Source organism: Macaca fascicularis, chromosome 20 (assembly GCF_037993035.2).
Source record: "Macaca fascicularis isolate 582-1 chromosome 20, T2T-MFA8v1.1".
Classification (NCBI taxonomy): domain Eukaryota; kingdom Metazoa; phylum Chordata; class Mammalia; order Primates; family Cercopithecidae; genus Macaca; species Macaca fascicularis.
This window is the reverse complement of record NC_088394.1, coordinates 28,861,516-28,994,089: the sequence shown is the minus strand read 5'-3', so window position 1 is coordinate 28,994,089 and position 132,574 is coordinate 28,861,516. Positions and strand designations below refer to the sequence as shown.

Here is a 132,574-nt window from a genome sequence, read left to right as displayed (position 1 = left end):
GATCTGCCCGCCTCGGCCTCCCAAAGTGCTAGGATTACAGGTGTGCAACACCATGCCTGACACATATTATATTTTTCATTTCAGTGTTCACCTGTCCATTGTTAGTGTATTGAAATGTAATTGATTTTTCCAAAAAACTCCTGGAAGGTTCAGCAAGGTGTCACTATACTCAAAAACAAACAAACAAAACAAAACAAAAAAACCAAAGGCAATTCAGTGGTGCTTTTCAACAGGTGGTGTTAGAGTAATTAGACATCCATAGACAAAAACACAAAACCCCAAAAACCCGTATACAAAAATTAACTCCAAATGAGTTACAAACTTAAATGTAAAATGTAAAAACTATAAAACTTTCGGGAAAAAACAGAAGGATATCTTAAGGATCTAATGTTATACAAAGAGTTCTTTATACCTAAAGCATAATTCATAAAAGGAAAAAGTGACACATTGAACTTAATCCAAATTAAAAACTTTCTGAAACATAGGCTGAGGCACCAGAATCGCTTGAGCCTGGGAGGCGGAGGTTGCAGTGAGCTGAGGTCACTCCACTGCACTCTAGTCTGGGCAACACAGTGAGACCCTGTCTCAAAATTAAAAAAAAAAACCCACAACTTTCTGAAACAGCTTTATTGAGATATAATTCACATACCATACAATTCACCCATCTAAAGTGTACAATTCTATGTTTTTTTGTTTACTCGGCCTACCATATTATTAATTTTTTAAAACTGTGATAAAACCAGCCAAGCATGGTGTCTCATGCCTGTAATCCCAGCACTTTGGGAGGCTGAGGCAGGCAGATTGCTTGAGCTCAGGAGTTTGAGACCAGCCTGGGCAATGTGGCAAAACCCCATCTCTAAAAAACAAGCAAACAAACAAAAATTAGCCAGGTGTGGGCCAGGCGCGGTGGCTCATGCCTGTAATCCCAGCACTCTGAGAGGCCAAGGTGGGCGGATCACGTGAGGTGAGGAGTTGAGACCAGCCTGGCCAACATGGCAAAACCCCATCTCTATTAAAAACACAAAAATTAGGCCAGGCATGGTGGCTCACCCTTGTAATCCCAGCACTTTGGGAGGCCAAGACGGGCGGAACACCTGAGGTCCGGGGTTCCAGACCTGCCTGGCCAACATGGCAAAACCCCGTCTCTACTAAAAATACAAAAATCTGTCGGGTGTGGTGGCGCCCTCCTGTGATCCCTCCTACTCAGGAGGCTGAGGCAGGACAATCACTTGAACCCCAGAGCGGAGGTTGCAGTGAGCCAAGATCAAGAGACTGCACTCCAGCCAGGGTAACAGAGCAAGACTCTATCTCATAAATAAATAAATAAATAAATACAAAAATTAGCTGGGTGTGGGCCGGGTGTGGTGGCTCACGCCTATAATTCCAGCACTTTGGGAGGCCGAGGTGGGCGGATCGCCTGAGGTCGGGAGTTCAAGACCAGTCTAACCAACATGCAGAAACCCCGTCTCTACTACAAATACAAAAATAGCTGGGTGTGGTGGTGCATGCCTATAATCCCAACTATTTGGGAGGCTGAGGCAGGAGAATCGCTTGAACCTGGTAGGTGGCGGTTGTGGTGAGCCGAGATCGCACCATTGCACTCCAACCTGGACAACAAGAGTGAAACTCCATCTAAAAAAAAAAAAAAAAAAATTAGCTGGGCATGGTGACAGGTGCCTGTAATCCCAGTTTTCTCGGGAGGCTGAGGCAGGAGAATTGCTTGATCCCAGAGGCAGAGGTTGCAGTGAGCCGAGATCGCACCATTGCAGTCCGGCATAGGCAACAAGAGAGAAACTCGGTCTCAAAAAAAAAAAAAAAAAAAAAAAATTAGCCAGGTGGGGTGGTAGGTAGGCTACTCAGTAGGCTGAGTTGGGAGAATCACTTGAGCCCCAGAGGTTGAGGCTACAATGAGCCATGATCACGCCACTGCACTCCAGCCTGAGTGACAGAGGAGACTCCATCTCAAAAAAAAAAAAAAAAAAAAGGACTTGATGAAAGGTGTTTCTCCCTTTTGTCCTTCCTTCCTCTGCCTCCTGAGCACAAAGTGTTCCTCCCCTCTGGAGGATGCATCCGAGGCTCCAGCGTGGAAGCAGAAAGCAACCCTCAGCACATGCTAGTGCCTGAATCTTGGACTTCCCAGGCTCCAGAACCGTTAGAGAAATAAATCCGTGGGTTTTTTTTGTTTTGTTTTGTTTTTGTTTTTGTTTTTTTTTTGAGACGGAGTCTCGCGCTGTCGCCCACGCTGGAGTGCAGTAGCCGGATCTCAGCTCACTGCAAGCTCCGCCTCCCAGATTTGCGCCATTCTCCTGCCTCAGCCTCCCGAGTAGCTGGGACTACAGGCGCCCGCCACCTCGCCCGGCTAGTTTTTTGTATTTTTTTAGTAGAGATGGGGTTTCACTGTGTTAGCCAGGATGGTCTCGATCTCCTGACCTCGTGATCCGCCCGTCTCGGCCTCCCAAAGTGCTGGGATTACAGGCTTGAGCCACCGCGCCCGGCCTCTGTGTTCTTTATAAATTACCCAGTCTCACGTATTCTGTTACAGTAGCACAAAGACAATTTGTAACCATTAAGTAAAAACTCCCATTTTCCCCTCTCCCTAGGAATAAGTTACCCACTGATACCTCTAATCAACTCTCTGTCTCTATGAATTTACTTATTCTAGGTACCTCATATAAGTGGAAACATACAGATAGCTTTCTCCGACTTATTTCATTTAGCATCATATTTTCAAGGTTCACCCATGTTATAGCATTGTGTAGAAAAAGCAAACTGGTTTTCCTCTATTTGCACATCAGTGTATGGGACTTTCTCCCTACACACCAAGAAAGAAATCAGTTCTGCAGAGAACACCAGCTGAGTGTCTTCCAGTTCTATTCTAATACCATCTACCTGGAGACAGTGTCAGATCCCCAGGTTGAGGGCTCAGTCCCACAAGACTGCCCCTGACTTCTGATGCCAACTGTAGGCCTCAGGTTGTTTTACCTGTGCTTCTGAGTGACTGGCTATAAATCAGGGTTCCCATTCCCTGCTCCTTGGATTTAATTTGCTAGAGTGGCTGATAGAACTCAGGGAGACGCTTACGCTTACAAATTTATTATAAAAGATATTACACTGTAAACCCAGCACTTTGGGAGGCCAAGGTAGATGGATCACCTGAGGTCAGGGATTCAAGACCAGCCTGGCAAACATGGTGAAACCCTGTCTACTAAAAATATAAAAATTAGCCAGGCGTGGTGGCACACGTCTGTAGTTTCAGCTACTCGGAAGTTTGAGGCAGGAGAATAGCTTGAACGTGGAGATGAAATCTTGTCCAGTGAGGCAAGATTTCACCACTGAACTCCAGCCTGGGTGACAGAGTGAGACTCCATCTATTTTTTTGAGACTCTTTTCTAAAAAAAAAAAAAAAAAAAAATTATCTGTTTAGATCTCTCTTTCTCACTGGTGTCTAACCTGACCACCCATTTAATGATATAATCCACTCTACTTTTTCCCCAGAGCCTTGTAGCAGTCTTCTAATACATGGCATAATGTAGTGTCTGCCCTTATTAGAATATAAGCTCTATGAGGTGGGAAGCTGAGGTGGAAGGATCCCTTGAGACCAGAAGGTCAAGGCTGCAGTGAGCCATATTGACGCCACTGCACTTATGCCTGTAATCCCAGCACTTTGGGAGGCCAAGGCGGGCAGATGACCTGAGGTCAGGAGATCGAGACCAATCCAGCTAACATGGTGAAACCGTTTCTACCAAAAGTACAAAACATCAGCCGGGTGTGATGGCAAGCACCTGTAATCTCAGCTACTCAGGAGGCTGAGGCAGGAGAATCGCTTGAATCGGGAGGTAGAGGTTGTGGCGAGCTGAGATCGCGCCATTGCATTCCAGCGAAACTCCGTCTCAAAAAAAAAAAAAAAAAAAAAAAAGGCCAGGCACGGTGGCCCACGCCTGTAATCCCAGCACTTTGGGAGGCTGAGGTAGGGGAATCACTTGAGGTCAGGAGTTCGAAACCAGCCTGACCAACATGGAGAAACTCTGTCTCTACTAACAATACAAAAATTAGCCGAGCCTAGTGGCTGGTGCCTGTAATCCCAGCTACTTGGTAGCTGAGGCAGGAGGATTGCTTGAACCCGGGAGATGGAGGTTGCAGTGAGCCAAGAATGTGCCACTGCACTCTAGCCTGGGCAACAGAGCAAGATTCCACCAAAAAGAAAAGAAAAGAAAAAAGAAAAGAAGGCCCAAAGGTCCAAGAAGGCAGGAATCTTTGTTTTGTTCATGGCCAGCACTCAATGGATGTTAAGCACCTGTGTTCCTCGCAATACTACTACTAAGAAGCATAAACCAAAAAGTGTCAGAGACAGATCTCAATCAATCTAGAAGTTGATTTTGCCAAGGTTAAGGACTATGACCAGAAGAAAGCAATACAGAATCACAGAAGGAGCGTAGTTTGTTATTTTCTCCAAAGATAATTTTGAGGGCTTCAGTAATTAAAGAGGAAAAGCAGACTGGAAGTGAAAGAGGGAGGAGACTGTCACCATCACACACTGGATCCACAGGCTTCAAGAGAAAAGCAGCAGCTAGAGGAATAATTTATGTATTCATCTCACGCTCAGTAAATCAGATATGCTGAACATAGAGTAGCTATCTGTGGAGATATTTAACATTTTTTTTATTTTTATTTTTTGAGATGGAGTCTTGCTCTGTTGTCAGGCTGGAGTGCAGAGGCATGATCTCGACTCACAGCAACCTCCGCCTCCTGGGTTCAAGCGATTCCCCTGCCTCAGCCTCCTGAGTAGCTGGGACTGCAGGCACCTGCCACCACGCCCGGCTAATTTTTTGTATTTTAGTAGAGATGGGGTTTCACCATGTTGGCCAGGCTGATCTCGATCTCCTGACCTCATGATCCACCCACCTCAGCCTCCCAAAGAGTTGGGATTACAGGCATGAGCCACCATGCCCAGGCGATATTTACCCTTTTATCTGTAACCATCTGCTTGGGAACAAAAGGAAAGGTAGCTGCTTTTTTATTTTTTTGAGCCAGGGTCTCACTCTGTTGCGCAGACTAGAGTGCAGTGGTATGATCTTGGCTCATTGCAGCCTCAGCCTCCCAGGCTCAAAGGATCTTCTCACCTCAGCTCTGAGTAGTTTGGACCACAGGCACACGCCACCATGCCTGGCTAATTTTTCTTCTTCTTTTTTTTTTTTTTGTAGAGATGTGGACTCACTATATTGCCCAGGCTGGTCTCAAACTCCTGAACTGAAGCAATCCTTTGGCCTTGACTTCCCAAAGTTCTGGGATTATAGGTGTGAGCCACTGTGCCCTGCTGAAAGGCAGTTTCTTGCATAACTCTTTGGTTTAATTGTTTTCCTTTTGGAATAGTGAATTGGAGACCCAAGATTTTGTTTTACTTTCACAGAAGTATAACTAATTAAATCATAGATTCTGCTGTTATATATTCTTTCTTTGTTGTTCAAGAGTTTGTCAATGTAGAAAATTTTCCAAAAGAAGTGTAACTATCACGCCTGTAATCCCAGCACTTTTGGAGGCCGAGGCGGGCAGATCACGAGGTCAGGAGATCGAGACCACCCTGGCTAACACAGTGAAACACCGTCTCTAATAAAAATACAAAAAAATTAGCCAAACATGGTGGCGGGTGCCTGTAGTCCTAGCTACTTGGGAGGCTGAGGCAGGAGAATGGCGTGAACCCAGTTAACCCGGGAGGCAGAGCTCCAGCCCGGGCCACAGAGCAAGACTCAAAAAAAAAAAAAATGAAGTGAAACTAAGGCTTGGCGCAGTGGCTCACGCCTGTAATCCCAACACTTTGGGAGTCCAAAGTGGGCAGATCATCTGAGGTCAGGAGTTCAAGACCAGCCTGGCCAACATGGCGAAACCCCATCTCTACTAAAAATACAAAAATTAGCTGGCGTGGTGGCACATGCCTGTAATCCCAGCAACTTTGGAGGCTAAGGGGGGAGAATCGCTGGAACCTGGGAGGCGGAGGTTGCAGTGAGCTGAGACGGTGCACTGCACTCCAGTCTGGGCAAGGAATCGAGACTCCGTCTCAAAAACAAAACAAACAAAAAACAACGGCGGGGCACAGTGACTCATGCCTGTAATCCCAGCACTTTGAGAGGCTGAGGCGGCCAGATCACCTGAGGTTGAGAGTTCGAGACCAGCCTGACCAACATAGAGAAACCCCTTCTCGGCCGGGCGCGGTGGCTCAAGCCTGTAATCCTAGCACTTTGGGAGGCCGAGACGGGCGGATCACGAGGTCAGGAGATCGAGACCATCCTGGCTAACACGGTGAAACCCTGTCTCTACTAAAAAATACAAAAAAACTAGCCGGGTGAGGTGGCGGGCGCCTGTAGTCCCAGCTACTCAGGAGGCTGAGGCAGGAGAATGGCGTGAACCCGGGAGGCGGAGCTTGCAGTGAGCTGAGATCCGGCCACAGCACTCCAGCCTGGGCGACAGAGCGAGACTCCGTCTCAAAAAAAAAGAGAAACCCCTTCTCTACTAAAAATACAAAAAGTAGCCAGTCATGGTGGCACATGCCTGTAATCCCAGCGACTCGGGAGGCTGAGGCAGAAGAATCGCTTGAACCCGGGAGGCGGAGGTTGTGGTGAGTCGAGATCGCGCCATTGCACTACAGCCTGGGCAACAAGAGCAAAACTCCATCTTAAAACAAAAAAAGAAGTGTAACTAACAACATCAGGTGCTGGGACCCGGACGGTTTTGGACCCTCATACCTTCACCCACACCTCAGAGAGCAGATGTTTTGAACTGGAAACTCCGAATTTTCGGTCCACCTAAGCCCTTTGTCAGCTCAGCTTCTGGAACGTGGGTGTTTCATGCTCACCACATCCAAACTGTAAGGCTCCATCCAACCAATCAACCAAAATCCCTTTCCTGGCAGGGCACGGTGGCTCCCGCCGGTAATCCCAGCACTTTGGGAGGCCGAGGCGGACGGATCACTTTAGACCATCCTGGCCAACATGATGAAACCCCGTATCTACTAAAAATGGAACATTTAGCTGGGTGTGGCTGTGCACACCTGTAATCTCACCTACTTGGGACGCTGAGTTGGAAGAATCGCTTGAACCCGGGAGGCAGAGGCTTCAGTGAGCCACACTCCAGCGTGGGCGATTGAGTCAGACTCTGTGTCAAAAGAAAGAAAGAAAAGAAAGAGAGAAAGGGAAGAAGGGAAGAAGGATGGAAGGGAGGAAGGGAGGGAACGAAAGAGAAAAGAAAGGAAGGAAAGAAAAGAAAGGAAAAAAAAAAAAAAACCTCCCTGTCCTTTTGGCCCTGAAGGAACCTTCGCTTTCCAAAGGGCTGTGGCAAGAAGGGCGGGTCGCAGCCAAGTCACCGGCGGGAGGGTGGGCAAGGACTGTTGCTAGGTCGCGGAGAGAACCAAGGGACGGGGAAGGGAAGTGAACGCCTGCCCCCATTCACGGTGCGGCCTGGGATTGGCTCGCCGTTGTAAGGCCATGCCCCCAACCCTGGCAGCGCCGCCGCCACCCGCCCGGTTCCGAGATGGACCAGCAGGGGGCGGCCTGCACGTCCTGGCCGTGGTTCCCGCCTGTGGAGGCGACCCCAGCGGCCCAGACACCTAAGACCCGTCTCGAGTAATCTCTCCGGCCCCACGCAGGGAGAGGTGCCTCTGCCCCCGGGGACCCTGGCGAATGCACGTTCCCCTGTTGATCATTCAGGCTGCACTGAAGACCGGGAAGTCTGGATCCAGATCCAGCGAATTCTGAGAATCCTCAGCGGCCCCTCGTCTAAGCCGCGGCCAAAAAAGGGATTGGACCCACTGGACTACCTCCAAGGAGCCTGTCCAGTCTGACAGGCCCTATTTCTCGTGGAAGACCCTGGGCTTCTCTGGCCTGAAGCCGAGAGCTGGCCCTGGCTCTGGCATTCCCTCTCTGAGTGGCCTTGGGCAAGTTATAGCCTATTTCTGGGCTTGTTTCCTCATCCTGGTGTTAAGTCCTATGAGGATTAGATGTCCTCAAAGGTCCCTTCCAGTTCTTCTTAGCCATGAAACAGACTTGATAATGTGTGGAAAGTTTCTTTGTAAATCTCTGCCATGTTGTTGCTATTCAGCCACCTTTGCCTTTTCTTTTCTTTTTTTTCTTTCTTTCTTTTTTTTTTTTTTTGAGACTGAGTCTTGCTCTGTGGCCCAGGGTGGAATGCAGTGGTGCGATGTCAGCTCACTGCAACCTCCACCTCCTGGGTTCAAGCAATTCTCCGGTCTCAGCCTCCTAAGTAGCTGAAATTACAGGCATGCACAATCACACCTAGCTAATTTTTGTATTTTTAGTAGAGACGGGGTTTCACCGCATTGGCCAGGCTGGTCTTGAACTCCTGACTTCAGGTATCCACCTACCTTGGCCTACCAAAGTGCTGAGATTACAGGCATGAGCCACTGTGCCTGGCCCTCTTTTCTTTCTTTTTTTTTTTTTTTTTTTAAATACAGGGTCTCACTCTGTCACCCAGGCTGGAGTGCAGTGGCACAATCCTAGCTTGCTGCAGCCTCCAACTCCTGGGCTCAAGCAATCCTCCCCCCTCAGCCTCCCAAGTAGCTGGAACCACAGGCACACATCACAATGTCTGGCGTTTCTTTTTTTTTTTCTTTTTCTTTTTTTTTTGGAGAGATGGGATCTTACTATGGTGCCCAGCCCCACCTTCACTTTCTGTACACAAAAGTTCTAGAAAAGGAGGGGAAAGGCTGGGTTGGTACCTAAAAATAAAGTAGGGACTGTCAACAGATCCCTGAAAGAGTGCCCGCCTGCACTCAGGGGATGATGCTGGAGAGGATAATGGAGTGTCCACTGGACTCTAACCCCCTCATTTTGCAGATGAGGAAACTTTGACAGCAGCTAAGTCACATTAGGAGGAAGAACCCAGGTTTTCTGATTTCATAATCAGTTCCTTTACCCAGTGTTAGGAAATAGAAGGCATAAATATGTTAAAACAGGGAAAGAAAATTATCCACAGGAATAAAAGCAAACAATTTAATTTGTAGCACTTCCCACTTTGGTGTACTTAGGATTTCTATCCTACCTACATTCGTGGTGACTTGCAAAGCAAAAATAGAGCCATAAAAAATAAAACAGAAGGCCGGGCGCGGTGGCTCAAGCCTGTAATCCCAGCACTTTGGGAGGCCGAGACGGGCGGATCACGAGGTCAGGAGATCGAGACCATCCTGGCTAACACGGTGAAACCCCGTCTCTACTAAAAAATACAAAAAACTAGCCGGGCGAGGTGGCGGGCGCCTGTAGTCCCAGCTACTTGAGAGGCTGAGGCAGGAGAATGGCGTAAACCCGGGAGGTGGAGCTTGCAGTGAGCTGAGATCCAGCCACTGCACTCCAGCCCGGGCGACAGAGCGAGACTCCGTCTCAAAAAAATAAAAAAAAATAAAACAGAAGTGAGTTCTCTCTCTGTTCTGCTTTTCCACCTATCACCATTGTGCCATTGTCCCCTCCAGAACAGCTTCTAACCCCTACCCTAATGTTCCAAATCGACCTTTGCGATCTTTGTGATGTTTTTGTTTTTGTTTTTGTTTGAGACAGTCCCAGCTACTCAGGATGCTGAGGGGGCCGGGGAAATTGCTTGAGCCCAGGAGTTTGAGACCAGCTTGGGCAACACAGCAAAACTCCATCCAGCACTTTGGAAGGCCAAGGCGGGTGGATCACTTGAGGCCAGGAGTTGGAGACCAGCCTGGCCAACATGGTGAAACCCCATTTTTACTAAAAATACAAAAAAGCTGTCAGGCGCAGTGGCTCACTCCTATAATCCCAGCATTTTGGGGAGGCTGAGGTGGGCAGATCACCTGAGATCGGGAGTTTTGTACTAAAATACAAAAATTAGCTGAGTGTGGTGGCAGGTACCTGTAATCCCAGCTACTAGGGAGACTGAGGCAGAAGAATTGCTTGAACCCAGGAGGCGGAAGTTTCAGTGAGCCGAGATTGCACCACTACACTCCAGCCTGGGCAACAGACTAAGACTGTGTCTCAAAAAAAAAAAAAAATTAGCTAGGTGTGGTGGCATGCACCTGTAATCCCAGCTACTTGTGAGGCTGAGGCAGGAGAATCGCTTGAATCTGGTAGGCGGAGTTTGCAGTGAGCCGAGATTGCACCATTGCACTCAAGCCCAGGCGACAGAGCGAGCCTCTGTCTCAAAAAAAAAAAAAAAAAAAAAAAAAAAAACTAGATGAAATGTATGGCATGTGAATTCATCTCAATAAAGCTGTTACATCAAAAGAGGCACACCAAAAAGCAAAACAAAACCAACCAACATGTGCCTGTGTTTCTTCCCTAGGTTCTGTGTGGCTACATCCTCTCACTCCAGGGAGATCTGGGGTGCTGTTCTCAGCCATCTGCTCCTGCAGATGTCTCCCAAATCTCCAAGTGTGTCCCCCCCAGCGTCTCCATCTCCCACTCAGTCACCACTTTACACTCTACCCAGCTCCACTTGGCAGAAGGAAGCATGCCAGCTCCCCTGATGTCCTGCACGCCTGCCTCGGCTGCCACCTCATTTCTTGGCTACCCAGGATGGAGTTGGGATAGAGAAGGGGAGAACAGAAAAGGCAGAAGACAGGCGAATCTTGCTGGAGACTGGAAAAGAGAGAAACTTCCTGGAGCAAACTAGGAAAGAACAAAAGACAACTTTGAAAAGGAAAAGGAAAAAAAAAAAAAAAAGATTAGCCGGGCTGGGTGGTGGGCGCCTGTAGTCCCAGCTACTCGGGAGGCTGAGTCAGGAGAATGGCGTGAACCCGGGAGGCGGAGCTTGCAGTGAGCTGAGATCGCGCCCCACTGCACTCCAGCCTGGGCGACAGAGTGAGACTCCGTCTCAAAAAAAAAAAAGAAAAGGAAAAGGTTCCTTAATATTTTGTGATATTTTTCCCTTCTGGACGTCAAGTGTTTGAGTAGCTTTATTCATGGCTGTCTTCCTTCTGGAAGTGATTTTGGAGGGAGCATAATTTTATTTATTTATTTATTTATTTATTTGAGACGGAGTCTCACTCTGTTGCTCAGGCTGGAGTGCAGTGGCACGATCTCGACTCACTGCAACCTCTGCCTCCCGGGTTCAAGCTATTCTCCTGCCTTGGCCTCCCAAGTAGCTGGGACTACAGGTGAGTGCCACCACACCCGGCTAATTTTTTGTATTTTTAGTAGAGAAAGGGTTTCACCCTCTTAGCCAGGATGGTCTCCATCTCCTGAACTCATGATCTGCCTGCTTTGGCCTCCCAAAGGGCTGGGATTTTTTTTTTTTTTTTTTTTTTTTTTTTTTGAGACGGAGTCTCGCTCTGTCACCCAGGCTGGAGTGCTGTGGCCGGATCTCAGCTCACTGCAAGCTCCGCCTCCCAGGTTCACGCCATTCTCCTGCCTCAGCCTCCCGAGTAGCTGGGACTACAGGCGCCCGCCACCTCACCCGGCTAGTTTTTTGTATTTTTTAGTAGAGACAGGGTTTCACCGTGTTAGCCAGGATGGTCTCGATCTCCTGACCTCGTGATCCGCCCGTCTCGGCCTCCCAAAGTGCTGGGATTACAGGCTTGAGCCACCGCGCCCGGCCTAAAGGGCTGGGATTACAGGTGTAAGCCACTGCACCCGGCCAGGAGCATCATTTTAATAGTTTATTCACAAAGCTGTGAATTAAACATCTACTTCCTTTTTCTTGCTTTGTTTTTGAGACAGGGTCTCACTGTGTCACCCAGGTTGGAGTGCCATGGCACAATCTCAGCTCACTGCAACCTCTGCCTCCTGGGGTTAAGCAATCCTCACACCTTAGCCTCCCAAGTAGCTGGGACCACAAGAGCACACCCCCATGCCTGGCTATTTTTTTGTATTTTTAGTAGAGGCAGGGGTCTCACTATGTTGCCCAGGCTGATCTCAAACTCCTGAGCTCGAGCAATCCACCTGCCTTGGCCTCCCAAAGTCCTGGGATTACAGGCATGAGCCACCATGCCTGGCCTAAACAACTACTTTCTTTATGACTTTATTAAAAGTCCACCTTAGGCCGGGCGCGGTGGCTCAAGCCTGTAATCCCAGCACTTTGGGAGGCCGAGACGGGTGGATCACGAGGTCAGGAGATCGAGACCAACCTGGTGAACATGGTGAAACCCCGTCTCTACTAAAAAATACAAAAAAAAAACTAGCCGGGCGAGGTGGCGGCGCCTGTAATCCCAGCTACTCGGGAGGCTGAGGCAGGAGAATGGCGTGAACCCGGGAGGCGGAGCTTGCAGTGAGCTGAGATCCGGCCACTGCAACTCCAGCCTGGGAGACAGAGCGAGACTCCGTCTCAAAAAAAAAAAAAAAAAAAAAGTCCACCTTCAACCAGGCTCAGTGGCTCACACCTGTAATCCCAGCACTTTGGGAGGCCGAGGCAGGTGGATCACCCGAGGTCAGAAGTTCGAAACTGGTCTGACCAACATGTTGAAACCCCATCTCTACTAAAAATCAAAAAAAAAAAAAAATACATGTGTGGTAGCACATGACTGCAATCCCAGCTACTTGGAAGGCTGAGGCAGAATCACTTGAACCCGGGACACAGAGGTTGTAGTGAGCTGAGATCATGCCACTGCATCCCAGCCTGGGCAACAGAGTGAGACTGTCTTAAAAAAATAAAATAAGGCTGGGCTTGGTGGCTTACATCTATAATCCCAGAACTTTTTTTTTTTTTTTTTTGAGACAGAGTCTTGCCCTGTCGCCCAGGCTGAAGCATGCAATGGCGCGATGATCTCAGCTCACTGCAACCTCCACCTCCCGGGTTCAAGCTATTCTCCTGCCTCAGCCTCCTGAGTAGCTGGGATTACAGATATATGCCTCTATACCCAGCTAATTTTTCTATTTTTAGTAGAGACCATGTCAGCTAGGCTGGTCTCGAACTCCTGACCTTGTGATCCACCCTCCTCGGCCTCCCAAAGTGATGGGATTACAGGCGTGAGCCACTGCACCCGGCCCTTCTAATCCCTGAACTTTAGGAAGCCAAGGTGGGTGGATCACCTGAGGTCAGGAGTGCAAGGCCAGCCTGGTCAACATTATGAAACCCCATCTCTACTAAAAATACAAAAATTAGCCGGGCATGGTGGTGCATGCCTTCAATCCCAGCTACTCAGGATGCTGAGAGGCAGGAGGATCGTTTGAACCCGGGAGGCAGAGGTTGCAGTGAGCCGAGATCATGCCACTACACTCCAGCCTGAGTGACAGAACGAGACTCCATCTCAAAAAATAAAATAAAATAAAATATTAAAAAGTCCACTTTCTCTTTGGGAGGCCGAGACGGGCGGATCACAAGGTCGGGAGATCGAGACCATCCTGGCTAACCTGGTGAAACCCCGTCTCTACTAAAAAAATACAAAAAACTAGCCAGGCGTGGTGGCGGGCGCCTATAGTCCCAGCTACTCGGGAGGCTGAGGCAGGAGAATGGCGTGAACCCGAAAGGCGGAGCTTGCAGTGAGCTGAGATCCGGCCACTGCACCAGCCACTGCACTCCAGCCTGGGCGACAGAGTAAGACTCCGTCTCAAAAAAAAAAAAAAAAAAAAAAAAAAGGCCACTTTCTCAGAGAAGTCTCTGCTGGACAACCTATCCAAAATTTCAACATCTTCCCTGATCCTACTTAATTTTTCTCATTATTTTCTTTGTTATCTGTCTTCCTTAACCAGAATTTAATCTCTAGGAAGGGCAGGAATTTTTGTTTTTTCATTTTTATCTGTTTTGTTCACAACTACATTGGTTACAAGAGCCCAGAGTAAATGCTCCATAAGTATTTACTTATTGAATGAATGAATGCATGAATGAATGAATGAATGAACCTACTGTGTATACTGGGCACTTTTATGATAAAGAAGGAAAGTCTTGTTTTGTTTAAACAGGATCTTGCTCTGTCGCTCAGGCTGGAGTACAGTGGCACAATCACAGCTCACTGCAGCCTTGAACTCTTGGGCTCAAGTGATCCTCCCACCTCAGCTTCCAGAGTAGCTGGGACTACAGGCATGTGTCACCATGCCCAGCTAATTTTTTTTTTTTTTTTTTGGTAGAGAGAGAGTCTCACTATGTTGCCCAGGCTGGTCTTGAACTTCTGGGCTCAAGCGATCCGCCTGCCTTGGCCTCCCAAAGTGTTGGGATTACAGGCGTGAGCCACCACGGCCCAGCCTGGAAAGTCTTAAAATAATTTTGTAAACCTGACAGATTTCCAGCTGGGAGGCAGGGGAGATAACGAGGCCAATTTTCCCCTCATGTGGACATATCTAAAATAACTCTGGGGTACAAGGAGAGAACATCTAGAATGACGCTTGGACAGCAAGAGACTAGGGCCATGGGCCCACAACTCATACATTAACAGTTTCTTTGACTGGCTTATTTCATATGGAGACACAGAAGACAGGGTGAATGCGAGACAACTCTCTGACTACCAGGACTGCCTTCTGATCCAAGCTCAGTGTCAGTTTAAACTTTGCAAAATTGGCCGGGCACGGTGTCTCACACCTGTAATCCCAGCACTTTGGGAGGCCGAGGTGGGTAGATCACCTGAGGTCAGGAGTTCGAGACCAGCCTGCCCAACATGGTGAAACCCTGCCTCTACTAAAAATACAAAAAATTAGCTGGGTGAGGTGGCGGGTACCTGTAATCCCAGCTACTCAGGCGACTGAGGCAGGAGAATTGCTTGAACCTGGGAGGCAGAGGTTGCACTGAGCTGAGATCTCACCACTGTACTCCAGCCTGGGCGACAAGAGAAACTCCATCTCAAAAAAAAAAAAAGTGCAAAATTACATAGCATTTTAAGCTTCACTTCCCTCTTCTGTAAAATACGATGACACCACCTTCTTATGTGTAAGGATTCAGTGAGATAAAATGTGAAAGTGGCTGGGAACCACAGCTCACGCCTGTAATCCCAGCACTTTGGGATGCTGAGGTGGAAAGATCACTTGAGGCCAGGAGTTTGAGACCAGCCTGGGTAATAGCAAGACCCTGTCTCTACAAAAAATTATTATTTTTTTTTTTGAGACGGAGTCTCACTCTCTAGTCCAGGCTGGAGTGCAGTGGTGCGATCTTAGCTCACTGCAACCTCTGCCTCCTGGATTCAAATGGTTCTCCTGCCTTAGCCTCCTGAATAGCTGGGACTACAGGCATGTGCCACCACACCCGGCTAATTTTTTTGTATTTTTAGTAGAGACGGGGTTTCGCCATGTTGGCCAGGCGAGGTTAGATCAAACTCCTAACCTCAAGTGATCCATCCGCCTCACCCTCTCAAAGTGCTGGGATTACAGGAGTGAGCAACCGAGCCCAGCCAAAAACTTAATAATAATTAAAAAAAAAAAAAAAAAAAAAACAGGTCGGGTGTGGTGGTTCACACCTGTAATCCCAGCACTTTGGGAGGCTGAGGTGGGCGGATCATGAAGTCAGGAGATTGAGACCATCCTGGCTAACACGGTGAAACTGTCTCTACTTAAAAAAAAATACAAAAAAATTAGCTGGGCGTGGTGGCAGGCACCTGTAGTCCCAGCTACTCGGGAGGCTGAGGCAGGAGAATGGCGTGAACCTGGGAGGCAGAGTGTGTAGTGAGTGGAGACTACGCCACTGCACTCCAGCCTGGGTGACAGAGCGAGACTCCGTCTCAAAAAAAAAAAAGAAAAAAGAAAAAAAACAAACCCAGATGTGGTGGCGTGTGTCCACGGTCCTAGCTACTTGGGAGGCTGAGGCAGAAGATTGCTTGAGCCCAGGAGTTTGAGGCTACAGTGAGTTATGATCACACCACTGCATTCCAGCGTGGGGGAAAGAATGAGGTCCTATCTCAAAAAAAAAAAAGAAAGAAAAAGAAAAAAATGTGAAAGCATCTGTCATTCCCTGGCACACACTAGGTGTTTGATGCTTATCAATTTCAATTTCCCTCTCTGTCCTTTCCTTGGGAAGCTACTTCTCCCTCTTGTAAGAGGCTCTTGTTACTCAAGTTTGAAGTTATACTGTCTGTTGGTTTCATCTTTTAAAAAATGGGAAGTTGTGGCTGTGTGTGGTGGCTCATGCTTGTAATCCCAGCACTTTGGGAAGCTGAGGCAGGCTGATCGCCTGAGGTCAGAAGTTCAAGACCAGCCTGGCCAACATGGTGAAACCCCGTCTCTACTAAAAATACAAAAATTAGCCGGGTGTGGTGGCAGGTGCCTGTAATCCCAGCTACTCGGGAGGCTGAGGCAGGAGAATCGCTTGAACCCAGGAGGCAGAGGTTGTAGTGAGCGGAGATCGTGCCATTGCACCCCAGCCTGGGTGACAAGAGCAAGACATCATCTCAAAAAGAAAAAAAAAAAAAAAGGCGGGGGACAGTTTAAGCTTGGCACGGTGGCTCACGCTTGTAATCCCAGCATATTGGGAGGCCAAGGCGGACGGGTCACCTGAGGTCTTGAGTTCAAGAACAACCTGGCCAACATGGTGAAACTCTGTCTCTACTAAAAATAAAAAATTAGCCGGCTGTGGTGGCACACGCCTGTAGTCCTAGCTACTGGGAAGGCTGAGGCAGGAGAATCACTTGAACCTGGGAGGCGGAGGTTGCCGTGAGCCAAGATCGCGCCACTGTACTCTCACCTGTGCGACAGAGAGTCCGTCTCGAAAGAAAAAATAAGGGCGGGGGGAGTTTCTCTTTGAACTTAAGGTTTCATTTGTTCTGATATGTATTTTAATCCCTTAAGCAAAGAGATAAAGGAGGATGTTAGAGAAAACTGGTGAGAAGGAGTTGGGGGCAGGCGCTGCTTTAGGTTTACTCTTGGGTAGAGAACCCAGAACCTGAAGGAGCTGCCAGCGGAGGCTCTGGGTCCCGACCATGCACTTCTTCAGCCCCAGATGTTTCAAAAAGCACAGTGCCAAGCACAGGGACCCTGGAATCAGCCCCTGTCAGCTTGAAATCCTGGGTCTGCCTGTTACTCTGTGGCCTTTGGCACATTACTCAGGCATGGACCTCGGCTTTCTTTTGTTTTGTATTTTAGACGGAGTCTTACTCTGTCACCCAGGCTGAAGTGCAGTGGCATGATCTTGGCTCACTGCAACCTCTGCCTCCCGGGTTCAAGCAATCCGCCTAAGCCTCCCAAGTAGCTGGAATTACAGACGTGCACCACCATGTACGGCTAATTTTTGTATTTTTAGTAGAGATGAGATTTCGTCACGTTGGCCAGGCTGGTCTCAAGCTCCTGACCTCAAGTGATCTGCCCGCCTCAGCCTCCCAAAGTGCTGGGATAACAGGCGTTAGTCACTGCGCCTGGCCATTGGCTCCAATTAAAAAAAAAAGAAGAAGAAGAAGAAGAAACACTCTGCCAGTTGAAACACATTTCCCGGTTGCATCTGTCAGTCTGTGACCTCTTCTTAGGAAACCAAGAGAGATACGGTTAGAGAGGTGGGCTTGAGCCAGGTTTCAAATCGCCTTGAATGCCAAGCTAAGGAGTTTTGACTTGAACTCACAGGCAGTGAGCAAATCACTAAAAGGTGTTTTTGGAATGAGGGGTGGCCTGAGGCAAAGATTTGGGGACTCCTTGTAGTAGAGTTTCATGTGAAATAAAGGGAGAGGCAGGCAGGGTTGCAGGTTGTTGCAACGACACAGGTTTGCGACACACGTTTGCGGCAGTACGGCCAAGAGAGGACTAGAAAGACAGGTTGGATGAAAAAGATGAAGCATAAAAGTATGGTCAGGAGAGGACGAGGGAAGCAGCTGGAAAGCAGGAGAGAAAAACTGAGGTTCCAATTTGAGAATGAACCCTCTCTCGGGAGAAGGAGGGGTCAGGCAGTCTGATGCTGGTAGTGCTGAATTTGAGAAGCTGGCCCAAAAATCTGGTCTTGATCGCAACACGGAGAGGGGCCTGAGCTCCTCGGTGCAGCCCCAGCTCCGCTACTCGCTGCTGGGCGACCTTGGACGAGCCCGTGTCTAAATCAGCCTTGATAAAGGAGTCGCCTCTAAGGAGAAACTGGGATCCCCTCCTTCCCAGGCTGGCGCTAGGGAGGGTGGAGGATGGAAGGAGCGGATCCTTCCCCCTCCCCTCACCCCCGGCAGCTCGGGATCTACAGCGGGGCTGGGAGGTGGCCCTTCCAGAAGAGGCAGGAGACGGCCGCTCCCTCGGCCAGCCTCCGGCCGCCTGGGCTCCACTGGGACGAGCAGCCGAGGTCCTGGAAGACTCGCGCCCCATGGCCCCCGGGGACAGCCGCGGCCCTCTCTTTGCTTCCTCAGCGCCTTGTCCTCCCTTGCGGGAATTCGGGAGTCAGGGATGCCTTTGGGGAATCCCTTCCCCTCCTTCGGTTCTCGGCACGGCCTCTGAGCACAGAAGCCCGGGCCGCCTGGGTCCAGCCGCCAGCCCCGGAATCCGCAGGTCAGGAGCGGTAGCCGGAGCCGCAGCTGGACCCAGGCCGGAAGTGCGGCGCCCTCCGCGGGCCTCTCTAGGAGTGGAGGCGCCCGCATCTCAGTGGGAATAACCCCTTCAGCTCCGGGAGGCCGTCGCCGCGGGAGGTGTTCACTCGCTTTCTTTCTGAGAAGGGCCGAATGATAGCCGCTAGTCCCTCTGGAGACATTTGGAGGATTGAGTGCCTGTAACAGCGCAGGGCCCAAGGCCTGGGTTTCCATCCCTGATCTGCCTCATGGCTGAGCTCCTCGGACAAGTTATTCAACCTCTCTGAATCACAGCTTTCTTCCTCGCAAGGGGTTGCTGTAAGGATTCCATGAATTAATGCATGTGCAGCACTCAGAAGAGAGGCTGGACCCGGCGTGGTGGCGTGCGCCTGTGCAGCGCTGGGAGGCCAAGGCGGGAAGATAGCGTGAGCCCAGGGGCTTGAGGCTGCAGTGAGTTATGATCCCACCACTGCATTGCAGCCTGGGTGACAGTGACACACTGTCTGGAGGGAAAAAATAAATAAATAAAAAGCTAGATATCATTTTTTCATTGTTTATACTCTGCTACAAAAGAACTTTTGGTGGAGGGTCACGTTTGAGACATGAGAATAAGAAACATGATAAAAATCATACTAATAACTGCTATTTACTGAGAGCCTTCTGTGTGCTAGGTTCCTTATACACCTTATCTCTATAACCTCAGAGCAATTCTGTGAAGGGAATGTTAATATTATTCCCATTTTATGGATTAAGAAACGGATTAGGCCGGGCGTGGAGGCTCACGCCTGTAATCCCAGCACTTTGTGAGGCCGAGGCGGGTGGATCACGAGGTCAGGAGTTCAAGACCAGCCTGGCCAAGATGGTGAAACCCCGTCTCTACTAAAAGTATAAAAATTAGCCATGTGCGGTGGTGGGCGCCTGTAATCCCAGCTACTCAGGAGGCTGAGGCAGGAGAATCACTTGAACCCGGGGGGTAGAGGTTGCAGTGCGCGGAGATCGCACCACTCCACTCCAGCCTGGGCGACAGAGTGAGACTCCGTCTCAAAAAAAAAAAAAAAAAAAAAAAAAAAAAACACACAGGTTAATGGCCAGGCGCGGTGGCTCATGCCTATAATCCCAGCACTTTGGGAAGCCGAGGCGGGCGGATCACTTGGTCAGGAGTTCGAGACCAGCCTGGCCAACATAGTAAAACCCCATCTCTACTAAAACTACAAAAATTAGCCAGGCATGGTGGCACACATCTGTAGTCCCAGCTACTCGAGAAGCTGAGGCAGGAGAATCACTTGAACCCGGAAGGCAAGGTTATGGTGAGATGAGATCTTGCCACTGCACTCCAGCCTGGGCAACAGAGCAAGACTCTGTATCAAAAAATAAATAAATAAATAAAGCCAGGCACAATGGCTCATGCCTATAATCCCAGCACTATGGGAGGCCGATGGAGGCGGATCACTTGAGTTCAGGAATTCAAGACCAGCCTGGTCAACACAGTGAAACCCTGTCTCTACTAAAAATAAAAAAAAAAAATAGCAAATTAACCAGGCGTGATGGTGGGCGCCTGTAATCCCAGCTAGTCGGCAGGCTGAGGCACGAGAATCACTTGAAACAAAAAGGCGAGGTTTCAGTGAGCCGACATTGCACCACTGCACTCCAGCCTGGGTGACAAGAGCGAAACTGTCTCAAAAAAAGAAAAAAAAAAAAAAAAAAGGTTGGGTGCAGTGGCTCACACCTGTAATTCCAGCACTTTGGGAGGCCAAGGCGGGTGGATCACGAGGTCACAAGTTCAAGACCAGCCTGGCCGAGATGGTGAAACCTCGTCTTTACTAAAAAAAAAATAGAAAAATTAGCCAGGCGTGGTGGCAGGCGCCTGCAATCCCAGCTGCTCAGGAGGATGAGGCAGGAGAATTGCTTGAACCCAGTGGGCAGAGGCTGCAGTGAGCCGATCACGCCACTGCACTCCAGCCTGGGTGAAAGAGTGAGACTCCATCTCAAAAAAAAAAAAAAAAAAAAAAAAAAACAAAGAGAAATAAATAACAGGTTAATAACTGAGTATATGTCAGAGTCTGATTTGAACTCAAAACCACCTGATTCCAGAGTCCACAATTTTCCCTCTCCTCTGCACTGAATCTCCATTTGGGAAACTTTTTCTGGGAATTCCGAACTAAAACATCAAACTTGAACGTTTAGTTAGTTCAAAGCTGTGCTAAATCACCTAATTCCTACAACAGGATGAAAATTAATCATGAATGGTGCTGCCCCAGAATAGACACCAACTTCATTTAAAGAAGAGCTCACACCTGTAATCCCAGCACTTTGGGAGGCCAAGGAGGGGGGATTGCTTTGGCCCAGGAGTTCCAGACCAGCCTAGGCAATGTAAGGAGACCCAGTCACTACAAAGGAAAAAAAGCTAGCTGTCATGGCCTGCACCTGTGGTCCCAACTACTCAGGAAGCTGAGTGGGAGGATCACCTGAGCCCAGGAGGTCGAGGCTGCAGTGAGATATAGTCATGCCACCACACTCCACCCTTGGTGACAGAGTGAAACCCTGTCTTAAAAAAAAAAAAAGAAGAAGAAGAAGAAGAGGATCTTTTTTTTTTTTTTTTTTTTTTTTTTTGAGACGGAGTCTCACGCTGTTGCCCATGCTGGAGTGCAGTGGCGCGATCTCGGCTCACTGCAAGCTCCGCCTCCCGGGTTCCCGCCATTCTCCTGCCTCAGCCTCCTGAGTAGCTGGGACTACAGGCGCCCGCCACTGCGCCCGGCTAATTTTTTGTATTTTTAGTAGAGACGGGGTTTCACTGTGGTCTCGATCTCCTGACCTTGTGATCTGCCCGCCTCGGCCTCCCAAAGTGCTGGGATTACAGGCTTGAGCCACCGCGCCCGGCCGAAGAAGAGGATCTTGTGACCTTGAAATGAAGCAAGTTTTTAGACAAAAACAGAAAGCAGAAAGGCACTGAGTGTGTTTTGAGGATAAAATAAAACCATGCTCTTACCTGCAAGAACAGTTACCATTCGGCCTCCCCTTTCATACAGCCTGTGGAGACTTGGAAGAGCAGATCTTCCAGCGCGGCCTTTCTTCCTGCTTCCACTGCTCAAGGGCTCTCTGGGCAGATTCCACTCCAGTGTTTAGAACTAAAGCGTTTAGTACTAAAGTCTCCAGCATTTAGTACTAGAGCTCCAGCGTTTAGTACTAAAGGCTCACAGAGTTTGTGGAGGCCTGGAGGAAATGGCTTGTCTTGTCTTCTTTTCATTCCCTGTGGAGCCTGAACCCTAGAGACTTAGCAACTCGACAGTCATGGAGGAGGGAAGGCCAGAGAGTAGGGGGTACCCTGGGGTGAGAACTTTCTCATAGCCATGCCCTTGGCCATGCTTCTGGCTCTGCCTGGTGTAAGCTTTGAGGGGCAGGGCACTGTCCATCTCGTCACCTCCTCATCCTAACCCTGAGAACAGTGTGGGGCTTTTTCAGGAGGACTCTACAGGTTGTGGTTTAGTCAGGACTGGAACCCAGATTTCTTACCTGCTGGCTGAGGGCTTCACGTTGCATCAGATTCTCTCTGGTGGCTGGGTGTGGTGACTCACGCCTGTAATCCCAGCACTTTGGGAGGCTGAGGTGGGCAGATTATCTGAGGTCAGGAGTTCATGACCAGCCTGGCCAACATGGTGAAACCCCATCTCTACTAAAAATACAAAATTAGCAGAGCATGGTAGCAGGCACCTGTAATCCCAGATACTCCAGCCTGGGCAAAAAGAGTGAAACTCCGTCTCAAAAAAAAAAAAAAATTCTCTCTGGTGTACATCGGCCAGGGCAGCGAATGTCTCACGGAAGGTACACGAGGGTACCAAGAGGAGTACGACATGTCCCTGGATTCAAAGACCATGCACACTTTTTTTCTTTTTTTAGAAAAAGACAGGGTCTCACTCTGTCCCCCAGGCTGGAGTGCAGTGGTGCGATCATGGCTCCCTGCAGTCTTGACTTTCCAGGTTGAAGCAATCCTCCAACCTCAGCCTCCCAAGTAACTGGGACCACAGGTACCTGCCACCATGTCTGGCTAAGTTTTGTATTTTTTAGTAGAGACAGGGTCTCACTATCTTGCCCGGGCTGGTCGTGAACTCCTGGGCCCAAAGTAATCCTCTGCAGGATTATCTGAGGTCAGGAGTTCGTGACCAGGCTGGTGACGAAGTGCAGTGGAGATCGCCCCACTGCACTCCAGCCTGGGCAGTAGAGTGAGACTCCATCAGAAAAAAGAAAAAGAGAGAGAGAGAAAGAAAAAGAATTCACATGGTTAAAAGAAATTCAAACTGTATAAAAAGGTAGATGCATAAAAAAAGCAAGATTCCCTCCTGCTTCTGCCCAGCCCCTTCCCTTTCCCTCTCCTGAATTGAGCCGTTACCAATTTGTCGTGTCTTTCTGAGCTAGTCCAGGCATATGCAAGGATCTCCTTTTAGAAAGCAGAAAATGGATGGCACACGGTAATACTTGCTTTTCCCCTTGCATTTTTCACATCAGCACCTATTTTGGAGAATGTTTCATGTCAGTTTCTACATAGCTGCTTTTATTTTCAAAGCCAAGTGTTCCATTATATGGATATGCTATGATTTATTTAATCAACTCTCCTATGGTGGACATAGGTTATTTTCAATCTTTTGCTATAAAAACATTTCAGTGGAAATTGCAGTATGTAAATACATCTCCATGTGCATGTGTGACCATGCCTGTGGGATCTAGAAGTGGAATTGCTGCATCAAAGGGTATGGTTTTTGAATTTTGAATTTTGATCGGTGTAGCCAAATCTTTCTTCAAAGAGGAAGTGCACATGTATACTCTTACTAATGTTTGAGAGTGCCTTTCTCCACATAGTAGATAAACTATTTGTATTTGATAACTTCTTAGGTTAAAAATAGTACTTCAGGCTGGGCGCGGTGGCTCACACCTGTAATCCCAGCACTTTGGAAGGCCAAGGCGGGTGGATCGCCAGAGGTCAGGAGTTCGAGACCAGCCTGGGTAACATGGTGAAACCCTGTCTCTACTAACAATAAAAAATTAGCCGGGTGCATGTGCCTGTAGTCCCAGCTACTCAGGAGGCTGAGGCAGAAAGATCGCTTGAGCCCAGAAGGCAGAGGTTGCACAGAGCCGAGATCCCGCCACTACATTCCAACCTGGGCAACAGAGCAAGACTCTGTCTCAAAAAAAAAATAAAATAAAATAAAAGTGAGTGGTGAGTCTGTGAGTGCAAAAATTAGCCGGTTGTGGTGGTGTGCGCCTGTAGTCCCAGCTACTCGGGAGGATGAGGTGGGAGGACTGCTTGACCCTTGGGAGGTCCAGGCTGCAGTGAGCTAGGATTGCACCACTGCACTCCATCCTGGGCAACAGAGCGAAGACCTGTCTCAAAAAATGAATAAATAAATAAAGCCACTATTACAAATCATATTTCCCAGCCTTAAACAATCCCAGTAGAGGATCTAGAGAATGTCAAATTTTAAGCACTGGTTAGGCCAGGTGCGGTGACTCATGCCTATAATCCCAGCACTTTGGGAGACCGAGGCAGGTGGATCACCAGAGGTCGAGAAGTTCAAGACCAGCCTGGCCAACGTGGTGAAACCCTGTCTCTACTAAAAATACAAAAATTAGGCCAGACACGGTTGCTCATGCCTATAATTCCAGCACTTTGAGAGGCTGAGGTGGGCGGATCACGAGGTCAGGTTCGAGACCAGCCTGGCTAACATGGTGAAACCCTGTCTCTACTAAAAATGCAAAAATTAACTGGGCATGGTGGCATGCACCTGTATTCCCAGCTACTTGGGAGGCTGAGGCAGGAGAATCACTTGAACCCGGGAGGCAGAGGTTGCAGCGAGCCGAGAGATCACGCCACTGCACACCAGCCTGGGCAACACAGCGAGACTCTCACACACACACTTACACATACACACACACATACACATAATAAAATAAAAAAAAAGCACTGGTGAAGTCTAAGAAAAACCAGGACAACATGTGACTTTTGACCCTATGGGGTTACTCCATAGATACACAGTATCTCCTCCCTGCTCAGCTCCAGGGGCCATTCAGAGAGAATGAAACACTGTGGCCCTAGAAACATCCAATCAGTAAGAAGATGGTTTCTGTTTCATACTCTTAAGAGAGTAGTATTTGGAGGTTTTGTTGTTTGTTTGCTGTTTTACTTCTTTTCTCTTTTGTAGAGATAGGGTCTCACCGTGTCACCCAGGCTAGCGTGCAGTGGCACAGTCATAGCTCACTGCAGCCTCCAATTCCTGGGCTCGATCCTCCCACCTCAGCCTCCCCAGGTGCTGAGATTGTAGGCATGAGCCACTGCACCCAGCCTGCTTTTGTACTCTTAGTGCTATCCACTAGGTCTGGAGCAAGCCTGCCTATAGGGGCAGTCAAGCTACACTGGTGTTAAGCTGGTCTAGCTTCAGGTCATCTGTCAGGCCCTCTCCTTTTTTTCTCAGAAGTTTAGGTTCTCGTTATGTTGCCCAGGCTGGTCTTGAACTCCTGGCCTCAAGTTCCTCTTGCCTTGGCCCCCACAAAGTGCTGGCGTTACAAGTGTGAGCCACCTCGCCTGGCCAGTAATGGCGGCTTTAAAAGCGCAACTGTCAAATCACGGCAGCCATACTTATTATCATACATCATTAGGGCTTTGTTTGTCCATCCATGTCGGTGTTAGACTGGGTCCAGAACAAAGGGATGGGGTTGAAGACGCAGCCCTGTGCATCTCAAAATATCGGTTTGCTGAAGACCCACAGGAGAACTTTCCTGGATGTGCCACATGAAGTGTGGACCCAGTATTTTATTTATTTATTATTATTATTTTTTGAGACAGAGTCTCACTCTGTCACCCAGGCTGGAGTCAGTGGCACGATCTTGGCTCACTGCAACCTCCACCTCCCAGGTTCAAACAATTCTCCTGCCTCAGCCTCCTGAGTAGCTGGGACTACAGGCACGCGCCACCACACCCAGCTACATGTTTTTGTATTTTTAGTAGAGACGGGGTTTCACCATATTGGCCAGGCTGGTCTTGAACTCCTGACCTCATGATCCACCCACCTTGGCCTCCCAAAGTGTTGGGATTACAGGCTTGAGCCACCATGCCCGGCCTGGACCCAGTATTTATTTGCACAGGTCTCTAGAAAGATCAGCCAATCTGCGAGCCACTTTTAGCTATTGTATGGAACTTTATACCATATGTTTTGTGTACCAACACTAGCTTCCTGTTATAATTCCCCCTTTAATTTCCCTTTGTATTTCAGTTTTTTGTCTTGTTAATGATACTACTTACTCCATTACTATTGCTACTGTCAGTAGCAATGGCCAAGATTTAGGGACTGTGAGTCAGTAAGGATCAGATGCCAGGCACCTGTTGTGTAATATGTGGCTCTCTAAATGCTTCATAGCCTTTTTGAAACCAAGCAAGGTATAAACAAAGAAACAAACAAACACAACTGTAAAATTCCCTCCGGTCCTTTATAGGACCCACTTCAAGATGTTCTTTTTTTTTTTTTTTTTGAGACGGAGTCTCACTCTGTCGCCCAGGCTGGAGTGCAGTGGCTGGATCTCAGCTCACTGCAAGCTCCGCCTCCCGGGTTCACGCCATTCTCCTGTCTCAGCCTCCTGAGTAGCTGGGACTACAGGCGCCCGCCACCTCGCCCAGCTAGTTTTTTGTATTTTTTAGTAGAGACGGGGTTTCACCGTGTTAGCCAGGATGGTCTCGATCTCCTGACCTAGTGATCCGCCCGTCTCGGCCTCCCAAAGTGCTGGGATTACAGGCTTGAGCCACCGCGCCCGGCCAAGATGTTCTTTAAATATCTGAAGCCTTATATAACTAGAGAAAGGCTGCACAACTTCAACTTCATAGGTCACCTTATAAATATGTGTTTGAAAATAAGCCAGCTGGGCATGGTGGCTCACGCCTGTAATCCTGGCACTTTGGGAGGCCAAGGCAGGGGAATCACTTGAGGTCAAGCGTTCAAGACCAGCCTGGCCAACATGGTGAAATCCTGTCCCTACTAAAAATACAAAAATTAGCCAGGCATGGTGGCGCACACCTGTAATCCCAGCTACTCAGGAGGCTGAGGCAGGAGAATCAGTTGAACCCAGGAGGCGGAGGTTGCAGCGAGCCAAATCACGCCGTTGCACTCCAGCCTGGGGGACAAGAGCGAAACACAGTGTCAAAAGAAGAAAAAAAAGAAAAAAAGAAATAAACCTACAAAGAAAACAAACAAACAAACTCTTTGCAGTCAGAAGCCATTAGTCTAGTGAGAATACCTTTACAAAACTCAACCCCCGGACAGGTGCAGTGGCTCATCCCTGTAATCCCATCCGTCTGGGAGGCTGAGGTTGGGAGGGAGGATCACCTGAGGTTGGGAGTTTGAGACCAGCCTGGCCAACATGGTGAAACCTTGTCTCTACTAACAACACCAAAATACTGCAACCTGTGTCTCCCAGGTTCAAGAGATTCTCCAGCCTCAGCCTCCTGAGTAGCTGGGATTACAGGCCTGAGCCACCACACCTGGCTAATGTTTGAATTTTAGTAGAGACCGGGTTTCACCATGCTGGCCAGGCTGGTCTCGACCTCCTGACCTCCAGTGATCTGCCTGCCTTGGCCTCCCAAACTGCTGGGATTATAGGTATAAGCCACTGTGCCTGGCCTATACATTTATTTTGTTTACCCATTTATATATGGTTTTCTATAGCTTAAAAAACTGTTTTTAAGCCCTCCACTGATAGTAAGGACCTGGCTGGGCGTGGTGGCTCACACCTGTAATCCCAGCACTTTGGGAGGTCAAGGCAGGTGTATCACGAGGTCAGGAGTTTGAGACCAGCTTGGCCAATATGGTGAAACCCCGTCTCTACTAAAAAATGCAAAAATTAACCGGGCTTGGCTGAGGCAGGAGAATTGCTGGAACCTGGGAGGTGGAAGTTTCAGTGAGCCAAGATCGCACCACTGCACTCCAGCCTGGGTGACAGAGTAAGACTCGTCTCAAAATAAAAAAAGAAAGAAAAAAAGATAACAAGGACCATGGAGGGTCCTGAAGGGGGAACATACTGGTACTTTTAGGGAGCTCCATGGGACACCAGATGGGCAGGGAGAAGTGAAGAAGGCTGGAGTGGGGAAAACCCATTTGAAAGTCACTGCAGTGATTCAGGAATGAGGACCTGAGGGCTCCAGTGGCCTGGGGTGGGGGTGAGGGCAGCAGGAGCACCACAGGGATCAGGATCTACTGATTAAGGGGTTGGATCCCTTAGGCTTTGGGGAGCAGAATGATCAGGTGTAGTATAGGGCAATGGAGCTGGTGAATCTGCAGTGATGGCCTAGTGGAAAGATCTGATAGGCAAATGGAGAGAAAGAACAAAGTGAGGAGGCAGTGACTCATGCCTCTAATCCTAGCACTTTGGGAGGCTGAGGTGGGAGGATCACTTGAGGTCAGCAGTTATAGACCAAGAGTTCAAGACTAGGTGTTTGAGATTAGCCTGTGCAACAGAGCAAGACCCTGTCTCTACAAAAAATAAAAAAAGTAAGGGGGTGTAGTAGCCCATGCCTGTAGTCCCAGCTAGTCAGGAGACTGAGACAGGAGGGCTGTTTGAGCCCAAGAGGTCAAGGCTGAAGTGAATTGTGATCACGGCACTGCACTCCAGCCTGGGTGACAGAGTCAGAACCTGTGTCTTAAAAACAGGGGGGTGAGGCCGGGCACAGTGGCTCACACGTGTAATCTCAGCAGTTTGGGAGACTAAGGCGGGCGATCACGAGGTCAAGAGATCGAGACCATCCTGGCGAACATGGTGAAATCCCATCTCTACTAAAAATACAAAAATTAGCTGGGCGTGGTGTTGCGCGCCTGTAGTCCCAGCTACTCAGGAGGCTGAGGCAGGAGAATCACTTCAACCTGGGAGGTGGAGGTTGCAGTAAGCCTAGATTGCGCCACTGCACTCCAGCCTGGCGACAGAGCGAGACTCTGTCTCAAAAAACAAACAACTACAAAAAACACGGGGATGGCGGTGAGGAGAGGGCCAGGGGCTGGGCGGTGGACATCTAGGGATTTTGGAATTGGCCACACTGAGATTTTTCAGGAAGAGAACATAAGGGAAGGGCTCAGGTCTGAGCCTTGGGAAATGCAGCTGTTAGCAAGCACCAGGAGGACAGGAAGTCTGATGTGTGAAGCATTAGGGAGACATGGTAGGTTTTTGGGCAGTGAGTGACTGATCATGAAATCCCGAGGTGGGAGGGGCCTGCTAGCTCCTCAGCCTCAGCTCTTGCTCCATATTTAAGGACTGCAGTCCTGAAAAGCAGCCACCAGCACACCTGTGGCTCACACGACTCCAGGAAGGAGGCCCACCCTGGCCTGACAGCGGCCTTCGTAGCCTCCCCTGCCTGCGGTGAGACCTTCTCCAGGTGAGGGGGTGCCTCAGGTGTGGAACAGCATGGGTCCCTCCAGCATCACCATCCTGCCCTCTAGAGTATCCCTGGCCAGACAGCAGAGCTTGGAGCTTATGATGGTGAGTCCTCACAGGTTAAACACTCCCTGTGTCATCTCAGGACGTGGCTTTGAGAATCCTCCATCTCCTACCTACCCGGCCAAGTGTTGTGAGCTCAGACAAGGAAGTGTGAGGCCAACCCGGCTCCGCTGGTCACCTCCTTTGGGAGAGGGAACACATTCTTCCCAAGTGCTCAGACACACATTATCTCATTTACCCCTCTGCCCCTTGGGTACCAAGGCTCATCTTCTTCCCAAGAAAGAGGAAGCTGAATCTCCAAGAGTTGCCCAACACCACACCAGCCAGTGAGGATGGTGCAGGGTTTGTGTTGGGATTCAATCAGGCTGGTGGGAAAAATATTAAAGAGAGATAGACACAAATCTTGGAAGGCCAATAAGTTTGCATTAGCTTCAGTAATAGATATGGTTGAAGGCAAGCTGATCTTTACCTTTAAACAAATTAAAGTAGTAATAAAGGAAGGCAGAGTAGTTTACCTAGCTAGCTTGTTTACTCATACTATCTTAAAACTAACCTATGATGTACCAGGTGCTTAAGTGCTTTTTACTCGGGAAGTCCACAATGTCAATTACCTTCTAATGATGTTGACTCAAGCTTTTGTTAATTAATCTTACTGAATAAATGTGAGTTTGACTAGCTGATCAGGGCCGCAGTCGCACCAGTCGCAACTGTGCAACTGTTTACAGGACTCAGCAGGCAGCCTGTAAGCAGCTTGGACCCTCAGCTGGACTGGCAGAGCAGAGTATCTGTGTGCCATTATACTTTATTCATCCATTGCCAGGTTAGGACAGACTGCCCACAGCCAGTGCCCCCTCGAGAGGAGTGCTGCTGCAGGTTTGGACCCGGGTCTACCTCTAGGACCTCACTTTTTTGTTTTTTGTTTTGAGATGCAGTTTTGCTCTGTTGCTCAGGCTGGAATGCAGTGGTGCGATCTTGGCTCACTGCAACATCTGCCTCCCGGGTTCAAGTGATTCTCCTGCCTCAGCCTCCCAAGTAGCTGGGAATACAGGCACCCGCCATCATGCCCAGCTAATTTTTGAATTTTTATAGAGACGGGGTTTCACCATGTTGGCCAGGCTGGTCTCAAACTCCTGACCTCAACTGATCTGCCTGCCTTGGCCTCCCAAAGTGCTGGGGTTACAGGTGTGAGCCACCAAACCTGGCCAGGAACTAACTGTTACTGCAGCCCCTCGGGGCACAAGGCCCATAACTAAGAAGAACATTGGGATGGGTGTGGTGGCTCGCGCCTGTAATCCCAGCACTTTGGGAGGCCGAGGCAGGCAGATCATGAGGTCAGGAGTTCGAGACCAGTCTGGCCAATATGGTGAAACCCCGTCTCTATTAAAAATACAAAAATTAGCTGGGTGTGGTGGTGTGTGTTTGAAGTCCCAGCTAGTCGGGAGGCTGAGGCAGAAGAATCCCTTAAACTCAGGAGGCGGAGGTTGCAGTGAACCGAGACTGCGCCACTGCACTCCAGCCTGGGTGACAGAGCAAGACTCTTCTCAAACAAACACACAAAGAGAAGACCATTGGGTGAGTTGTTCCTGACAGGTGTGGGGTGGGATCCTCTACATCCCTGCAAGAGCAGGTTGACGCCATGGCTGTGATGCCAGCTGACTGAGGGCAAGAGGACATGGCAGCCTTTATGTCCCTAGGAGCAGGATACCCAGACTCTTCCTGGAGAATGTATTGGCCCAATGGGGGTGCCCTGCCCTTCCCAGCTCCTCTCTCCAACTCTGAGGGAGAGGACAGAGGGACTGAGAGGCTCATCCTTGGGTCCCAGACACGCTTGGGCCCATCTGAGCAGGAGAGGTGTGTTTAGGATCCACAGTGGCTCTGAAGTCACCATGGGTGGTTTTAATCCACTCCTGCCACTGATGACCTGTGTGCAAGTGACTTACTCTTTCTGTCCAGGGATGATAATAATGTTGGTGCCATGAGTTGTGGAAGTTTAAGGGGTTGTTACATGCAAACACTTGCAACAGTGCCTAGTGCATAAGGGCTCAATAAATGTAACTATGTCAGCAGGCACCACCCTCATGTGTTACTCTGGAGCTGGGCGTGGTGGCTCATGCCCACAATCTCAGCACTTTGTGGGGCAAAGGCGGGAGGACTGCTTGAATCCAGGAGTTTGAGACCAGGCTGGGCAATATAGTGAGATCCTATTTCTACAAAATAAAAAATCATTCAGGAAGAATTAGGAACAAAATATTTTTAAATTAAGTTAGCCAGGCATGGTGGCATGCAACTGTAGCTTCAGCTACTTCAGAGGCTAAGGTGGGAGGATTGCTTGAGCCTAGAAATTCAAGGCTGCAGTGAGCTATGATCGTGCCACTGCACTCCAGGCTTGGTGACAGCAAGACATTGTCTCTAAAAATAAAAGATTACTCTGAACCTTGGAGACACAGACTAAGGGGTCCAGAATCTATACCTACAGTTAAACAGGGGTTGGAACATCAGCAGTGAAGGACCATTCATACCATGAAGCCACCTTGGCCTCAGGGTTGGGGACACAGAGGAGTGACAGGGATGGTGACCGGCTGGCAGGTCAGTGCCCTGTAAAGACACAAGCTGCCCAGCAACAGCCAGTTACTGACATGTGAAAATGTGGATCATGTTGCCACATCTTTGGATTTTCCAAAGAAGCAGGAAATTCAGGCTGGGCGCGGTGGCTCAGGCCTGTAATCCCAGCACTTTGGGAGGCTGAGGTGAACGGATTACCAGGTCAGGAGATCAAGACCATCCTGGCTAATACGGTGAAACCCTGTCTCTACTAAAAATACAAAAAAATTAGCCAGGTGTGGTGACAGGCACCTATAGTCCAAGGTACTCAGGAGACTGAGGCAGGAGAATGGTGTGAACCCGGGAGGCGGAGCTTGCAGTGAGCCGAGATCGCACCACTGCCCTCCAGCCTGGGCGACAGTGGGAGACTCTGTCTCAAAAAATACATAAATAATAAATAAGCAAGAAATTCAATTTTTAGGTTTTTTGTTTTCTTTTTGAGATAGAGTCTTACTATGTCACCCAGGGTGGAGTGCAGTGGCGTGATCTCAGCTGATTGCAACCTCCGCCACCTGGGTTCAAGCAATTCTCGTGCCTCAGCCTCTTGAGCAGCTGAGACTACAAGTGCATGCTACTACGCCCAGCTATTTTTTTTTTTTTTGAGACAGAGTCTCACTCTGTCATCCAGGCTGGAGTGCAGTTCACTGCAACCTCTGCCTCCCAGGTTCAAGCAATTCTCCTGCCTTAGCCTCCTGAGTAGCTGGGATTACAGGTGTGCACCACTACACCCAACTAATTTTTGTATTTTTAGTAGAGACGGGGTTTCACCATGCTGGTCAGACTGGTCTCGAACTCCTGACCTCGTGATCCGCCCACCTAAGTGCTGGGATTACAGGCATAAGCCACCACGCCTGGCAATTTTTAATTTTTTTTTTTTTTTTCGAGACGGAGTCTCACTCTGTTGCCCAGGTTGGAGTGCAGTGTCGAGATGTTGGCTCACTGCAAGCTCCGCCTCCCAGGTTCACGCCATTCTCCTGCCTCAGTCTCCTGAGTAGCTGGGACTGGGACTACAGGCGCCCGCCACCAAGCCTGGCTAATTTTTTGTATTTTTAGTAGAGACGGAATTTCACCGTGTTAGCCAGGATGGTCTCGATCTCTTGACCTCGTGATCCACCTGCCTCGGCCTCCCAAAGTGCTGGGATTACAGGCGTGAGTCACCACGCCTGGCCTAATGTTTTTTGTTTAATTATTATTACTATTAATTTTCTTTTTTTTGAGTCAGTGTTTTGCTCTGTTGCCCAGGCTGAAGTGCAGTGGCACAATCTCGGCTCACAGCAAGTTCCGCCTCCTGGCTTCACGCCATTCTCCTGCCTCAGCCTCCCGAGTAGCTGGGAGTACAGGCACCCACCACCACGCGCGGCTAATTTTGTTTTTGTATTTTAAGTGGAGACAGGGTTTCACCATGTTAGCCAGGATGGTCTCGATTTCCTGACCTCATGATCCACCTGCATCGGCCTCCCAAAGTGATGGGATTACAGGCATGAGCCACCACGCCTGGCCAGTTATCATTATTATTATTTTTTGAGATGGAGCCTCACTCTGTTGCCCAGGCTGGACTGTAGTGGTGCGATCTCGACTCACTGCAAACTCTGCCTCCTGGATTTTAAGCAATTCTCCTGCCTCAGTCTCCTGAGTAACTAGGATTGCAGGTGCACGTCACCATGCCTGGCTAATTTTTTGTATTTTTAGTAGAGACAGAGTTTCACCATGTTGGCCAGGCTGGTCTCGAACTCCTGCCCTCAAGTGATCTGCCCACTCAGCCTCCCAAAGTGCTGGGATTACAGGCATAAGCCACCTCGCCCAGCCATCTTTTTTTTTTTTTTTTTTTTTTTTGAGACGAGAGTCTTCCTCTGTCACCCAGGCTGGAGTGCAGTGGCATGATCTTGGCTCACTGCAGCCTCCACCTCCCAGATTCAAGAGATTCACCTGCCTTAGCCTCCCAAGTGGCTGGGACTACAGGTATGTGCCACCACCCCTGGCTAATTTTTTGTATTTTTCGTAGAGATGGGGTTTCACCGTGTTAGCCAGGATGGTCTTGATCTCCTGACCTCATGATCCGCCTGCCTTGGCCTCCCAAAGTGCTGGGATTACAGGCATAAGCCACTGCGCCTGGATTTTTTTTTTTTTTTTTTTTTTTTTTGAGACAGGGTCTCACTCTGTCACCCAGGCTGGAGTACAGTGGTGCAATCATGGCTTACTACAGCCTCCACCTCCCAAAATTAAGTGATTCTTCTGCCTCAGCCCAAGCAGCTGTGACCACAGCCATGTACCACCACACGAGAATAATTGTTTGTTTTTTGTTGTTGTTGTTGTTTTTCTTTTCTTTTCTTTTCTTTTTTGAGACAGAGTTTTGCTCTTGATGCCCAGGCTGGAGTGCAAAGGCGCGATCTCAGCTCACCACAATCTCAGCCTCCCAGGTTCAAGCGATTCTCCTGCCTCAGCATCCCAAGTAGCTGGCATTACAGGTATGCACCACCACGCTGGGCTAATTTTTGTATTTTAGTAGAGATGGGGCTTCTCCATGTTGGTCAGGCTGGTTTGGAACTCCCGACCTCAGGTGATCCACCCACCTTGGCCTCCCAAAATGCTGGGATTACAGGCATGAGCCACCGTGCCCTGCCTGGCTAATTGTTTTTAAGTTTTTCATAGAGGCGGGGTTTCACTATGTTGACCAACCTTCAAACTCCTGGGCTCAAGTTACCATTCTGCCTCAGCTTCCCAAAGTGCTGGGATTACAGGCATGAGCCAATAAGCCTGGCCTTTAGCAATTTCTTTTTTCTTTTCTCCTTCTCTCCTTCTCTCCTTCCTTCCTTCCTTCCTTCTCTCCTTCCTTCCTTCCTTCCTTCCTTCCTTCCTTCCTTCCTCTCCCTCCCTTCCTCCCTCTTTTTTTTTTTTTTTTTTTTGAGACAGGGTCTTGCTCTGGGCTCAATGCAACCTCTGCCTTCCGGGCTCAAATGATCTGCCTGCCTTGGTCTCACAAAGTGCTGGGATTACAGGCGTGAGCCACTGCACCCAGCTAATTTTTGTATTTTTAGTAAAGATATGGTTTCACCATGTTGTCCAGGCTGGTCTCGAACTCCTGACCTCAAGTGATCCGCCTGCCCTGGCCTCCCAAATGGTTGGGATGATGGGCGTGAGCCACCGCGCCCAGCTGCCTGTAGTAATTTCTGACCTTTGGTTTACTCTTCCCCCAGGCCCCTCAGTCTCTGGACAGAGCCCTCCGCACACTCCCAGGATTCCTCTGTGTCTGTAACACATACACAATACCAAACTTCCCAAGGGTAGAAAGCCCAATTTCCATGCATCTCTGAAGTACGCCCGCCTCGGTGTTAACCACAGTGTCCAGGAATAATAATGCAATGTGTCGAACTGAAAGAATTAGGTGGCCTTAAGTACACCACTCACTTCTCATACCTTGGTTTCCTCACCTGTGAAAAAGGGATGATAGGCAACCTTATCCCATGGGACTGTGATAAGGAAGACGAGAAAGAAAGGCTGTAAAAATTGAGAGCATAGATAACTTGGACCTTGGGAGGCCACCAGTGTTCCTGGGTTTTTAAAGGTTTCTTCTGCTGTGAGCTGGATGCCTTCTGAGCTATGAGGAAAGAGGTTCTCCCTCCTTGGCAAGGGAACCCCCACTGATTTCTTTCCTGCCACCGTGAGCCTCAGTTTCCTCCTCTGAGGGGAGGTGTCTGGGGAAAAGGGGCTGGGACACAGGCTATTGCAAATCCTTCCCGGCTGTGTTTGTCCCTGCAGCCCCAACTCCTGTAGCCATGACTTCCACCAAGCATTAAGGCCATGTTTAGTGCGTAGGGTATTCCCCCTCAGGTCTGCCCTGCCAGCCCCTGCTCCCACCCTAGCCCCATCCCAGGGTGAGTCCAAACAAAGGCTGGCCTCAGGGGATCAGCAGCCGCCAAATCTGAGATAGGGCTTTCCTGGCCCTGCCGGTGGAACCCCTGCGAGATGAAGAGCGGCCAGAAGCCCAGGGACCCTCGCGGGCATCGGGGCTCCCAGATGCCCACGCTGCCTGCTCCCACTGGAGACGGGGACAGGGGCGTCATCCCAGCCTCCTTCCTGCTCCCACTGCTGTCCCCTTTTTTCCCCAGGCTGCGGGAGGCAAAGGGTTAAATCCCATAGAGCTGATGCTCTGACTCCAGGCTAGAGGGGCCCGGGAAGCTGGGGTCACTTCCTGCTCCGTCCCAGTCACCCTGAACTGGTCCCCGGGTCCTCAGCCTGGAATCACCCCTTGAGAAGGACCCTAGAGTTCTCGGCGCCTAGTCCGTCCCCCAAGGCAGGGCACTGAAGGGGTTAAGTCCCCTGGGGCTGGATTCCGCCTTCCGGCTTTTCCCAGACCCCAGAGCCGTGAGTTGGGGACGCCTGGGTTCCCAGGGGGTGGCCTGGAGGGCCCGGGACGGCCGCCGGGGAACAATGGGGCCCGGGGGGGGGTGCCGGGAGCCCGGGCCTGAGCCCCCCACCCGCGCCCGAGGCTGTGGCCGGGGTGGGGGCGGGTGGGGGGCGCGGAGGGCCGAGGATTCTGGGAAGCGCGGGGGTCGGCGGCGGGGGAGGGGAGCCTAGGGATTCTGGGAAGAGGGATCGGCCGGGGCCGGGGGCCGGCGCTGCCAGCGCAGCCCTGGAGGAACCTGGCAGTGCTTGAAGGAGCCGGGACCCCGGGGGCCAGGGCGGGGGCGGATGCCCACGCTCTGGATCAGCAGCGGGACGGGGGTCGCGGCTCCGGGGGAGCAGAAGCCCGGGGCCGACGGTGCAGGCGGTGGGGGGGCCGGGCCGGGCGGCCGCATTCCCGCCGCCTCCATGTCAGGGTCACCCTGGGCCGTTCCCCACATCTCTCGGGAGGCGGCTCCTCCTTCCCTCCCTCTGCAGCAGGGCCATCGCGAGGTCTCAGGCTGGCGTGCCTGGCGCCTGGGCTCCCAGCGACTCGGCCTCCCTCGGTCTTCCCACGTCCATGCTCTGTGTCGGCCCTGTCATTAACCCTTTCTCTCCTACTCTGCACCACTGGGGGAGAATTTTTTGGAGACCATCGAGGTCCACAAGCTCTTACCTGTCCCCAGCAAACACAGCAGGGCATCCTTCCCGGACCGGACATCAGGCAGCCCCCAGTGTGGCAGAGGTCTCCGCTTCCACCACCCCAAAGACACTTACAGGCGGGGAGGGGGGATTCTCGGAGCTTACGTAGCTGCAGAGATGAAGAAATTAATTTACTTCCTAAACGCTAACTTCTCTCTCTCCTACCGCTCTTTGGCAGGGTGCAGCCAGTCTTGCTTCACCTTGGTCACCTCTCGGCTGCCTCTTGCCATGTCTCTCTTGCCCCACTGCCCCTGTGCACACAGCACCCACCTCACACAGCCATCCAAAGTTTCCAGGCCACACCCAGGGATTCTCTGCAGGGTGTAAATGGTGTGGGACCTCCTTCTAGTGCTTTGTTCATGTGGCCCCGTTCCCTCATCCTGGACTCATCTCACCATTTTTGGAGTGACAGCTGGCTGTTTTTTTGTTTGTTTGTTTTTACCAGGGGGCCACTTGGAACTCCTGCTCTTTTGCTGCCATCCCCTTGCAAACTGATCTTTAAAGGCATTAGACCAAACAGGTGTTCCAGGGGCCAGGGACATCTCATTCATTCATTGATTCATTCATTGATTCATTCATTCATTCAACAAAGTTCCTGGAGCACCTATTCGGTGCCAGGCGCAGTCCTAGGCTTGGGAAACAGCCTCAACAAAGCAGAACAGAAGGAGTAGAAGGAGGGTCCAGGCGGGGGTGGGAATAGGAGGGCTTTGGTGGGGAGTATAGTTCCAGCTCATTGGTGAAGACCAGCAGGCCTAGTCCCTGGGTGCAACTCCTCCTTTTCTAGCCTGGGAACCCTCTGGGTCCCAGGAATTTCTCCAGCCTATTCTCACTGCCAGCAGGCTCCCCATGAGCTGTCCTCATCACCTGTTTCCTGCCAGCCTCCCACGAGCATGAGTCTCACATGACTCCCAAGGTCACCTCGTGCTCTAAGAGACAGGGGTGAGCCAGACACAGAGCCCTGCTTTTGTCATCTTAGCTCTGCCACTTCCCAGCCTTGACCTTGGAGAGGTCTCCCCAGGCGTCGATGTACTAATCTGTAAAATGGACAGCCAGATTTCTGGGTCTCCTCACCATGCTGTGGGAGGACTGGGTGAGAGAAATGACACCATGGCAGGTGCTGGGTCCGTTGCAGGTGTTCACACAAGCATCCATTCTCCCCTTCTCCTTACTTTTTCTCTTCCTCTGGGCGGTTACTGCAGATGCTCCTGGCCGCTTTAAACTGCCCCTCCCCCCACCTCCAGCCTGACCTTCTTTCTGTGCTTGGATAACGGGAAAGTGCCCCCATCCTTTTAGAGGGCCCCTGTCTCCTCTGGGAAACTGGGGTATTTTTTCTTAACCCTTTAAGTGTCTCCGGCAGCCTGCGTTCACTCTGGGGCACAGAAAAGTTTATTGGTCTCAATTAGCAGCCCCATTAGAAGGAAAATTAGAGTCTTAATGAGCTTCCTCTGATTAGCAAATAACAGGTTTCCCAGCCTCTGGGCATCATAGGTGTGGGGTGAAAACCTCCTTCCCCTGTGGATGTCAGAGACCGTTCCAGCCCCCAGTCTGGGTTCAAAGGCTTATGAGTGATGAGTTTTTAATTACGCTCTTAAATTCACCTGCTTGCTTAGTTGTGCTCTTAAGATCTGGAGCGAGAATCAGGCCTGCAGGGGAAAGGGGCCACAGCAAGAACCCGTGCCCAGAAAAATGAGGTTGGAGGACACTGAAGCTCACACAAAGAGGACTGGGGTGGGGCAGGGCGGGAGTGAGGTTCAGGGGGAATAAAGCAAAGTGCGAAATCAGCTCCCAGTGTGCGCTCATCGCTCTCTTCCCCCGCAGGGTCCCTGGAACGCTGCAGTCCTGAGCTCTGGGATGGAGCCCGAGACTGCGCTGTGGGGCCCGGATCTGCAGGGTCCGGAACAGAGCCCCAACGATGCTCACAGAGGTGAGGGGCACAAGAAGGGGCTGCGGTCCCGGCAAGACGGTGGCCCCAGCTCAGGGAGGGGCCTGGACTCTGGGGGACACCCAGGGGAGGGAAGAGAGACCAGACCCCGTGTTCTGAAAGGGGCTGGGGGCTGGAGACTCCCTTTCTCTCTGTAGGTGCCGAGAGTGAAAACGAAGAGGAGAGCCCTCGGCAGGAAAGTTCTGGGGAGGAGATCATCATGGGAGACCCGGCTCAGAGTCCAGAATCCAAGGACTCCATAGAGATGTCCCTGGAGAGACCCTCCCAGGACCCCTCTGTCACCCAGAACCCCCCAACCCCACTGGCTCACTCCAACCCCTTGGACCACCAGACCCCCCTGGACCCCCCAGCCCCGGAGGTTGTCCCTACCCCATCTGACTGGACCAAGGCCTGCGAGGCCAGCTGGCAGTGGGGCGCTCTCACCACATGGAACAGCCCCCCGGTCGTCCCCACCAACGAGCCTAGCCTGCGGGAGCTGGTGCAGGGCCGCCCGGCGGGGGCGGAAAAGCCCTACATCTGCAACGAGTGCGGCAAGAGCTTCAGTCAGTGGTCCAAGCTGCTGCGGCACCAGCGCATCCACACGGGAGAGCGGCCCAACACCTGCTCGGAGTGCGGGAAGAGCTTCACGCAGAGCTCGCACCTGGTGCAGCACCAGCGCACGCACACCGGCGAGAAGCCCTACAAGTGCCCCGACTGCGGCAAGTGCTTCAGCTGGAGCTCCAACCTGGTGCAGCACCAGCGCACGCACACGGGAGAGAAGCCCTACAAGTGCACGGAGTGCGAGAAGGCCTTCACCCAGAGCACCAACCTCATCAAGCACCAGCGATCCCACACCGGCGAGAAGCCCTACAAATGCGGCGAGTGCCGCCGGGCTTTCTACCGCAGCTCCGACCTCATCCAGCACCAGGCCACGCACACGGGCGAGAAACCCTACAAGTGCCCCGAGTGCGGGAAGCGCTTCGGTCAGAACCACAACCTCCTCAAGCACCAGAAGATCCACGCGGGCGAGAAGCCATACCGCTGCACCGAGTGCGGGAAGAGCTTCATCCAGAGCTCGGAGCTGACGCAGCACCAGCGCACGCACACAGGCGAGAAGCCCTATGAGTGCCTGGAGTGCGGCAAGAGCTTCGGCCACAGCTCCACCCTCATCAAGCACCAGCGGACTCACCTGCGCGAGGACCCTTTCAAGTGCCCGGTGTGCGGCAAGACTTTCACCCTGAGCGCCACCCTGCTGCGGCACCAGCGCACTCACACGGGCGAGCGGCCCTACAAGTGCCCCGAGTGCGGCAAGAGCTTCAGCGTCAGCTCTAACCTCATCAACCACCAGCGCATCCACCGCGGCGAACGTCCCTACATCTGCGCCGACTGCGGCAAGAGCTTCATCATGAGCTCCACCCTCATCCGCCACCAGCGCATCCACACCGGCGAGAAGCCCTACAAGTGCTCCGACTGCGGCAAGAGCTTCATCCGCAGCTCCCACCTTATCCAGCATCGCCGCACGCACACCGGCGAGAAGCCCTACAAGTGCCCCGAGTGTGGCAAGAGCTTCAGCCAGAGCTCCAACCTCATCACCCACGTCCGCACGCACATGGACGAGAACCTGTTCGTGTGCTCCGACTGCGGGAAGGCCTTCCTGGAAGCCCACGAGCTGGAGCAGCACCGGGTGATCCATGAGAGGGGGAAGACCCCAGCGCGGAGGGCCCAGGGCGACGCCCTGCTGGGGCTCGGGGACCCCTCCCTGCTGACCCCGCCGCCGGGAGCCAAGCCGCACAAGTGTCTCGTGTGCGGAAAGGGCTTCAACGACGAGGGCATCTTCATGCAACATCAAAGGATCCATATCGGAGAAAACCCCTACAAAAATGCGGACGGCCTCATCGCACACCCAGCCCCCAAACCTCCTCAGTTACGATCCCCGAGGCTCCCTTTCCGAGGGAATTCCTACCCCGGGGCTGCGGAGGGCAGAGCCGACGCCCCGGGACAGCCCCTTAAGCCGCCAGAGGGTCAGGAGGGCTTCGGCCAGAGGCGGGGACTGCTGTCCTCCAAGACCTACATCTGCTCCCACTGCGGAGAGAGCTTCCTGGATCGCTCTGTGCTCCTCCAGCATCAGCTCACCCACGGCAACGAAAAGCCCTTTCTCTTTCCTGATTATAGGATTGGCCTAGGGGAAGGCGCAGGGCCCAGCCCCTTCCTAAGTGGGAAGCCCTTTAAATGCCCTGAATGCAAACAAAGCTTTGGCCTCAGCTCTGAGCTGCTGCTGCACCAGAAAGTCCATGCAGGCGGGAAGAGCTCCCAGAAGAGTACAGAGCTGGGGAAGAGCTCTTCCGTCCTCCTGGAGCATCTCAGGAGCCCCCTGGGGGCCAGACCCTACAGCTGCTCAGATTGCGGGGCCTCTTTCCTCGACCGCGTGGCCCTCACCCGGCACCAAGAAACCCACACCCAGGAAAAGTCCCCCAGTCCCGAGGACCCCCCTCCAGAGGCAGCCACCCTGTCCACAGGCCAGGAAGGTGAGGGGGAAGCCCCTACCCCCACAGGGAGCAGCAGCCATGGGGAAGGGGAAGAAGGGGAAAGCCCCAAAACCCGAGTGGAAGAAAAGCCGTATCTGTGCCCCGAGTGTGGAGACGGCTTCACAGAAGTCGCGGCCCTCCTGCTCCATAGGAGCTGCCACCCAGGTGTCTCCCTGTGAAATGGGTCTGGAGACCAGGGGCCTCGCTCTCTCCAGAGAGGAACACTGGATTTTTTTTTCCCCCAAAATAATTACATGGGGAAGGGAGGATAACCCTATCAGATGGTAGTGGAGTGGAGGAGAAAGAACCCTGGGGAAAAAATAGTGCTTTTACATCAGTGATGAGAAACCCTATAAAATTGTTGGTGGGAAGCACTTATAAGGCAGTAGAGAAAAACTGTTGGGTTAGAAGCCCTATAAATATGTAGGAAAAAAAAAAAGCCCTTTAAGTCTGTAGCAGAAAAACCCTATAAACCATAGTGGATAAGAGCCCTATTAATTGTAGGAAGAGGTCCCAATGTGTCTCTGAACAACCCTATAAAACTGTATCAAAATCCTTAGGAAAATCCTGTAGGGTCGGGGAAGTGCTGCGATGGCACTGACCCGGGAGGAGCGACCCTCCGAAGGTGCAGTAAACACCTGCCCCTCGCTGTTCCACAGGGTTCTCTCCCAGCGGCCCTGGACAGTTCCAGAGATGAAGATGCTCAGCTGGGGGAGTGGTGTGGGAACTGTGTGGAACTGCAAAGGAAGAAAACAGGAGAAAAATAAGTGACCAGGAGCTCTGGAGCCCCCAGAGGAGATAAGACAGAGACTAGGAAGAGAAGGTCCCGTTCACTGCACTGGGGTTCCTTGGGGTTTGAGGCCAATGTTAGATGAATTGTGTGTGTTAGGGAAAGAGGCCTGTGGAATCCCTTATCAAAAAGAACCCCAAAATGGGGAAGAAAAAACAAATTGGCAAGCCTTTTTAAAGGCTGAAGTTTGGGGTGCAGAAACATGGTCAGTATAAGAATACTGAGAAACCACCACAAAAATTAGGGGGAAGCAGGGGTCAGTTCCTGTTAGATTACTTTGAGGGGAGCAAACCAAGGTGGGGAAACTGCTCACATGGAACTCAGCTAACTCCAGGCCCCTTCTTGCTTCCGGGAGCTTGTGAAACTGCAATTTGCAGGCAGGTCCCAGCTCTCAGGCTGCAAGGGTTCTCCCCACACCAGGCAGGACCACCCTTTCTACCTGCCCAGCCAGGGACTTCTACTCTGCAAGGCCTCCAGGGACGGCGGTTGCCTCCCACCACATTCTCAGGTCTCACCGTCAGGAGGTTTTTCCTGAAACCTAACTGCCGCCAGTGGCAGCTCATTTCCTCGAATTCTGTCCTCAGTGAAGAGGGAGAACCGCTGCTAGTCAGACCTCCAAAGAATAAAGCCCTTCAGAGACTTAGGGCCTGCATGTGGGCCTCCCTAGCCTTCTCCAAGTCAGCAGGGCCACAGAATTTCTTAGAAAGCTTTGATTAGCCAGCAACTTGATTTTAAACTTCAGCCATTCATCTTTGTTGGTAGCAAGGCTGCCTCACAGGATAAGGCAGCCGCCCTGGTGGGGATCCAGGCATCCCACAGACTGAGCCACAGGTCCCTGAAGAGTCCGCATAGGCCGTACTACCCTCCTCACCCTGGTACCTGGAGCCCTCCAGGGTTGTGACGATCCAGCCCAATCTCAGCCTTGGGATGGATGGGAGGGATTCCACCCATTTGGCTTCTCTCCTTAGCCAGAAACCTTCAGAGGGAAAAAAGGATGAGAAAGGCTCCCTTGCCAGGCCCATCTCACCTCCCACACCACACAGTTACATGTTCATAAACTCAGCCAAGCCTGCTCACAGGCCTGGGCGTATGTGGCTGGGGAGAGACTGCTGCCCTGTGAGATGGTGGAAGAGAGAAAATTCTTGAATGAAACATCTGTAACAAGAATCCCATTCCCTAATCCTGGAGACCCCTTCAAAAGGAGAGAACTCTGCTCAGCACTGGGTCGGAAAGGAAGTGCAAGCCAACCCCAGTAGTGCGCTGTCCTGGAGTAAGAGGACTCAGATGCCAGCTGCGGGGCCTGTCAGGAGTCGTGTCTCAGACAGGGGTGACCGGGATTTTTGCAAAGCTGTGGAAGAGACCTCTAATTCCATGACCTAAAGGTTCACACAACCTTTATGCAAATCCTTCCTCCTTCATCTATCCTGGCCCCAGTGGAATGACCCTAACATTTAAAAGGATCGAAATCTCAAACATTGCGGGAGGAAAACGCCAGGCCTGCTGGGGAGAGGGAGAAGGCAGGCCTCAGGATTGTGCAGAGAACCTCCTTGCCATCTGCGTAATGCCCCAGCCTACCCAAGTGCCAGGAAGGGAAGCACTACTGAGGGAGGGGCTGCCTGTGGGTCTCCCTAACAGAATGCCGATGAAGGGGTGTCCCTGTAAGACTGAGAAGTCCGCCAAGTCTAAGCAGATTTCCCTGCCCCCCAAGATGGTAGCAGAAACTGAAGTTGTAGAGACAAACCCCTCGCAAAGCCAGAAGCAGATGCCCTCAGAAATGGGCCTAAGGAATCTCCCCAGAAGAGAACTGAGGAGCAGCTTTTGGGGCTCAGAGGCCAGTCCGAGGGGAGGCAGGCGGTGTGGCCGAAGGCCGGCGCAGGCCTGTTTCGGACTAGGGTGTAGCATATGTAGTAGGATGCTCGCATGTTGTAGAGATGGGTGAGGGCTAAGGGGCTTGGCTCTGGTACGAGATGGATGATGTGAGCACAGTTTGTGGGGTCAGGCATTTTGCAGTAGGAAAGGGGCAGGGTCGGAGACCTCTGGGGTGTGGCCTGTTCTTTCTTGCCTAACTCCCCAAGCTCCTTTAACCAGGGGCTTCCCTCCCAGAGTGAGCTACGTCTCCGGAGGATCGAAGCAGGGAGGTGGCAGTGGCTAGAGTTGCTCAGATTGGCTCAGATGAAGGCCCAGAGGTCAAAGCATTTGCCCACCAGAACTGAGTCTGGAGGCCGGGCGCTGTGGCTCACGCCTGTAATCCCAGCACTTTGGGAGGCCGAGGCGGGCGGATCACAAGGTCAGGAGATCGAGACCACGGTGAAACCCCGTCTCTACTAAAAATACAAAAAATTAGCCGGGCGCGGTTGTGGGCGCCTGTAGTCCCAGCTACTCGGGAGGCTGAGGCAGGAGAATGGCGTGAACCCGGGAGGCGGAGCTTGCAGTGAGCCGAGATCGCGCCACTGCACTCCAGCCTGGGCGACAGAGCGAGACTCTGTCTCAAAAAAAAAAAAAAAAAAAAAGAACTGAGTCTGGAAGGCACTGTGCAACCAAACCCTCTTGTCCAATCACATGCAGACCCCAGGCCTCTCAGAAACACCCTGGTGGAGGGAGGAGCCCAACAGATAGGGTCAGGGAGTCAGTGAGGAAAGCAGAGGGGAGAGCTTAGAGTGAAACTCGAAACTGCTGTGGACATGGAGGTCAGATGGGAACTTGGAACTGGGCATGAATCCTGAATGGTGGGAAAACTTGAAGCCATCACAGCCAAGAGGTGGGGTTCCGTGACCCGCCCTGAGGTCAGCAGCTCCCAGACTCCTTTGCCCCCACTAGGGAAGCCCCAGTCACCTGACTTGTCCCCTTGGAGTGAAGAGAGGCCCCACGTTTGAGTGCTGTGTGTCCAAAACAGTGTTGTGTCACCGGTGGTCATGTTGCTTAGTTGAAGAGAATAAAGGGAATAAGATGTCCTGGGTGTTTCTTGTTTTTTTATTTCAGCCTAGAGTGAGCTGAAAGAGCATGGCCTCACCTTAAGCCGGAGCCCAGGAGTGACTGCAAAAGCTCAGGCCAGCCCCAGGCCCACACTTCACCCAGGGGCCCTAAAATCCCCATCCAGTACTGGCTTGTGGGAAGCTGAGGAGTTGATGAAGTTTTAAGCTGCACACCCTTGGTATGGAGAGGGATGAATCTGATGAGATGGCAGCAGGGCCAAGCTGTCCTCATCAGTGCCTGGCCTCCCCACCAGCAAGACTGTAGAGTGGCCACCTGGTGGCTCTGGCGCTGGCCAGCTCAGGCCCAGCCGTGCAGCCCCAGGGAGGCCTCTCTGGCCACCATACCCGCACCCTGCCACGGGGAAGTTCTGAGGATCTAGTTTCAGAAGCTGGCATCCACCACTCCTGGTTCACTTGGGGACCCTGGGAGAGGTGGGTGGAGACCTGGCTTGTCATCTCACTCCCAGGATGTCAGCCTTTGTGCCCTCACTGTGTGGAGAGGCTGAGGCTCAGAGAAGGGCAGCCACTTGCCCAAGATCCACAGTAAGTCCATGAAGGAAACCAGAATGGCCAGGAACTCAAGCATGTTTTGCACCCACTCCATCCCAATGTCAGGCCTGCCTCAGTGCTCAGTCTCTTGGGTTCTGGGCCTGGCCATAGGGGGTTGGGGGGAGGGTCCTGCCCCAGCCAGGAAGTGTCTCCCCACCTTTCCTGTACCCCTCTGACCACAACCCAGGGCAGGTTTAGTGTCTCCTTCCCTTCCCCACCTGGAAAGGGGGTTGGGAGGAGAGGAGAAGCAAGTAATGAAGGCTACTCCACGTTCTCTGTGTGCCAAGCCCTGGGGACACTGAGGTCCATCAGGAGTCCCAGTGCTGGAGAAATCTGCAGAAAAGTGACTACAGCGGAAGAGCAGGCACAGGCAGTGACTGCTTCAGACATTTCACAGGTCTGTGGACCCAGAGATGGTGCCTGCCACAGTGGAGGGCCAGGAAGCTTTCCGGGGAAAGTGACCTGAAGGATAAGGGTTGCAAGAAGACCCTAGAGTAGGTATATGGGTTGGGGGTGGGACGGGGGACAGGGGTGCATAACAGCTGGGTATGGGCTTAGAGCAGAGAGGGGACTATGGGAAGACAGAGGCAGAGAGCAGAGCCCACAGTGTGGAGCCCCTGGAGGAGCTCGGGGAAGGTACCACTTGGGGATATTTGAGAGTGACATGATCTCTCCTCTTGCCACAAGAATAGGTGATTCTCCAGGTCTGGAACTGAGGAAAGAGAAGTGGCTGGAGCAGTTAGGTCTTATCAGCTTAGCTATAGCCATAACCATGAATAAACACACCCAGAGTGGCAAAGTAGAAGGTCTAGCTTAGGGGTGGAGTAAGAGAACCAGCAGAAGATGGTATAAGAAAAACCAGGACAGGACAGCGTAGCACCGCTGGATGCAAGGCAAGTTTTGAGAAGAGCGGTCAACGTCAGGCAACTCACTGGCCAATCACAGGCAGTGCCCAAGGTCTGGCTGAAATGGGCATGTCCACCACTAATGCCAACATCTGTTCACTCCCAAGAAGACAGCCAAGGTCAGGGTGGGCCCAGGAGGACTTTTGGTCTGCCAGTCCCTGGGCAGTGGCCCAGGGTACCGCTGCCACTGGGACCACTAGGGGTGGTAAGCAGTCAAAAAATTAAGGCAAATCCTCTGGGCACCAGAGCCTCATGGGAAATGTTTATTAAGAGTTTGGTTCCTGGCCAGACGTGGTGGCTCATGCCTGTAATCCCAGCACTTTGGGAGGCCAAGGCGGGCGGATCACAAGGTCAGGAGATCGAGACCATCCTGGCTAACACGGTGAAACCCCGCCTCTACTAAAAATACAAAAAATTAGCTGGGCACGGTGGCGGGCACCTGTAGTCCCAGCTACTTGGGAGGCTGAGGCAGGAGAATGGCGTGGGACCAGGAGGAGGAGTTTGCAGTGAGTCGAGATCGCACCACTGCACTCCAGCCTGGGCGACAGAGTGAGACTCTGTCTCAAAAAAAAAAAAAAAAAAAAGTTTGGTTCCTGGCCAGACGCAGTGGCTCACGCCTGTAATCCCAGCACTTTGGGAGGCCGAGGCAGGCGGATTACAATGTCAGGAGTTCAAGACCAGCCTGGCCAACATGGTGAAACCCGTCTCTAAAAATACAAAAATTAGCTGGGCGCAGTGGTGCACGCCTGTAGTCCCAGCTACTCGGGAGGCTGAGGCAGGAGAATCGCTTGAAACCGGGAAGCGGAGGTTGCAGTGAGCCGAGATCGTGCCACTGCACTCGAGTCTGGGAGACAGACTCCATCTCAAAAAGAAAAAAAAGGTTTGGTTCCTGCCACATCAGTGGTTGCTGCCCCACTGACATTCTGGGATCTTCACCCCATTCCCTCAGACTTGACCTTGAGAAAGTGGTTTGATGCCGACTTTTATTAGGTATGAAGACCCACGAGGAGAGTTTTGCCCCTCTGACAGGGAAACCGAATGGCCCTTAGAGCATATATCTAGGGAGACGATGCGGAGTTATTTGGCATTTATAAAGAGCCCAGGCGAAGGCGACTCCTGGAAGGGAACTGCGCTTAAGGAGGCCTGGCTGACCTCCACCCGTGACCCGTGCGGCGCTCCTGAGACTGGCGCTGTACAGGGAAGCAGGTGGTCGCGTCTCTATGATGCAATATCCTGCGTTTTTCCCACCCTCGCACCGCTGCCCCAGGCCATCCACACTTCCTCGGCGGCCCGATGTACTTCCCCGCCGCGAGCCGCGCTTCCACCAGCGTGCCCGCCGCCGCCGGCGGCCCTGCCCCGAGGTCACCGTGGCCCGCGTCTCCGTCTCCAGTCCGTCCTGGTCCAGCAGCGGCGGCCCCGCCCAAGCCCCGGGCGCCAGTGGAGCCCGAAGGCGGACAGAACCGCTAGTCCTCGCGAAGGCGCCACTGCTGAGACACGCAGCCCCTGCCGTGGCCATGGCCCTGTCGCCAGCGCCGGAACCAACACCGCTTCGCACGAGCTCTGGCGCCCAGCCCCAGTCCCGCCTCGGTGAAGGATCTGTCCGGTGGGTCCGCAACGCGCTGAGCCCAGGGGCGCCGCTCTGTACGCGGCGCACCACTCCCAAAGCCAATTATAAAGAAGGAAGTCACCCCGCTGAGGTGTCCCGATCTGTGCGAGTGGTGTCGGGGTGAAGCCGCTGAGAAGTGGCCCGCAGGATCCAGTTTAGACCGGCCTTTGGCCAGCGCAACCGGGAAACCAGCTCTCCCTCCAAGAACCTCCTCCTCACGTGCGAACCAGGAACTACACTTCCCAGGATGCAGCCCGAGGCGTCCCGGCATCCCCAGGCCGATGACAGCCGGGGGCGTGGTCAGCCCGGGGTCCGTGGGAGCAAGACAGGCGGCTCCGCGGCCACCACCACGCTCTCCCCTTCGGGCCCAGTCGGGGACCCCTGCTGGTCCTTAAGTCTGAGCACAGCCTCGCTGTTGAGATGGGCAGAAGCGGGGTCTCATATTGGCACAGGCCCCCTCCCAGGCTCACACCAAACCAGCAAAGTGCTGCTCAGCTGTTGCAGCTAAAATCGGGGGACTACATTTGGGGTGCAAGGCCTGGCTACTCTGGCTGCAGGCCGAGGGTTGAACGTTTATTCATCACAATTAACAGCCTATACAAGCATCTCTAGAGTAGAGGCTGTGGGTCCAAACGGACCCCTGCAGCTCCAACCCTCTGGCTTCTCCAGGCGCTGCCCTCACAGCCCATGGAGCATGCCTGGGCAGGCAGACAAGACACAGGCTCAGTCACAGGGTGTCAGGGGAAACTCTTCTAGCTGGAATGATTGGAAGTTGGCCCAGCAGCTGGGGCTGGTCTGTCCCTTCCCCTCCTGGGAAGTTCCACCTCCACTGTAGTTAAGGCCACCAGGATGAAAGCAGGGTTAGGTCCAGGGACCCAGTAGAGCCTTGGGATGCAAGAGGTGGGAGTAAATGGACTTGGGAGAGAAGTGGAGATTGGGAAGGGGCCCCGATTAGAATAGAAACTGATGATGTTGGTTCAGCACCTGCAAGATGAGGAAGGTGACTGCAGCAACCTTAGAGCTTCCCAAAGGAAGCGAGTGATGTCCCTGTCTGCCAGGAGGGTACCTCCTTCAGCCCTTGGCACAAGAGCCAGACCAAGGTGTCCAGGGAACTCCACAGGACAGAAGCCCTGCTGAGGTGAGGGGGATGGTGGGTGAAGGAAATTCTTTTTTTTTTTTTTTTTTTGAGACAGAGTCTCGCTCTGTTGCCCAGGCTGGAGTGCAGTGGCCGGATCTCAGCTCGCTGCAAGCTCCGCCTCCCGGGTTTACGCCATTCTCCTGCCTCAGCCTCCCGAGTAGCTGGGACTACAGGCGCCTGCCACCTCGCCCGGCTAGTTTTTTTTTGTATTTTTAGTAGAGACGGGGTTTCACTGTGTTAGCCAGGATGGTCTCGATCTCCTGACCTCGTGATCCGCCCGTCTCCGCCTCCCAAAGTGCTGGGATTACAGGCTTGAGCCACCGCGCCCGGCCAGGAAATTCTTCTTGGGGCTTGTAGCCCCGTCTCAAACAAGGAATAAGGACATGGCCCACAGGTCCTCATTTGTGAGCCAGTAGGCAGGGAGCGAGCCTTCTCTAGGGTAGCAGATCACAGCCTGGGGAATTTTCCTTAGGGCTAGGATGCATCCATGGAGACAGACAGGTTAGGGCCAGTTTCCAGGAAGCTCAGTGGAGTGCTCTGGGATCCTCAGGCCTCTCAGGCAGACCTTTTCTGTAGGGCAGTGCCCCCTAGGCTGCAGCTCTGACCTTTAGGAAAGATGGAACGAAGCTTGGCTGATCCCATGCCCACTAGCACGCACCAGGGTCCCCAAACCAACTAGGTGGGCAGGGGCTGGGCCCATAGGGTCCGGAATGGAGGGTGGGGCCACTAGACCTGGGGTAGGGAGGGGCTGGGGGCACAGCCCCCAGGGTCCATGGTGTTCCAGAGTCCCGAGTTTCAGGTTCAGCTGATGTAGATACGATGGAAGTCGTGGGCACCAAAGGCCGCGTTGCACTTGGGGCACTTCCTCTGGCGGGCCTCATAGCGGCCCCGCACGCACTCGAAGCAGAAAACGTGGAAGCACTTGGTAAGGACTGCATCCTTCTTGCGGGTATTACAGCAGGGGCAGGTCAACCGCGCCTGGGCCAGGCAAAGGCATCAGCTTGGGAACAACTCTGACAGTGCCCAAACCCCAAGCTGACAGCAGGAGTCCAAGCCAAGCCCACCACACAGGAGACTGCACCTCATCCTCCCATAACCCTGGAGGTAGGGACGAGCACTCTATGAATGAGCAAACTGAGGCGCAGAGGCCAAGGTCTCAACACTAGAAATCAGCAGAGTCCGGATTAATCACTGGGCAGTGATGCCCATCATGTGTCCCCTCAAAAGGACAAAGACCCACAAGCCCAGCCTGGACTCTGCCTTGGGGCTTCATCTCCTGCCCCACTGGCCTTCTCTGGTAAAATCCCAATCTTGTCTACCTCTTCACCTGCACTTACAAAGTCACAGCTGGAATGGCAATGCAACTAGAAACCTGTTCTCTCTACCCTCAACTTGGCCCAGACTCAGCACTGGCCACAGACCCTGCTGTGAGTCCCTTCTTAGCCTGAGACCTCTCTTCTGCTACCAGGAGGGTCTCACCTCCAACTCCAGACATGGATTGACTCAACTCAGCATATCCCAAGAGTCCTCCTCCAGCCTGTTAAAATCCCAGCCCAGCCTGCTGCCTCAGCAGCCTCCCAGCCATCACTCCTGTCTCCCAGGACCCTACGCTCCAGCACTGAACAGGCTCCCAAGCCTGCCTTTACCCCGTGGCTGCCTCCAGCTGCCTCTGCCCTTCAAGGTTCAACTGCTTCTAAGGGGTGACCAAGTCATATGTGGCTTCCACCTCTGCCTCTACTGACATTCCCCAAGCCCATTCTCCAGCCCAGCCCTTCTGCCTTGAGTACCTTCCCAGCCTCCCAAGGGGTCCCACAGGCTCCTTCTCAGCATCCTTTGATAGCATCCCATAGACCCTGCTCCCCTGCAGGTCTCCTAACCCCCTAAATGGTACTGGCCATCCACCTAGTTTCTCAAACCAGGAACCCAGGAGTCCTCCAAGTGTTCCCTTCCCCTCACTCCATGCATTCAATACATCCCCGAGTCCAAGCAATTCTGCCTCCAAAATGTCTCCTGAACCTATCTACTGTGGTTTCTGCCTCAGTGACTGCAATACCATTAACAATTTCCCTGCCTCCAGTCTACCTCTTCCAGCTCAAATCCAACAACGAATCCAACTACATCACTCTCCTGTTTAAAACCCTTTGAGGTCTCAACCTGGTGTACCACACCCTTCAGGAGGTGACACCACCCAACCTCTCCACATTGGCTCCTTCGATTACAACCTCCGGTGCCACGCCCCCAGCAACCCCTCTGCTCAGGCCTCCACATCTGCTGTTCCCTTTGCCTACAGCCCCTCACCCTCATTCCTCACAGCCACTTCTGGCCTATTCTTCAGGTCTGCTGTGGTGACACTCACTCCAGAAAGCCTGCTGACCCCAGGGCCAGGGGAAGGGCCTCCCCTGAGTCCCCTCAGCCCCTCTGGCCTCTGCCATCACATTACACATCTGGGATGAGAGAATTACTTGGCTGCCTCCTCCCCTGTCAGTTTCAAGAGGTCAGAGACCAGGATCAGTTCCTAGTTTCCCAACCCATACCCAGCCAAGCACTGTGCCTGGCTCACGGTGCATGTACAGCAAACACTCGGTCAGCATTTGACTCTGCAACCACTGTGCTGCCCCCTTTGTGCTGCCCTACATTACTTCCAGGGTCCCCAGACTCTCTACTACAGTCTCAGCAATCCTGTATCTACAATTCCCAGGTGGACAGGGCACAACTTGGCTCACAGCCCCACCTTATACTCCTTGATCTCCTCCTGGAGGATTTCGTCAGCATCCGCATAGACCTCCACCTTCCTCTGCTTTTCCAGCTTGCGCCGCAGCCGTGAGATGTCCTCCTGGGGTAGGAGAGGCCTGGCTAAGGGCAAGGGTCCTCACCCTTGAGCCATCTGCCCCCATGATAGGTCCGTGACCGTGGACCACCCTAGCCTGGCCCCTCACCCTGCACGCACCTGAGCCCTCTTGAGGTTGAAACTCTCTTTCTCACGAGCAGCCCGGCTCTCTGCCAGGCAGGGCTGGATCTCCCGCAGCCGAGTCTGCACGTGCTCCAGCTGCACCTTCAGGTCCTCGGCCAGCTGGGCGGCTTCTACAGCCTGAGTGGAGTGGAACAGGAAGGAGGCACTGGTATGAGCCTGGTGACTCAGGCATGTGGAGCCACGACCCACCGATGCTTGGGTCCAGTGCCCCAGTGACACCTGCCCTGGAGCTACTCCTGCCTCCTGATCCCTGAGCCCTTCCCTCCTGTTCTCCCTCTCAAGTTCCTCCCCTGTGTGATGCTGTCTGCTTTTGAGGCTTCACAAGGCTCTCCTCTTTGCTCCCCTCAACTTCCCCAACACACGCACAGCTCCCCGGGCCTCAGCTCAAGAGTCACCTCCTGAGAGGCTCCCCTTTTTTCTTTGACAGCACCTCAGATTCCTGCATAAGGCATACTGTGACCTGCACTATTTTATTTGGGGGATTACTGGCCTGCTCTGCCTGCCAAGACCTGAAGTTACAGCTTTGACTGGAAGGCAGGGACCTTCTAGTTCCCATCGTCTCCACAGCAATCAGCACAAGGCCTAGTACATAGCAGGGGTGTAAAATATACTGCTTAAATGGGCTGGGCGCAGAGGCTCACGCTTGTAATCCCAACACTTTGGGAGGCCGAGGCGGGCAAATCATGGGGTCAGGAGTTTGAGACCAGCCTGGCCAACACAGTGAAACCCTGTCTCTACTAAAAATACAAAAATTAGCTGGGTGTGGTAGTAGGTGCCTGTAGTCCCAGCTACTTGGGACACTAAGGCAGAAGAATTGCTTGAACCTGGGAGGCCGAGGCTGCAGTGAGCTGAGACCAAGCCACTGTACTCCAGCCTGGGCAATAGAGCTAGACTCCGTCTAAAAAAATAAACCAAAAAAAAAAAAAACCACAAACACACTGCTTAAATGAATGAACTAACTGGAGAAGAAAACAGCTTCAGAGGAAATGGAAATCAATGTTAATGTTAAGCTTTTAGCCAAAGCTAGACATTTATTATATTTAACACAACTATGTGAGAGGGCACATCATCCTCAGTTTACAGTTCACCAGTGAGTGGTTAGAAGGTAGAGCCTGGAGTCAAGGAGGCTTGGACCCACATACCAGGGCCACTCCCTCTTGAGCATATCAGTCCACCTCCCTGAGCCTCAGTTTCCTTATTTATAAAATGAGGTTAAAAACAAAATTCGGCCAGGCGTGGGGGCTCACGCTGTAACCCCAGCACTTTGGGAGGCCAAGGTGGGCGGATCACAAGGTCAGGAGTTTGAGACCAGCCTGGCCAACATGGTGAAACCCCGTCTCTACTAAAAAAAATACAAAAATTAGCCGGGCATGGTGGTGCGCACCTGTAATCCCAGCTACTTGGAAGGCTGAGGTGGGAGAATTGCTTGAACCTGGGAGGTGGAGGTTGCAGAGCCAAGATCGCAACACTGCACTCCAGCCTGGGCGACAGAACAAGACTCCATCTCAAAAAAAAAAAAAAAAAAAAAATTTCCACCTTTTATTTTTTTCCTATGGACAGAGTCTCATCCTTGTCACCCAGACTGTAGTGCAGTGGTGTGATCATAGCTCACTGCAGCCTCAACCTCCAAGTGATCCTCTCACCTGTCAGCCTGTCACTTGAGAAGCTGGGACTACAGGCACATACCACCACAATCAGCTAATTTTAAAATTTTTTTGTAGAGATGGGAGTCTCACTATGTTGCCCAGGCTGGTCTCCAACTCCTGGCCTCAAGCAAACCTCCCGCCTCTGTTTCCCAAAGTGTTGGGATTACAGGCGTGAGCCCCCAAACCCGTAAACACCATCTTGATAGGATTAATGAGACTGAAATGTGACCAAGCATGTCAAGCACTCAGCATGTGGCCTGGTGCATGTAAATGTTCAGGATGTGTGAGCTGTTCTGTGACAGCCTGGCTTCATCTTAGGCTATCGCGTTGGGTGCTCTGAGCAGAACCAGAAGGTGAGGAGGCGAGCCAGCAGCCCAAGTTGTGTGTCCCCCTGGCCCAGCCTCACCTTCCGCTTGTTGAGCTCCAGGGCTTGGCTGCGCAGCGTCAGCTCCTTCTCCACACCCCCAAGGCTGCCCTGCAAGGCCCGCTCCTTCTCCTCCAGCTTCTGCACAGTCAGCAGCTGGGCATCCACCTAAGGACCAGAGGAGGACTCAGGGGCATGACCCCCGCCTCTCCAGCTCCACCCTATAAGCTGGGGGCGGCCATACCTGGGACTTGAGGCCAAGGACCTGCTCGCCCAACTCATCCTTCTCCTCCCGCAGCAGCTTGTGAATCTGATTGGCCTTGATCCGCTCTGACATCAGCTTAAAGTTGGCATCGTCCTTTTCCCGCAACTGCTGTAGCAGCCGCCCATTCTGTTCCTGCATGTCCTCAAAAGCCTGACCTGTCACATCCATCTCTGAGAGCAGAGCCTCCTCCTCCTGCAGCAAGTGAGAGGAGACAAGATGCAACATGGGAAGTGGACAGGATGGCTATGGGGGAACCATGGGAAAACGCAGCACAGCAAAGAACCACAGAGGGGACCCAGATCATCAAGGTGCTGCAGGCACTACAGACACCCAACAGGGTTTGAAGGGATCTCTCTGCATTCGGAGGCGAGGGCAACACAGGGGCCGCACCTGCTTGGTGGCACCCAGCTTGCGTTGCAGGTGTTCTATCTGCTCCTCTGCCTGCCGAATGCGCCGCAGGGCATCCTCATCCGCGATCTTCTTGCTCTCCCTTCGATCCCTCTCCTCCAATTCCCGGATGCGGCTCCGCAGCTCATCAACCTACAGCACAGGGAAAAAGGAACTCTCTTGACACTGCTTCCTGCTGACCTAGGACTCTGTTCTGCCTTTCTGCATGTCCCACAAGCCCCAGCTGCCCTCACCTCGGCCTTGGCCTTGCGTTCTGCTGCCATGAGCTGCACCTTATCCCGCTGTTCCTTGGGTGCTGACTTGTACATATCCAGCAGCAGTTTCATCTCCTTCTGGCTCTCCTGGGCCTTCCTGGCAAGGAGGTACAGGAGGAAGTCTTGGTGAGTGGGACTGGAGGCCACCTGGCAGGGTCAGGAAGGAGACAGGAATACAGCCTCACTTGAGCTCTGCTCGGAGACCCTTGAGGAGTTCTGATTCCTTCCTCTTGGCTTCTTCCACCTTGGCCTTCTCCCGATCGGCCCTTGAGAGAGCGGAGGCTACAGGTGGAGGACCCAAGCCAGGACCTTCTCGTTCCCGAAGCTCCCGCTTGGGCCTGGCCTCGGGTTCTCGGCCCCGGGAGGAAGGGCCCTGGGCCCCAAGGGTTAAGCCCTGGACATCCTCTTCAGAGGGGACCAGCTCCTCCTTCTTCACTGAAGTGGTAGTAGTGGTGGTGCCAGGCACTGGAGCCATTTCCTTTCTGTTGTCGGGGGTACTGACAGGGCCTGGCCCACCCTCCTCTTTCCCTGGGGCTGGGGCACTGAGGCCAGAGTCCTCTGGGTGGCCCAAGTTGGGGGTGGAGTGAGTAGAGCCACTGGTCTGGGCCCGGAGCTGCAAAGGCAGAGAGGAAGAGGGATGAAGTCAGATGTTGTTCATTGGAGTCTAGCCAAAGCTTTTCCCAGGCAGGCCCCTTCTTACCTTGCCAATCTCAGCTTGTACTTCTCGAAGCTTCCGCTTGTATCGCTGGGCGTCCCCTTTTAGCTGGTGGTTGTGGTTTTGAAGACTACTAATCAGGTGGCGCATCTCACGGTTGATGGGCCCTGGAGAAGCACCAGGAATTAAGGGTGTCAGAACCAGCTCCTGGGTTAGGGCTCCAAACCCTCAGTGTGGGAAGAGGCTATGCCATCACTCCCACTGTGCAGGAGGGGAACACTGCGGCCTCAACTGAGCATGAACTCACCAAAGTAAATAATGCTGACTTCAAGAAAACTCACCCAAAAGTAACTTGACACTGCCTATTCATATGACTTTTGCTAATGTAGAACATGTCTTTTGTTTTTTTAAAATAGAAACAGTGTCTCACTTTGTTGCCCAGGGTGGTCTCAAATTCCTGGCCTCAAGTGATCCTCCCACCTTGGCCTTCCAAAGTGCTGGGATTACAGACATGAATCACCATGCCTGGCCTATGTTTTTTCTTTTTTCTTTTTTTTTTTTAATACATCCAATTCCCTTTAATAGAGAAGGTAACTGTAACATTCACAAAAGTTAGTCAACTTTTTCTAGATTCTTTTTGTTTTTGTTTTTTGTTTTTTTTGGGAGGGGGACAGAGTCTCGCTCTGTCACCCAGACTGGAGTGCAGAGGCGCAATCTCCGTTCACTGCAAGCTCCGCCTTCTGGGTTCACGCCATTCTCCTGCCACAGCCTCCCGAGTAGCTGGGACTACTAGCGCCCGCCAGCACACCCGGCTAATTTTTTATATTTTTAGTAGAGACGGGGTTTCACTGTGTTAGCCAGGGTGGTCTCGATCTTCTGACCTCGTGATCCTCCCGCCTCAGCCTCCCCAAGTGCTGGGATTACAGGCGCTCTGAGCCACTGCGCCCGGCCAACTTTTTTTAGATTCTTAAACATCACCTTCCCAGTTGCATTTCCCTAGCCACCTATCCAAAATTGCAACACCGTTTCTCCTGATACTTCCTATCATCCTTTTCTGCTTTACTTTCCTTACTGTATTTGTCAGGAACTAACACATTTTCTACTTTTCTTCTACTAGTTCGTCTTTCTCTAGTCTGTCTTCTATCAGAATGTTGCTCTACATGGCAGGAATTCTGTTTTGTTCACTGGCATAACCCCAAACCCTAGAACAGAGCCTGGCTCATAGGTGGCATCTGATAAATCTTTGGAACACAGGTATCTGAGAGAGAGAGACATCATCAGACCAGAAGACTGTGGACAGGGCTGACAGCTCAAACTCTGCATGTGCCTGCTCCATCAGCCATCCCAGCTGGCGTGACCCTCACTGTGCCTGGGAGCCAAGCAGTGCAGGCCCTGTTTTGCATAGGAAGCCCAGGCTCTGTGAAAAAAAAAGGCCTTAGCCTCTTGCATCTGGATAAGCAGCGGCCCCACACCAGGGCCCAGCACTCCCAGATAAGGCCCCACCTCCGCCCTATCCTCACCACATACCCGCCTGCTCGTTGGCCGCCAGATTCTGCTCAAACTCGATGCGCAGCATCTCGTACTCCTTGCGTACCTGGGCCAGCGTGTCCTCCAGCTGAATGACCTCTGTGCGCAGCTTCTTCTGCAGCCCCAGCTCGTCGCTCTGTGGATTGACATGTTAAGGACCCACACAGTCCCTCGGTCCCACCTCAGGATCCAGTATCTTAGGAAAAATCTATTCCCCAGGGACCCCTGGCTGGCACACAGGGCCTCTGAAGCCACCAACACCTCAACACTAAGGGTCTGGCCCTTAGCCCAGTCCCCATACCTGTTCCAGAGCCATACCTCCATGTGCTCTATATGTCGCAGATGGGAGTTTTTGGTGGCCAGCAGCAGGCCCCGAGCCTCGTCCAGCTGGGTCTTCACTTGCAAAGACTCGTTGTAGAGCAGTGAGAACTGGGCCTGCAGCATGCGGTACTCCCCTGTCTCCCGCACTACCTCCTCGGGAAGGCTCCGCAAGGCCACCTGGGGCAGGGATGCCCAAATGGGATCAGCAAGAGGATTCAGGGCTCAGTCCCTCCCTTACAGGCATAGGCCTTCTCAGCTCCTACGGCAGCCCACCTTGAGGCGCTCATTGGTCCGCACAGCCCCCTGAAGTTCAGCCTGCAGTTTCTCCAGCTCTGCCATGCGGCTGTTGGCCAATTCCTGGTTTTCCTCCAACTCTGCATTCAGCATCTCAAACTAAGGAGTGGGAGGCGGGGCCGTGGGAGGCAGGGCCAGGTGTGGCAGCAGGCTTCCCTTACATCCCCAGCAAACACTCCAGCCCAAGCACTCCGTGCAGGGCAATGACCGATTCTGATGCCCCAAACCAAGTACTTTCCTAAGGGCTCCCAGACAAATGGGAGAAAATTCAATACTGCATGGTTGGTATTGAGAACTAAGGCTCTTAACTGATGGGGAATCACGGAAGCATTCCAGGAAGGCCTAAAGTGCCAGTAAAGGGAAAAAGGGCACAGTGACCACCAGATGCCAACTGACTCCAACTCACTCCTCTCTCTCTCTTCTGTGCTTTATCTTTGTGGTACTCATAACACAATGATAGGCTATTTTACCAATTTCTTGTTTGTTACAACAAGTAGAACCTAAAGATATATTCTTTTATTTATTTCTTATCTGGTCCATGAAAGTTTTAACCTCTATTTTGTTCTCCCCAATATGCCTAGTGCCTAGCACTAAGTGTTCAAAAATTTACTCAAAAAGTATATGAATGCATGAAAGAAAGAGCAGCAGGAGTGACCAAGAAGGGCCTTGGAAATGGACGTTTGTCCTTCATCTCGAGGGGAATTTCAAGAGTGCAACACAGAAGAGGTCGTGAGAAGGGGTGGGAGGAAGACGCCGCTCACCTTCTGCATGCTGAGTGTGATCTGGCCCCCCTGGAAGCCTGAGGAGCTCCCAGACACATAGTAGCCAGAGTTCAGCTGTGGAGAGAAAACAAGACAGGCAATGGAAGTGGAGGGGAGGAGCTAGGGCCCAAGGGCCCAGCCTTGCCTCACCTGCCCCAGTACCCCTGCCCCACCTGCTCTAAGGCCTCTGCCAGGTGCTTATTGAGCTTTTGCTCTCGCTTCCGCAGCTTCTCAATGTCCCACTGCAAGTCCTCCACTGTTGTCTCCATCTCCAACACCTTGGTCTCTGCCGACGTCACTTTATCCTGGAGCTCGGAGTACTGGGAACAACGAGGGAGCAGATGCTTGGATGGGGGACTTGGTCCCTGAGGGCCCATCTAACCCAAATCCTGCCTGATTCTAATCCCACTCCCAAAGCCCCTGGCTCCTCACCTCCAATGAGATGCGGTGGTGTTTCTCCTGCAGCTGGGTGGCCAAGTCCTGCAGTCGCCGGTTCTCACGGCCCAGCTCTCGGGTGCGTGCCCGAGCCACCTCACTGAGGGGCTCACTGTCCCCTGGGAAAGCAGGGCCCAGGTTAAGAGTCCAGCTCAGGGCAATGGGGCAAAGAACTAACTCATTCTGGAGTCTGCTATGTGCCCAGTGTGATCCCCCGGCTGTCTTGCCAATTTCTCATGACAAAGCTAGGAGTCTTTATCTCCACTGCACAGAGGAGGAAACCAGCTCAGAGAGGGGAGCCACTTTCCCAGCACGTCCAGGTGAGGGTGGCAGAACTGAAGTGGGAGAAGCCTGTCAACCTACAAGGCCTGAGCCCTTGAAGCTATGCCTTGTGGATCTGCAACCCACACAAAGTGCTCCAGAGGGGCCTCTGGACAGGAGGCTCTACTAGCATCAACAGCTCCTCCAACCCATCTCTCTAGCATTCAGTCCAGGAATCAAAGTTGGAACCCCCATCTACAGCCTAACCTACCCCTCCCAAGAACGTGGCTGATATATTCCTTGGGGAATTCTGGCCACCCTTGGACTTGGGCATTAGGGGAATTGGAAAGGGGTGCCATCAAGATGCAGGTAGGGATGGACACCTCTTGGGTATGGGCACAAAGAACCCACCTCGGCTATACACTCGCTGACAGAGTTCCTCCACCCGGCGCTGTAGGCGGTCTGAGGCCTCTACCACATGAGACACAGCTGCCTTAGAGAACTCCATTCGGCCTTGCAGCTCCAGCTCCACCTCCTCACTGCTGCTGGCACCCAGTGCCACCACAAAAGCCAAGGCCGGCTCACTGAGAGGGGGCCGCAGCTGCAATGGCAAGGGCTCTGGAAGGAATGGACAGACCCTCATGAGGATAATAGCAGCAGTTACCACCACTCTGTACTAAGTTCCAGACTGAGCCCTTCAATATTCATGGCTCACTTAATCAACACAACCTATAGTGCACTATTATCTCCATCCTGAAAGTGAGACAAATGAGGTTCAGGGAGGTAAAGTAATTTCCTCAAAGCTACAGAGTTGCGTATCACATCCTCAGAGATGCCTCCTGTACTTTCCCAATAAAAATTAGAATCTCACACACACACACATGTGCACACACAATTATTCCCTTTCAAGAGCCCCAGTACTTTCTGCTTACTATGTTTGTAATTTCCTCCCTCATAGCAAATGCAATGAGCAAGTACCCATTTCTAGAAAGCGTCAAATACATAGTTAACACTCAACCGTAATACTGTTTCCAAACAAATGGGTGTCAAAACATGAATTGCTCTATAAACCAAGTTAGTCAGAGTCCAAAGCCTGTATTTTTGTGCACTGCACTTTACCACCCAAACATGAAATCCATTTCGTGGGGAGTAGTAAGGCAGGCAATTCAGAGGCCCAACACCAAAGTCCCCTCCTCCCCAGGACTTTTCCCAGAACTGAAGCTCCCTAGATCCCAGAACTCTGGTCTCACCCCTCAGCTCTGATGTCCCCGGCTCTGGGAGAGGAGTCCCATCACATGTGGGCCCCTCCTGGGTCCCAGGTGCTTCAGGCGCTGAAGACAGCTCCCCCTGGCCCTCATGGCATCGGAGAAGGGCTTCCACAGTTTCATCCAGCTGGAAGGAGAAAGCATCAAAAATGTTATGAATCCCTTAATGCTTTCCAACATTATACCCCTTTTCCAGCAGGGGAATCTGGGGATTGGCAGCTGAATCAAGGCCTGGTCTTGGAAAGCAGAAGGCATCCACCTGGGCCCAGTAGCGATTGACGATGAGGAGTGTGGCATCATCTGTGGCCTGCCGCTTCTCCAACTTCTCAATTCGTTCTCGGAGTTCATCTTCACAAGCCTGCCGTTGTTCCAGCCGCTCTGCCAGTTTTTTGTTCTTGAACTGTAGTACCTTCAGGTCCATCTCCTCCTACCAAAGGAAACAAAGGGGCCGACGAGAATATCAAGCAGAGCCCAGAAACCAATCACACAGAAAGAGAGGAGCAGAGCATCTGGAATGCATGGGAGATGGGGGTATTCCCACACTAACCGCTAACAGAATCTAAGGAGGCTCACACAACCCACAGCGAAAGTGTCTTGGTTGTGAGGAGGCTCACGTTGTTTCTGCCTGTCCCCTTCTAACTCCTTAGTCTTTGACAAGTCACACGCCCCCTGGGAACCTGTTTTCCTATCTGTAAAGGGAAGACAGGCGTCGTGTTCTCGGCTTCTTTCAACAGAGTATCCTGTAACGCGGACCTTGCTAAACTTGGGGAAGTGGGTGTAAGATTCTGGACAATTTGGCCAGGGAACAGAGGGAGGGCTCTGGGAAATTCTGAGGGTTAAGGCAAGAGCCCAAGAACCGTGGAAGAGATGCCTCCAAGACGAATGGGCTCGATAAGAGTGGTGGTGGTCTTCTCCTCACGACTCAGCTTCTTCTCCGGGGGCCCTGAGCCCCCGTCGCCGGCGGCGCGTTTGTTGCCTAGCCCAGACATGGCCGCGGCGGCTGGAGCGGCGCAGGGTCCCCTGAGGGGCGTCAGACGGGAGGAGGCGGTACTTCCGTCACCTGCAGAAGACAGAGAGCAGAGATGTGGGAACGGCTGGTGTTCCACAGCCCCAAACACCCTCCACCCCGCACACACCTGCTGGATCCCGTCCCCGCCGGCGCCAGAGCCCTCACCAGCAACAGGGTCAGCCTAGCGCCGCCATCTTGGATTTCACCGGACGTCACTGGACGTTGCTGGCCCCCCCAACGGTGCGCAGGGCGCAGGCGCCGGAGGCAGCCCCGGATGTGAGGAAACTTCATTATCTTCTGCTTCTATTGGTTACGCTTGGTCCCGCCTCTCGGGTCCTCTGGCTTCTTCCCAAACACCTTCTCTTTCTCTCGGTGATTGGCCAAGAGGCAGTTCCCATAGTAACTGACACCAAGCTCCCACTTCCCGGCCTTGAGGACAGCGCCGGCCCTCGTATTAACAACTTGGAAGAGAGGGTGCTCAGGTGGGCACTCGCAACTTCTTACGTATCTGCGCGTTCTCTTCGCACCCACTGGCGTGAGCTTGCGTTTCCCGCCTTCATTCCTTCACAAGCCCCCTTGGCAACCGTCGCCGTTGAGACGGAGGGAGACGCCCCCACGGATTCGCTCCGCCGCGCCTCTCGGCGCGCAGATTGGCCGGAGCAAGGCTAGCGGGCCCGGCCTTGGTAGCCTCAGACCGAGCGCTGGCTGTCCTGGAACCGAGGCGGCGGGAGCCCGGGGCGCGCCGCGGCACGGAAGAGCGGCGAGATGCTCAACCGCAAGACCAGCCACTTTTTGGGAATGAGGGTGCAGTCGGAACTTGAACATCTCTCCGAGCTGCGGCGGGAAGCGGGGAAGGATCGCATCTCAGCGCGTGGGTCGGCCGCGCGGACGCGAGCGAGTGTGCGGACCCAGTCGACGGCGGCGGCGGCGGCGAAAGCGGATGAAGACCCCGGAGCCAACTTGTTCCCGGTGAGGGCGGGACAGTCTGGTCCGCTCGTGAATATTTATAAACGGGCTCCCCCGCAGGCACCAATCGTCATTATGCTTACTAACGTTCGGGACGTCTCCCGCGCTGCCTGGGCAAGGAGAGGCAGGGGTGTGTGACCCTGGTGGTTATTGTGCTCGCATAGAGCACCTAGGGCCTCCTGAAGCCCGCCCTCGCCCGCGCCTCTCCTTCTTAGTCGTTGAGATGAGATGGCAAGTTACAGCGAGTTCTGGGGCCCGCTGCAGATTCGCGACGGCCAGGACACCACAGCTGCCTTCCCCAATTCGCTTTCTTTCCGCAGCCGCCGCTGCCCCGACCCCGGATCTGCATGTGGTGAGTGTGAAGAGACTTGGGGAAGAGTTACACTGAATATTTGCGTTCTTCCTTTATTGCCTCCCCAACAGTCCTGTCTGTGGCCAGGGCATCCCCATTTTTACAGATGAGGAGACTGAGGCCCAGAGATGCAATTACTCCAGGTGACTGGAAGCCAGCTTTCCAGCATCCCCAATCCAAAGAGGAGACAGTGTGAGAAAAAAAGAGCCAAAGACAGGATGTAAAGGGAGTCTCATGACTGCTATGGAGTATTGTACAGAGGGGGACACTGAGGGCCACAGGGGGGATTTGACCAAGGTCATACAAGGTAGTGGCAGAGCAGAAAAAAAGAATTCAAGTTTCCTAACCCTAGGCTTTAGAAATGGAGAGGCTCATAAGAGTTCATTTAGGCCCAGAGAGCTAACGATTTGCATAGTTAAACAGCAAGTTGGCAAAAGAGCCCAGCTTCACACCAGTGGCCCAACTCCCAGTCCCACGCACTAGCTGTCACAGCGCTGTCATGATAGGTAATGGCCACCAATACTCTTTTTCTTTTCCTGTAACAGGAAGTACCTGGACATCCATTCCATGCACCAGCTGGAGAAGACTACCAGTGCTGAGGAGATGAGGCAGTAGGGACTGAGTGGGGGCGCGGGAAGAGCTCTTGGCAAAGGTGGAGGGGTCAGGTTGGGAAGACATGAGGAATGGCTAACTCCAAAGCATGTGGTGGGTTTAGGGTGATGAAAGGAGGCTCCAGTTGTCACTCACTACTCTCTCCCTCCCAAGGGTGTTGGCTGAGCTGCTGGAGCTAGGGTGTCCTGAGCAGAGCCTGCGGGACGCCATCACCCTGGACCTCTTCTGCCACGCGCTCATCTTCTGCCGCCAGCAGGGCTTCTCACTGGAGCAGACTTCAGCAGCTTGTGCCCTGCTCCAGGATCTTCACAAGGCTTGTATTGGTGAGAGGGGGCAGCTACCAGGTTTGAGCCCCAGGGAGAAGAGGAACTGGGGCTGGCACAAGTGACCATGGGAAGCAGAAGCAGGGGATTTCTGCCTGGAATATGTCATTATTAACAGCATTATCACATATAAGCCATCACCTTTCCAATCCACTGCTTCCTTATCTAGAAATTAAGGATAGAGGCCAGGCATGGTGGCTCACGCCTGTAATCCCAGCACTTTGGGAGGCCGAGGCAGGCGGATCACAAGGTCAGGAGTTCGAGACCATCCTGCCTAATACAGTGAAACCCTGTCTCTACTAAAAATACAAAAAAAAAAAAAAAAAAAAATTAGCCAGGCGTGGAGGCGGGCACCTGTAGTCCCACCTACTCAGGAGGCTGAGGCAGGAGAATGGCATGAACCCGGGAGGTGGAGCTTGCAGTGAGCCGAGATCGCGCCACTGCACTCTAGCCTGGGTGACAGAGGTGACTCTATCTCAAAAAAAAAAAAAAAGAGAGAGAGAAATTAGTGGTACAGCACATTTTACAGGACTGTTCTGAGAAATAATATATGCAAATATATGCATAGTGCACAATAAAACCTGCTTTAGAATATTTAATAGCTCATGCTTCAGAATGTTTAATAGCTGAAATGAGCTATTTCTTGGTTTATTGTGTCACTTCTCCTAGAATATAAGCTTCGTAAGAACAGGACCTTGTCTGTCTTGAGTGCCTAAAACAGTGGGCATATAGTGGGTATTCAATATTTGTTACATGAGTCAAGGAAACAAGCCAGGGCTGAAACCCAGATCTGCCTCTGAAGCTCATGGTCATAAACAGCTATTGAGTGAAGTGAATGAATGGATACCAGAGAGGGCCTCACTGCCGCATCTTGCTTTCCCTACCAGCAACCCCCTTGGGCAACGTGGAGGAGTGCTACCACTACTTCACCAGCGTTCTTTTTTGCCATGGAGTCAGGGTCAGTTCCCCTGGAACATTCTGGAACCTTTACCCATCCCCAGACAAGGTCTAGCCCAGTTTCTCTCACATTCATCACCCTTACATTCCTGTGAAGACCCCAGTGGGCTCTCCTTGCTCCTAGATTGCTAGGCTTTTGGAGGCAAAGCCAGGGCTCCAGGAGGTAGTCAGGGTTCTAATTCCCAGTCACCACCACAGCGGCCTCCTTTCAGCATCGACCTCTTCAAAGAGGAACAACTGCTGGCCCTGGAAGACTACGTGGTCAACACTTACTTCCGCCACTTCAAACTCTATAAATACGTCTTCACACCCCAGGTAGGGGGTGGTGGACCATGAGGAGCCATCCTCAACTCCCCATCCCCTCAGCGCGGGTGCCCTCTTTTCAGCCTCCCTCTTCTTTGCTTCTCAGGTGCGGCTGGATCTGTCTTTGACTTACATGGGGCTACAGCCACCCAAATTGTGGCCAGAGAGTGAGACGGGTAAGGGAGAGTGCCAGGGCAGGGCTGGGCTGGGCCAGGCCTGGGGCCACAGTCTCTTCCTGCTTCTGGTTTGCAGAGAAAGAAGCAAGCAAGGAGGTGGAGGAGCAGGCAGTTACGCCGCAGGAAGAGGAACTAGAGACAGTAGCCCCGCCAGAGCCGGAGCCAAGTGAGGATCTGGAGGGGGCAGGCTGCCCTGTCCCTCTGAGCGGGTGTAGAATGAAGGGTTTGGATCACATCAGGACTTCAGACTTTTTGTTTTTAGTCATAGAGTCCTTTCTCTAACTGATCCCTTATGCAGAAGTCCAAGATGACAGATAAAAGCATAGCTGTAGGCCCGGTGCGGCGGCTTATGCCTGTAATCCCAACACAATCTGAGGCGGGTGGATTGCCTGAGCTCAGGAGTTTGCGACCAGCCTGGGCAACACTGTGAAACCCCGTATCTACTAAAATACAAAAAATAGTCAGGCATGGTGGTGTGCTCCTGTAGTCCCAGCTACTTGGGAGGCTGAGGCAGGAGAATTGCATGAACCTAGGAGGCGGAGATTGCAGTGAGCCGAGATCTCACCGCTGCACTCCAGCCTGGGCCACAGAGCGAGACTCTGTCTCAAAACAAAAAAATGCACAGCTGAGGTGGCTCCAGAGAAATGATCATTAGAAAGCCAATGACAGTAACAGCCAGCACATACTTGGCAATAGGTGTGCAGTGCATGCCCTGCTCTAAGCATTTTATATAAATTAACTCATTTAATCCTCCCTCAATCCTATGTGCTAGGTACCACTATTCACATTTCACACAAGGAAACTGAGGCACGGATAGGTTAAATAACCTGCCTAAGGTCACACAGCTATTGAGTAGGGATCAGAATTTGAATCTGCAAAGTCCAGCATAGCCACCCTACCCAACTACCTTTCATACAAGGGCTGGCTGACATTTCCTAAAGGGAAACAACATTGCCACCTGTATATCCCCCAGGGGAAATTTGGGGGCTGTGTTTGCCCAGCTAGGGACCATCCCCATTGCCAGACAGCATCTCTCCTCACCCTGCCCCTTCAGGCCACGTCCACATCCTCCGAGCCTACATCAAGACCCAAATGAACAAGGAGCTGGAGGAGCTCCAGCAGCTGGTGGAAGAGCAGCTCAAGGCCAGCGAGGAAAGGCTCAGCAGCAAGTTGACTGCACTAGAGCGGCCCTTCCAGCTACCTCCGGGTAAAGGCAAGAGCAAGACCAAGTGACCCCCAGCATTTTCCCCAATAAAGGTCTGGGCCAGAATGGCCCCATCCCTGCACCCTGGTGAGTATCTTCTGGGCTTTCCTGCCCAAGCCGGACAGCAGACACAGGACACCCGCTCTCCCTGGTGTGTAGTGGGTTTTATTTCATATGCAGTGCAGGCAGCACTGACTGGGCCAGGCGTGGCGTTCAGAGTGGCTCCCTTCCACCCCAGCTCTGATCTCAGAGCCCTGGCTGGTGGGAAGACAGGTACCAGGCTGGTCTTTAAGAGGGTAGCAGGATCAGTGGTAGGCCTGAGGCTAGAGCCCAGAGGAGCTGGAATGATCAAAGCCCTTCTTCTGGAGAGTTCTGCTTCCTGGGAATCCCTGGGGTTGAGGTCCTAGCCCAGTACCAGCACGGCCTCATCCTCAGTTATAGCAGCAGAGTCTCCCTCCTCCTCAGGGCCCATGATGGGAAAAGGCCCAGGGGGCCGGTGCTGAAAAAGAGCTGCCCGGTTCTGCTGCTCCCCTTTCTTCACCCAGTGTCCATAGAGCCGGAAGGCACAGTTGTCGATGAGGCGCCGCACTGACCGCAGCGCATAAGGGTCCCTCAACAGTGCGTTCTTAGTCAGTGGCCGTACACGATGGGTGCTTAGGGCCACTCGTCCAGCAGCCAGCACTGTCCACACTGCCACCTAGGAAGGGGGGCAGGGTGAGCTCTAGTGCAGGGGAAAGATCACGGGACAGAGGAATGGGCCCAGACCCTGACACTCTCAGGCTTACCCGGAACCGCTGGCGGGGGGTGAGGTTCCAGGATTGGCTGCCTTCACAACGCTCAAAGAAGGGGTGCTGTAGGGCCTGCTCAGCTGTCAGGCGTGCTTCAGGATCCACCTGCAGCAGCCTGGAAATCTAGGAGAGACCCAGAGCATGAGGGGCAGCTCTTGGGCCTCCCCTACTGTCCTCTCAGCCCCAGCTCACCAAGTCTTTGACAGTGCTGGAACGGTCGTCCCACTCAGGGGAACTGAACTGGTACTGGCCCTCCATGATCATGCGTAACATCAGGATCTGCCGCCGGTGCCAGAAGGGTGGCGAGCCAGCCAGGAGTGTGAACAAGATCACCCCACAGGCCCAGCTGGGAAAGAGACTGGAGTCAGGTGGGACTGGGTGACAGGCAGACCCGGCAAAGGACAGCAAGCACAGGAGGGAGAGGGAGACCAGGAACTCACAGGTCGACCTCCTTGCCGTAGCCTGGGTGGGTTTCATCCATGGAGCATTTAAGGATCTCTGGCGCTAGATACCCTGGGGTCCCACACAACTCTGGGGAGAGAGGACCAAGATTGAGGGGATGCCACCAGCCCCTCCAGGGCCCCTAGCACTGGATCTCTGCTGAAGCCTCCTCAACGCCACCAGGACTACCAGTGTTCCCATCCTCCTCCTGCCTGCCTTCTGCCAAGTCTCCGCTGAGGCACTATCCCTGCTCAACAGTTCAGATACCCATCATGGCTCCTGGTGGTCTTCCTAGGAAAACCTGGGTTTTGGATTGATTTCAAGGTCCTTGTTCCACCATATCATTTGCCTCCTCCAACCCTACCTACCCACTATCCAAGTCAACCTATCTACTCCTCACAACTTGTTACCTTAGTTTTATATATATCATAAAGCATATGGAAAGATTATGTATTTTTACATACATCACAATACATATGTAAAAAAAATTTTCTGCATTCCTATCTGCCCAAACCTTTCTCCTCCTATAACCTCCAACCATCACTCAACCCAAGGGGAACAAGCGGAGATATGGAATTTCTTTTGTTTTTTCTTTTTTTTTTTTTTGGGAGATGGAGTCTTGCCCTGTCGCCTAGTCTGGTGTACAATGGCATGATCTCAGCTCAATGCAACCTCCGCCTCCCAAGTTCAAGCGATTCTCCTGTCTCAGTCTCCTGAGTAGCTGGGATTACAGGTGCGTGCCACCACACCTGGCTAATTTTTTGTCTTTTTAGTAGAGACGGGGTTTCACCATGTTGGCCAGACTGGTCTTGAACTCCTGACCTCGTGATCCACCCGCCTCGGGCTCTCAAAGTGTTGGGATTACAGGTGTGAGCCACTGCACCCTGTAAGCTATGGGATTTCTTAAAGCACATAGTGGGTAAGTCCCTTGTTTAAAACCCTTCCCTGATTCCACATCATGACACATGATCAAATCTACAGTTCTAAAGCCCAGAGCCCTCCAAAACTTTATGCAAGTCTGTATTTTTATATTTATTTATTTTTAGAGACAGGGTCACTATGTCACACAGGCTGGAGTGTGGTGGCACTATCACAGCTCATTGCAGCCTTGGGCTCCTAGGCTCAAGTGATCCTCCTCCTTCAGTCTCCCAAGTAGCTGAGGTGACAGATGCGTGCCACCATGCTTGGCTCAAGTTTGTATTTTTAGTTTTTTTCCACCACTCGGGCACCAATTCTTCCAGTAATTTCTGAACTATGTTCCATGGCACACTTCCAGGAGATTTTAACAGCCCCGAATTGAAACTGACTTTCTTGGGAAATTCATTCCTATATCAAGTATTTATTGAATGCCAGTGGCATTGATTTGCCAAGTGGCAAATGAGATGTGTCCTTAGCGAGCTCACTGTCTACCTGAAGGCAAGCGGGAAGTAACAATAGAGTAAGAGGTGTTGTAAATGAAGAAGATAGGAGAACAAAAAGCAAAGGGACCTAAGCTGCCCTGGAGGTGTAAAGTGAAACTTGAATTACCCAAGCCAAGAAGAGGATGCAGTGGGCACAGGCAAAGATGATTCCAGAAAGGGGAAAAGTACATGTGGAAGCCCAAAGGGTTTTAAAGCACAACATCCACCAGACATGTAAGCTCACAGGTTAAGAGTATGAAATTTGAAGTCAGACTGTCCAAGTTCAGTCCTGGCATTAGGACCCTGGAGAAGTCATCTCACCTCTTTGAGCCCTTCTGTAAAAACAGAGACACAAATACTAACTGTCACACAGGGCTGTGGAGAGGATTTAGGGGAATAAGCCATATAAAGATTGGTGCCGGCCAGGCACAGTGCTCATGCCTGTAATCCCAGCACTTTGGAAGGCCGGGGCGGGAGGATCACTTGAGGTCAGGAGTTCGAGACCAGCCTGGCCAACATTGTGAAACTCCATTTCTACTAAAAATACAAAAATGAGGCCGGGCGCGGTGGCTCAAGCCTGTAATCCCAGCACTTTGGGAGGCCGAGATGGGCGGATCTCTAGGTCAGGAGATCGAGACCATCCTGGCTAACAGGGTGAAACCCCATCTCTACTAAAAAATACAAAAAAAAAAAAAAAAAATACAAAAATGAGCCAGGCATGGTGGTGGGCACCTGTAATCCCAACTACTCGGGAGGCTGAGGCAGAATAGCTTGAACCCAGGAGGTGGAGACTGCGGTGAGCGAAGATCATGCCGCTGCACCCCAGCCTGGGTGACAGAGCAAGACTCTGTCTCAAAAAAGAAAAAAAAAGACTGATACCTGCCTCATAGGTGAATGCCCAGTAAACGGTAGCTTTTCATAAGTCTAGTGCAAAGCCATTGAGGGAGAGAGTCAGTGGCAGACTAAAGGCTCTGAAGAATCCCACAGGTGAATTTTATTTGAAGTTTCCCATTTGCAGTAGAAATATTACTGTCCCGACAAATGTATTCACATCAGGTGAACCTGAGGCCTAGGGCCCAGGTGGGAAGTGCAGTCTGGACACATCACATCAGGCTCCCGTGGTCCTGCACTCCAGACCCCAAACATGTGGCTGAGCATGACTCTGCCCTGCTCCCTTTTTTACCTCTTCTGTGGGGCTCAGGCTGAATTGGGGTTCCTTCCTCTGGGCTCCCCTGGCATGGCCCTCTGCCCACCGTGCACCACTGTCTGTCAGCCCACTTGTCTGTCTCCATTCTCCCCAGGTCAGAATGCCCACTCTGAGGTAAACACAGGTTTTGCGCCCACAGGGTAATTGGCAAGTACCCAATGACTTCTCCCTTTTTCTTGGCACCAGGGACTTGGTACTCAGACCCAGCCAACCAATCTCATCAGGCCTGGGTCTCCCCTCCCAAGCCTATAAGGACACTAGATCCCCTCACCTCGAAGCTTCTCGCCAGGTTCCAAGTGGCAGGAGAACCCGAAATCTGAAAGTCGGATCTGCATATTGTCATCTAGGAGAATATTCTCGGGCTTCAGATCTCGATGCACAATGTTGTTGGCATGGAGAAAGCTCACTGCTTCCAGCAGAGACTGCATGATGGACCTGAGGGAAGGGAAGGCGGGTGCAGTCTCCTCCTTGGCTCCTCCCTGCCCTGTCCCACCCCCTGCTCACCCCTGGGGCTGCAGGCTCAACCCTTACCTGGTTTCCTTTTCTGAGAGGGCTACCTTCTCTGTGAGATAGTCAAACAGCTCTCCCTTCCGCATCCTAAGGGAAGGAGGGGCATAGGAGGCAGCTGCACCCCACATTGGGGGTTGAGAAAACAGACCAGTGCTCATACAAAATATCATGGAAGAGGCCACTAAAGATAGATTCCTCTGCGGACAAACCAAAGGGTCTAGAGACACAGCACTCCAACGAGGCAGTTTGGCCTGGTGTGTTGGCAGCTGAAATACCTGCATTATGCCATGATGGCAATTATAGCAAAAATAAGAGACTTCTTGTGGCAATATAATTTATAGGAGTTTCTTGTTGTTTGAGAATAACTATGCCTGAAAAAGGCCTCTCAAAGTGAATCTATAAAGAAAATGGACCAAAATTTCAGTTTTTTTGTGGCACAAAGGTTGAATAGGACCTGATTTTGAAATTTTGTCTTTAAAAGCTGAGGTTATGATTATGTGTCAATTAAAAATAATACTTCCAAAATTGAGTTATACTTGCAACTCTGCATCAGTCCTCAAAGTAACTTATCAGGTACTGTTTTGGGGAGTGTAGTCACTCTGCACAGCTGGAGGATGGCATAATAGACATCCTTATGTCCCCTCTCACTTTTGCAGAGGGCTATTTCTGTAAAAATATGGAAGCCTTCATGAATTTTTTCCAAGGGCCTCTCTTAAATCTTTGGAATTCAAATCATTCTCTTTTGAAATACCTTTGCAATTAGTTTACATTATATCATGTAACATCTGACATTCAGATTCTGACCAGAAAAAGAACAGATGGGCAGAGACAGACACCAGAGTAGTTAGTGTGTTAAGCAGCACGAGAGGCTGATGAGCAAGGATCTATTTTCTTTTTCTTTTTCTTTTTTTTGAGACGGAGTCTCGCTCTGTCGCCCAGGCTGGAGTGCGGTGGCGCGATCTCTGCTCACTGCAAGCTCTGCGTCCCAGGTTCGCGCCATTCTCCTGCCTCAGCCTCCCGAGTAGCTAGGACTACAGGTGCCTGCTACCACTCCTGGCTAATGTTTTTTTGTATTTTTAGTAGAGATGGGGTTTCACTGTGTTAGCCAGGATGGTCTCGATCTCCTGACCTTGTGATCCGCCCGCCTCGGCCTCCCAAAGTGCTGGGATTACAGGTGTGAGCCACCGCGACCAGCCGCAAGGATCTATTTTCTAAGTGGTCAGTCCACTGCTGAACACTTTTTTTTTTTTTTTTGGAGATAAGAGTCTCGCTCTGTCACCCAGGCTGGAGTGCAATGGCACGATCTCGGCTCACTGCAACCTCCACCTCCCGGGTTCAAGTGATTCTCCTGCTTCAGCCTCCCAGTTAGCTGGGATTACAGGCACCCACCACCATGCCTGGCTAATTTTTTGTATTTTAGTAGAGACGGGGTTTCATCATGTTGGCCAGGATGGTCTCGATCTCTTGACCTCATGATCCGCCTACCTCGGCCTCCCAAAGTGCTGGGATTACAGGCGTGAGCCACTGCACCCGGCCACAATCTGTTCAGGCCGGGCGCGGTGGCTCACACCTGTAATCCCAGCACTTTCGGAGGCCGAGGTGGGCGGATCATGAGGTCAGGAGATAGAGACCATTCTGGCTAACATGGTGAAACCCCGTCTCTACTAAAAAAATACAAAAATGAGCCGGTAGGCCGGGCGCGGTGGCTCAAGCCTGTAATCCCAGCACTTTGGGAGGCTGAGATGGGCGGATCACGAGGTCAGGAGATCGAGACCATCCTGGCTAACACCGTGAAACCCCCTCTCTACTAAAAAAAAAATACAAAAAACTAGCCGGGCGAGGTGGCGGGCGCCTGTAGTCCCAGCTACTCAGGAGGCTGAGGCAGGAGAATGGCGTAAACCCGGGAGGCGGAGCTTGCAGTGAGCTGAGATCCGGCCACTGCACTCCAGCCTGGGCGACAGAGCGAGACTCCGTCTCAAAAAAAAAAAAAAAAAAAAAAAAAAAAAATGAGCCGGGCATGGTGGCAGGCGCCTATAGTCCCAGTTACTCGGGAGGCTGACACAGGAGAATCGCAATAGCATGATCTTGGCTCACTGCAGCCTCTGCTTCTCGGGTTCAAGCGATTCTCCTGCCTCAGCCTCCCGAGTAGATGGGCTTACAGGCGTGCACCACCACACCTGGCTAATTTTTGTATTTTTAGTAGAGATGGGGTTTCACCATGTTGGCCAGGCTGGTCTTGAACTCCTGACCTCAGGTGATCCACCTGCCTCAGCCTCCCAAAATGCTAGGATTACAGGCATGAGCCACCACGCCTGGCTGGTCACTATTACTTTTAAAGAATTTGCCTTAATGATGGCACCGAGGGAGAAGGCCAGAGCCATGGGCTAGGAGGCAGGCCCAGGTGATAGAGAGCCCCAGCTGGAGCAGGAAGGTGTGAGCAGGGTGGGTCCAGCCCACTGAGCAGCAAATGCTGGGCCATACATGGAGGTGGGGAGGAGGCTTCTCAGATGGTGGCAGGGAGATACTCACAGGTCAAACACCAGGAACATGAAGCTAGAAGACTCGTAGGAATCGATGAGGGTGACTAGGGAGAGAGGAAGAGAGGCAGAGAGACAGAGATGGAAAGGAGTGGATACACATTGATGGGGCTTGGTCACCCTGGGACAGCAGCGGGCTGTTACTGGGAAGAAAGGAGAACCAGAGGAGGCAGTGGGGGCCCAATGGATGGCCACTCTTTAGTGGAATGAAGCCAGGAGGAAGGGAGGAGAGGCGTGGAGGCAATGTTGGGGGAAGTGGGCTGTGGGCAGGGTCAGCAAGAGGTGGGGGGTCGTCTGCTAACAGGAGCAAGGAAGACAGCCTCACTGATGTGGGGGTGGCCGGCGACCTGGCGAAGGATGTGTGTTTCTCGCCGTGTGGCTTCCCGCACCTCCTCCAGCTGCTCAGGACTCAGTCGCTCAGCTGTCACTTCCATAATCTTCACGGCAAACTCGTGGCCAGTAGCTCGATGAACACAACGGCGGACCACAGAGCTCACTCCTCTGCAAGAGCCAGAAAATAGCACAAGTCAGGGCATCTGTGCTCACATTTCTGCACGGGCTGGGGCTTCAGCATCCTCATGCCCGCTGTGCCAGACCCTGAAGACCCATCTGGATCACAGGGCAACAAGCTTAGGAGCTCACCCTGGCTTCACAGCAGCCTCAGGAACCTGGGTACCCAGCAAGGCACAACACAAAGCTCACAGGGAAGGCAGGTAGGGCCTGGGTTCAAATCCAGGCTCTGCCACTTCCTCCATGGGAAAGCCTAGGCAAGTCCTTCCCACACTGAGCCTTAGCACCTGCTCCTTGAAGGAAGGGGGAAGAAAGATTTAAGTCTCCCTCCATATTCCACTTGTACTTCCCTGATTACCCCATCCAAATCCCAAAGTTCCCCCAAGTGTAGGAAACTCCAAATAAATATGAAGCCATTGACTAGAAGACCAAAGCTGAGAATCAGACCTTAGAGTAGACCCCAGATTTGCTACCAATTAACCTAAGTGGTCCCCTGACGTAAGGTCCTTGGGCTTCAGCTCCTGCAACTGTGAAATGTAGCCAACAGCATCCTGAAGGGATGTTGAAGGGCATTCATGAGGCACACACAAAGTCCTAGATAAGGATTTCCTTGCTCAAGCTATCACCAACTCCATATGACCCTACACATTCCTCAGACTAAGGAGCAAATCCCTCCAGGATCAGGCCTCAAATTCCATTTCTTATGCTGGTTCCCTTGCTGCCCTTCACAGAGCCTTACTACTATGCTCTGTGGGGCCTCCTGGCCTCACATAACTCACTTGGGAATTCGGTCACCCACATCTAGTTAAATCAAGGGATGTAAACTATTGATCCATAGGCCAAACACAGCCCTCCGATGTGGTACGTTTTGGCCAGTGCAATTTTTTTTTTTTAACAAATCTGAATTCACACATCATAGGTGGGACATGAATCCTCCACCTTACACAACACTTCCTACTCTGTTACTCTTGGCCACGTCATGGTTTTAATTTCCCGCGCAACCACTAAGGGCATCTGAGTTTGCGGCCATGTTTTAATTATGACCCAGCTTTAACGAGCCTCTTTGAGAATCTGATGAAAGTTGTATACATCTACCACACGTATACATTTTTATGATTTTAAAGACCCCCCTGAACTCCTACTCATACCTCAAGACCCAGCCCAAAGGTGACTCCTGGGAAACTGTGTTTTTCTGGAATCCCATAACACTTGATACAGACCTCTACCTATCTAGCCTGATGCCTTTTTAACGTTCACGTCACTTCAGGTGGAGTACCTCAAGGGCATAGGTATCTTTTCTACCCTCCCCCTGTTGAACTTTGTGTCTGGCACAGTAGGTGCGTCAACCATCCGTGTGTGTTGAAGGCATAAATGAATGAATCCGTGAAACATATGGGGTTGACCCATGGTTAACAGTCTAGTCACCAGGTGTTCTCCACTTACCACTGATTCTTCCCGTTTAGAACTATTCAGTCATCCAGGCGCGGTGGCTCACACCTGTAATCCTAGCACTTTGGGAGGCTGAGGCTGGCAGATCACGAGTTCAGGAGTTCAAGACCAGCCTGGCCAATATGGTGAAACCTCCGCCTCTACTAAAAATACAAATTAGCCGGTGTGGTGCCGCACGCCTGTAATAGCAGCTACTAGGGAGGCTGAGGCAGGAGAATCACTTGAAGCCGGGAGGCAGAGGTTGCAGTGAGCCGAGATCGCGCCACTGCACTCCGGCCTGGGCCACAGAGCGACACTCCGTTTCAAAAAAAAAAAAAAAAAAAAAATAACTATCCAGTCCTCTCCTGAAAACCTTGACACAAACACACACACACACACACCCCCCTACCTCTCCAGCCCTCAAACGGAAGCGGGACTGCTGGGGCCCGACCTCTCTGGACCTCCGTTTCCCTGGCCGCGGTCTCACCTGCCGATGACGTCCTTAGGGTCGTACTTCTGGTAAAACTCCTTGGCGGCGGCCCAGTCGGGCAGCTCATCCTCCGGCCCCACGTCCAGCGTCATCCTGAAGGGGGCGGGGGCCTGCGCGGAGGAGGAGGGCAGTGAGGGCAGGGAAGCCCACAGGCTCTGAGACGACCCGCATCGCGGCTCCCGGGGGCGCAGCCCTTGCGGCTGGGGCGCCAGGGTCCTGGGGAGTGGGGGAGGGGGGTAGGGGAAGGACCCGGACTGGGGAGACCCCGCAGAAGAGCCTGGGGGCGGGAGGATGGCAGGGCAGGAAAGGGAGTGGGGAGAGGTGCCCAGGAAGCTGGGGGAAGGGGCGCAAGGGCAGGCGGCTGTTGCCGCGCAGGCGCATTCGGGCGGGCGCAGGAAGGGGACGGGGGTCTAGCGCAGGCTCACCCGCTGGGGCAGGCAGAGGAACCAGGGTCGACGCGACCTGCGCTGTCGCCGGGTTCGCCTGCAGTCACTCACCTTAACCTCGGGCAGCAGGCGACGACCCAAGGCTCCGCCTCCATCCTGCCCGCCAATGGCCAGCGCCGCCCGAAGACTGAGGCTCAGAAGCTCTTCCGATTGGAAACCGGCCGCCCAATAGGAGCTGGTGCGGGCGTCGGAGCTCGGCGGGACCTAAGGACGCGACGCGACGCCGGGGCGCGGCTTCAGACACGGCCAATCACCGAGTGGCATCTACGGGCCAGCGGAGGGCGGAGCTTGTTGTCAAGTGGGCTTGGAGGCCTGGAACGGGACCCGGAAATTGAGTTTACTGGGAAACGTGATCGTTGGGTGGCGGGGAAGCAGGACCTTCCCGCGCCTCTAGTTCCCAGACTTGAGCAGGGGAATTCCCTCGGTCTTCTCCAAGCACCCCTAACTGCATTCACCATTTTCTCTTTTTTTAGACAGGTTCTCGCTCTGTAGCCCACGCTGAGGCTGCAGTGTAGTGGCGCGATCATAGCTCACTGCAACCTTGAACTTCGGGGCTCAAGCGATCCTCCCGCCTCGGCCTCCCAAAATGCTAGGATTACAGGCTTGAGCCACAACGCCCAGCAAGCTCTTTTCAATATTAGCAGCCTTGCCCAAAGCGCCTGTCTTGAGTACACTCCAGCCCTTAAAACATTTGGACACACGCAGCTTGGACCCCCAGCTTGGCCTCTTAGTTCGGACTTAGAAGGCCAGAAGCGCCGGGCTCGGTGGCTCAAGCCTGTAATCCTAGCACTTTGGGAGGCCGAGACGGGCGGATCACGAGGTCAGGAGATCGAGACCATCCTGGCTAACCCGGTGAAACCCCGTCTCTACTAAAAATACAAAAAACTAGCCGGGCGAGGCGGCGGGCGCCTGTAGTCCCAGCTACTCAGGAGGCTGAGGCAGGAGAATGGCGTGAACCCAGGAGGTGGAGCTTGCAGTGAGCTGAGATCTGGCCACTGCACTCCAGCCTGGGCGACAGAGCGAGACTCCGTCTCAAAAGAAAAAAAAAAAAAAAAAAAAGAAGGCCAGAAGCAGCCTTCTCTTTCTATGGCCGCTTCAATCCCTCCTGAATACATCCAAAGCGCTAGCGTTTACTATCTGGGATTGTTTATACACTTTCTCCATCTTCCACCCTCTCCCAAAAGCCTTGTATCACACTGTTCTAAACCCACAAGGTTCTTCTGCCAGGAGCTTTTGCCACCAGTCGCTTCTGCCAGGAGCGACTCAGTGCATAGCTCAGACCTGGCATTCACTAACAAATTTTTATGACCATCTGAGACCTAGGGACTAGACTGAGACAATGAAACACACACACACCCCTACCTTGTGGAGGTTATGTTCCAGCAAAGAGGAAAAGAATGAACTTATCTTCCAACAGCTATCTTAGAAATGACACTTTGGGATTACAATTATATGAGGGAAGAAAAATGAATTCAGGTAACTTTTTATGGAGTACTTTGACTCTGTATCATCAATCTAAAGGCAAAATTGCAAAGAAATCTTGAACTTTACTTAGATTTGTTGTTTGGTAATATAATGGAATGATTATTCTGAAGCTGAGTAATCAACATATTGACGTGACTGGAAGCCAAGGTTCTTACTGTGGGAATCTGGAATCTGGAAGGAGAAAGTGGAGAAAGAACCCTATGATTGACTAGAATTTTTTAAACGATTTTAAAAATATTTAAAATAGATAACATTAATTATTTACTGGCTCTTAACTCTGCTTTCAGAATGCCCCAAGCAGTAACATCACAGTAGAACGCCTAGTGTCTAGATGCTGATTTCTCAACAACAGTCCCCAATAAAAGGAACCAAGGCTGTTCAGGAGAAATGGCCAATTTCTAGGCTTCAGCAGGGAAAGTACAAGGTGAGTCTGGAGCGATTGGTGCTAGAAATTACTAAAGAGGGGGGCTTATCACAAGGACACAGGAACCAGATTGAAGAGGTTTCCGTTAAGTCAGTATCGGGGATAAAAATAATGAGGAGTATGAGGGAGCTTGCTGATGTGCTGCAAATGTTATATTCCTATAGGTGGTGAGTGACTGACTACACAGGTTTATTTATGTTAAAACATTCATCGGCTGGGCACGGTAGCTCACCCCTGTAATCCCAGCACTTTGGGAGGCCGAGGTGGGCGGATCACGAGGTCAGGAGTTCAAGACCAGCCTGACCAACATGGTGAAATCCCATTTCTACTAAAAATACAAAAATTAGCCAGGCGTGATGGCACGTGCCTGTAATCCTAGCTACTCAGGAGGCTGAGGCAGGAGAATCACTTGAACCCGGGAGGCAGAGGTTGCAGTGAGCCGAGATCGCACCAGCCTGGGTGACAGAGCGAGACTCCATCTCAAAAAAAAAAAAAAAAAAAATTGAACACTTAAGATCTGTGTGTTGGGCTAGGCACAGTGGCTCACGCCTGTAATCTCAGCACTTTGGGAGGCCGAGGCGCGTGGATCACGAGGTCAAGAGATCTGACCAACATGGTGAAATCCCGTCTCTACTAAAAATATGAAAATTAGCAGGGCGTGGTGGCTTAAAACCTGGATGACAGATTGATGGGTGAAGCAAACCAGCATGGCACACATATACTTATGTAGCAAACCTGCACGTTCTGCTTGTATCCCAGAACTTAAAAGAAAGAAAAAAAAAAACGAACAGGCCGGGTGCGGTGGCTCACACCTGTAATCCCAGCACTTTGGGAGGCCAAGGCGGGTGGATCACAAGGTCAGGAGATCAAGACCATCCTGGCTAACACGGTGAAACCCAGTCTTTACTAAAAATAGAAAAAATTAGCCAGGCGTGGTGGTAGGTGCTTGTAGTCCCAGCTACTCGGGAGGCTGAGGCAGGAGAATGGCATGAACCCAGGAGGCAGAGCTTGCAGTGAGCCGAGATCGCACCACTGCACTTCAGCCTGGGCAACAGAGCGAGACTCCATCTCCAAAAAAAAAAGAACAAAAAACAAAACAACATTCTAAAATGTGTTACCCTTTTTTCCTGATTTAGAAATTTCAGAGTGAACCCAATCAAATCTTATCTGTAGAGCAGTAGTTCTCAAACTATGTGCACTAGAATCAATTGGGAAACTGTGAAATCCTAATGCCCAAGTTGTACCTCACACCAATTAAGTCAGAATATAGTCTGGGCAAAGCCCAGGCCTAACTACTTTTTAAGGCTCCCAGGTGTTCCATTGTGAAGCTATGTTGAGAACACTGCCCTGTATATGGCTTCTACCCACTGTTGTAATTCTAACTTCTGAGACCACCAATCAATTCTCTTCCTTCTTCCTGGAGCACGTGGGAACACTGAGGACAGCCATCATGTGCCTCTCTTTCCCCTCTAGTCTCTCTTCAGTGTGCAACATCTCCAATTCCTTTAGGCGCTCTTCTGGACTCTGAATTATGGTAAGGTGCTTGCCAGGACACGTGCACTCCAAAAGGCATGACTCATAATAACCCCAAACTGCAAATATCCCAAAGTCCACCAACAGAAAATGGACAAATTGTGATACATTTGTATGACTGAATACTGCACAGCAATGAAAACTACACCTATGCCAAATATTGACAAATTTCACAATAACATTGTGAAATATGAAAAGAATACATGATTCCATTTATATAAAGTTCAAATGCAGACAAAATTAAACGACACTGCTAGAAGTCAGAATGGTGGTTACCTGTGGGAAGAAAGGAAGTAGCAGTGATCGGGAGGAGTATAAAGGAGGCTTTGAAGTGTTGACAATGTTCCAATTTCTTTCCTGAATGTGGTTATTCATGTTTGCTTTGTGTTAATGAACTGTATACATACTTGTTTGGGGTATTTTCCTATATGTATGATATACTTCATAATTTAAAAAAAAATTTAAAATATGAGGTCCAAGATAAAAGATATGAAAATCCATTTTAATCATTCAAATCTCCATGTACAGGATGGTTGTTGCTGTTACCCAACTCTTTCACTCCTCTCTCAGCTCTGGAATCAAAATTGTTTGGGTTCAGTCTCAGCTCTACCATTTAGTAGCTGAGGACCTTGTGCAAATCTGTCTTATTTCCTCAAATATAAAATGAGAACACTGTCATTTTAGAACACTTCCTCCAGTTTTCACTCAGATAGTTGGTACCTATCATATGTGACATATTCATACGATGGATATGATAGTATAGATACCTACTGAGTGACTGAAAACTGGAGGAAGTTAAGAAATATAAAGTGCTGGCCGGGCGCGGTGGCTCAAGCCTGTAATCCCAGTACTTTGGGAGGCCGAGGCGGGTGGATCACGAAGTCAGGAGATCGAGACCATCCTGGCTAACATGGTGAAACCCCGTCTCTACTAAAAATACAAAAAAAAAACTAGCCGGGCGTGGTGGCGGGCGCCTGTAGTCCCAGCTACTCGGAGGCTGAGGCAGGAGAATGGCGTAAACCCGGAAGGCGGAGCTTGCAGTGAGCCGAGATCGCGCCACTGCACTCCAGCCTGGGTGACACAGCGAGACTCCGTCTCAAAAAAAAAAAAAAAAAAAAAAAAGAAATATAAAGTGCTTAGAACACAGCCCAGAATATAGTAAGTCATAAATAGTAGCAGCTGCTACTACTCTTGGCCTCAGAGTCTCTGTGGACGTACAAGGGAGAAGCTGGGGTCTTTCCAAGAAGGAAAACTTCCAGAAGAAGAAAATAAAAATTGTTTCCTACTCTTGAAGCTCCTGGATGAGGTGGATGCTGGCTTCTGCTATCAGTCAGATGTTCAGGCTGGCTCTCACCAAGGGCCCAAAGTAAAGCAGGGGGAGAACAATTAGACAGGAGTATTTCACCACTAAAAAAGGCTTTTATTACAAAATGAATTCTAATAAAACCAGGCCTGGTCTTCAACCCCTCCCGCTGGGTAGAGGCCTAGGGTGGGCTTGGGTGGGGGAGATAGGGATGGGAGGCCCTGAAAGAACAGAGCGGGCTGCCCTCCTCTCATCAGTCTCAGCTGCTGCCCTCCTTTTATAAAGGGCTAGAAGAGCTCTTCCGAAGCCCCTTGAGAGTCCCCATCCTTCCAACCAGGATCCTTCCAACCACTGCTGTCACAGGACCTTAGCAATGCCGCATTGCAGGATCCAGGAGGTCTCAGCTGGCTCTCAGCAGAGGCCATCCAGGGTCACTCAGCCTGAGCGATGGCGTAGGAGAGCAACCACAGCAGCAGGGGACCCAGAGTGAGGAGAGCAAGCCAGACAGCAAAGCTGGCCAGGATGAATTTCCGGGCCCGGGCCCCCCAGCGCACTGCCTCCTCGGACCGGCCTGCTTTATGCCGCTCTTCTGCCTGTGGGGGCAGGTTCTTGGTTAGGTTCTCCCGCTACTTCTGCCCCAAGGTGTCCATTTCCCCACTTCACTCCCCCTTCCCTGTCACAGATGAAAATCTCACATCCAAACCCTCTACCTCCTTTCCAGTTTCTGATTCTAAACTCTCATCTGCAAAATAAAGTACCCATCTCTACGCCCTGCCTACTTCTCAGAGTGGCCACAGTTAGCTCACAAGATCGCATATGGTAAAGTACTTTCCAATTCTTTTATTCCCCATTCTTTCCAACCATCCAAGATTGATTCAGAATTTGTAACTATTGGCAAGAAATAGTGAGCCTGGAGTATTTCATTCATGCCCAAACACCACCTCATTCTCATAGCCTGATGGGTATCTTTTCCATCTTTTTTTTTTTTTTTTCTTGAGACAGTTTCACTCCTGTCGCCCAGGCTGGAGTGCAATAGTGTGATCTCACTGCAACCTCTGCCTCCCAGATTCAAGCAATTCTCCTGTCTCAGCCTCCTGAGTAGCTGGGATTACAGGCGCGTGCCACCACACCCAGCTAATTTTGTATTTTTAGTAGAGATGGGGTTTCACCATGTTGGTCAGGTTGGTCTCGAACTCGTGACCTCAAGTGTTCTGCCCACCTCGGCCTCCCAAAGTGCTGGGATTACAGGTGTGAGCCACCGTGCCCAGTCTCTTTGTCATCATTAAGGGCCCTTTTTAGGATTTTGCCCTAATGGAACCCAGGAGTTCTTTTTTTTTTTTTTTTTTTTTTTTTGAGACGGAGTCTCGCTCTGTCACCCAGGCTGGAGTGCAGTGGCCGGATCTCAGCTCACTGCAAGCTCCGCCTCCCGGGAACCCAGGAGTTCTTACAGTAAGTTTCTGACTGTTAAAATATGTCTAGGGTTGAGAAAATTCCAGCATGAAGTTTAACTTAGCCTGTGTAGCCTTTCCTAAAGGACATGTGCTGTTTCTTTTTCTTTTTTTTTTTTTTGAGACGGAGTCTGTCACCAGGCTGGAGTGCAGTGGCATGACCTCGGCTCACTGCAACCTCCGACTCCCTGGTTCAAGCAATTCTCCTGCCTCAGCCTCCAGAGTAGCTGGGATTACAGGCACGCACCATCACGCCCAGCTAATTTTTGTATTTTTAGTAGAGACGGGGTTTCACCATGTTGGACTGGATGGTCTCAATCTCCTGACCTCGTGATGTGCCCACCTCGGCCTCCCAAAGTGCTGGGATTACAGGCCTAAGTCACCGCGCCCGGCGGACATATGCTGTTTCTAATAGGCTTTTTGAAATGGTGAAGCCCTCTCAAAAACCCAGTAGTGTCTTTCAGACTCCTAGAGATTGTGCTTATCACCGTTCAGCAGCCTCTAGCCTTGCCCCCTCCAAGTCACCCTCGATGTAGGCCTTGAGAGTGGATCTTTCTAAAACTCAAATCTAACCACGTCACTTTCCCCTGCAGGAACCACTCAATGCCCCCCCAGTACTTCCCAGATAAAGTCAAAACTCTTAAGCACAGAACTGGAGGCCCTTGGAAATCTGGGTCCTCTAGCTTCATCTCTCACTATTCCTCACTGGTCCAGTCGTGCCCCACAGGCCTTTGTACACACTGCTTCCTTTATCTGGAATGCCCTTCCACCCTTACTCACTCACGCTTTAAGGTTAATTCCCGTCACCTCTCCTAGGATGCCTTTCCAGTTACCTACTCTACCACATACACATATATCATTATATACATAGATCCTCCCTGGCTCCCAGACTGTCCTGTGCTTCCTGTATTATGGTACTGATGAACTGCATTCTATTAATTATCCTTTTTCACTGTCATCTCTTTCATTAGACTATGGGTCCTCTGATGGCAAGGAACCCTGTCTTACTCTTATTTCTGGCACTAGGCCCAGAGCACTGATAGGTATTCAGTGACTAATCAATGCAGATAGATCAGATACATGAAACCATTGCCTTATACCCACCCCCTTGTCACTCCTCACCTTGATGGCAAACACCAGAGCCACGACTCCCAGGCAAGAGCAGCCACAGATAATGCTAGTAGCTGCCAAGCAGCGGAGGCGGAGCCAGCAGCAGCGGATGGGGGATGGAGGATGAGCAGCTTCCGTGTTGCCCATCAAGATCTCCACTGCCTTCTCCTCGTCCTCCATCACCTGTGGGCGATAGTCAAGGTACTTGTGAGCCCAACAACTGAGCCCTTGGCCTTGCTTGCTCAGACTCCACCCCTCGGAGCACTCTGTTCTCATGGCATAGCCTGGCACTCAGGAATGCTGCCTTACTGGGGAATTCCTCTAGTGACTCACAGAGCAGAAGAGGAAATGTGATGTGTGGCTGGAATCCTTTTACCTGAGTTTGAGGTTCTGAGTCTTTGAAAGCAAGCCAATGTAGACAAGGTATTATCTGTATTATTTAGTGTTACAACAAGTGTGAAGAGGCCAAATGACAGGTGCACACCAAGAAGCAGGAGAAATACAAACTCTTGAAAGCTGCTATGAATCTGTTATTTTAATCTGTATTTCAAAGGACCCTACAATTCCCCCAGATTCCCAAGAGGCTGCCCCCTGAGTACTATAGATGTCAGAGAGCAGAACCCTAGGTACTGCACCCCACTTCAAGCAAAGCAGCCATTTTATATGAAAACAGTTATGGGAATGGAGAAAGGTAAGGAAAATATACCCGAGTAAGCCCTTTTTTACCGCTGAAACCAAACACCAAAAAGACCTTACTTCCCTAAGTCAGGTCTTCCTCTGCTATGCTGCCTCCCTGCCACCTCCTCTCTCTATTTTAACCCAGGCCACACAACACAATCAGACTAGTACACTGAGTCCAAATGACCTCATTATCACACAGAAACCTGCATAATGATGCCCTACTTAATTATTTCTCGTCTCCCTACTTCTCAGGTCCTCTAGGCCCTGGCATCAAACCACCTTTCTACCCTTATCTCCAACCATTCTCCTACAACCCACACAAAATGAAACCACAATGGCTCCCTGAACCCAAGGAACAAAGGATAGGAAAGGTGAAAGGGGTGAGACAAGCACAGAGCAAAGAATGATGTGTGCCAAGAAGCTGCAGGGAAGTAGATACAAATAAATAACTCGGATGAGGTAAACAGAGTCAACAGGAAGACACAAGGAGGGCCCAGGGAGTGAACAGAGAATATAAAATGAACAGGGCTCTTACCTGGCTATAGGCTTTGAGGGACTCTGAGTTTCGGCTCCTGCCTCAGCTTTGGTTTGGCTTGGGTGGTGATGGAGCTGACTCAGGGCTCCAAGCCAAGCCCAGGGGTGGGGTTGAGTGGCCAGCCACCACCTGAAGAGCTCAGGGAGCTGGGAAGGGGTGTGGCTGACTCAAACCAGTTTGGCTAGATGAAGAGCAGGGGAGGGCCCAAGGGATGGACCAACTGGAGCTAGGACGCCTGCCCTCTGGAAAAAGGAGTGAAAGGAAGCACCTGAGCAAGAGGGATAAAAGGGAAAGGTCTGAGGCATCAAAGAGCTCTGAGGAACGTCTAGGAACCGAGGGAAAAGAGAGGAGGAAAAGGATGTCTGTGACTTCAAACTGACTAGGGAAAGGCACCCTACCACATCAAATTCACCAATCTTCCCTTTTCTTGGGTAGGTTTCTACTTGGAATATACAGTCCTAGGCTAGAGATCAGGTGCTAGGATCTTTGCAAGAGCAAGAGGGAAGAGAAAAACGATGCCCAAGTTCCCACCCAACCCTCCACCAGACCAGAAAATCAGAAGCCTCCTTACGCGGATGCTCGTACAGAAACTAAGTTTATTATTTTTTCTTCTTAAAAAAAAAAAAAAAGAAAAAAAGAAAAAAAGAAAAAAACCTCATTGTAGAGAAGCCCCTCCCCTTTCCCCTAAGGGTGGGGGGCTGTGAAAGACAGCTGGGGAATCAAGTACAAGGGGGTGGGGACAGAGACTATCTTGCCACCCTTAACACTGCCCAGCCACGTGGCGTGAAGGGGAGGGGGACTGTGATGATCCCCATTTCCATGACAACCAGTTGCCTACCCCCTACTTTGGTGGGAAGAAGGGAGAAGGCCCCTATGTCTCCCTGGAGGCTTTCCCCCTCAAGACTTCAAGTAGTGGTTAACAGAGTCAGGCCTGGTCATGGAGGGAGCGGCCACGGTGGAAAGCCTAGGTGGAGGGGCAGCCCACTCACGTCTTGGCCTTGCGGCCTCTGTAACTAACAGTAGGGCCAGCCAGGGAGGGAGGGGCACTGCTGCGCAAGATGCGCTGGTCCCCTTGGTTGGTGGTCCCAACAAGCCGGCGGGGACCAGGACGTCGGCGTGGGGTCCCATCCCCTTCCTCCTCCTCACCTGAGGCTTCAGCCTCAGACTCCTCTACCGAACCCTCAGGCCCCAGGGGACTTGGGGGCTGTAGGCGGCCCCGCTTTGCCAGCCCAGGACCCCCACCAACTGGGGCCCCTGCTCGTTTGCGAGGCACCTTCTCAGTCTCTAGTGGGGGGACTAGAGACCCTGGACGCAGCCGGGTCGAGCGCAGTTTTGGGGCTAATGAGACCACAGGAGGTGTCATTTCCAACCCCCCTGGCCCGCTATCTGCTAAGTCCAGGTCATCCTGAATTACAGCCACCACCATGGACCCTCCACTCTTCCGTCCTCGCATTCCTTCTGCTTCAAGCCGAAGGCGGGCCAGGCGGGTGAGGGGGCGGCTTCCATCCTCATCAGAGGAACTACCCTCACTCTCCCCTTGGCCCTGCGGTTGTCGTCGCCTCCCCAATCCACAGCTCTCGAGGACAGAAGTGCTGTCACGGTCCAACACAGGGAGCTGGCTGGGCCGAGGTGATGGAGGATTCTTGGGAGGTCGGCCCCTCTTCCGTTTGGGTGGGGACGTTGAAATGGTGACAGTGGTGACAGTGTTGGCAACAGTAGCAGTGGGACAAGCTAGCAGTGGTGGGAGAGGGGTTAGGGGTGATGGGTGTGGGGGTGGCTGTGTCCGACTTTCGGAGTTGCCATCCCCTGGAGAGGAAATGGTCCCAGGGATGGGCAAATCTCGTGCCTTAGGGGGTCGCCCTCGCCTTCTTTTCTCCACAGGTGACAGGATAGGATTGGGTCTGTGAAGTGGCTGGGGTCCAAGAGGCTGGGGCCCAGGAACAAACTGTGGTTCCAGGACAGGCTCTGCAACGATTAGGGTCTCAGGCCGAGGGACTGGGTCAGCCCCATTGGTTTTTCCCTTCAAGGTGGATGAGGGTGCCTCATCCACACCTCTCCCAGCATCTGCTGGAGACCTGTTCTTCTTGGGGGGCCTCCCCCTCCGACGTTTCACAGCAGGTGGGGTGATGGCAAGCAGCGCTCCGTCTCCATTCTCTGGGGTGCCACCACCAGTCACCCCCAGCTCAATGTGACGGCGAGCAATGAAGGGCTGCTGGGGTGGAGTGGGCAGTGAGGATGAAGGAGCAGCTTCACAAGGCCCACCAATGGGAGGGGAGGATTCTGGCCCTGACATGCTGCGGACAGACGGGCTTCCTGGGCTGGCGCTAGTCTCAGAGACCCCAGGCACTAGGGTGCTGGCAGCTCCCCGCTGCTGCCGCCGCCGCCGCACCAGTTCCTTTTCCTCTACCACAGTTACTAGCCGTCCTGGCAGCTTTCGAAGCACTTTGGGGCCTGGTGGTTGTCCTGGCCGACCAGTCCCTTGACCCCTAATTTCCACATCAGCACTGGTGCGACGCCGAGGAGGTCGGGCAGGTGAAGGACCCTCAGGTGAGGAAGTGGCTGAAGATGAGGTGGATGGAGCTGCAACCTCAGGTGTAACAAGTTCCTGTGGCTTCTCTGGGCTGGAGGTTGGGGTCTGGGCCTCTGCCAGCTCTTCCGAGGTCCTGTCAGCTTCCAGTGGCTCCTGAAGTGGCTCATCAGATGCTGCTGAGGGTGGGAGCTCCAGGCCATTGCTCTCACTCACACACAGGGGCAACTCCTCACCTTCAGGCAGCACTGTAAGGGTGGTGCCCTCAGCAGAATCTGGTGCCTCCTGTTCTTGACCGTTAGGGACACTGCCAGCCTCCAAGGTCGGGCTGGGTGCAGAAGGGGTGAGAGAAAGGTTCTTCTCTGACACAGGCAGGATCTCCACAGCAACTGGCAACAGATCTTTAGGGGGCACAAGAGTAAGTGAGGAGGTTTCTGAACTGGCCACAGAAGCCAGCTCCAGGGACTCTGGAGATGCCAATGCCTGGGCACACAGTTCTGCCTCAGGCCTCAAACCCAAGGGGAGGTTGGTGACTGGGGGAGAAATGGGCACAGAAGGTGGACCAAGCAAGAGAGGAGAGGAAGGAGTTAAAAGACAGGTTTGGGCTGGAGGCGGTGTATGAGCTGGTGGAGGGGTACAGGCGGGAGGAGGGGTGCAGGCAGGAGAACAAGGAGGAATCTGTGGAGGGGGGGGAGAAGGCAATATATGGACAGGGAGAATGGTTATTGGATTTGGGGTTGAAATGGGTACTGGGGCAGAGACTGGGACAGGAACAAGGGCAGGAATTGCAGCTGGAGCTGAAGCTGGAGTGGGTCGAGGCCTAGGTGCTGGCCTGGAAACTCTCTCCCTGGCAGGACTGCAGCGGGGCGGTGTGGTGGTGCTGCGAGTTTGATGGGCGGATATGACAGGAGTGTGGTTTGCCCCTTGAGTCTCAGCCCGGGCTCCACGAAGACGCTCACTGACACGAGTCCCTGGCCTCTCAGGGGCCTTGGCCTTTTTACTGCGCCGGTGGGTGCCTCCACCAGTCCCACAGGAACTCTCATCCCCAGCCCCCGGCCCCTCCTCCTCCTCTTGGGGTAGGCGGAACACCTCCTCCTTGGCTTGGTCCAGGTCTTTGCGGGCAGCTTCCACTTGCTCCTACAACAACAGGGTCCACAAGTGGTCAGGAGGAGGCAAGCAGAGTAGAGAGTGAGTAGAAATTAGCAGCTTCCAGGCCAGGCGCAGTGGCTCATGCCTGTAATTCCAGCACTTGGGGAGGCTGAGGCCAGCGGATCACCTGAGGTCAGGAGTTCAAGACCAGCCTGGCCAACATGGTGAAACCCCGTTTGTACTAAAAATACAAAAACTAGCCAGGTGTGGTGGCACACGCCTGTAATCCCAGCTTCTCGGGAGGCTGAGGCAGGAGAACTGCTTGAACCCGGGAGGCAAAGATTGCAGTGACCCGAGATTGTACCAATACACTCCAGACTGGGCGACAGAGTGAAACTTTGTCTCAAAAAAACAAAGAAAAAGAAATTAGCAGCTTCCAACTGCCAGCCCCATCCCTGGAAATACTCACTTCTGCCTGTTTGAGCTCCTCTCGGCTCACCTCCTCCAGTGAGGCCTCCAGGAATTTCATGGCATAACGCTCAATGGGGGTCAGCTGCAAGGAGAAGCAGTGATGATAAACGTAGGAACCTGGTACCCAGGGACCCACCACCCTTATTTATTCCCAGCAGGGAAGACAGAAGGAGGGTCACAAGCCCAGGGGAAGCAGTAAAGTCAAGAACTAGTGGGTCCAACACTGACTGACCTGTTCTACGAGGGCAGCAATTTCCTGCTCGGCCCGGGACATCTCCTCATCCTCAGCCCCAGGCCGGCCAGCCTCCTCTCCCTCACAAGCAGGAAACCCATCGTTCTCATTAAATTCTGCAAGCTCAGCCACCTGTTCAGCCTTGGCCTGGGTGGCTGCACGGATATCCTCTTCATCTTCTGCCCGACACAATGCCTACCAGGGTGTATAAAACGAAACAAAAACATGAGACTACAAGTACTTTACATCATGTGATTTGATTCAGGCAAGACCAGGCATACACCAAACTAGGTTTGCAATAGAACTCAACAACCTCCTAGGCCTCCAGAGTTACCACAACTCAGTGGTCCACAAAGGATGGAACGGATTTTACCAGGACACCCACTAGGGAAAAATGAGTATTTTAGAGATTGCTCGCTCTACCTCCCTTCCTTTAAAGCCAGCCTCAGCTCTCAAAAAACAAAAAAACAAACAAACAAAAAAGCCATCACAGAAAGATGTGAATAGAAATGCACAATTCACCTGGGCACGGTGGCTCACTCCTGTAATTCCAGTACTTTGGGAGGCATGAGGTCAGGAGTTCAAGACCAGCCTGACCAACGTGGTGAAACCTCATCTCTATTAAAAATACAAAAATCTGCTGGGTGTGGTGGCACGTGCCTGTAATCCCAGCTACACAGGAGGCTGAGGCAGGAGAATCGCTTGAACCCGGGAGGTGGAGGTTGTAGTGAGCCGAGATCGTGTCACTGCACTCCAGCCTGGGCGAAAGAGCGAGACTCCATCTCCAAAAAAAGTAATATAATGTCAAAAACTGCAATTATTTTTGCATCAACCTAAATACTTAAGTGGAAATGCTAATGAAAAGGAAATAATTTTGAGGATTAAATGGTGAGGTGGATATGCTTTGTACTTAATGCTTTTTTTTTTTTTTGAGACGGAGTCTCGCTCTGTCGCCCAGGCTGGAGTGCAGTGGCGCGATCTCGGCTCACTGCAAGCTCCGCCTCCTGGGTTCCGCCATTCTCCTGCCTCAGCCTCCCGAGTAGCTGGGACTACAGGCGCCCGCCACCTCGCCCGGCTAATTTTTTTTGTTTTTGTATTTTTTTAGTAGAGACGGGGTTTCACCGTGTTAGCCAGGATGGTCTCGATCTCCCGACCTCATGATCCACCCGTCTTGGCCTCCCAAAGTGCTGGGATTACAGGCTTGAGCCACCGCGCCCGGCCGTACTTAATGCTTTGTACTTAATGTGAAACGCTGTTTCAAACACTTATACATAATTAAATCACATTTGGAAAGGTTTTTAAAAGATTTATTCCTTGGCCCTCTCTCAAAATCTATCATAATTTTGGGGTGCTGGGTCTGAGCATTTGTGTGTTTTCAAAGCTTTCCAGTTGGGAGCCTCAGCCTCCCAAAGTGCTGGGATTACAGGTGTGAGCCACCCTCCATGCCCTGCCCACATTACTTTTAATAGGAAGTGAGGTTCAAAAGAGTGAGGATTGTAACTTGTCTTAACACTAAAGAAGCATTACTGAAATTCATACCTAAAACTAAGGACTCCAAAATCCTGTCTTTTTTCCTACTAAATCATGTGAACCAATAAGCAATGTACTTACAACTATCAAACGCTGACTGTAATCTGGGAAGCAGAAAAAACATCTCTTTCCCCTGGACAAGTTCAACAGACTAACAAAGGACAAGATATGCTGTAAGAATTAGCTCAACTTTAGGAACTGCCCACTCTTTTTTCACCTGCTCCAGAATATGAGTCTGCTTGCTGGCCACAGTCTCTTCTTCCTCTTCAGGGGCAGAGGGCACAGATGAGCTAGAAGGTTCCTCCAGGGGCATATCAAACAGCTCTCGGATGGTCTGCTATCGGATAGAACAGAGGGAAGTGTCAGAATCAACAGAATGCTAGTCTTAGGTCTAAGCTGTAAGGCTCTAAGTTGTAAGGCTGATGGTTCTTGGAACTATCAGGGGTGCCACTGGCTGAAGACACAGGTCTGTGAAGGCCAAAGCAGTCCTTTTTGTTTTTTCTTTTTTGAGACACTTTTGCTCTCGTCACCCAGGCTAAAGTGCAATGGCGCCATCTCAGCTCACTGCAACCTCCGCCTCTCAGGTTCAAGTGATTCTCCTGCCTCAGCCTTTCAAGCAGCTAGGATTGCAGGCACCCACCATCACGCCTGGCTAATTTTTGTATTTTTAGTAGAGACGGGGTTTCATCATGTTGGCCAGCCTGGTCTCGAACTCCTGGCCTCAAGTGATCCGCCTGCCTCAGCCTCCCAAAGTGCAAAGCAGTCTTTTTTAATAAACAGGAGGAATTCCTAAAGGCACAGCAGTTTTCTCCTGCATAGGCTAAAAGATCTTACTTAAGTACCTGTTTAAAATAGGCTGTGGTGAAGTTGCCTCCCTCAATGGCCATGTCTCCCAACATTCTCTTCTGATTTGCCTTTTTTAGGATGTTCTCCTCCACTGTCCGTTCACTGATAAGCCTAGGGGGTGATGAAGGCCATGTGTAAGCAGCCAAATATATCCAGGAAACCCCATCAGTAAAGGGGAAGTAAGGTGAGGGAAGACTAGGCAATACCTATATATGTGAACATCCCGGGTCTGGCCAATTCGGTGACAGCGGTCCTGGGCCTGAGCATCCATGGTGGGATTCCAGTCGCTGTCATAAAAAACAACAGTGTCTGCTCCTGTCAGGTTCACGCCCACACCCCCACTCCGAGTTGAAAGGATGAAGCAGAATATGCGTTTGTCTGCATTGAACCGTTCCATCAAGGCCTAGAAGGAAAGGGAAAAAAAGATGATACTGGGAGACTTATCCCCCGAAACAGGTCTAAGGCTTAGTGGCACCCCCTCTGGAAGCCCAAATCCTGGGAAAAGAAGAGAGAAGCAGAGGTGAGCCTCTAAGGGCTGCAGAAACCTGGGTTACCTGTCTCTGTTCAACTCTAGTAGACCCATCCAGGCGCAGGTAGAGATGGCCATGGTAGGTGAGAAACTGCTCCAATACATCCAGCATTCGGGTCATCTGGGTGAAGATGAGCACTCGGTGGCCCTCTGCCTTAAGCTGCCGCAACAGCACTGCCAACGTCTGCAATTTTCCTGAAGAGATATTAAGGGATACAGGGAGCTAGCTACAAGCTGCAATGGGTAGAATGCTTAGCAATGTAAGGCTGGGGTTAAAAGGTAATCAATGCTTTAGGCCAAAGTTTCAATTAGCCTAGCGGATCAAAAATGTTTAATTACAGCGGGACATGGTGGCTTACGCTTGTAATCCCTGCACTCTGAGAAGCCGAGGCAGGTGGATCACTTTAAGTCGGGAGTTCGAGACCAGCCTGGCCAACATGAGACCCTGTCTCTACTAAAAATACAAAAATTAGCTAGGCATGGTGGCAGGCGCCTGTAATCCCAGCTACTCAGGAGGCTGAGGCATGAGAACTCAGGCTTGGACCCAGGAGGCAGAGGTTGCAGTGAGCTGAGATCCCACCACTGCACTTCAGCCTGGGCAACAAAGTGAGACCCTGTCACAAAAAATACATATCTATATTTAACGCCATATAAGTTCTTCCTTTAAGGGCTTCACCTCTTCGGTCTGCTCCGGCCTAGAATCTAATTTCTTTGAGTCTAACTAAAAGAGTAGGGGAATACACAACATCGAGGGAAGAACAGAATCCTCAACGCTTTATGAGCAAGGGATTCTTAAGTATTACAACAGTCATACCACCTGAAATCCAGAACAGATTCACAGGATAGATGTCAATAAATCCATTGTCACAGCTTACAGACAGGGATTTAAGGTCACAGTCAGAACCATAAAGGCTCTTAGAAGGTTATCTAGTTCAACCTTCCATCAAACGCAGAAACAACTTCAACATTTCTGGTAACTCAGTTTGAACTTTTTTTTTTTTTTTCAGATGGAGTTTTGTTCTCGTTGCCCAGGCTGGAGTGCAATGGTGCGATCTCAGCTCACGGCAATCTGCGCCTCCTGGATTCAAGCGATTATCCTGCCTCAGCCTCCCGAGTAGGGGGGATTACAGGCATGTGCCACCACGCCTGGGTAATTTTGTATTTTTAGTACAGACAGGGTTTCCCCATGTTGGTCAGGCTGGTCTCGAACTCCCGACCTCAGGTGATCCTCCCGCCTCAGCCTCCCAAAGTGCTGGGATTATAGGCCTGAGCCACCATGCCCAGCCTGAACACTTACTTTATTATTTCATTTTTTGAGACAAGGTCTGGCTCTATCACCCAGGCAGGAGTGCAGTGGTGCGATCTCGGCTCACTAAACCTCTGCCTCCCGGGCTCAAGCCATCCTCCTGCCTCAGCCTTCCAAGTAGCTTGAACTACAGGCACGTGCCACCATCCTGGCTAATTTTTGTATTTTTTTGTAGAGACAGGGTTTTGCCATATTGCCCAGGTTGGTCTCCAACTCGTGAGCTCAAGTGATCTGCCCACCTTGGCCGCTCAAAGTGCTGGGATTATAGACATGAGCCACCGGACCCAGCCTTATTTTATTTTTGAGACAGGGTCTCACCCTGTCGCCCAGGCTAGAGTGCAGTGACATGATCACAGCTGACTGCAGCCTTGACCTCCCAGGCTCCTGCAATCCAGCCACCTGAGTAGCTGGGACTATAGGTGTGCACCATTACATCCAACTAATTTTTCAATTTTTGAGGAGAAAGGGTTTCGCCACGTTGCCTGGGCTGGTCTTTACTTGCCTCAATTGATCTGCCCACCTCAGCCTACCCAAGTGCTGGGATTACAAGTATGAGCCATCACACCCGGCCTTGAACACTTTTAACCAAGACTTTCAGTTTATCTATTCTGAATAGTTTCAATTATAACAAAAACACTTTTTTTACCAAAACATTTATTGAACACATATTAATAAAAATTTTGATTTTCTTCTATTCTAGAAAATTTAAGAAATCTTGAAACATGTTACTATAGAAATGTCTGTGCAGGGTTGTGGAAGAAACAAGTCACTTACCCAACAGCCATTCTTGGGTAACAGAACCTGATTAACACTGGACAGCTGGCAGAAGTTCCTTGCTCCCAGGTGAAGGAGGCCCCAACCCAACCCCAGAAAATAAATAAGTTGTAAATAAGCCAGAGGCCTTTTTTGCTATTCCCCTTTGTCAGTGATTGCTCTAGGTATGGGCATATAGCTCAGTTTGAGCCAATGAGTTATGAAGCAAAGTCAGCTTGGAGGTCTTTTTTTTTTTGAGACAGAGTCTTGCTCTGTCGCCCAGGCTGGAGTACAGTGGTGCGATCTCGGCTCACTGCAAGCTCCGCCTCCCGGGTTCACGCCATTCTCCCGCCTCAGCCTCCCGAGTAGCTGGGACTACAGACGCCCGCCACTACACCCGGCTAATTTTTTGTATTTTTAGTGGAGACGGGGTTTCACCATTCATAGGATGGTCTCAATCTCCTAACCTCGTGATCCGCCCGCCTTAGCCTCCCAAAGTGCTGGGATGACAGGCATTGAGCCACCGCGCCCGGCCAGCTTGGAGGTCTTTTGTTCCCAGAAAACTTTCTCAGACTGTTTTGTCTCAACCCCTTGTTTCTTGTTTAGAGGACTGGTGTATACCCTGGAGTTATGGCAGCCATCCTAACATGAAGAAACAAAAGCATGAGACTAAAAAGATAAAAGCTAAAGATGGTACAGCAGGGTAGAAAGATAAGGTCCTGGTCCCTTAAGGCTGGGTGTGGTGGCTCATGCCTATAATCCCAGCCCTTTGGAAGGCCAAGGCAAGGGGATCACGAGGTCAGGAGTTCGAGACCAGCCTGGCCAACATGGTGAAACCCTGTCTCTACTAAAAATACAAAAAACTCACCCAGGCGTGGTGGTGGGCACCTGTAATCCCATCTACTCGGGAGGCTGAGGCAGGAGAATAGCTTGAAACAGAGCAAAACTCTGTTTCAAAAAAAAAAAAAAAAAAAAGGGCCGGGCGCAGTGGCTCACACCTGTAATCCCAGCACTTTGGGAAGCCAAGGCCGGCGGATCACGGTGTCAGGAGATCAAGACCAGCCTGACCAACATGGTGAAACCTCGTCTCTACTAAAAATACAAAAATTAGCTGGGCGTGGTGGTGCACGCCTGTAATCCCAGCTACTCAGGAGGCTGAAGCGGGAGAATCACTGGAATCTGGGAGGTGGAGGTTGCGGTGAGCCGAGATCGAGCCACAGCACTCCAGTCTGGGTGACAGAGCGAGACTCCATCTCAAAAAAAAAAAAAAAAAAAAGAACGAACGAAGCAAAGGTCCTAGTCCCTGAAAATATCGTTAAGCTACTGAAACAACTACACACCACTATTCTCAGACTGGCTCATTAAGTAAACAATAAATGCTCTTGTGGTTTAAGCGACTGTTAGTTGGTTTTCTGTTACCGCCAAATAATTTTAGCCAACACAAAAAGGTCATTGTCTTTTCCAAGACCAAAATTTACTGTTCACTTCCTGTGCAGTCTTGTACCACCAGACATCTTTTTCCATACACCTAAATGAAAACTCTATGCTGCACTGTCTTACTTCCTATTGTATCCCAAATGATCAGTAAAATGTAACAGATGTTCACAAAATGATCACTGAATGAATGAGTTAGCAGCACATTTTCAACTGTCATGAAAGTCAAATTCATAGCTGGCATGGTGGCTCATGCCTGTGATTCCAGCACTTTGGAGGCTGAGGCGGGAGGATCACTTGAGATCAGGAGTTCGAGATCAGCCTGGCCATCACGGCGAAATACAAAATTTACTAAAATCTACTAAAAATACAAAAATTAGCCAGGCATGGTGGCACATGTCTGTAATCACAGCTATTCTGGAGGCTGAGGTGGGACAATCGCTTGAACCTAGGAGGCTGCAGTGAGCTGAGACTGCACCACTGCACTCCAGCCTGGGCAACTGAGTGAGACTTTATCTCAAAATAAAAGAAAGAAAAAAGAGAAAATCAAATTTATGAATGTCAAGAATCTAACATGAGGCTTACATTTCTCTATCTTGCCCATAAGCATAACCTAAAAAACCATCTAAACCTTTACAGAAATAGCGAGAGACCTTAAGCGCAGCATCCCTCTGATGTAACAGTCTTACTAGTAAGAAAGGAAGAGAAGCCAAGGGTCCCACATTAGCCAACAAACTCACCGCAATCATACTGGATGAGTCTCAAGTCGGGGAACTGGGTGCGCATGTTACACACAATACGGTGCAATGGACGAGCCCGGGGCCAGAGCTCAGAGGCCAATTGCTCCTGGAAGGCTGCCTGACGTGGGGCCAGCCAAGGAGGTGGGTGGCAGGCATGCAGGGAAGGGGGAGGTGCCTCCACAGGAGGCATGACAAAGATGAACCTGTGGAAGGAAGGCAGGCAGTGTAAAAGATGGCACTCTGAAATGCCCCAGAAGTTAACACCTTCACCAGCCCTAAGCACTACATCCACTCTGAGGCCCCAAGACCCACTCCCCATTAGCACTTAGCCCTGCCAACCTCTCAATGATTTCTGACAGCTGGTCTAGTCGCTGCTGGGGAAACAGTACAGCCCGGTGGGCAGCCTCGGTATAAGTCCAAAAGGTGGGGTGGCTGGGGCCAGGAGAACGAGGGCCGATGGGGCTGGCAACAGGTTGGGGTAGGGTACAGAAATCCAGGACTTCAGTCCCATACACAGGTGCCAGGGCCCCATGAGCCTCACTAAGTTGGAAAATCCATTCCAGGCGTTCAGACCGCTGCCGCTTCCGCTTTTCCTCCAGGGAGTCCTGGAGGTGAGAGAGAAACAGAGAAAGTAATCAGGGCCCTCAGAGTCCACATCAAAACCTGACTGTTCTTCCCAGATAGAAATATACAGAAACCATGAGATCCAAAAATACACTATGCTTTTTGTAGTATTCCAAGTTATCAATGAGAACTATTCTTTTCACAATATTAAGTAACTTCTCTGTAAGAGAAAACTGATCTTTCTTTGCATGCTACCAAAGCAGCATGACTGAATATTCAAAATTAAGATCTATAATTCCAACAAGTTTACAGAATGGACAATTTATGGGTATTTTCCTATGTAACACTCAACTCCAGGACTACAGCCTTCTTCAAATCACTGACCAGGATACAGAGAGGCCAATCAAATCCAGACGAGGTTTTTGCCAAAGGCCAGACTGGAATGGGGTGGAATGGGAACAGCTAACCAGACATCCAGGTCTCGTCACTCTGAGACAGAAAATGGGCAACCTGGCAGTAAGGAGACCAGGATGACTTTGACCCAATCCTTTCCCATCTTTGTGCTTCCAGTTTCACAGTTTGTAAAACTTCTTTGTATCACTTATTTTGCTTGTAGTTACACATTTGTATGATTATTTGACTAACATCTGTCCACTACACGGTAGGCCCCATATAACATGAATTATGCCTTGCTCACCATAATCACCCAGTAACTAGCACAATTAAGCTTCCAATACATCTATCTGTTAACAAAATGAATAAATGAGAGAGACTAGACCCCAGGAGATAGTTGTGAAAAGAGGAGTGTTCCAAATCTCCTTCCTGATACCAAGTATCACCTCTTGGTTTGAAGTGCTCTAAGTGATGGAAAAAAAAGTGTCCTAGCAGAGGGAAAAACCAATAGACTCAAAGAGCTAGTTCCTTTTGAGGCAAGCTCTCAACAGCAACAAAAAGAAAATCTGGCCAGGAGCAGTGGCTCAAGCCTATAATCCCAGCACTTTGGGAGGCCTACGCGGATGGCTTGAGCCTCCTGTTCAGGAACAGTTTGGGCAACATGGCAAAACCCCATCTCTACAAAAAAATACAAACAAGGGCCAGGCGCGATGGCTCACACCTGTAATCCCAGCACTTTGGGAGGCCGAGGTGGGCGGATCATGAGGTCAAAAGAACGAGACTATCCTGTCCAACATGATGAAACCCCGTCTCTACTAAAAATACAAAAAAAATTAGCTGGGTGTAGTGGTGCGAGCCTGTAGTCCCAGCTACTCAGGAGGCTGAGGCAGGAGAATCGCTTGAACCTGGGAGGTGGAGGGTGCAGTGAGCCAAGATCGCACACTGGACTCCAGCCTGGTGACAGAGTGAGTCTCCGTCTCAAAAAAAGAAACAAGTAGCCTGGCATGGTGGCACGAATCTGCAGTCCCAGCTACTTGGAGGGCTGAGATGGAAGGTTCACTTAAGCCCAGGAGGCTGCAATGAGCAGAGATTGTGCCACTGCACTCTAGCCTGGGTGACAAAGTGAGACACTGCCTCAAAAAAAAAGACTATTTGTAAACCATACATCTGAAAAAGGATCTGTAACCAGAATATATAAAGAACTCTTACAACTCAATAATAAAAAGACAACCCATTTTAAAAGGGCAGAGGATCTGAACAGATAGTTCTTCAAAGATACACAAATGGCCAACATAGTATTTCAACCACATGAAATAAAGCTCAACATCAGCCAACAGGGAAATTCAAATCAAAATCACAATGAACTACTACTTCACACCCAGCAGGATGGCTATAATCAAAATAAGTGTTGATGTGCCTCAGCCTTTGGGAGGCTGAGGCAGGCAGATCGCTTGAAGTCAGGAGTTCAAGACCAGCATGGCAAACATGGTAAACCCCATCTCTACTAAAAATACAAAAAAATCTGGCCAGGCACAGTGGCTTACGTCTATAATCCCAGCACTTTGGGAGGCCAAGGCGGGCAGATCACCGGAGGTCAGGAGTTCGAGACCAGTCTGGCCAACATGGTGAAACCCTCTCTCTACTAAAAATACAAAAACTAGCCAGGCATGGTGATGCCATGCCTGTAGTCCCAGCTACTTGGGAGGCTGATGCAGGAGAATCGTTTGAGCCTGGGAGACGGAGGTTGCAGAGAGCTGAGGTGGTGCCACTTTACTCCAGCCTGGGCAACAGAGCAAGACTGTCTCAAAAATAAAATATCGAGTGCCGGGCGCGGTGGCTCAAGCCTGTAATCCCAGCACTTTGGGAGGCCGAGACGGGCGGATCACGAGGTCAGGAGATCAAGACCATCCTGGCTAACACGGTGAAACCCCGTCTCTACTAAAAAATACAAAAAAAAAAACCTAGCCGGGCGAGGTGGCAGGCGCCTGTAGTCCCAGCTACTCGGGAGGCTGAGGCAGGAGAATGGTGTAAACTCAGGCGGCGGAGCTTGCAGTGAGCTGAGATCCGGCCACTGCACTCCAGCTTGGGCGACAGAGCGAGACTCCGTCTCAAAAAAAAAAAAAAAAAAAAAAAATCGGCCGGGCGCGGTGGCTCAAGCCTGTAATCCCAGCACTTTGGGAGGCCGAGACGGGCGAATCACAAGGTCAGGACATCGAGACCATCCTGGCTAACCCGGTGAAACCCCGTCTCTACTAAAAAATACAAAAAACACTAGCCGTGCGAGGTGGCAGGCACCTGTAGTCTCAGCTACTCGGGAGGCTGAGGCAGGAGAATGGCGTAAACCCGGGAGGCGGAGCTTGCAGTGAGCTGAAATCTGGCCACTGCACTCCAGCCTGGGCGACAGAGCAAGACTACGTCTCAAAAAAAAAAAAAAAAAAAAAAAGAAAAAGAAAATATTAAGAATACAAAAAAATTAGGTGGGCATGGTGGCACATGCCTGTGATCCCAGCTACAAGGGAGGCTGAGGTGGGGTAATTGAACACCTCAATGACCCCAACCTCAGGCAGAGGTTGCAGTGAGCCAAGATCATGCCAATGTACTACAGCCTGTGTAACAGAGCGACACTCCTTCTCAAAAAGGAAAAAAGGCCGGGGGCGGTGGCTCAAGCCTGTAATCCCAGCACTTTGGGAGGCCGAGACGGGCGGATCACGAGGTCAGGAGATCGAGACCATCCTGGCTAACACAGTGAAACCCCGTCTCTACTAAAAAAAATACAAAAAACTAGCCGGGCAAGGTGGCGGGCGCCTGTAGTCCCAGATACTCGGGAGGCTGAGGCAGGAGAATGGCATAAACCTGGGAGGCAGAGCTTGCAGTGAGCCGAGATCCGGCCACTGCACTCCAGCCTGGGCGACAGAGCAAGACTCCGTCTCAAAAAAAAAAAAAAAAAAAAAAAAAGAAAAAAAAAAAATATATGGACTCAAATGTGGAGAAACTGGAATCCTCACAGACTGCTGGTGCTAATGTCAAATGTTGCAGCCACTTTGGAAAAGTCTGGCAGTTCCTTAAACAGTTAACACCTAGTTACAATATAACCCAGCAATTCTTCTCCTCAGTATGTATCTAACAGTAACCGAAAACACCTGTCCATACAAAAACTTGTACATGAAATGTTCACAACAGCATTGTTCATAATAGCCATAAAGCAGAAGTAATACATGTTTCCATCAACTCAAGGAAGGATAAAATGTGGTATCCATACATTATTATTCAACATAAAAACAAATGAAGTACTGATATATGCTACAACACAATAAACTTCAAGGAACATTAATCTAAGTGCAAGATGCCAGTCACAACAGACCACGCATTATACATTATGACTCCATAGGCAAAACTAGAGACAAAAAAGTAGGATGGTGGTCATTCAAGACTAGGAGGGATGGAGGGATTGAAGAATGCTAGCTAACAGGTGCAGTGTTTCTTTTTGGGGCCATGGAATGGTTCTGATTCTGTTGATGATTGTACAACTCTATAAATATATTAAAAAACTATTATACAGTTTAGGGCCAGGCGTGGTGGTTCACACCTATAATCCCAGCATTTTGGGAGACCAAGATAGGAGGATCACTTGAGGCCAGGAATTCGAGACCAGCCTGATCAACACAGTGAGACCCCCATCTCTATTTAAAAAAAAAAAAAAAAAGCTATTGTACACTGTAAATGGGTAAATTGGATAGTATATGACTTACAGCACAAACTGTTAAAAAAAAAAAAAAGTGGCAAGAGGCTATTATCTACTTGCAGAGCAATCAAAATTCAACGTATCATCCAAGATGGGGGAAAAAAATTCAGCACAGACTACACGTCGTCACTCTTTTCTCCCTCTACTCTCTACTTCCAACCAGCCATGACCAACCTAGCGGCTGGTCAGGTAAAGACCAAAGGTGGAGTCAATGGCAATGGTGGAGGGTGGGGGAGTAAGCGGGAAGCAAAGACTAAGCAGCAGCTCTGATTATAGTGGGGAAAACCCAGAGGGCCTGGAGGGACCCACTGGACCTTCCTTCTCCTTAGTTCTGGGTTACTTAAGCTGAAACTGTGAGTTTAACTCAACTACTACACAGACATGGGCCTATATACATAGTACAGGAAAGAAATGGCTACCAGAAATCATAAAAGGGACAGAGAAGAGTTCCTTTTACTGCCCATTTATTACCATGCAGGTTAAAAAACGGGAAAAGAGGCCGGGCGCGGTAGCTCACGCCTGTAATCCTAGCACTTCAGGAGGTCGAGGCAGGCGGATCATGAGGTACACACCCAGGGAAGAGAAGGGACTTGTCCAAATGTCACTCAAGTACTTGGTCCATAACATTAAGCTTTGTAATTCACCAGGTTAAATGTGACATCATTGTTCCATCCACCCTACCAATACTCCAAAGAAACTCAACTTCCTGTTCCCTCTTGAGGAAGTAAAACTTACCAGATAAAAAGGGGAACGAGGTGGTGGGGGGGGCTGGCGTCGAGGCCGGGGGCCACCAAACGAGGTAGCAGTGGAGGGAGGGCTGGGGGGATCAGAGCGCAATGTCAGTGTGTCAGGCTCATCCTTGGAAACAGGCAGCCGGGATACCATGGTGACAGGCAAGGGAGCGGCACCAGATGCCGAAACCGCAAGGGAAGATGCCTGGGAAGCTGGGGACTGTGTGGAGGCTGGGGCCAGCGCCAAGGTCTGAGCTGCAGCCGGGCCCAGGGTAGGAACTGGGGCGGGGCTCAAGGTCAGTGTCTGCACTGAAGCTGGGGCCAGGAGTGAAGCAGATGACGATGCTGGAGCCAAAGTCAGTGTGTGAGCTGCGGCTGGGCCCATCGGAGAAGCTGGAGCCAGAGGAGGTGCTGGAGCCAGAGACAGCGTCTGAGTTGGACCCAGTGGTGGTCCTGGTGCCAAAGACAGTGTCTGGGCTGCAGTTGGTACCAGGGATGATGCTGGAGTTAATGACAATGTCTGAGTTGGAAAGGGTCCCTGGGGGTTCCCCGTGCCCAAAGAGAGTGTCTGAGATGGAGATGAGCCTCCAAGAGTGGGTGCTAAAGCTGGGGCTAGGGCCAGTGTCTGTGTAGAAGCCGGGCTCGGGAGAGGTGATGGAACCGGGGCTGGTAGCAAAGTTTGAGTTGATGATGAAGCCAACGCAGGGGTTGGAGCTGGTACCAGTGAAGCTGAGGCTAAAGAGGTTCCTGGAGTAGACGATGGAGCCATAACTGGAACCGGAGTCTGTGATGAAGCCAGGACAGGAGCAGGACCTGGCGATGGTGCCAGGACTGGAAGAGGAGCCAGAGGAGGAGCTGGAGAAGGAGCCAGAATTGCTGTCTGTGGAGATGTCATAGGAGCCAGAGGAGTGGCTAGAGCCTGAGATGCAGAAGATGCTGGAGCCAGAAGGGAAGCCTGAGCTGGAGCTGGATTTGGTGCTGCCGGAAAAGGATTGGCCAGAGCTGAAGCTGGCACCAGGACAGGTGAGCATGCTGGGGCCACGGTTGAGTTCAACCCTGGAACATGTGAAGAGGTGGGAGCCAACAACAGAGGGTGACCAGGTGTCTGAGATGAAGACAGGGACGGAGCTGTGGCCAAACCTAGACTCAAGGCTGATGCTGACGGGGAAGCACCAGATGGTGCCAAGGATGGAGGTCCAGGAGCCGCTGGGACAACAGGTGCCAGTGGTGGAGTCACACTGGTCAACAGAGCTGGGCCCGAAGCGGAAACAGGCAAGGGGGCTGAGATGGGGATGGTGAGTGGAGCCGAGGCTGGGGCAGGAAGTGTGGTGGGGACAGAGATGGGGAGTGAAGATGACGCTGGAACTGAGACTGTAGAGGACACAGGACTAGCAAGAGGAGAGGAGTTGGGAATTGGCATTGGAGAAGAGGCTGGCCCAGGGAGTGAGGATGGCACATGGAGGGGAGAAGAGATGGTCAAAGGGGCAGTTCCGGGGGTTGAAGCTGTGGAGAGAGAGAATGAGTTAGCCCCAGAATAACTTCCTGACCCTTTCCTGACTCTGTCCCACCTTTCCCTTACCCCCAAGCTTCCCATTTCCCCGAAGGCATTCACTCCCACAACATGAAGTCAAACATCCAAGTAATCTGACAACTTTAGATTTTCTTTCCCTCCAAGATTCCAGCAAATGTATCTTGAAATTAGGTCAGGGCTCAGGCAGCCCAGTTCTGGGGCCCACTACAAATCAAGGCAGTATGCTGATATGAAGAAACTTGCACTAAAACTAAGAAACCTTCGGGCAACCCCATCTCATCTCCATTCCTGGCAAGGATTTCTGGCCTCAGCCACCTGGACTCACCACTGACTTCAGGTGAAGGACTGTGGACCAGCTTGAGAAGAGGCCTCACCAGAGTGGGTGTGGGCATGGGGGCTCGGGCAGTACCCAGAGTAGGTGTGGGTAGCCGGCCAGGGGTTAACGTGGGGCGTGGATTCAACACAGCTGGAAGCCCAGAGCTCGGAGGCCGGGGTGCTGGGGCCAACGGAGGAACAGGAGTCAGTCCATCCCGAGGGGCTTGTCTCACTACAATCTTCACCACGCCTGTATTATTCACCATGGTGGGTGGCACTGCAAGAGGAAGCTACACTGAGAGGAAGGTAGAAAAGAAACAAGAGACCCAAAGGATGGAAGAAGTCCAGGGGCAGGAGAAGGTGGCAGACAGGTATCGTAGATATTCGTAAGGGAAAACAACACTAAGGAAAGGCTGGACAGACAGTAGCCCAGCGCATGCCTGGAAGGACCAAGGCCAGCAAGGGCTAAGGAATTAGGAAGGCCAGGAGCCTCACCCTGGTTAGCAGCAAGCGGAAGGCTGAGGCCAGTGGGGGCAAGGGTGGTGCTGGGGGTCGAAGAAGGCAGCACAGAGACAGGGGTAGGGCCAGGGGTCGGGGCCACGGCCTGGATGAGGGCCACATGGGCAGGCTGGCTGATGAGGTGGTGCTGCCCCCCTGCTGACACGAGGTGCACCACATTCCCTGGGTTAAGGGAAGAGAGAAAGAGAGAGAGAGAAGCAGCTATCAGCCTGAGGAGGGCAGAGGCAAGGCAAGAAGAGAGGGAAAGAATAGAGGGAATAAATTCTCTAGAATGACCTCTTCCCTATCTTTATCCAAGATCCCTCCAACCATGCCCGTTGGCCCCACCCACCAAAAGCTTGGGAAAGAAACATTAAGGCTGACATTTAAAAAAGTCACAAAAACAAAGAGACAGGGAAGAGGAGGAAAAAGGCAGGACAGGGGGTGGGTTTTACCTACTTTGCAGCGGGCGGGGCTGCCCCACAGCAAGCTGGCGCACCTGGGCACCAGTCAGTGTCAGCTTGTTGCCCTGGATTTGGAAGGTGAGAGGTTTGCTTCCCCCTGCATTAGCCACTGGACGTTGTGCCAGTGAGGCTAACTGCCCGATGCTGACCACTTCACCTGCTAAAAACAGAGAAGGCCTTATTGTACACAAGGTTCATCCTGCTCAACACCACTTCACAGACCCCATGAAGCACACCTCTCCCCCGAATGTCCAGTCCAACCAACCAAGCCTTTCCCACAATTTACTGTGTCCCAACAAACTCAGTCTCCACCTACAGCCTTTGAGCTTTTGATGTGCTACTCCTTCCAATCCCATTTGCTTAGCAATCTCCTTTATATTCTCTAACACGGCCTGCCACAAGACTGAGTTAACCACCACCCTCTGCTCTACACTGCCCTTTTACCCCAAATACTTTTCTACCGCTAGGCTTACCACTATTTATTCACCTATGTGTCATCTCCCTATGTCAATTCCTTAAGGGCTCTTAATTATGATCTAACAACGTCTGGTGTAATACCTAACATGCTAGCTGCCTCAATTTTTTTTGACACAGGGTCTTGCTCATGATTGCAGTGGCCCAATCATGGCTTACTGCAGCTTCCAAACTCCTGGCTCAAGCAATCCTCCAACCTTGGCCTCCCAAAGCGCTGGAATTATAGACATGAGCCATTATGCCTGACCCGGCTGCCTAAAATTTGATGCTGTCATAGTCCTGAGCTTTCCTCCCATCTCAAGTCCCTCACCACAGAGCCCTGGGAACTTACAGGGCAGGCGAGCTTGCATATCGGGAGATAGAATGAGGCGCTGTGGTGCAGGAGTCGGAACTGGCACTGCTGTCGTGGTAGCAGTTGCCGTGGTGGTAGAAGTGGTGGTGGCAGCAGCAGGAGGGAAGGTGTAACCTGGTGGCACTGTCAGGGGCTTCAACAGGCTAGAGGAGCCTGGAGGTGGGGCTGGGCTCAGGCGAACTGGGGCAGGTGGTGTTGGCTTTAGGGACAAGGTTGGCGTGGGAGGCCGTGAGGTCCCACTCAGGACTCCCAGGGGGGATGGCAACACTGCAGACACAAAGCAAACACCTGTCAGATATACCCTGACTAAAGCCTTGGCCTGGTCCCAGAAGCCTCCATCCTCCCTTCCAGCCCATCAAATACTAGAACCCTGTCCCCAGCCCAGCTCCTCAAACCCTTTAATTTCACTACTTCTTCCTCAGTCTGAACAACTTTTCTGAAGCACCACGCATCATCCTTGGCTCCCCTTCAACTCACCCTGAGTGAGAGAACCACTGTTTGGCTGCAGTGGAGGCAAGATGACAGGGCCAGGAGGCCGAGATGCAGGAATAAGCGGGGGCCCAGCAGGTGAGGCTGAAACCATCAGTGGTGCTGGCAGCACTGAGGGGGCTGGGCCAGGGGTGGGCTGGGCTGAGAGCTCAGGACCTGGAGGGGGTCGAACCGGGACAGGGCCCAGGGGCGTCCGTGGGTTGTTCACTACGACCACTGTCCGGCCTTCTTGCTTAGGTACTGGCTGCAGCATCCTATGAGGAAAAATTTAGGGAGTGGGTAGGGAGAAAAGGAGAATAAGAGGTAGCAAAATCAAAGAAAAGAAGAAAATGAAGCAGGGAGACAGATTATAAAAGCAAAGGAAAGGAAAGAGACCCAAAGGAGAAAGAGGAATAGGAATTTAAGATAATCAGAAAGCACAAGACAGACAGAATGGGAGAAAAAGTGACTAACACAGAAGCCCAACCCAGCACCCTCTTCTAGTTATTCTCTCCCCGATTCCCTCCACGTGTCTGCACCCATCCCATACAAATATTCCAGCCTTGTATCCAACTCTTTTCTTCCCATCCCAGGCCCCTCCGGCCAGCTTTCAGCCACTTATTCTAGGAACCATCCCCTCATTCCTTAGTCCTTGTACCTGTTGACCTTCATCTTGACTGGCTTGGGCCGGGGTGGGGGATCAGGAGCAGTAGCCACCTCTAGCAGTACCCGGCGAGAGAGGCGGTGCCGGGGCAGAAATGTGTCTGTCTCATATCGAGAGACACGACCTTCCAGGCCAATAAGGTCAAATCGACCCATGTCTATCCGCTGCCACAAGAAAGAACACAAAGCACAGTCACAAAGAACAAAATCACACATCCTTTGAAATGTAGATGTAGCTGGAGGCGATTATCCTTAAGTGAATTAACACAGAAACAGAAAACCAAATACCACATGTACTCAGACACAAGTGGGAGCTAAACATTGGGCACGCATGAACATAAAGATGAGAACAAGACACACCAGAAACGACTGGGTGAAAGTGCTGAAAAACTACCTGTTGGGGACCATGCTCACAACCTGAGTGACAGGATCAATTGTACCCCAAACCTCAGCATCATGCAATATACCCCATGTAAAAGACCTGCACATGTACACCCTTACTCCAAAATAAAAGCCTGGGCGTGGCGGCTCAAACCTGTAATCCCAGCACTCTGGGAGGCCAAGATTGGGGAACTGTGTGACCCCAGGAACTTGAGATCAGCCTAGGCAACATAGTAAGACCCTGTCTCTACAGAAAATAAAAAATTAGCCAGGCATGTTAACACGCACCTGTAGTCCCAGCTACTCAGGAGACTCAGGCAAGAGGATTGCTTGAGTCCAGGTGGCTGAGGCTGCAGTGAGCTATGATCATGCCACTGCACCCCAGCCTGGGCCACAGAACAAGACTCTGTCTCAAAAGAAAAAAAAAGTGAAAAAATAAATAATAGGCAGGGCACTATGGCTCACACCTGTAATCCTTCTACTTTAGGAGGCCAAAGTGGGCAGATCACTTGAGGCCAGGAGTTCGAGACCAGCCTAGCCAACACGGTGAAACCCCATCTCTACTAAAAATACAACCAGAGTGGTTGTGCACACCTGTAGTCCCAGCTGCTCAGGAAGCTGAGGCACAAGAATCGAGAATCACTTGAACCCAAGAGGCAGAGGTTGCAGTGAGCCGAGACTGCACCATTGTACTTCAGCCTGGGTGACAGAGTGAGACTCGGTCTCAAAAAAAAAAAAAAAAAGTAGTAATAACAACACAATGCACAGTGTCAAAGATGACAATTTTACAATAATTTATTGGATATGATGCCAAAAGCACAGCCAACAAAAGAAAAAAATAGATAAATTGGACTACATCAAAATTTGTAACTGAGGGCCGGGTGCAGTGGCTCACGCTTGTAATCCCAGAACATTGGGAGGCCAAGGCGGGCAGATTACCTGAGATCAGGAGTTCCAGACCAGCTGAGCAACATGGTGAAACCCCATCTCTACTAAAAATACAAAAATTAGCTGGGCATTGTGGCACTCACCTGTAGTCCCAGCTAGTTGGGAATGAGCCAGGAGAATCACTTGAACCCAGGAGGTGGAGGTTACAGTGAGCTGACACTGCACCACTGTATACCAGCCTGACCAACAGAGTGAGACTCCATCTCAAAAAAAAAAAAAAAAGGGGGGGGGGTGCCCAGGCACAGTGGCTCATGCCTGTAATCCCAGCACTTTGGGAGGCCGAGGCAGACAGATCACCTCAGGTCAGGAGTTTGAGATCAGTCTGGCCAGCATGGTGAAACCCCATCTCTACTAAAAACAAAAATTAGTTGGGCATGGTGGCACATGCCCGTAATCCCAGTTACTGGGGATGCTGAGGCAGAAGAATTGCTTGAACCCGGGAGGTGCAGGCTGCAGTGAGCCGAGATCGCACCATTGGACTCTAGCATGGGCAACAAGAGTAAAACCCAAAAAAAAAAAAAAATTTAAAACGAGGTGTGGTAGCTCACGCCTATAATCCCAGGGCTTTGGGAGGCCAAGGTGGAAGGATCACTTGAGACCAGGAGTTCAAGACCCATCTACGCAACATATCAACACCCGATCTCTACAAAAAAATTAAAATAAAAAATAAAAAAATCACTCAAGTATAGTGGTACATGTATATAGTTTCAGCTACTTGGCCCAGGAGCTTGAAACCAGCCTGAGCAACATGGTGACACACCATCTCTATAAGAAAACTAAAAAAAAAAAAAAAAATTTGGCCGGGCGCGGTGGCTCACGCCTGTAATCCCAGCACTTGGGAGGCCGAGGCGGGTGGATCACGAGGTCAGGAGATCAAGACTATCCTGGCTAACACGGTGAAACCCCGTTTCTACTAAAAATACAAAAAACTAGCTGGGCGTGGTGGCGGGCGCCTGTAGTCCCAGCTACTTGGGAGGCTGAGGCGGGAGAATGGCATGAACCCGGGAGGCGGAGCTTGCAGTGAGCCAAGATCACGCCACTGCACTCCAGCCTGGGAGACACAGCCAGACTCCATCTCAAAAAAAAAAAAAAAAAAAAATTAGCGAGGCCGGGTGCGGTGGCTCATACCTGTAATCCCAGCACTTTAGGAGGCTGAGATGGGCAGATCGCGAGGTCAAGAGATGAAGACCATCCTGGGAAACATGGTGAAACCCCATCTCTACTAAAAATACAAAAATTAGCTGGGTGTGGTGGTACGCGCCTGTAGCCCCAGCTACAGGAGGAGGCTGTGGAGAATTGCTTGAACCTAGGAGGCAGAGGTTGCAGTGAGCCAAGATGGCACCACTGCACTCCAGCCTGAGGTCAGAGCGAGACTCCGTCTCAAAAAAAAAAAAAAAAAAAAAAAAAAACAGGCATGGTAGTGCATACCTGTGGTCCCAGCTAGTCAGAAGGCTGAGGTGGGAGGACTACTTGAGCCCAGGAGTTCAAGGTTGCAGTGAGCTATGATTGTATCACTGAACTCTAGCCTTGGTGACAGAGAGAGACCTTGTCTCAGAAAAAAAAAAAAAAAAACCACCAAAAACAAGTGTTTGCGCATCAAAAAACACTATCAACAGAGTGAAGACAACTCACGGAATGTGACAAAATATTTGCAAGTCATACATCTGGTAACGGGTTAATTTCCAAAGTATATAATGAAGTCCTACAGCTCAACAACCACCACACAAACACCCAAAATAAACACGTCTTCAATAGACATTTATCCAAAAATATAGACAAGGGGCCAATGAGCACATGAAAAGATCCTTGACAGCCCTCATCATTAGGGAAATGCAAACCAAAACCACAATGAAATACCAATTCACACTCATTAATATGGGTGTAATAAAACAAAGAACAGGTAATGGCAAGGATGTGGAAAAATTAGAACCCTTGTGCCCTGCTAGGGTGGAAATGTAAAACATGCAGCTACTATGGAAAACAGTGTAGAGGTTTTCCCAATATGCAGAAATCGAATTACTGTATGTTACAGCAATATTCCTTTTAAGTAAATACCCAAAGTAAAAAGCAGAGATATTTGTACATCCATGTTCACAGCCTTATTCACAAGAGACAAAAGGTGGAAAGAATCCAAGTGCCCACTGATAGATGAATGGATAAACAAAATGTGATGCAAATGCTCCCAGACTTATGATGAAGTTACATCCCAATAAACCCTCAGCAAATCGAGAATTTAATGCCCTTTAATACCCTTGACAAGCCCATCAAAAAGTAAAAAACTGTAAGCTGAATCATTCTAAGTCCAGATGCTCCTCAATTTACAATGGGGTTACATCCTGATAAATTCACAGTGAAGCCAAAAAAATATTAAGTTGAACCATCGTTAAGTCACATGACTAGAGTACAATAAAAATAAGGGAATGATACTTAGGGGAGTAATAAGGATGCAAAAGTCAGACCCCAGTCTAACGAAAAGAGGTACATGGTTGGGGTAATGCCAATAACCTTTATATTTCACATTAATGGAATCATACTTACCTGGAGGGGATGGACATCCGTGGCCCTTAGCACCAGAGAGGCGGTGCTGAAGCAGATGCCTGGGGTGATGAAAGGGGAGGTAACCGGTCGAGGGTCGAACAGATTTGGATGATTGCAAACTTTTCTCAGCTGCATCAAAATGTTGATGACGCTCATGAAATGGCCTGTGGCTAGTGTCTCCTTAGTTCTAGGGAAAGAGGAAAAATAAATGGGACGCCCTAACAGCCACCTACACTTCAATCTCGAGTCCCAGGGCCCACCCTCCTTCCTTCCTTACGTGGTTTGTGCCATGAAGTCATCATAGAGACAGCGTTGACGCTTGGAGAGCCTGCAGCGGATAACATGCTCATACTTTTTGGGCATCTGCTTCTCAACATCCACCTTAACTCGGCGCAGTAAAAAAGGCCTCAAAACCTAAAAGCAAATTAAGCAGGAGGCTAAACAGGAGAACTCAGGCACCAAACCCCAGCCTAAGCCCCTCAGTAAACACGAATGGAGCCATACGGCACACCATATCAGACACCAACCACACAGAGATGAGTCAACTGCAAGCCCTCAAGGGATCTGCCGTCTGCTGAAGGAGACAGACACAAAATGATACCACGACATAGGAAGTGATATAAGGAAGCACTGTGGGCAGACCAACTATGCAGGAGAGAAAACTCAAACTAGATTTTGAGGAGTGATTGTAAGTTTACAAGATGATGCAAATAAATCTAGAAGATGAGGAGAACAGGGCCGGGCGCGGTGGCTCACGCCTGTAATCCCAGCACTTTGGGAGGCCGAGGCGGGCGGATCACAAGGTCAGGAGATCGAGACCACGGTGAAACCCCGTCTCTACTAAAAATACAAAAAATTAACCGGGCGCGGTTGTGGGCGCCTGTAGTCCCAGCTACTCGGGAGGCTGAGGCAGGAGAATGGCGTGAATCCGGGAGGCGGAGCTTGCAGTGAGCCGAGATCGCGCCACTGCACTCCAGCCTGGGCGACAGAGCGAGACTCCGTCTCAAAAAAAAAAAAAAAAAAAAAAAAAAAAAAATGATGAGGAGAACAAAAACTGTGGCCTTGACGGGAAATAAAACGAAAGGCAAATCTGAAATCTCAGAAGATAAAATCCGATAGGACACAGTCATCAATGTCTACAGTGACATGGAAGAAGGAAGGGAGGTAAATGAAGGAAAAGTAACAGTTAAGGAAGACTTCCTGTTTTCTAGCTTAGTTTACCAAATGATAGTGATTGACCAAGATGGCCTTATAACAGGCTATAAGGCCAGAGATGTCTGGCTTAGAACAGTGTTGAGTTCAAGAGGAACTTTCAATTAATGATACCAAATCAGAAATCTAAATACAGGTCAAGTGATCTAGAAAGTCAAGGACTTTTAGCACAGACTGGAGAGTCTTTATCACATAAGAAATAGTCAAAGCTTTAGGAACGAGAAGGCCTGTGAGATATGTAGACTGAGAAGACAAAAAAAGTAAAGATTGGAATGCTAAAAGATGTTGTGATTTAAAAGCTGGGCAAAAAAGGAGAGCCAAAGAAGACCAGAGAGAGAAACACCAACAATATGAAGTTGAAGAAATCCAGGTAAAGAGAAATCCAAGCAGGGACCAATCAGCAGTACCATTCTACTCAAAGACAATAAGGACAAAAACATCACCATAAAAAAAAAAAAAAAAAAAAAAAAAAAAAAAAAAAAACAGGCTGGGAATGGTGGCTCACGCCTGTAATCCCAACACTTTGGGAGGCCAAGGGGGACAGGGCGGATCATTTGAGGTCAGGAGTTCGAGACCAGCCTGGCCAAGATGGCGAAAACTGCCTCTACTAAAAATAACAAATATTAGCTAGGTATGGTGGCTTAGATCTGTAACCCCAGCTACTCAGGAGGCTGAGGCAGGAGAATCGCTTGAACCCGGGAGGTGGAGGCTGCAATGAGCCAGATCACGCCACTGTACTCCAGCCCGTGGGACAGAGCGAGACTCTGTTACAAAAAAAAAAAAAAAGGCCAGGCGCAGTGACTCACACCTGTAATTCCAGCATTTTGGGAGACCAAGGCAGGCGGAACAAGAGGTCAGGAGATTGAGACTACCCTGGCTAACACGGTGAAACCCCGTCTCTACTAAAAATACAAAAAACTAGCTGGGCGTTGTGGCGGACGCCTTTAGTCCCAGCTACTCGAGAGGCTAAGGCAGGAGAATGGCGTGAACCCGGGAGGCAGAGCTTGCAGTGAGTGGAGATCAAGACACTGCACTCCAGCCTGGGCAACAGATCGAGACTCCGTCCAAAAAAAAAAAACAAACAAAAAAAAAACACCGAATGGATGACTAAGATGAGGTCATTCAATCTGGCAATGGGTAGTCACTAAAACATTGCAGCTTGGCCGGGCGCGGTGGCTCAAGCCTGTAATCCCAGCACTTTGGGAGGCCGAGACGGGCGGATCACGAGGTCAGGAGATCGAGACCATCCTGGCTAACACAGTGAAACCCCGTCTCTACTAAAAATACAAAAACTTAGCCGGGCGAGGTGGCAGGCGCCTGTAGTCCCAGCTACTCGGGAGGCTGAGGCAGGAGAATGGCGTGAACCCGGGAGGCGGAGCTTGCAGTGAGCTGAGATCCGGCCACTGCACTCCAGCCTGGGTGACAGAGCGAGACTCCGTCTCAAAAAAAAAAAAAAAAAAACAAAAAAAAAACATTGCAGCTTGACAACTGAGTGAGTTCAGCCTGGCACTGACTTCCCTCTCCCCAAGGGTTTCCTGGGCAATGCCCAGGAATGGTTCCTCACCATTCCCAATACCCTGACAAACTGTTGCAGGCCCTACCTTGTGGAGGCGTTTGACAAGACCTTCATTATACTCTTGGCTGCCCTCAATCATGCCAGTTAGGGGATTAGAGAACCACTCCTTGAACTCGCGATGAGACTGGAAGACATGGGGCATCAAAAAGTGCATCAAGGACCACAGCTCCATGAGGCTGTTCTGCAAGGGAGTTCCTGTCAGGAGCAGGCGCCTCTGGCTGCAAAGAGACAGAGAGAATCAGAGGGAGGATGGTCAGCAGCTCCCAACCTTCTGAGCATTCTGATACATTCCTCAACCCAGGCAGCCCTCCCTTCAAGCCAAGTCAACCCTCCCATGAATCCCCATCTCCATCTCCACCTGTTAAAGTTGAGGAGTGACTGCCAGCGCTGTGACTTGAAGTTCTTGATGTTCTGCGCCTCATCCAGAATGAGATAGCGCCAATTCTTGCGGCGGAAGGCCTGGTGGTCCTGCAGCACCAGCTTGTAAGATGTGATACAAACATGGAAGGCATTGGGCTTGGTCCAGCCCTGAAGGATCAAAGACAGAAAGTAGCAGATAGTGGGATGAAAAGAAAAGAGAGCCAAGGGAAGACATGCTAAACTCCTCAAAGGACAGAAATCAGGTTGGAAGAAAAGAGAAAGTCCCAGCAAAAGAATGGAGCGACAGAAAGAGGAGGGGCCTGGGCATGGTGGCTCACAGCTATAGTCTCAGTACTTTGGGAGGCTGAGGTGGGAGGATCTCGAGTCCATGTGCTCAAGGTCAGCTTGGTTAACATAGACCCATCTCTATCTTTGCAAGAAATTTAAAAATTAAAAAAAAGAAAAGAAAAGAAAAGAAAGTGGAGGGAAAGGAATTCAACTGAAGAAAGGGCTTAAAAACAAAGGAGGCATCCATGGGGAGAAAGTGACCACATGAAAGATCGAACCTGCCGCTTGAGCTTCCTCTCTTTCTGGGCTCCATAGTAAGTGAGGATTTTAAAGCTGGGGCACCACCGTTTCAACTCCATTTCCCAGTTCAACATCACACTGGTGGGAACAATGATTAAATGGGGACCCCAGTTACCTGTTTGACAAAAAAATGAGAGATGGTAAGGAAATGTAAATTCTGTGGTTCCGACTCCTCAGTTATAACCCTGACCACCCTTTGGCCCTTCCTAGGAATCCCTCCTCTCTATACAGTTAATGACCAGAGTCAATGAAGCAGGAGTTAATGAAGCCGGAGTCATCACTAACAAGCTCCCCAGGGAGCTAGACTAGGGGGCACAAAAGAAGGGGCCTTGCCTACTTACCTTTCTCACAAGCCAAGTGGGCAAGCAGGGAGATGGTCTGGATGGTCTTCCCAAGCCCCATCTCATCAGCAAGAATGCCATTAAGCTTCTTCTCATACATGGTAACCAGCCAGTCTAGGCCAATGTGCTGGTACTCCCGGAGCTGGCCCCGCAGAAGCAGGGGGATGGGCGTCTTTACCTGGCACACAATGGAAATAAGGCATTTATCATGGAGACATGAGAAAAGTCAAGACAAGAAAGGAGAGGCCAGAACCTGGGGATACCTGGGTAGTGGCCAGCGTGTAACCCTTGGGCTGGAGACTTTCAGCTGCTGCAGCAATGTCAGTAATTTCTTTCTTTGGACCTAGAGTAGTGGTGGGCCCTGGAGTGGGAGGCCCGCTGCCCGCATCTGCCTCACTCCGCTCTTCATCCCTGGCAAGCAAGTACTCCACCCCAAAATCATCATCTTCCTCCTCTTCATCTGCTTGGCTCTGTGATTGGGCATCCTCAGACTCTTCAGACTCAGATTCCTCTGATGCTGAACTTCCACTTGTTTCTTCCTCTTCTGAATGTTCATCTTCCTCATCCTCACTCTGGTCCTCCACAGAGTCTAAAGTGTAAGACCAAGGCTTACTGCTCACAATACCTGCTCCTCCAATGGCCACCCTCCCCGGCTCCTGCTTCATGACCACATATTCACCCGACTGACTGCTACTATCCTCCTGAGGAGCTTCTTCTGCTTCCACGGCCCCCTCTGGTTCACAGTCAGAGCTATTAGCATCAACCTCATCTTCATCCTCATCATCACTGCTCCCAAAGCCTGGGGCATAGGCTCCTGCATACTGCTGCAATAGCTCCTCCATGGAAAGCTCACCTGGAAGAGAAATAAAAGCGAAGCTTTTGGCTACTCGGAGGGGAGGGAGACGGGGAGGTCTGAGTGGTACCAATTAATTTTACCTAGGTCTCTGTAGATACTGCTAAGCCCCGGTCTGAGGGGAGGCAAAATAGCTTACCTTCAGCATCAGCTAGCAAAACCAAGCCCCACAACCTGGGGGAGGTACCATGGGAAGTGGGAAGAACATTATCAACCTGGTGAGCCTCTCAAGGTCCATGTCAGATACTGCCAATATCTTCTTACATTAGCTCTTCCCTCCATTTCACTCCCACATCACCATTTAAACTTCCATCATAATCACTCATCACTTTCTTTTTTTTTTTTTTTTTTGAGACGGAGTCTCACGCTGTTGCCCAGGCTGGAGTGCAGTGGCGCAATCTCGGCTCACTGCAAGCTCCGCCTCCCGGGTTCCCGCCATTCTCCTGCCTCAACCTCCTGAGTAGCTGGGACTACAGGCGCCCGCCACCGCGCCCGGCTAATTTTTTGTATTTTTAGTAGAGACGGGGTTTCACTGTGGTCTCGATCTCCTGACCTTGTGATCTGCCCGCCTCGGCCTCCCAAAGTGCTGGGATTACAGGCTTGAGCCACCGCGCCCGGCCACTCATCACTTTCTAATCATTATTCGTTTACAAGTCTGTCGTAGTCATTAGACACAGAGTTCCTCCAGAGTGGATACAAACTGCCTTATTCATCTCTTTATCCTTGGTACTGCACAGGGCAGACACCAAGTGGATGCTTAGTAAAATGTCTGGTGAATGTCACCTTCTCGAGCCAACTCGCTCAGCTCCACGGCATGATCCACCTCCCCTTCCAACTGTTCCTCAGCTGCTATAGTGTCCTCTTCATCCTCCGCTAGGAAAGAGACAGAAGCAGGATCAACAGGGATAGAGGCTAGAGGCACAGGACACAGTCCAAATGAAACAGATGAGAAAGCCTGAAAGGTTAGGTCCAGACAATTCATTAAGTGGCAATAGGACAAACAGAACAGCCCTGACCTTCCTCCTCATTGGCAGTAAACTCTTCATCATCTTCATCTGGATGCCAAGGCCGTTTGTTGCGCTGTGTGACAGCAGAGGGTGGGGGCTTTACCTGTATGGCAAAAGATAAAAAAGGAAAGGGTCTAAGGTTAGAGTAGCAGAAGAATGGCACAAACTTGAAAAAGATGTCACAGGAAAATCTCTATCCCATTGAGTGACAGCTGCCACTGGTACAATCCCAGGGCAAGAATACAATCAAGGGTTTTCTCTCAGCACCAACTACCAAATCCTGGCCCCATCGCCTGGGGAAAGACCTGTGAAAGTGCCAGGTAACAAAGAAAGGTACCCAACATATCTCCATGCACTTGGGACATATGGAGAAAGAGAAAAGACTTAAGGGTACCATGCCAGCTTCCAACCTATAAGGCCAATGAGGCAATATTAGGGCACGTTCAGAGAAGTGGCAAGAACAGTCAGAGCAAGTACTTTTTCAAGACCACATAGCAATTTAAAGAGTAAAGTACAATACACTCCTCCACGATAGTGCCAAAACCTGCCAATCATAAAATGCAACTTGCCCCAAACAGATTCTTCCCCAGTTATCCCCAAAGAAGAGCCCAAATGTCCATCACTAGGCAGAACTCTCAAAACCCATAACCAACCTCATAGCCCTGAACTCAGACCCTGAACCTCTCCCTCTGCTCCCCCTCTGAACCCTCCCCTCTGCTCCTTCTGCCTATACCTCCAACACCTGAGGGGGCTCTTCTTCAGCACCTTCTTCAGGCCCATCTCGGGTGTCACTATCATGAGATGAGGGGGTTTGAGAGGGGCTGGAAGGCCCTTCCAGTAGTTGAGGGGGAAGGGAACGGAGCAGCTCTTCCAGTGGCAATTCTCCCTCACGGCGAAGCAGCTCAATCTCACGCCTCTGGGCCTCTGCATCATTGCCCTCCTGTTGTTCTTCTACCTCAATCGTTTCCTCATCATCCTCTTCCTCCTCCTCTTGGGGTTGAAAGTCCCCATCTATAGCAGGAGAACAAGGTCACAAAGTCCACGGGCCCTGCAAGCCACAGGGTGGGTTTTTCAGCTCTGGAAAGGGTACACGAGGAAGAGTAACAGGGCCAAAGAGAACACACACCTTCATCATCCAGGCGGGAAGCAGGGGGTGGAGGACTGGAGGCAGCTGAGGAAGAGCCGAGGCAAGGGGAAGAGCCTGCTTTGCTGCAGGCTAACGGCTGGTTGAGGCTCTGAGACAGAAGGTCCGAGTACTTTTCAGTTTGCCCGACAATGAAGTCCAAATGCAGGTCCAGGGCTTTTTTGCGCTTTTCCTCAAGCCGGGACTGTTGCTTGAATTGCACCACCTGCCACAGATGTGAAAGGGACTGCTCACCAAGATAACCATTTATTTAGGTACTTTTACCCGATGTTTAGGGAGGCCTTCTTTAACCAGATCCCGGGCTGGCCTCCTAGGAGAGTAAGGCTAAATAACCTTCGGGACTTATTATGGTCTAAAGGAAACACAAAGGGAGCATGCAGGAAGAAGAGCCAGCTTAGCCTCAGTTGGAGGGAAGATTTGCAATCTGATTTTTTTTTAAGAGATGAGGTCTCGGCCGGGCGCGGTGGCTCAAGCCTGTAATCCCAGCACTTTGGGAGGCCGAGATGGGCGGATCACGAGGTCAGGAGTTCGAGACCATCCTGGCTAACACGGTGAAACCCCGTCTCTACTAAAAAATACAAAAAACTAGCCGGGCGAGGTGGCGGGCGCCTGTAGTCCCGGCTACTCGGGAGGCTGAGGCAGGAGAATGGCGTAAAAACCCGGGAGGCAGAGCTTGCAGTGAGCTGAGATCCAGCCACTGCACTCCAGCCTGGGCGACACAGCGAGACTCCGTCTCAAAAAAAAAAAGAGATGAGGTCTCACTATGTTGGCCAGGTTGGTGTCAAACTCCTGGGCTCCAATGATCCTCCTCTGCCTTGCCCTCCCACATAGGTGGAACTACAGGCATGTATCACCACACCCAGCTGGAATTGGATCTCAAAAAGTAGGCAGGTGGGCTGGGCACAGTGACTCATGCCTGTATTCTCAGCACTTTGGAAGGCTGAAGCGGGAGGATCACAGGAGGTCAGGAGTTCGAGACCAGACTGACCAACATGGTGAAACCCCCATCTCTACTAAAAATACGAAAATTAGCCAAGCTTGGTGGTGGGCGCCTGTAATCTCAGCTACTCGGAAGGCAGAGGCAGGAGAATTGCTTGAACCCGGGAGGCAAAGGTTGCAGTGAGCCCAGATTGAACCACTGCACTCTAGCCTGGGAACAAAGCGAGACTCCATCTCAAAAACAAAAAAAAACAGGTAGGTGAAGCCAGGCATGGTGGTTCACACTTTGGGAGGTCAAAGCGAGAGGATCCCTTGAGCCTAGGAATTCAAGATTAGCTTGGTGTGTAACAGCGAGACTTTGTCTCCACAAAAAAATATTTTTAAGCCAGCTGCGGTGGCTCACGCCTATAATCCCAGCACTTTGAGAGGCCGGGGCAGGTGGATAACCTGAGGTCAGGAGTTCAAGACCAGCCTGGCCAACATGACAAAACCCTGTCTCTACTAAAAATACAAAAATTAGCCAGACATGGTAGCACATGCCTGTAATCCCAGCTACTCCGGAGAGTGAGGCAGGAGAATCACTTGAGCGCAGGAGGCAGAGGCTGCAGTAACCCAAGATTGCGCCACTGCCCTGGGTGATGGGGCGAGACTCTGTTTCAGAAAAAAATTTAAAAAAAAAAAAAAAAGGAAATTTAAAAAAATTTTTCTTAATTAGCAAGATGTGGTAGCACGTGCCTGTAGTCCCAGATACTTGGGAGGCTGAAGCAGGAAGATCGCGTGAGCCCAGGAGGTTGAGGATGCAGTAAGCCGTGATCGTACCACTGCACTCCAGCCTAGGCCACACAGCAAGACCCTGTCCAAGACAACTAAAAAATAGGTAGCTGTTCCCTAAGTACACGAGAAAAAAGGCATTCCCAGCAGCATAAAGTCCATGTGTAAATGGCCAGAGATATACAAAAGAAAGACGGGTGTGGAGTGAAAGGGAGAAGGAAAGAACATGGCAGGAGGCAAGACCGAGAATATAGACGGAATCCAGGTAGTACTTAAGAAATAATTACAACTTACTATATGGGCAGTGAGAACTTTGGCAGAATTTAAGCATGTAAGTGGCACAAATACATTTTAGTAAACACATGCTAAATGCCCTGCAAGGGACAGGTGGCCTAGAGCTGTCAAGGAGAACTATTAACAATCCCCAAAGAAAGAACTCATTTTTGCCACTATACTTTTTTATCCACACAACATAATCATCATTAGAGTTGCCTGAAATTATATTTACTCCCTCAAGAAGTTTTGATAATTCCTACTACCATGCCATCTACCAGTCTAATCCAAGGCCATTTCCCTTTCCTGATCCCCACTGTCCACCTTCTCCACATTGCTCCAGAACTGCCTGACATCCTTGGCCATGGTGGAAGCGATTCGACGTAGCTTGGCCTGCTCCTCCCTCCGGGCCCGTTCCTCTTTCTGCCGCTGCTCCTCGTGGTGCCGGATCACCATGCGCACCACCTGTGGGAATGAAAACCCAGGGTGAAAACACTCAAAGCCAGACTTCCCCACCCAAAGGCAAAGAAAATAATCAAGGCCAAGAAATCTGGAAAGTCAAGAGCTTGCCTCTTAATGCCTACATCATTCTGTTTGGTCACCTTCCAACTAACCCACCTTTCAACGGAAAGCACAAACCTGAAAAGGAAAAGGAAGGCAGTCCCAGTGGAAGACCTACCTTACGGGCCACACCCCGTTTCCAACGGCGCTCCTGAGCAAAGTCAGCAGAGAGCCACTGCATCTCTTCGCACAGATAGTCCCAGTGACCTTTGGGGCGAGGGGGCTCTGGCACCTTAGGCAGCCTCTTCAGTGACCAGAAACCCTCCTTCCGCAGCTCAGCAATCCGAGTCTCGATCTCAGCCTCCTAATCAGGGAGAGCCAGATCAATCAACAGTTCTAAACACACAATCCGTCTCACTGCCACGGCTGAATTCCTGAACAATAAGTGGGCTGATTGTGTTATGCTTATGCTTAGTCCACATACCAAACCTACAGGCAGGTACTATACTCTCTTCAGAAGAGGGAAAATAGATCAGGGAGATTAAGTGATTTGCCCAAGATCACACAGCTAGAAAGTAATAGAAGATGGCAATCAAAAATAGGTCTGAGGACTCCAGACAGCAAATTTCATGCGCTTTCCATTATTTAACACAATCTCCACACCCCATAGACATAGAAGAGACTTTGGAAAACATATCCCAAGGGGAGCTTCCCAGAGGAGTAAGGAACACATACTTCCCTCTTGATTCTAGATACAAGGGATTATCATCATCATAGAATTCTACTTAGAGTATGTTCATGATGCATTAAGCTTAGAAATACGCTACAACTGGCACACTGTTGTTTATAAAAATACTACTTTTGTAAAAATGCATGTGTTTATGTAAAAAACATGAAACATTATACATGAATTGTTTAACACTGGTTAGGTGTAAAAAATTGGTCATTTTTACTAAAGTTTCTACACTGATTGTCTTTTATAAAAAAAGCATTTAAAATATTTTTGACAGAGACGACTCAAAAAATTCAGGACAACTGCCTTATTTCTTTTTCTGAATCTCACTCAGAAATCTGAGTGAGATTTTTCTGGGTCTCACTCTGTTGCCTAGGCTCAGGTTATCTTCCCAACTCAGCTGCCCAAGTACCTGAGACTATAGGCACATGCAACCCATGCCCAGCTAATTTTTTTTTTATTTCTCGTACAGACGAGGTTTCACGATGTCAAGGCTGGTCTGGAACTCCTGGGCTCAAGCAGTCCGCCTGCCTGGGATTCCCAAAATGCTCAGATTATAGGCAAAAACCACCACACCCAGCCTCTGCCTTTGTTATTCTGTCCTCTCCTGATAAAAACTAAATCAGGGCCGGGCGCGGTGGCTCAAGCCTGTAATCCCAGCACTTTGGGAGGACGAGACGGGCGGATCACGAGGTCAGGAGATCGAGACCATCCTGGCTAACACAGTGAAACCCCGTCTCTACTAAAAAATACAAAAAAAAAAACTAGCCGGGCGAGGTGGCGGGCGCCTGTAGTCCCAGCTACTCAGGAGGCTGAGGCAGGAGAATGGCCTAAATCCGGGAGGCGGAGCTTGCAGTGAGCCGAGATCCGGCCACTGCACTCCAGCCTGGGCGACAGAGCGAGACTCCGCCTCAAAAAAAAAAAAAAATAAAAAAAAAATAAAAAAAAAAATAAAAATAAAAACTAAATCAGAGAAAATAACAGCCAGAGATGAGACAGAACTAAATGGCCTGATAGTGAAGGAAACATCAAGACAGACGTGCATATTAGACCAGCTGCTCTCAAACTTGAGCAGACACCAGAATCATCTAGAGGACTTTTAGAAACAGATTGCACTCACGCCTGTAATCCTAGCACTTTGGGAGGCCAAGGTGGGCAGATCATTAGGTCAGGAGATCAAGACCATCCTGGCTAAAACAGTTAAACCCCGTCTTTACTAAAAACACAAAAAATTAGTTGGGCGTGGTGGCAGGCGCCTGTAGTCCCAGCTACTCAGGAGGCTGAGGCAGGAGAATGGTGTGAACCCGGGAGGTGGAGCTTGCAGTGAGCCGAGATCATGCCACTGCACTCCAGCCTGGGCGAAAGAGCGAGACTCCATCTCAAGAAAAACAAAAGAAAACAGATTGAGGCCAGGTGGAGTGGCTCACACCTGTAATCCCAGCACTTTGAGAGGCCGAGGCTGGCAGATCACAAGGTCAACAGATCGAGACCATCCTGCCTATATGGTGAAATCCCGTCACTATTAAAAATACAAAAAATTGCTGAGTGTGGCAGTGCACGGCTGTAGTCCCAGCTACTAGGGAGGCTGAGGCAAGAGAATCACTTGAACCCAGGAGGCAGAGGTTGCAGTGACCCGAGATTGCGCCACTGCACTCCAGCCTGGAGACAGAGCAAGGCTCCATCTCAAAATAAACAAATAAATAAAATAAAATAAAATAGGCCGCGCATGGTGGCTCACGCCTGTAATCTCAGCACTTCAGGAGGCTGAGGTAGGCAGATCACGAGGTCAGGAGATTGAGACCATCCTGGCCAACATGGTGAAACCCTGTCTCTACTAAAAATACAAAAAAATTACCCAGGCTTGGGGGCGGGCGCCTGTAGTCCCAGCTACTTGGGAGGCTGAGGCAAGAGGATGGCCGTGAACCTGGCAGGCCGAACTTGCAGTGACCTGAGATCGTGCCACTGCAGTCCAGCCTGGGTGACAGAGCGAGACTCTGTCTCCAAAAAAATAAATAAATAAAATTAAAAAAAAAAATAAAAACAGATTGCTGGGCCCTACCCTCATAGTTTCAAATGGGTCAGTGGGTGAGGAGTACCGAGAATTTGTGTTTGTTGTTTTTTTTTTTTTTTTTTGAGGAGGAGTCTCATTGTTACCCAGGCTGGCGTGCAGTGGCATCATCTCAGCTCACTGCAACCTCTGCCTCCCTGGTTCAAGCAATTCTCCTGCCTCAGTTTCCTGAGTAGCTAGGACTACAGGCCTGCACCACCACGCTAGCCTAATTTTTGTATTTTTAGTAGAGACGGGGTTTTGCCACGTTGGCCAGGCTGACTTCCGGTGATCCACCCACCTCAGCCTCCCATAGTGCTGGGATTACAGGCATGAGCCATCACGCCTGAAAGAGAATTTGTGTTTTTAGTAAGTTCCAGGTGATGCTAATGCTGCTGGCCGAGACCACACTTACCACTGGATAAATGTAACACACTGCAGGACAGAAATAAGTAGAAACCAGTAAATCTTAAGAGCATCACAGCTTACAAAGTGCTTTCATGTCTATTTTCTCCTTTTTTCCCTTTTTTTTTTTTTTTTTTTTTTTTTTTTGAGACGGAGTCTCACTCTGTTGCCCAGGCTGGAGTGCAGTGGCGCGATCTCGGCTCACTGCAAGCTCCGCCTCCCGGGTTCCCGCCATTCTCCTGCCTCAGCCTCCTGAGTAGCTGGGACTACAGGCGCCTGCCACCGCGCCCGGCTAATTTTTTGTATTTTTAGTAGAGACGGGGTTTCACTGTGGTCTCGATCTCCTGACCTTGTGATCCGCCCGCCTCGGCCTCCCAAAGTGCTGGGATTACAGGCTTGAGCCACCGCGCCCGGCCTTCCCTTTTTTTTTTTTGAGACAGGATCTCACTTGGCTGCTCAGGCTGGAGTGCAGTGGCATAATCATGGCTCACTGCAGCCCTGACCTCCTGGGCTCAGGTGATCCTCTCAACTCAAGCTCCTGGGTGGCTGGGACTGCTACAGGCATGTGCCACTATGCCCAGATAATTTTTTGTACTTTTTACAGAGATGGGGTTTTACCACATTGCCCAGTCTGGTCTTGAACTCCCGAGCTCAAGAGATCTGCCTGTCTCAGCCCCCTAAAGTGCTGGGATTACAGGTGTGAGCCACTGCACCCGGCCTTGCTCCTATAATTTAAACCTCCTAATAGCCTACAAATTATTATATCATTCCTTTTTTATTTACAGCAAGGAAAATGAGACTCAGTATTCAAGCAATCTGCTCACAATCATATACGTTAAGGCAGAACCTATACCCTAAATCCATGACAAAAAAGAAAAGAAACCTAAAATACTCAAGAGAATGTGGGAGTTTAGTGAAGATGACTCCCAAGAATCTTCATGAGCCTTCCTAATACGTACATGCTTGGCCTGTTCCGCGATTTCGGCATGGCTCTTCTCCCACTTCGGGCCCTTGTTAGCCAGGTCAGCAGCCTGGGATAAGCTGAACCCCTCCAGGGGCACTGTGGCACCATCTGGGGGTCCTGGAGGTCCATCCAGGGAGGAATCTTGAGCTATGTGCTGAGGGGAGATGCCGCCTGCCCCACTAGAGGCTGGGGAACTGGATGAGGCAGGGGACACAGGATTGCTGCCTGTCATGCCGTCCGACACCATCTAGAAAAGTGGAAAACGATGGCAAAAATAAATGCTTAGCACTGTGCTGAGTGTTTCAGGTACATTATTTCATTCCATCTTCACAAGAAAAAACTACGTAGAGTAATGTGTAAATCTTATTTTCATAAACACAAACGTTTGGGATAAAGTTTTAATAAGGGACTCCGATGGCAAAGCCAAGTTTATACATGCTTGACATGAAAGAATTATGTCCTGACATTTACACAGTCCCCAAACTTAAAAACATGTATATATGTATGTATATGTATGTATGTGTATATGTACGTGTATATATATACACACACACACACAGAGACCCATATAGGCCGGGGATGGTGGCTCACAATTGTCATCCCAGCACTTTGGGAGGCCGAGGTGGGTGGATCACCTGAGGTCAGGAGTTTGAAACCAACCTGGCCAACATGGCGAAACCCCGTCTCTACTGAAAATGCGAAAATTAGCTGGGCATGGTGGCGGAAGCCGTAATCCCAGCTACTCAGGAGGTTCAGGCACAAGAATCGTTTGAACCTGGGAGGCGGAGGTTGCAGTGAGCCGAGATCGCGCCATTGCACTCCAGCTTGGATGACAGAGTAAGACTATGACTTGGGGGGGAAAAAACCCACACACACACACACACACACACACATATATAGCATGATTTCAAATTCTGATCCTTTCAGAGCCTCAGTGATTTCATTCACATAAACAACTCCCTATTTTCCCTCCATTTTCACAAGTGTGGCAAATTCACTTATGCAATAAATGTAAGCTACCACTAAATTCAACAGCCACCAACAAAATCCCAAGCCACCTTAACCTCTTCACTGGACAGGCAAGGGCTGGAGGCATAGCCACTGTTCTCAAACACCCAACACGTCACTTTACAAGGTACTCCAAAAGCATTAAGAAATGGAAGCCAGGCTTAGTGGCTCACGTCTGTAATCCTAGGACTTTGGGAGGCCAAGGCGGGTGGATCATGTGGTCGGGAGTTCCAGACCAGCCTAACTAACATGGTGAAACCCCGTCTCTCCTAAAAGTACAGAAATTAGCCAGGTGTGGTAGCGCGAGCCTGTAATCCCAGCTATTTAGGAGCCTGAGGCAGGAGAATCGCTTGAACCAGGAAGCAGAGGTTGTAGTAAGCCGAGATTGTGCCACATCTGGACGGACGGGCGGATGAAAGGAAGGCAGATATGGCTGGGCACGGTGGCTCACACCTGTAATCCTAGTACTTTTTTTTTTTTGAGACGGAGTCTCGCTCTGCCGCCCAGGCTGGAGTGCAGTGGCCAGATCTCAGCTCACTGCAAGCTCCACATCCCGGGTTCACGCCATTCTCCTGCCTCAGCCTCCCGAGTATCTGGGACTACAGGCGCCCGCCACCTCGCCCGGCTAGTTTTTTGTATTTTTTAGTAGAGACGGGGTTTCACCGTGTCAGCCAGGATGGTCTCAATCTCCTGACCTCATGATCCGCCCGTCTCGGCCTCCCAAAGTGCTGGGATTACAGGCTTGAGCCACCGCGCCCGGCCCCTAGTACTTTTTGAGGTTGAGGCAGGTGGATTACCAGAGGTCAGGAGTTCGAGACCAACCTAACCTACATGGTGAACCCCATCTCTACTAAAAATACAGAAAATTAGCTGGGCGTGGTGGCGGATGCCTGTAATCCCAGCTACTCAAGAGGCTGAGGCAGGGGAATTACTTGAACCCAGGAGGTGGAGGTTGCAGTAAGCCGAGATCGTACCACTGCACTCCAGCCTGGACAAGAGTGAAACTCTGAGCCAGGCGCAGTGGTTCACACCTGTAATTCCAGCACTTTGAGAGGCTGAGGCGGGTGGGGATCACAAGGTCAAAAGATCGAGATCATCCTGGCAAACATGGTGAAACCCCACCTCTACTAAAAACACAAAAATTAGCCAGGTGTGGTAGCGTGCACCTAGAGTCCCAGCTACTCGGGAGGCTGAGGCAGGAGAATCGCTTGAACCGGGGAGGTGGAGGTTGCAGTGAGCCGAGATCATACCACTGCATTTCAGCCTGGTGACAGAGCGAGACTCAAAAGAAAGAAAGACAGAAAAACAGACAGAAAGAGAAAGAAAAAGAAAAAAAGAAAGAAAAGAAAGGAAAAGGAAGGAAAGAAGGAAGGAAGGAGAGAGAGAGAGAGGAAGGGAGGGGAAAAGAAAAGAAAAGAAAGGAAAGGAAAGGAAAAGAAAAGAAAAGGAAAACAGGCCAGGTCCGGTGGCTCACACCTGTACTCTCAATACTTTGGGAGGACGAGGTGGGTGGATCGCCTGAGGTCAGGAGTTCAAGACCAGCCTGGTCAACATGGTGAAACCCCATCTCTACAAAAATATAAAAATTAGCCAGGTATGATGGTGGGTGCCTGTAATCCCAGCTACTCGCGAGGCTGAGGCGGGACATGTGCTTGAACTTGGGAGGCAGAGGTTGCAGTGAGCTGAGATCGTGCCATTGCACTCCAGCCTGGGTGACGGAAAGAGACTCCATCTCATTAAAAAAAAAAAAAAGAAAGAAAAGAAAAAAATGGAAAACAAAGTCCTACTAAAATGTGGATATTCAGGGAATTCACAAATTCACTCCAGGACATAAGCCTTACACTGCGCCACTCAAATTCCAACCTCAGCTAAACGACAAGACTGTCACAAATTTCCCCAGTTTCTCAGGAAAATTATAACTATCAAATTTATAAACACGAAAAGCTTACTGTACTGCTTACTTTAGCAACACATATACTAAACCTGGGAGGATACAGAAAACATCAACATGGCCCATATGCGAGGATGACGCAATAAAGAAATCCTTTTTATAAAACATTTTAAAAAATTAAAATAAAAAGAAAGCTGACTGTACACACACCTAGATGTATGTTTAAAAGCCATGCTTTTTTTTTTCCTACCCCACACCCTTCCTTGGTATGAGAAAGGAATGAACACTACACATCATCCATAGGCTTATCCTACTCCAGTTCTGATAGAAGTTAAACTATTCTCAAAGTGTATGGTCTTAAAAGCATGGTGCCCAGACCTCCATTTCCAACCTAGCCTAATTCAACCTCTTTCAGGTAATGAGGAGTTTTTGCACTCTTGGACATATTACACTAATGTTAAATGGAATGTGAGTATCCAACAGACCTGACACACTACAGCCCAGCCCCCTGAGTACCAAAGATTCTCCAAAACTCTCCACAAATATTCCCGTCACATTTCTTCTGCCTCACACCCAACAATCCACAAAGCAGAAGCAGAGAAGGACCTCTCCCCACTTTCAAACCTGTGTCTGTAGGACTGGGAGCTGAGGGTGAGCAGGGGAGGGGCTGCTCTGCATGGTCCCACTCCCAGGCTCCTCCTTGGATGCCTGAAGAATGACTGGGTCGTTATCACCACTGCTGCTGGCCGAGGGGCTGGCGTCCGGCTGCAGGGCATGCTGGGAGCTGGCCTCATTCTGGGCCACCGGCCACCGGGACCCGCCTTCCAGGGCCCGGGGCCCACCAGGGCGTCCCAGCCTCCGCTCAGGTCCACCAGCCTCTGGAGCACCTAAATAGGATAAGAAGAAGAAGAGAAATGCAGTTAAAGGGGATGCAAAATTATTTTTAAAAAACCAGAAATAACACTGAATAAAGAAAAACACAGAAATTACAGGTTACATTTCTTCAGCACTTAATATGTATGAGATACTTTTAGTACTTGTTTGATGTATTCTATAATCCTCACATCTACCTTAAAAACCAAGTGCTGGCCGGGCGTGGTGGCTCACACCTGTAATCCCAGCACTTTGGGAGGCCGAGGCAGGTGGATCACGAGGTCAAGAGATCGAGACCATCCTAGCTAACACGGTGAAACCCCGTCTCTACTAAAAATGCAAAAAATTAGCCGGGTGTAGTGGCGGGCGCCTGTGGTCCCAGCTACTCGGGAGGCTGAGGCAGGAGAACGGTGTGAACCCAGGAGGTGGAGCTTGCAGTGAGCCGGGATTGCGCCACTGCACTCCAGCCAGCGTGAGAGCGAGACTCCATCTCAAAAAAAAAAAAAAAAAAAAAAAACCAAGTGCTTCTCACAGCATAACAAATACTTATTTCCTCCTACACACAACGGATAAAGCCATGCAGAAAGGATTCCCAACCTAAATGGAGCTTACATTCTAATATAATCTGTTTTATAAGTAAAAAAGTTTTAAAACCTTATGATTTGCGGAAGGTCACACAGTAAAAAAGTGGTAGGAGGACTTCAATCCACATAGTCTTAATGCCAAAACCATGGAAAACCTGCTATTCTTCCTGGTAGAGCCAGGTTGACCACGTTTTCCTTAACCCACAGCCTCAGTTCTGTTGTTGCACTGCTATAATCAAACCCTCCACAGAAAAATCACATGCAAACATTCCCGTGTTTCTCTAGAGTGAAAATCCCCAATACTGACCTATAATTGCTTTCATTATCTCAAACATTTCTCCCATTAGCATCAGCACACAAAATGGTAGCAGATCCCTCACCTGTGTGAGCTGAGACCACACCTCCTGTGAAAGTCTGCACTTCCACGGTGCCGCCGTACTGAAGGGAATCACACCTGAAACAGAAGAACAGTGAGGAACTCTTCCACATTTGCCAACATCCATCAAAGCGTATTATTTACTCCAGTTTTTTTGAGACGTTTAAACATACCCAAATCAGTTCAAAGACTAGAAACAGAAAAACAACAGTAGGAAAAGCACATATTTCAGGGAAATGCAAATCATGTTTTGTGAAGACGAATCCTGTTTTGCGAATTCTGTAGGGACATACGATCCTGCCTGGGGGCAGGAGCAGGAAAGGAGTTAAGCAAGAAAGTTCAAAAATTTTAAGTGTGAAGGCTCCAACCATAGAATGGAAAACAAAACCAAAAAAATTACAGCAAAAAAAAAGCTGTCACATCCAGAGCCTCAGAAAGGTGCTACCTGCCTGCGTGTCTTTCCAGTGAGGGCTGGACGCAGAAATGAGAGTGGAACTCCCGGGAAGAGTCAACAAACATGCAGGTGACAGGAAAATCCGCCCAGGATTCAGGGCAGGGCACTGTGAATCCCATACCTGCGCCATTAGACACTTCCCCAAACACAAGAACCACAGCAAATGGGAGACTCAGGAGCAGTCAAAAGCGAGAAGCCGCACTGCCAAGAACCACGCGCCGGAAACAGGCAGTGTGAACCCGCAGGAGGCCCGGAAATGCTTCCCCTGTGTTTAAGGAAATTCCTAAACCACGGTGCCGCCTTTGATTCACTCCCTCCTCCGCCACACGTTCCCAAGACCCGAGCTCACCAGAAGCCAACAAGCCTGAACTCTTGACTCCAGGTTTCGTGACCGTCTCCCTAGCCCTCCTGGCGGACTGACCTCGCGTGACCCCTGACCTCTGCCCAAGTTGCCACTAGCCCTGCGATAGCCCCGCCCCCTCCAGACTCCCACCCCACCCAACGTGCGCGCCGGGCGGGGGAGGGGCCCGCGCGTGCGCGGCTGGAGGCGGAGAGAGCCGGCTGCGCGCACGGCCCGGGGGCTCCCGCCAGAACCCGAGCCCACGCACACAAGGGTCGCGGGGCTGGGAAGCCCCTCATCCGAGCCCGTCAGGGAGCCCCCCCCCCGTCACCCGACCGCGAAAGGCTGAGAGAAGGGAGGGTTCGTGCCACCAGGTCCTGATGCCCCGGCTGGATGTGGTGGGCGCGCGCCCCGACTACTCGTCCCACGCCCCCCTTCCTCTTCCCGCGCGCCCCTGACGGGTGACTGGGTTGGTGGGCGGGCAGGAGCGCACCTGGGTCCGTCCTCTCAGGGCTCGCTCGCTCGCTTGCTCAGGCACGCGTGCGCAGAAGAGCGGGAAGGGAGAGGAGACGCGGGGCCCAGCGCCGGCCGGCCTGACCCCCTCACTCTGTCTCTATGGGCGCGCGCCGACAGCCTCGCGCACCGGCCCCGGGGCCCCGGCTGAGGGTGCGCGCGCAGCACCCCGGGAAGGTGGGAGGGGAGGCGGTGGCGGAAAGATGCGCGCGCAGTCAGTCGTCAGGGGAGGGGGAACTGTGGGACGTCCGCCATCTTGTCTCCCTCTCCTTACCTGCGTCCTCGGGGGCGTGCGCACCACCCCCCCTCCCGCCGAGGAGGGGGGAGGGCTCCCTCTTGGCCACCGCCTTTGCGGCCTTTAAACTCCCCTGGAGACTGCAGCTACTGCCACCGCCTTGCCTCCACTGCCTCTTCTCGGAGCACACAGATGCGGACGGTGGGTAGGAAAAAGGGCAGACGCTACTCCCAGCGAACCGCCGCCGTCGCTCCCGAGGCCTCACCAAAATGGCCGCCGCCGTCTCGGCCGCCACCACCACCACCACCGCCGCCACCGCTCGCTATCGCTACCGTCGGCGCGGCCCGTCTTCTCGCGAGAGACAGTAACTGGAGGGTGGGGGTACGGGGAGGCTCGCGTGCTAGCGTAGGGCGCCGCCCGGCGCGCAAGGCAGCCTGGGAGGTGTAGTCTCCCGGTGGCTGCGCGCTCGCCCCTCCTCGGAGCGCCTTTACTGTCTGCCCCTAGAGCTACCTGGGGGCTGCATTGCGGCTGCCAGCTCGGACCACCGCCACCTCCCTTTTTATTTACAGATCACCCAGTGAGCTGAAACAAGTTAGCAGTGGAACCTGGGCTTCCCAGTTCCCAGGGCAGCCCACTTCTGTAGCGCTGTTTCGTTTTACACGAGGATGGTTTCCTGATAGCTTTCAAACACCTTTGCCATCTATTCGAAAACGTTCTAGGTTAAGAACTCCTTTGAGAATCTGATACTTTTACCACAGAATAGAACAATAAATAACAGCTACCTTCTACTGACACTACTTTATGCATTGATTATTTCTTCTAATCCTAACAATGCTCCATTTTACAAACGAATTGAGGCTCAGGCGTTAAACACAGTGACAGATCCTGAAGTCAAGATTCCTAGCCAAGCAGTCTAAGCCACAAGAATGCACTTGCTGTCACAAAATTTTACCACCTAAAGCCCGCCCTAAAAGGCCAGATTAGGAAGCCCTGAGAAGCTCCCCTTCCTCCATTCAGTTTAGCTCTTCCCTGCGAAGAGGATTGTTGGTCGTGTTTTACAGATGAAGTTTGAGTTGAAAGAAAAGTGGATGATGCCTATATTTTCTAGACCCTCCTCCCATCACCCCCAAAAGAGGGGATCCCAGGCCAGAGTCTGAATGAATTGGCCCTAGCCTTGTGCCATTAACTCCTTGATATGTGACCTTGAGCAATTAACTTCACCTTTCTGAGCTTCAGTTTCCTTTGTAAACTGAGGATAGAGTTGCTGATGTAAAATTGCTTTGAAAGATCTGAAGGGCCAGGTGCGGTGGCTCACACCTGTAACCCCAGCACTTTGGGAGGCCAAGGCAGGAGGACCACTTGAGGCCAGGAGCTCAAGACCAGCCTGGGCAACATAGTGAGATGTTCTCTCTACAGTAAATTTAAAAATTTTAAAGTATGGAAAAAAAAAAAAAAAAAGCTCTAAAGGACCACCTAAATGCAGAGTGTATTTCACTATAATTCAGTGTCTCACATCCATGATCTTAAGGTCAAGGTTAGCCTTCTGGTGTGCTTTACATAGTGTTTATTTATGTATGTATTCATTTATTGAGATAGTCTTGCTCTGTCACCCAGGCCGGAGTGCAGTGTCACAATCTTGGCTCACTGCAGCCTCTGCCTCCCGGGCTCAGGCAATTCTCATGGCTCATCCTCCCAAGTAGCTGGGATTACATGTGTGCACCACCACACTCAGCTAATTTTTGTATTTTTAGTAGAGACAGGGTTTTACCATGTTGCCCAGGCTGGTCTCAAACTCCTGACTTCAGGTGATCCACCCACCTCAGCCTCCCAAAGTGCTGGTACTACAGGCTTGAGCCACCACGCTTGGCCGGTTTACATAGTGTTTTAATGTTCTGGGTATTAATAATACTTCAGGAAGCCAGGCACGGTGGCTTACGCCTGTAATCCCAGCACTTTGGGATGCTGAGGCAGGTGGATCACCTGAGGTTGGGAGTTCGAGACCAGCCTGACCAACATGGAGAAACCCTGTCTCTACTAAAAATACACAATTAGCCAGGCGTGGTGACGCGTGTCTGTAATCCCAGCTACTCGGGAGGTTGAAGCAGATAATTGCTTGAACCCGGGAGGCGGAGATTGCGGTGAGCCAAGATCACGCCATTGCGCTCCAGCCTGGGCAACAAGAGCAAAACTCCATCTCAAAAAAATAAAAAAAAGAAAAGAAAAAATACTTCAGGCAAGAGAATGACGTCTCCAATGTACCATAGGTCCCACCATTCCCAATTGTCTTGCACCAGGCAACTTAACAAATTTGTCATATCTGGCACCTAAAGGCAGTTAAACTTGTGACCTCTTGTTCATACACAAGCATGTCAACGAGCATGTTCTCCTAACCAGCATTTCCTCTGCCTGTTTCCTGTCTGGCCCTGTGCTGCGTGCAGTGGGAGAGACAGGAGGGAAGATGGCACAGTCCCTGCTCTTAAGAACTTAGTCTCGGCCGGGCGCGGTGGCTCAAGCCTGTAATCCCAGCACTTTGGGAGGCCGAGACGGGCGGATCATGAGGTCAGGAGAT

At 51.0% G+C, this 132,574-nt stretch overlaps 7 protein-coding genes, 1 long non-coding RNA gene and 1 other non-coding gene across 43 annotated transcripts; 3 read left to right on the top strand and 6 right to left on the bottom strand.

The window, feature by feature from the left end:
- Positions 1-21,228: 21,228 nt before the first annotated feature.
- LOC123570481 (uncharacterized) lies at positions 21,229-29,839 on the bottom strand. The gene is given in 3 exon segments (XM_065536886.1): positions 21,229-22,203; positions 23,993-24,196; positions 27,239-29,839. Coding segments are annotated over 3 exon segments (663 nt in total). The 5' UTR covers positions 27,374-29,839; the 3' UTR covers positions 21,229-21,879.
- A 5,767-nt stretch (positions 29,840-35,606) lies between these two features.
- On the top strand, positions 35,607-41,854 carry ZNF629 (zinc finger protein 629). Its single transcript, XM_045381546.3, has 3 exons — positions 35,607-35,767; positions 38,306-38,411; positions 38,567-41,854. Exons 2-3 carry the CDS (start codon positions 38,339-38,341, stop codon positions 41,110-41,112), a joined length of 2,619 nt encoding a protein of 872 aa, XP_045237481.1. The 5' UTR covers positions 35,607-35,767; positions 38,306-38,338; the 3' UTR covers positions 41,113-41,854.
- Positions 41,855-48,278: 6,424 nt separating this feature from the next.
- On the bottom strand, positions 48,279-61,543 carry RNF40 (ring finger protein 40). Of its 4 annotated transcripts, none has more exons than XM_045381542.3 (20): positions 61,457-61,543; positions 60,868-61,380; positions 60,580-60,747; positions 60,306-60,447; positions 59,467-59,673; positions 58,792-58,913; positions 58,533-58,679; positions 58,360-58,434; positions 57,578-57,697; positions 57,302-57,481; positions 56,984-57,119; positions 55,502-55,623; positions 54,987-55,414; positions 54,781-54,898; positions 54,530-54,679; positions 54,119-54,331; positions 53,917-54,042; positions 51,841-51,981; positions 51,625-51,726; positions 48,279-49,871 (listed from the first exon to the last, which is right to left on the bottom strand). In XM_045381542.3, exons 3-20 carry the CDS (start codon positions 60,739-60,741, stop codon positions 49,695-49,697), a joined length of 2,868 nt encoding a protein of 955 aa, XP_045237477.1. In that variant the 5' UTR covers positions 60,742-60,747; positions 60,868-61,380; positions 61,457-61,543; the 3' UTR covers positions 48,279-49,694. The 4 variants fall into 4 exon arrangements, with proteins under 4 accessions (XP_045237477.1, XP_005591735.1, XP_073883050.1 ...); XM_005591678.5 differs by having other exon boundaries at positions 61,178-61,380; XM_074026949.1 differs by having other exon boundaries at positions 61,495-61,543.
- Positions 61,544-61,761: 218 nt separating this feature from the next.
- On the top strand, positions 61,762-67,898 carry CFAP119 (cilia and flagella associated protein 119). 6 transcript variants are annotated; one of them, XM_005591680.5, is made up of 10 exons: positions 61,762-62,298; positions 62,616-62,647; positions 63,193-63,258; positions 63,413-63,582; positions 64,470-64,540; positions 64,738-64,854; positions 64,949-65,018; positions 65,095-65,184; positions 66,073-67,378; positions 67,635-67,898. In XM_005591680.5, exons 1-9 carry the CDS (start codon positions 62,095-62,097, stop codon positions 66,249-66,251), a joined length of 999 nt encoding a protein of 332 aa, XP_005591737.3. In that variant the 5' UTR covers positions 61,762-62,094; the 3' UTR covers positions 66,252-67,378; positions 67,635-67,898. The 6 variants fall into 6 exon arrangements, with proteins under 6 accessions (XP_005591737.3, XP_073883065.1, XP_073883066.1 ...); XM_074026964.1 differs by lacking the exon at positions 67,635-67,898 and having other exon boundaries at positions 64,752-64,854; positions 66,073-66,304; XM_074026965.1 differs by lacking the exons at positions 64,470-64,540; positions 67,635-67,898 and having other exon boundaries at positions 64,752-64,854; positions 66,073-66,304.
- Positions 66,368-76,077, bottom strand: PHKG2 (phosphorylase kinase catalytic subunit gamma 2). Of its 18 annotated transcripts, none has more exons than XM_074026950.1 (10): positions 76,031-76,077; positions 75,453-75,643; positions 73,431-73,606; positions 73,098-73,152; positions 70,590-70,655; positions 70,330-70,493; positions 67,451-67,541; positions 67,203-67,356; positions 67,008-67,133; positions 66,368-66,919 (listed from the first exon to the last, which is right to left on the bottom strand). In XM_074026950.1, the coding sequence occupies exons 3-10, from the start codon at positions 73,537-73,539 to the stop codon at positions 66,626-66,628; spliced, it is 1,059 nt and encodes a 352-aa protein (XP_073883051.1). In that variant the 5' UTR covers positions 73,540-73,606; positions 75,453-75,643; positions 76,031-76,077; the 3' UTR covers positions 66,368-66,625. The 18 variants fall into 18 exon arrangements, with proteins under 18 accessions (XP_073883051.1, XP_073883055.1, XP_015297708.3 ...); XM_074026954.1 differs by having other exon boundaries at positions 73,495-73,606; XM_015442222.3 differs by having other exon boundaries at positions 75,531-75,643.
- A 4,743-nt stretch (positions 76,078-80,820) lies between these two features.
- Positions 80,821-84,553, bottom strand: TMEM265 (transmembrane protein 265). The gene is made up of 3 exons (XM_015442226.2): positions 84,499-84,553; positions 83,295-83,465; positions 80,821-81,317 (listed from the first exon to the last, which is right to left on the bottom strand). The coding sequence occupies exons 2-3, from the start codon at positions 83,460-83,462 to the stop codon at positions 81,156-81,158; spliced, it is 330 nt and encodes a 109-aa protein (XP_015297712.1). The 5' UTR covers positions 83,463-83,465; positions 84,499-84,553; the 3' UTR covers positions 80,821-81,155.
- Positions 84,554-85,074: 521 nt separating this feature from the next.
- SRCAP (Snf2 related CREBBP activator protein) lies at positions 85,075-130,361 on the bottom strand. 10 transcript variants are annotated; one of them, XM_045381540.2, is made up of 34 exons: positions 130,045-130,361; positions 128,468-128,541; positions 127,255-127,517; positions 123,727-123,978; positions 119,761-119,946; positions 119,406-119,546; positions 117,081-117,303; positions 116,688-116,965; positions 115,964-116,057; positions 115,731-115,820; positions 114,774-114,947; positions 114,358-114,683; positions 114,095-114,272; positions 113,732-113,868; positions 113,164-113,333; positions 112,831-113,023; positions 110,295-110,431; positions 110,018-110,204; positions 106,146-106,315; positions 105,497-105,762; positions 104,999-105,286; positions 104,189-104,353; positions 103,727-103,912; positions 103,242-103,508; positions 101,390-102,888; positions 96,295-96,560; positions 95,956-96,158; positions 91,748-91,917; positions 91,400-91,596; positions 91,190-91,304; positions 90,565-90,684; positions 88,818-89,012; positions 88,584-88,667; positions 85,075-88,162 (listed from the first exon to the last, which is right to left on the bottom strand). In XM_045381540.2, exons 3-34 carry the CDS (start codon positions 127,306-127,308, stop codon positions 85,484-85,486), a joined length of 9,690 nt encoding a protein of 3,229 aa, XP_045237475.2. In that variant the 5' UTR covers positions 127,309-127,517; positions 128,468-128,541; positions 130,045-130,361; the 3' UTR covers positions 85,075-85,483. The 10 variants fall into 10 exon arrangements, 8 of the variants coding, with proteins under 8 accessions (XP_045237475.2, XP_005591731.4, XP_005591733.3 ...); XM_005591674.5 differs by lacking the exon at positions 130,045-130,361 and adding an exon at positions 129,751-129,919; XM_005591676.5 differs by lacking the exon at positions 130,045-130,361 and adding an exon at positions 129,267-129,339.
- LOC123570714 (small nucleolar RNA SNORA30/SNORA37 family) lies at positions 116,146-116,274 on the bottom strand. The gene has a single exon (XR_006694967.2). It is a non-coding gene; the product is annotated as a small nucleolar RNA SNORA30/SNORA37 family (small nucleolar RNA).
- On the top strand, positions 130,035-130,800 carry LOC135968884 (uncharacterized). Its single transcript, XR_010583900.2, has 2 exons — positions 130,035-130,369; positions 130,575-130,800. It is a non-coding gene; the product is annotated as an uncharacterized lncRNA (long non-coding RNA).
- Positions 130,801-132,574: the final 1,774 nt, after the last annotated feature.

What these genes read in the sequence shown, in the direction of transcription:
- ZNF629 (XM_045381546.3), top strand. Translation starts at nt 38,339, where the DNA reads ATGGAGCCCGAGACTGCGCTGTGGGGCCCGGATCTGCAGGGTCCGGAA. An exon ending in CCCCAACGATGCTCACAGAG is followed by an intron (nt 38,412 to 38,566) that starts GTGAGGGGCACA and finishes TTCTCTCTGTAG; the next exon opens with GTGCCGAGAGTGAAAACGAA.
- RNF40 (XM_005591678.5), bottom strand. Translation starts at nt 61,309, where the DNA reads ATGTCTGGGCTAGGCAACAAACGCGCCGCCGGCGACGGGGGCTCAGGG. An exon ending in TCAGCGAGTGTATAGCCGAG is followed by an intron (nt 58,914 to 59,466) that starts GTGGGTTCTTTG and finishes CTGCTTTCCCAG; the next exon opens with GGGACAGTGAGCCCCTCAGT. An exon ending in AGCTGGGTGCCACCAAGCAG is followed by an intron (nt 54,332 to 54,529) that starts GTGCGGCCCCTG and finishes CACTTGCTGCAG; the next exon opens with GAGGAGGAGGCTCTGCTCTC.
- CFAP119 (XM_005591680.5), top strand. Translation starts at nt 62,095, where the DNA reads ATGCTCAACCGCAAGACCAGCCACTTTTTGGGAATGAGGGTGCAGTCG. An exon ending in CGACCCCGGATCTGCATGTG is followed by an intron (nt 62,648 to 63,192) that starts GTGAGTGTGAAG and finishes TTCCTGTAACAG; the next exon opens with GAAGTACCTGGACATCCATT. An exon ending in AGTGCTGAGGAGATGAGGCA is followed by an intron (nt 63,259 to 63,412) that starts GTAGGGACTGAG and finishes CTCCCTCCCAAG; the next exon opens with GGTGTTGGCTGAGCTGCTGG.
- PHKG2 (XM_015442222.3), bottom strand. Translation starts at nt 75,625, where the DNA reads ATGACGCTGGACGTGGGGCCGGAGGATGAGCTGCCCGACTGGGCCGCC. An exon ending in CCTAAGGACGTCATCGGCAG is followed by an intron (nt 73,607 to 75,530) that starts GTGAGACCGCGG and finishes TGGCTCTTGCAG; the next exon opens with AGGAGTGAGCTCTGTGGTCC. An exon ending in ACCTGGCGAGAAGCTTCGAG is followed by an intron (nt 67,542 to 70,329) that starts GTGAGGGGATCT and finishes CTCTCTCCCCAG; the next exon opens with AGTTGTGTGGGACCCCAGGG.
- TMEM265 (XM_015442226.2), bottom strand. Translation starts at nt 83,462, where the DNA reads ATGGAGGACGAGGAGAAGGCAGTGGAGATCTTGATGGGCAACACGGAA. An exon ending in CTCTGGTGTTTGCCATCAAG is followed by an intron (nt 81,318 to 83,294) that starts GTGAGGAGTGAC and finishes CTGCCCCCACAG; the next exon opens with GCAGAAGAGCGGCATAAAGC.
- SRCAP (XM_045381540.2), bottom strand. Translation starts at nt 127,308, where the DNA reads ATGCAGAGCAGCCCCTCCCCTGCTCACCCTCAGCTCCCAGTCCTACAG. An exon ending in TATGCAAGCTCGCCTGCCCT is followed by an intron (nt 104,354 to 104,998) that starts GTAAGTTCCCAG and finishes CTCTGTTTTTAG; the next exon opens with CAGGTGAAGTGGTCAGCATC. An exon ending in GCAGCCCCGCCCGCTGCAAA is followed by an intron (nt 103,913 to 104,188) that starts GTAGGTAAAACC and finishes CCCTTAACCCAG; the next exon opens with GGAATGTGGTGCACCTCGTG.